The 121896-nt window shown below is 50.0% G+C and overlaps 2 protein-coding genes across 4 annotated transcripts; both read left to right on the top strand.

Annotated features, from left to right (window-relative positions):
- The first annotated feature begins 2518 nt into the window (after positions 1–2518).
- Positions 2519–25671, top strand: KHDRBS1 (KH RNA binding domain containing, signal transduction associated 1). Its single transcript, XM_005302202.4, has 9 exons — positions 2519–2974; positions 11565–11689; positions 12294–12410; positions 16674–16820; positions 18721–18854; positions 19821–20025; positions 21112–21179; positions 21593–21651; positions 24388–25671. Exons 1-9 carry the CDS (start codon positions 2665–2667, stop codon positions 24483–24485), a joined length of 1263 nt encoding a protein of 420 aa, XP_005302259.1. The 5' UTR covers positions 2519–2664; the 3' UTR covers positions 24486–25671.
- Positions 25672–36805: 11134 nt separating this feature from the next.
- TMEM39B (transmembrane protein 39B) lies at positions 36806–51126 on the top strand. Of its 3 annotated transcripts, none has more exons than XM_005302201.5 (9): positions 36806–36952; positions 38886–39006; positions 42057–42276; positions 43355–43438; positions 44512–44666; positions 46473–46809; positions 49398–49585; positions 50102–50222; positions 50738–51126. In XM_005302201.5, exons 1-9 carry the CDS (start codon positions 36949–36951, stop codon positions 50972–50974), a joined length of 1467 nt encoding a protein of 488 aa, XP_005302258.1. In that variant the 5' UTR covers positions 36806–36948; the 3' UTR covers positions 50975–51126. The 3 variants fall into 3 exon arrangements, with proteins under 3 accessions (XP_005302258.1, XP_008169281.1, XP_065433197.1); XM_008171059.4 differs by having other exon boundaries at positions 36814–36952; positions 38803–39006; XM_065577125.1 differs by having other exon boundaries at positions 36931–36952; positions 38803–39006; positions 43355–43532.
- Positions 51127–121896: the final 70770 nt, after the last annotated feature.

The following is a 121896-nucleotide window of genomic DNA, read 5'->3' as shown; positions in this document are numbered from 1 at the left end:
ACTGTGGAACCCCAGAGGACAAAAAACTTTGCTGATTGCTCCTCCCACACCCACGAAGAGATGTGCAGGTGAACTCATCCCATCAGCTTGAACTCTGGGAGGAAGAAGGAACTGTATCTAGCTATGCTCTTGGACTCTGAGGGGCAAAGATTTCTAAGCATAAGCAAGGGATCCCCAGCTGCTTAGCCTGGGTTAGCTATAAAGGACTTATAGAGGTTGCATATCACAGTAGCTTTGGAACCTAAGACTCATTTGTGTATGTTTACTTGCTTTAACCTTGTAAATAACTCTCTGATTTCTTTTTCTTAGTTAATAAATCTTTAGTTGGTTTATTATAGGATTGGCTAGCATTGTCTTTGGTGAAGGTCTAAAAGAGCTGGAGTAAGTGACTGGTCCTTTGAGACTGGGAGTAACATGAATATTGTTGTGATATTTGGTGTAAGGGACCATCTATCACAAAGGCAAGCGTACGAGGGTGGTGAGATAGATTGGAGTACCCCAGGGGACTGTCTGTGACTCCATGTTAAGGCTACTGTAGTGCCTGTGGAGTTCACACTTGCTACTTAGTTGGTGAAATCTAAGTTTAGAACTCACAACCAATTTGAGGTGTGTGCCCTGCTTCTTCCCCTGAGGTTGGTACTGATGCTCCTGAGGCACTCCAGACTCAAGCTGTCAAACTCAGCAACGTTACTGGATTTCATGAGGATTTGCAGGGAGAGAGTTCTTTCCGCGTTAGCTCAGCCTTGGGCCTCCCGTCACCACCTCCTTATGTGTGGGATTTATAAACTCCCAACAGAGTCAGCTGCTTCCTGTAGTATCTCTTCTTCCTCCCTTGCATTCAAAATCAGCTCATCTCCAACAGCTCACTATGGTGCTCTGCAAAGCCTTTGTAGCTGGACCCTATTGGAACTGGATCAACCTCTAACATCCCCTCTTCCAAGAATCTTAGATCTGCTTCCAAAACTACATTACTCCACCACCTGGAATCTACGAGAACACAAGGCACTGTAGTGCCTTCTGGCAAGAGTGCCAAGGGGTCATGTTTGTATCTACCATAGTGTCCCTAGAAGGCAACATCCGGCTCAATACGTGTTGCAAGTGCTTAGGCAGGACAGCACGAGTTCAGGACTAGACCACCAACCCTCCAGCTGTGGTTTTCTTTTCTTTGGTTGGTTTGCTGTAAATGTCATCGCCTGTGTGTGCGTTGTCTAGCCTTCCCACTCCTGTCCCATCCTACACTCTGCCCGCTGTGTCCCCAGAACACCTCCCACACCCACAACCCCAAAGTCCACAGAACACCCCCCATAACTGCAACCCATGTCCCCATAACACCCCTCATACCTGCCACCCCAGTATCCCCATAACACCCTGATACCCACCACCCCAATGTTCCCATAACACCCCCCATGCCCGCAATCCCTGTGCCCCTACAACACCCCCATACCTGCCACCCCAATGTCCCCATAACACCCTTCATACCTGCCACCCCAGTATCCCCATAACATCCCCCATACCCGCAATCCCTGTGCCCCAACACCCCCAACCCCAGTATCCCCACAACACCCCTATACCCGCAATCCCAGTGCCCCATAACACCTCCATACCTGCCATCCCAGTATTCCCATAACACCCTGATACCCACCACCCCAATGTCCCCATAACACCCCCCATACCCGCAATCCCTGTGCCCCTACAACACCCCCATACCTGCCACCCCAGTATCTCCATAACACCTTTCATACCTGCCACCCCAGTATCCCCACAACACCCCCATACCCACAACCCCTGTCCCCGGGCTCTAGGCCACTCCCCCCCTCTCGATCCCATGCCCCGGGGCTCCAGCAGTGTCTGCGGGGCTGTTTGTTTCCCATTGGCTCATCTCATGCCTTGTCCCCGCCCCGCACCCCAGTCCCCGCCCTGGCTCCCCTTCTCCCGACCACGTGCCGCCATCAGCCCCAGGCCTCGGGACATGCGCACGGCAGCATGTTCGGAGATCGCGCGGGGACTCGCGAGCACACGCCACAGGGCCGGGGGGAAGGGGAAGGAAGGTGCACATGCGCAGTAAGGCCACTACGCTACGCCTTGAGTTTTCGGCCGGGGAGGCGGAAAGAGAATACAATACGCATGCGCCCTGAGGTGTGGCCGACGCTTTGTTCTCGACTCAAGGCGTTGGTTGCGCACGCGCAATGTACCTCGCCTGATTGTGAGCGTGCTGCGCAGGCGCATTGAGTTCCCTTGGTACTTTGTTGTCGGCGGAGCTGTGACTTAATAAGGCGCCGCTACGCGCGACGCGTGCGCAACGAGAGTCTCGCGCGCTTGTCTTCGCGGGCAGAAGGTTGCGCGTGCGCACAGACGACACCGGGCGACGGTTGGGCATGCGCATCAGTTCCCTTCGGCGCTTTGTTCTCGACGGAGGCGGCAGCGCATGCTTAGTGCTTGATCCTTCTGTGACGGGGGTGGTGTGCGAACGTCCACGCCGCACGGGAGCGGGCGGCGGCGGGAGCGCAGGCGCAGTGGGCGAGGAGCTGTTGGCGGCGGCGGTGGTGGTGTTTCCGGCCCTTCACTTCCTGTCTTGGGAGTCCCGGCGGTCGGTGCGCGGCAACCCTGTTCGCCCTCTCGGTCCCCCCGCTCGTTCGGCCGCCCCCCCGCCCCCTCTTTCCGCGGATGCAGCGCCGCGAGGACCCCGCCGCCCGGCTGGGCAGGACCCCGGGCCCCGCCGCCAGACAAGGGACGCCCGGGCCTCGCCGGACGCCCCGAGGCGGAGCCCGAGGGGCCGGGGCCCAGCCGCCGCCGCTTCTCCCGCCCGCCGCTACGGCCGCCGCCGCCTCCCAGACCCCCACCGCCGCGCCCACCCCGCTCCTGCCCGGGGCCACCGTCAAGATGGAGCCCGAGAACAAGTACCTGCCTGAGCTCATGGCCGAGAAGGACAGTCTGGACCCGTCCTTCACCCACGCCATGCAGCTGCTGACGGCAGGTAGCGCCGGGAAGGGAAATAGGCCCGGGAGGCGGGGGGAGGGATGGGGGGACGGGACCCGGCCCAGACGGGGGGGGGGGGGGGGAGCGTGGGAGGAGGGGAGGGGGGGACCAGCCACCCACGCTGCACCAGGCCCCGGCTGGGCAGCCCGGTCCTTCTCCCTCCGCTGGCATGGGGCAAAGGGGATGGGAGCGGGCGCTCCCCGAGAGGCGCAGACCCGCCCTTCTCCCCCGAGGCCGCCCGCAGGACAAGCCGCGGGAGGGGCTGTGGCGTCTCGGTCCCGGCCCCGGTCTTTGTTCGACGCTCAGAGCTGCTCCCCGATCGGGCTGAGCGCAGACGGTGCCCGAGTGCCCCGCTCTTCGGACTGCGTCCCCGGGAGGTGACTGGCTTTTCTCGGTAGGTCGGAGCCTCGTGGAGCAGGGAAGCCCGGAGCCTGGCTGCCATGAGGCCGGCCTGCCAGACATTTCCCTCCCTTCGGGCCCTTCTCCTTCTCGCAATCGATTGGTCTTCGTGCGGGGAGGAGGGGCAGAGGCCAGGGTCTGGGGAAGTTGTGGAGAGAGGCTGAGCTGGGGGGGGGGGGCGGTCGCCTTTTTATTCTGGCCTTGGAACTGTTTGCCGTGTAAATTGCCTCGTCTGCAGGGTTTAAGCAGTGCAGGGGGAAGTTAAATCGCCAAGGCGGAAGGGGGCAGTTTTATAGTTCAGCTTGCTCCTGCTGTGATGTACTTTGGACGGACTGGTAGTTTTAAGATACACAGATCAATAATTGTTTAGACGGCCTCCAGTCCCAATGGTTAATTCGTGGATTGAGAGGGATTAAACACGAACCTAGAACTTTCTTCTTTAAGAAAGTGTGATTATCTTGGCCCTTTCCATCCTTGGGGGAGAGGAGACTAAAGAGAATGGTAGTAAACTGTTTTTTATGTAGTCTCTATTCCGATTCCTTTAAAATATGGGATTGTGGTTTTTTTAATTCACCACTGTGAAAATCTGTATTAGAGCTTGTGTCATGCCTCTGATGAAACTAAATGGAAATGGCATGGCAGTCTTTGTTCTCTGACTAGGCTAGCACTCTTTTCCCTGATCATCACTGTCCAATCGCCTGCTGGCTTGGATTTCTCCACATCACTACAGCGCAGCTGCACTGTAGTCACATTCAGTATCTGTATCAAGTAGACAGGGCTGTGTTGAAACACAGTTGGTTTAAAAATTAGAACAAGTTAAAACGCTAACAGCTTCCTGTGTGTAACAAGGTGGAGAGGCCGTGTAAACTAACATATACAGGATGTCATATTTATTTTAGACAAGAAGAGTAGAATTTAGCCTCTTGTTAGGTCTATTGCGTTTAAAATTATATGTTTGATACTAATGCAATTCTTCATAAACTGCATTATTAGAAAGCAGTTATAATATGGTATTGTAATATATCTACTATATTAATATTGGCATCACTCCTTTCAACTCTTCATGTAAAACTAGGAAACTGTTATTTAAAGCTAAAACAAGGAGGAGTCCTTGTGTCACCTTAGAGACTAAGGTGCCACAAGGACTGTTTTGGCTGATACACACTAACACAGCTACCACTCTGAAACCTGCTATTTAAAGCTGTAATCTTCCTTGTACAAGTGATTTAATGTGGCTCAGTTCTGAATTTGTATCTTGGTGCCACTGGTATACCTCTTGGTTTTGATAAATTAGATATATATTATTCCCAAGATAATTAAGTGGTCTTCTTAAAAAATCATGTTTTCCTGAAAACAATGTTTAAAGATGAGTCTTATAATATTTTAGCCTATAACAATACTTCCACTAATGTGCCCTTCAACCAACTGTTCTTCAACAGCAGAGGAAATATCTTTCAGAGTTGTATTAGTGAAGTGAAACCTTCTGGGTGCAGTACAAATTTGCTAATTCTTGTACAGAGAATGGCGTTCTCACCACGCGTAACTTTTTAATTACTGAGTGGTGTAATGAAATATTTAATATAAATCCTCAGTACATTTACAAAATATCTTTCGGTGTATTACAGCAAAGTGCCAGATCTGCTATGGATTGAGCTTTTCTTTCTGTTTAAAGCTTAATTACTCTAAGTGCTCTAAAATCCTCATGATTCACTCAGTTTGTCTGGACATTTGCTGTGCCTCATGAATGCGGGGTAGTGTTAGTGGTCCAAATTTGGGGTCATTTGAGCAAGGGGCTCTCCTGAGTTAAGGTTGCTCTGTGTAACTTGTGCCCTTCCAGAAAGTGGAGAGTGGCTAAATTTCTGAAATGGAGGAAGTGAAGAGTTAAAGTACACACTACGCCTGTGACACACCCTTAACGCTGCCCTCTTTGAGCGGTGCCCCAGTTTGGCTTTGTTTGGGTGACTTTCTCAAAAATATTCACCATACAGCATTTGCAGTTCCTACTCTAAAATTCTGTTCAATTCGTCTAAGTATATCTGCACAGTCATAAGTGAAATTTAGGTATCCTATCATTCATAGTTTGGTTTGGATTACATGAGCAGATTACTAGATTGGATAATGTATAAAGGGTCTGACATGCCAGTCAGTCAAAGCTCTGAGCATAGAAACTAAATTAAATCTCATCCTGAAGCGTGTCTCTTCTGATAGGGTCTGAAGTCACTGGGAAAATTTAAATACTGCAGCTGTGTTCTTGAAACCTAGTTAGTGAATAAACAAAGGTCTTCAGTTTCAGTGCTGTTTTGCAACTTTCACAAGATTACCCCAGCCCTAAATATATACAGTTGTCATGCTGTTGCCAAGAGACTTTGAAAAAATAGAGCTTGTGTTCAGAGCAGTTTTTATGTTGTGAAAGGATATTTATAGTCTAAGAGTTGTGCTTGTACAATTTCTTCAGCCAATGTAACATCTAAAGACTCATTCTCTTATAAAGTAATTTACTCTCAATAGTTTGTGATGGCAAAGGATCTGAATTCTTCATATGAATCAGGGAAAGCACATTTTACACTTCCAGAGGCTGTGGAAGATGGCTTTGACAGAGATCCTGCTTGGACTCCAGTGTCTTTTATCTTCCTTGGGTCCTAGGAATCCTACAAAGGATAAGACATCTTAGATTTGGGCCATTCAGATCAGTCATTTCCATTGAGGCAGATATACTCCTTTTGGCAAAGTGCCTATGTAGTATTGGACGTTTGATCAGTCAAATATTGTCAAAAATGATCAAATTTTAAAGCACTAATTTTTAGAACAGTAACAAAAGAAGAATAAGACTTTATGGTCTCCAATTACCTTAGCCTTAAATGCTTATGCGTTACTACGAAAAATGTTAAAATAACTCAGTTAAGTAACTCAGAAAAATGTGGAACAATGAACTGAAGTTCTGTGGCACCATGATGCAATCAAAAAGCTAGGCTGCCACCTACATCAGGGCATTCTTGCTAAAATATTTAACAATATTTGACTGTGATCAAATAATACGCAGTCGACAGGTCAATTGAAGAGTTCAGAAGACTGAACATCAGGTGCAGATCCCAGATAACCCCCAAATATTCGGTTGGATCAGTTCCTCCATTTCTCCTGATCCTTCAGCACTGTGGGTGAGCGACTTGGTACCATAGGGCCCACAGTTCCTCAGAATCTATGTCCAGTGCCATTTTCTTCAGTTTCAAGATAAGTGGGTACTATTGCATTGTAACTTCACCTCAAGGAGCCTGGTTCAGACAGGGTTTGGAGTCTTTAATGTGCCCAACTCCACAGCTCTTATGTCTTACGCAGCATTTACTTGATATGGGTCCTGTGAACTTTGACAAGAGACCATAACTGCTGCTTCCTTTCCATCCTACATGTCTTCAAAGAAAAGCAGATTTCTCTGGAGATACAGTCGCCTCCATCCAAGTAGCTGAGAATCAATAGTACTACCTGATGTGGAGTCAGTCTCTTTCTCAGGAGCTGGTAGCACAGTGCTTGGAAGTGCCCCTTTTATTTTTCATCTCCAGCTGATGCTGTGTTGATTATTTCATCCTCCCTCCAAGTGATACAAGGGCCTTTCACGACTTGATGGGCAGAATGGCCCATTCTAATGCACACCATATTGCATGCTGATTGGCCTGTGTAGACCCTGCTGGCACACAGTAGGCCAGTTAGTGCATGACGTGTTGGTGTGCCCCTAAGTAAACCCTTTGAGTTGCTATTTCTACCGACAGTGTCCATTTGAAAATAATTACGGTGTTTAACCATCGCCTGATTAAATGTTTCTTTAAAGGATACAAATTTGTATCCTCCCATTTGAAAACCTGCTGATCCTTTGGACTTTAATTTGGTGTTTCCAAAGCTTATGGAAAGACCCATTGAACAGTGAGTTCTGTTTTGTTAAGTTCTTGTACTGGGCCCATCACAGTGGTATGAGGGCCTTCCAGAATGAGTTGTTAATCTTTTGTTTAGTTTCCTATTTCATGTGATTCCCCCCTTCTTTGGGCACGCTCTCTCTCTCTCTGTGACACCTTTCACTGAAAGTGTCAGCTCTGTCCACAGTTAGGAGGATGTCAGGGTTTTAGACCTGGGGTTTCAAACATGCGGCCAGCCATAGCTCCCCTCACCCCACGCCCTTCCGGATGCGCCTCATCCCCGCTCCTTTGCCTATCTCCCAGTGCTTAGGACTTTGCAGAAGTGAGGGGGGAGTAGCGGGGATGTGGCATGCTCAGGGGAGGGGGGGGGCAGGGCGGGGATTTGGGGAAGGGGTTGGAATAGGGGCAGGGAGGGGGCATAGTTGTGACAGGGACTTTGGGGAAAGAGTGGGAAGAGGCAGGGGCGGGGCCTCATGGAAGGGGGGGGGACTTTTGTATCTTTGTATGAAAAGGTGTCAGTGATGCGGCCCTCGGGCCAATGTACTAGTCCTCATGTGGCCCTTGTGTAGGGTGACCAGACGTCCCGATTTTATCGGGACTGTCCCGATATTTAAGGAAATGCGCCGGAGCCTGGAGCCCGGAAGTGCTCGCGCCCCTGCCCCGACTCCACCCCCTCCTCCCCCGATTGGCTCCCTCCCCGAATCCCCGCCTCTTCCCCGGGCTCACCGTTCCTCCCCCCTCCGCAAGCGCTGGAGGGAGGCCCGAGAGACTCAGGGGAAGCGCAGGGCTGGGGTGAGTAAGAGTCCGGCCTGGCCCCGAGCAGGCAGGACTCAGTTGGGTGGTAGGGAGAGGAGGGGGGCGGCCCGCGGGGCCAGGTGGCGGCTGTTCTCCCCCCTGGACAGTGGGACTCGGGAGCAGCCGCTGCTGCAGCTCCCACTGCTGCGGGGGAGGAAGCGGCCATGGCGCTCGGCGGCTGCAGCGCCCCCGAACCCCCCGAGCCGGGGCCTGCTGTGGGGACCCAGCAGCGTGCACGCTGCGCCCAGCCCTTGGCCAGTCGCGCCTGGGCTGCTGCAGTAGCGGCTGCTCCCGAGTCCCGCTGCCCGGGGATGAGAACAGCCGCCGCCTGGCACCGCGGGCCGCCCCCCTCCTCTCCCTACCACCCAACTGAGTCCTGCCTGCTCGGGACCAGGCCGGACTCTTACTCACCCCGGCCCCGCGCTTCCCCTGAGTCTCCCGGGCCTCCCTCCAGCGGTTGTTGTGGTTGTTTTTTTGTTTGTGTTTTTTTTTTTTGCCACCCCCCCCACCCCCCCCGGCGTCCCGATATTTGACTTGGGTGATCTGGTCACCCTACCCTTGTGTTTTGGGTTTGAGATCCCTGTTTTTGACCCTGATGATCGACTTACTTATACAGTATTTCACAAAGGTGCTTCGGCTTCTAGCCAAATTTCTGACCAAGACTGTACTGTGCTTTCATCTCAGTCTGTTGCACTATCTTTCTTTCCCCACCACACTATAATTGGCTAGCTATAAAAGCTACAAATTAAGACTAAAAGCTAGGGTCATGTGTTGAAAGCCAAAAAAGTTTTTATAGTTGTGATGACTTGACACGATTGAAAAGCCCTGTTGACTCTTGAGGTGCAGGTTAACATGTTTGAAGATTGTTAGATGGCCATGTTGTAGCTCAGGCTTCCCTCCAGGGTACAACACAGTCAGTTAATGTGCCTCCAAACGTAATGGTCTGCATTTTAACAAGTGTTAAATTGGCTTTTCAGTCTTGTTAAAACAACTCGATTGAGCTAATACAATTGAAAGCCACATATTTAGGGCTTCTGAAAGTTGCACTGGTTTAATTAAAGATGTAATTGGAAGCCAATTTAATTAAACCAGTACAAACTCCTTTGTGGACACATTAATTTTGCTTTATTTTAAATTTATTAGGGATTAGTTTAGGATAGACTGAAATAAGCAACTATTAAACCAAAATAAGTTTAGCTAAATTGGATTAAAATGGTGCAACTTTCATGTACAGACAAGGCCTTAAACAGATTTGACCTAATTCCCAGGGGGTTGCCTTCTTGAAATGGGAGCGTTCTAAGAATTAGTAAGTTTTGGGACTGGTTCCTCTGGGGCAGTAGGAGGTTGCAGGTGGGTGCTTTGTTTGACTCAGAGATGAAGTTTGTATTATGGCAGAGCGGTAGCCCTGCTATGGTTAAGATTAAGATGAGGTTTCTGTTTAAATCTCTGCTCTTCGAAGGCAATGTCTAAACTTAAAACACTGCAACAGCCCAGATACAGTTGCACCTCTGTAGCGCTTTAGTGTAGACACTCATTACAGAAACGGGGGTTTTCCCATTGCTGTGGTTAATCCACCTCCCCAAGAGGCAGTAGCTAGATCGATGGAAGAATTCTTCCATTGGCCTGGTGCTTTCTACACTGGGGGTTAGGTTGGCTTAACTGTATCGCTCAGGGGTGTCGATTTTTCACACTCCCGCACAGCGTAACTTGGTCGACCTAACTTTTCATTGTAGAACAGCCTTTAGTCTTCTAAAGTTTGATTGCTCAGATTGCCTTGAGATTTGGGGTGCTTCGTGAGGGTGCAGGAGTTCTGTTAGGAGTCCAAACGTAGGGCTATGTGACCAAAGGGTTCACAAGAACTTTTTTTGGAAAAGATTTTGCTTCTCTAGTTTAGCATGGTACAAGCCTCTTGCTCTAAACTGTTCTAGCCAGTCACTCGTGAATTATATTGCAGAGGGACACCAGCAAATTCCCAGTCCCGGGCTTGTCCCCACAAATGTGCATCTTGTACTGCCCATCACTTTCCTGGACACAATACAAGCTCATATATATAAAGTACATAATTTATTAATAGAAAAGTATATGCACAATCTAAAAGGCATTACACTGAGCATGCATGTTACAGAGGAATTACAGGATTGTTAACCTTCTAAGTTTCACACCAGCTTGATAGCTCATGGGTATAAGCAGTTGTCCTTTGAATCTGACTCACCCAGCCAGTCAGTTCAGATCCCGCCAAAAAATTGGAAAAGGTTGGAAGGCATATTGATCATATGTCAGTTTTTTTTATTTTGAGAGAATATTATCACAATTTTTTTTTTTTAAGGATGCAAATATTTACTGGTGGGGGAGAGGGGTATTTTAGGAGATGGGGTGGTCTGAGCTCCTCTGCCTACCCCACCTCATGTGAGTTGAGTTCAGGGGTTCCAGCCCCCCATCCCACTTCTTGCCTTCATGTGTATATGTTTGTATGTATCAGGTTGGGTGGGGGCTTGCCCATCTATGAGAGTCTGACTGCTTCCACATATCTGCACTTGTGCTTTGCTCAAACACTAAGCCTGCTCCCCGGACAGAATACTACACTTGTCAAGTTTAACAACCACTTCATTCCCTTTTACAGCCCCTTCATACCATTTAAACCTATATTTTCCCCTGCCCTTCATTTAAATCCACAAACTGCTTTCATATCCCACCTCACTACTGACAGTACCCATGGCAAGAAGACCCCACTTCTCTGCTACTGATATAACTTATGCAATTCTGTATTGAAATAATGCAGACTGGAACCTCAAGGTACATAGTCACCTCTTTTCTTTGATCACACACGGGGACTCAGACCCTAATTTCCTCATAGCAGTCAGAGCTCTTTTAAACTACTCTAGTTTAGTTCTCCACCATTTAATACAGCTACATGTAACACAGTGAAAGCTGCTGGAATCCATGCAGATAATTCCCAGTGGCTATTGCCAGCTCCAGGGGGGCAGAGTTAAGGTTGTGTGTGCGTTAACCGTAACTCTGTATTTCCTGGTTTTCAGAGGTTTGTTTTTGTGAAACTCAGCATTCTGGAAGGGCACAAACTATCATCAGGCAACCTTAACACTTCACTGACTAAGTTCTTTACCATATTAATTCATGAGGTTTGGAAGAAAGGTAGGCAACAGCACAGATGACGTATTGTATTTTATGGGTTCATGTTCACTGTCAATTGAGGTGACTCGTGTTGTAGTCCACCATTCCATTTGCTTATTATGAACCAACAATGTCCTTGGTCTTTCTAGAGTCCTAGATTTTGTGTAGAGACACAGACAGACAAGACTAGATGGGCTGCCCTTTTTTTTTTAAAAACACATCCAAATTTTGTTGCCACATAGTTATAAATGTACATATATTTACAGAGAATTTAGGGCGCTATAGCCTGTCATGATGCAACTGAATCTAAAGTGTCGGTTCCATTTTGAGGAACGTAAATTATACTATTTTTATCTTGTCTAGAAATTGAGAAAATTCAGAAGGGTGAAACAAAGAAGGATGAGGAAGAGAACTACTTGGATTTGTTTTCCCACAAGAACATGAAACTGAAGGAACGTGTTCTGATACCTGTCAAACAGTATCCCAAGGTGAGGGCCAGAAAATAACTGACCAAATCTCTCTGATCTTCCTGTAAACATAAGATCTTACATGCTATGCTTACTGAGTAGTGTCTTTCTCTAAATGTCATTCTGAGTTTTGCTAGAGTGGTGCTCTGTTACTGCAAATTTGCATAGAAGAAATTCCACAGCATCTTATTTCTGACGTTTTGGATTTCTAGAATGTCAGGATAAAAATGCAAGTGTCGATGAGTAATTCTGCTCTTTCATTACCAGGGTAGAGTTTCTTCTTTAGCTCTCTTTTCATGCTTAAAAATTAAGACTCCCTCTAACTCTTAAGAATTGGTGTCCATAAAATGGTTGGAATCTAGTAATTAGAATTAAATAGGCTAAGTGAGTTAATTTAGCATGAATTGCTGGCAAAATAAAACCTCTAAAAAGAGCATGCCAGACAGTTGCTAACTTTTTCTACAAATATTATTTAAAGTATATCTCCATGAGACTTTGTGAGGTGAGGCCGTGGATGACTTTGGTTAAACTTCCAGTGTTACCGGGTCTACCAGTGCAGTTTTAACAGCAATCGTTATTAACTTCATTCAGCTTCAGGACTAAATCTGTTTATTTCCCTTATCAGTTTAATTTTGTTGGGAAGATTTTGGGACCCCAAGGCAACACCATTAAAAGACTGCAGGAAGAAACTGGGGCCAAGATCTCTGTGCTTGGAAAAGGTTCAATGAGAGACAAAGCGAAGGTAAGAGCTTGAAAATCCATATATGTAGATGGCCTTTCACTTGAGGATCTCAAAGCATTTTACAAAGATTAAAATCACTAGAACTCGGGGGTGCTGACTTCTTTCTTGCTCTAACAATATCTACCTCCATGTATGTTATCTTGTGAAAAATTATTATGGTAGAGCTAAACTCTTTGCAGAAAATATGGCCTACGGTAATGCGTCCTCTTTTAAACGTTCTGTGCATTTGGATGCAAAGGCTAACTTTTTTTTTCCTTTTCTTTTGAAAGCTTAAGTGCAAAATTAAAGAACTGAGTGCAATTCCAGCTTTCTTTACTCAGGCCCGGTCTACACTACATGATTAGGTTGACATAAACTGCCTTGCGTTGATCTAGCTGTGGAAGCGTCTTCACTTATATTTGGCTCCTGCTGACATAAGTGCTTCTCTACACTGATTTAGTAACACCGCCTCTCTGAGCAGCGCAGAGTCACAGCCAATGTAATTTGGACAACACAGTGTCAGTGTACACACTGCATTGCTTACTTCGACTGTTACTGGCTTTCTGGAGCCATCCCACAGTGCCCCACACTGACAATACAATCCAGACAAGCACTGCTGATGAGGATGCACATGCTGACACAAGGAGCCAAGTGTGCACACAAGCGATTTGCATAACTGGTGGCCGGATCCTGACGTACAGTCAACATAATTTTGAAGTGTAGGCATGGCCTTAGTGCCTTCCTTAACCAGGCTATGGGAGGCTTTCAGATAAGGAATAAATTATTATTATTATTTTTTTATAATCTTTCCCCTGCGTGAAATCCTCTAGGCACTTACAGGTTCACTGGCAGTGTCAACCTAGAATGTACCAGTCTTTATCTTCAGAGAATAGCAAAGTGCCAGGAGGATTTCTGAATGGAGAAACTACAGAAATTGATTTCTGTACTGAATGCTCCCCTCCTCCTTGCCCCTAAAGCTTGGTTAAATGGGGGTAGTCAGTGCAGAGCTAGGATTTCACTCAGTTTTTACTTTAACTTTCCAAGTCACCCTTACGTTTTTAGATTTTTTCCAATTTAGTAAGAATCTATTGAATTAATTTAGACACTTAACATTAAAGCTGAACTGGCACTGTCTAAGGTGCCATCACAATTTTTCATTGCAAAGCAGTGCCTGGAGGGAGAGTGTGCCCTTGAAAGGGAATGATGTTACTTGTATCTGCCAAAAATCTTCTGAAGAAGCAGTTACAACAGTGCATTAATACAAGCACCAACACCTCTTTCACGGTGATCTAAAAAGGTGGAAGCTGTAGGGGAATAGACTAACTGCTCTTGGTAAATCCTTGGATAAGAATGTTGCTGCTGACATGTGACTTGAGTCCAGCTGTGCATCTGAGAGCAGGAAGCAGTTACAAGGGAAGTGATAAAAAGCACTTGCACAGAAGAAATATGACTAGCTGTTAATGGCAAACCAGTTTAGTATCACTGACTTGTATACCAAGCATGACAAAGTATATACTACTGAAAGCTGCAGTAAAGTTCACCCAGGCCAAATCACAGTGAAATCATTAATAGCCTCTTAAAACTTTATGGTCTGACTTTTCAGAGGTGTTGAGCACACTCACAATTTCCACTGAAGTTAATGGGAGCTGCAGGTGTTCAGCAATCAGTCCATTGCTGTCTTTGGAGACCACTTCTTTTATATGTCCATCTGTGACATTCCTCAAGGTACAATCTGGACTGCTGTTCCCTGAATGCTCTTTTTACATTACTTCGCTGTGAGCCATCATTCCTGATCTGATCTCATATAGCTTCCAGCATGCAAATTACTCCCAGTTGTATTATGAATGCTCTAGCCCAGTGGTCTCCAATCTTTTTACGCACAAGATCACTTTTTGAATTTTAGTGCAACCCAGGATCTGCCCCGCCCCACTCACTCCATCCCTCCCCCTTCTCTCCATCACTTGCTCTTCTCCATCCTCACTCACTTTCACCAGGCTCAGGCAGGGGGTTAGGATTCGGGGGCTGGGGGGAGGTTGCAGGCTCTGGGGTGGGGGAGAGGAGTTTGGAGTGTGGGAGGGGGCTCCCTGCTGAGCCTGGGGCAGGGGGTTGGGGTGCAGAAGGGAGTGGGGGGTGCAAGCTCTGGGAGGGAGTTTGGGTGTAGGAGGAGGCTCCAGGCTGGGGCAGTATTGGGGTGCAGGAGGGGGTTATGAGGTGCTGGCTCCAGGAGGGGGTTGGGGTGCAGGAGAGATACGGGCTCCCATCGGGCAGCACTTACCTTGGGCAGCTCCCAGTCAGCAGTGCAGCGGGGCTAAGGCAGGTTCCCTGCCTGCCCTGACCCCACCCTGCTCCCAGAAGGGGCCAACATGTGTATGTGGGAGGGGGGCGCGGCACGTGGCTCCACATGCTGCCCTTCTTTGCAGGCATCAGTCCTGCAGCTACCTTTTGCCACAGTTCCCTGTTCCCAGCCAATGGGAGCTGCGGGGGCGGTGCTTGCAGGCAGGAGCAGCGTGTGGCGACCCCTTCCCACCGCGGGGGTGTGCTGGCTGCTTCCGGGAGTGGCGTGGGGCCAGGGCAGGCAGGGAGCCTGCCTTATTGACAGCCCCGCTGCACCACCAGACTTTTAGTGGCCAGAGATCGCGATCAACTGGGAGAGTTTCCAGCATCGACCAGTCGATGGCGATCAACTGGTTGGTGACCACTGTTCTAGTCAGTCACTCCTGAATTATATTGCAGAGGGACACGAGCAAATTCCCAGTCCCGGACTTGTCCCCAGAAATGTGCATCTTTTACTGCCCATCACTTTCCTGGGCAATACAAGCTCATATAAATAAAGTACATCATTTATTAATAGAAAAGCTTATGCACAATCCTGTTGTTCAAATACTTCAATCCAAACACACTGGTTTAGATAAAATAGTAAAACAAATTTATTAACTACAGAAAGATGGATTTTAAATTATTACAAGTAATGAGGCACAAAAGTCGGAATCAGTTACAAAGAAACAAAAGGTAAAATACAGCTAATATCTAATTTAACAAGCTAAGTGAATTCAAAGAAAGGACTCACCATAAGTTCCATAATTTTTCCGCCTGAATCTTTCAATAAGGATCTCCCCCAGGGCTTGTCTACACTCACTGGAGGATCAATGCTGCGGCGATCGAAGCATCAGCGGTCAATTTGGCAGGTCTAGTGAAGACCTGCTAAATCGACTACTGAGTGCTCTCCCTCGGCTCCTGTACTCCAGCTGATCGAGAAGAGTAAGGGGGGTTGACGGGAGAGCATCTCCCATCAGCGTTGCGTAGTGTGGACCCCGCAGTAAGTAGATCTAAGCTACATTGATTTGAGTTGCGCTATTCACGTAATTCAAATTGCGTAGTTTAAATCGACTTTTCCCTTTAGTGTAGACAAGGCCTCAGTCTAGTGCAGCTTGCTTTCTTCATCCAGTGTTGTTGACGTCACTGGTAGAGAGAAGAGAGCGATGATTTGTGCTGATTGCTTTCTCTTCTTAAAGCCCTCTCTTGTGCAAAAGTCATCTCAGCTGGTAAGGGAGGAAGGAACTCTCAGCTGTTTCTTCGTCAAGCTGTAGCTTTTTGCCCACACTCTCTTTCCTGCCAAAGAATGGCCACTTAACTAGTCGGTGGCCCATTTGACTTTGATGACACCTAGCTTTTTATCTGTGGGGAACTGGTTTGTCCTTGCCCCCCGAGACTTAGAACCTGTCTTAGCAATATCATACAATAGAACTGTACATCTTTACATACAATGTTGCCGCACATATTTCACCAGGACAATAATGATCAGCAAATTATGAGTTTACAAATTTTACTTCACAAGGCATACTTTGTACAAAACTTATCACAATTCTGAAAGCGATGAACATAGGAGTAGAAACTGTCACATCATCCTTACTAAATTACAGATATTTTCTGGTGGAAAATTGGCCTGTTCGTGTTTAAAGAAGTCTCTTGTTCTTACCTTACGGTACTGTCACCTGTTTCCTTTTTTCTTTCCATTTACTCTTGGTACTGCAGACTCTGCTTCTTTCCTGTGGCACAACTTAATTTTTCTATAGCCCCATTCACAAGACAAGCATTACTTATGCCAGAAACCTGTTTTGAAGTCTCGAGAGGGTTACTGTTTGACCTCCATGGTCAAACGTGGCTGAACATTTTAGGGTAGATAGCCTTGTCCTGCTAATCAATGCTTAGAAACATGATTAAGGAAGAAAATGATTTCTTTGCACCTTGTTTGGCTTTAGGAAGTTGAATCATGCTTTATTTCAGGAGGAAGAACTGCGCAAAGGAGGAGATCCCAAATATGCTCATTTAAATATGGATCTGCATGTCTTCATTGAAGTCTTTGGACCACCTTGCGAGGCCTATGCTCTCATGGCTCATGCCATGGAAGAAGTCAAGAAGTTCCTTGTTCCGGTATGCAAATTTGTTTCTTGATGCTTTTTAGAATAGAGCCTTGGCTTTGGTACCCTTCCCTGGGGAATATACAGTAGTTTATTAGTTAACTTGTGCCCTGAAAGAAGAGATTTTAAACCACTAACTGCTCAAGCTTAGGAAGTGTTGGTCACAGGATATTAGAGAGACAAAGTGGGTGAAGTAATGCCTTTTATTGGATCCACATGCTTTCGAGCTTTTCAGGTCTGGGTACTTGGTGTCACAGTTAAATACAAGATGGAACAAACTGATTAGCATACATAGTTAACATATTAGTTAACTGGCTGCTTCACCTTGAATGGCCTCTGACAATGTATTAGATACTTATACTAAACAATCTGTTCCATCTTGTATTTAGCTCTGATGCTGGAGCTCTGTATAAGCTTGAAAGCTTGTCTCTTTCACCAGCAGAAGTTGGTCCAATAACAAATGTTACCTCACTCACCTTGTCAAGCTTAGGAAGAAGCTTCTTCTAGAGGCACATTACTTCATAATTGCCACTTTGGGGTTTCCTGTACCAACTAGGAAACATCTGTTACTGGCTGATCTGACAGGGTATTGGACTAGGCAGATGAAACTGGTCTGAGTTTGTATGGCAGCTCTTCTGTCGGGAGCAATCTTAGCTATGCCCTGTGGGGTAATAGATTTCTTGAGTGGGTTCCATTCATCACTTGAAATTGCCTTGTAGAGACCTAGCAGGAAAAAGTCCTGGTAGCTCACTTTTAATGGGTTTCACTTGAAGCAGCCTATTTCAGCTGATACCCGGGCATGGTATATGAACACTTAATGCCTTTTTTTTAATTTGGAGATGGTTTTCATTGACTGAGTTTACAAGGCCCTTGCATGCAACTTTATGGCATTGCTTTGTTTGGATGTAAAACAGTTTTGAATGCCACGTCTGATCAATTCCAAAATTTCAGGGAATGTTTTGGGTGTCAATAAGCAGAACCCTGTGGATTTTGGTGAAAACCAGAAAAATAAAAAAGGGAGAAATGGGAGACATGCGGAGCCCATGGCTTTTGGTTAGCAGAACCACAGCTTCAGCCACCTCTGTAATTCTCTATAGATAAAAGAATTGATTGAGGGAGGAAAATAACACATCCCAGCATAACAATACCCCTTATTTGAGTTCTTCCTTTGTCCCAGTTGAGTTTAAAATGTTACCACCCCAAAGGAGAGAGAAGAAAAGAGAATAAGAGTGGTGTGGCTGGGGGTGGGGCAGAGTGGTGGGCACCCAGGGCTCCTGGCATTGGGGGTCTGGGGTTTGCAACATGTCTCTGAAATAGAGGATGGAAGGGAGTGGCACTCAGGGAGCTTGGGGAGGAGAATGGAGGAATGCCAGGAGCCCCTGATGTGTGCAATAAGCTCAGTTTACAGAAGCAGTGTTGCTGTGGCAGCTCTGGAATCCCGACAGGCAGGCTAGTATTGGTAACCTGATCTGTGTGCGTGTCTGGGGAGGAAGTGGGTTGGAATGGCTTCTTCTGAGTTACCAGAATCTTCTGCTGATTCCCTAAGCTACATCCCCTGGGGAGATAAAGCGTGGAGCAGAGAGATGTGCTGTGTTCATGGGAATGTGAAAAGACGGCTTGGGTTTGCAAATGGGCATTTACTCTTCAGCGGGCTGCATCCAGCTCCTGCTTTCGTGTGGGTGCAGTGATCAGTTTCCAGTGTGCCTTTGGAGGAGAGCATGGCATTTTCTGTCAAAAGCATTTGGCTGGCAGTGAACCCACATGTTTCAAAAGGGGACTATAGATGTTTTGTGACAGCTGCTGTAGCTTGAGGTGTGACTCATACAGTTTTCAGCAACTGATGCTCTAACATGTTAATCTCTGACACCTCAGAGCACAGGGTGACTAGATACTAGTGTCCCTTTTCTTCCCAGGATATGATGGATGACATCTGCCAGGAGCAGTTTTTGGAGCTGTCCTATCTGAATGGGGTACCAGAACCAGCACGTGGCCGAGGGGTCCCTGTGCGAGGAAGAGGAGCAGCTCCCCCTCCTCCACCTGTTCCTAGGTAACTTTCAAAAGTATTAATGCTGGAAATGGAAATTCTTGTTGTTTATGTAGCAAACTGGTTAAATTATTATTTTTGTGTGTGTGTGTCTGAACTCCAAATATTGGAACTTCCAATATTGCAGGGCTGCTTTTATTAAATTGGGAGTTATGGTCATGTATGCTCTAGCAGTGAGTGTGCTAGAAAAGGGGTAATAAGACTTTTAATTGGGGGTTGGTGAATGTTTTGTAATCTGAATTGCATTAGCTTTAGAAAACCACCTTGCTGAAATCGCATCTGATTTCTAGAACTACTTAAAGTTGAAACCTATAGCTCATTGGTTCATCATCCCTAGTCAATGGGTCCTCCGGGGCACTGAGAATCTGCAGCTTGTGCGTAACTCCCGTGGAAGCTTGATGTTGCTACTATCCTGACACTGATGCTTTGCTCGATGCATTGGACTAAATCAGTGATGAACCTATGCTACACAGTGCCAGTATAGCTAGCATTTATCCCAAATGAAGGATAAAAAGAGAAGCCTCTTGCTGGTGTCTAAACGTGTTTAGTACTCAAGGGTGGTTAGTCATCTCCTCATTGGACTTTGTAAGACCCCAGGGTTCCCTTTCTCCTTAGCAAACCTACTCACCTGATCAGCTATGATAAATATGAAGAAAAGGTCTGGACTACTTTTGTAGTAACCAGACAACCTCTGCAGAGCCACACTTTAAGATGTTTAGAAGTGGTGACTACTTGGGTATTCAGCTGTTGTCTCTGCATTTTCCTTTGGTAATGTTCCATATTGCTAGTATTTATGCAGCATTAATCTCTTACCAGAGTTGCATTATAATCCTATTTATGCATCCAGTTATCCGTTTTATAGCACCTGTAACGAATAACTGATCTGTCAGTAAAGTCTTAGATATTTTGAAATCATTGTGGCTTTTGCAGAGTACATATATGGCTATTTCTAATCCTCTTTCTTCCTAGGGGGCGTGGTGTGGTGGGCCCTCCTCGTGGGGCTCTGGTGCGAGGAGCACCAGTGAGAGGTGCCATAGCTAGAGGAGCTACTGTGGCCCGTGGTGTACCCCCTCCTCCAGCAGTAAGGGGCGCTCCCGTACCAAGAGCTCGTGCAGCAGGCATTCAGAGAATACCACTTCCTCCTCCACCCGCACCGGAAACTTACGAAGATTATGTAAGAAACTTTAATACATACTCTTTCCAAGTAGCTAGAAGCCAATTACTTACGGATCCTAAGGGCATGTCTACACTGAAATTAAAAACCTGTGACTGGCCCATGCCAGCTGGCTCAGGCTAAGGGGCTGTTTAATTAGGTGTTCTGGCTGGAGCCCAAGCCCAAACATCTACACTGCAATTAAACATTCCTGCAAGCCCGGATCGGCTGGCACGGGCCAGCCATGGGTGTCTCATTGCAGCGTAGGCATACCCTAAATGTTGGGTATTAACAAAGCAATTGCACTAATGGCCCTTGCTTAGTAGCAAACGCTAGCACTAGCCTGAATGGTTGAACTGAGAGGTGAGGTTATTGTTTTCTGTTAATAAGTTTCCGTGTGCGCCATAATGAAACACTTTTTTTGGAGGGGAATAATTACAATGCAAAAGTGTGGCCAAGATTATATTTTAACACAAGTACTGGTGCCCAGCAAAAAAACAATCAAAACACTTCTGTGGAAAGCTGCTTGTAGAAGCAGGGAGCACTGGAGTCTTCAGACCATGTAACTACGGTAAGAACTTACTTTAACATGTGAATAAACTTGGTTAACATGTTGTTGTCACTACAGACATACCCCTGAGTGTTTTCTTTGCTAAGCTAAGAATATTTGCTCTTGCCATTTTAAAGAGCTAGAAACAGCACAATGACTTGGTTTAGATGAGCACCAGAGTAAATATTTGAGGACCCATCACAGTGAGATTTGTCTTCTCTCTCTCTCTCTCTCTCTCTCCTGTTTTCCATTGGCTCTGGTTAAAACTAGTGGGTTCTGTCTACCTGTAAATCCTATGTTGGAGAACCCAGTTATGAGACTTCTGACATAGCGTGGACATAATGCAGCCTTGGACACTTTAGAGGACTCTGGCATGCCTTGTGAACATGATTAACGTTCTCAACTTCACTGCAAGATAAAGGTTCCCCTGGGACATGCTAGGATTGATAAGTTCATCTGAAAAGGACTGCAGAGTAAATTCAGTTTTGCTCTTTCCCTTAGTCAGAATGAATGACACCCTCCACATGTATCCATCCTTATGTCATTATCTGTTTCAGGGTTATGATGATACATATGCGGAGCAGAGTTATGAGGGATATGAAGGCTACTACAGCCAAGGCCAAGGGTAAGTTTGTCATTTTTCAGTCCCCTTTAATCCCATTCCTGAGAGAGAATTCTGCATGACTTTTTACAGAATTTTCAGGTAAAATTAAACATGTTTCCATTATTTTAATAACATTTTGAGACCAGTTGTGCCTTGTTCTGTTGGCTTCTATTGTGCTTGAAACAAGCAGCATGTGCGGAAAGGTACATTTCAGAAAGTTCCCACTAGCCTTTAGCTCTGCCTTTAAAAGGAGTGGTCATACTTACCCAAAGTGGTAGGGAGGTTTTAGGTGTCCTAATTCAAGCACTACAAAGCAAGTCTTGAATTATTCTTGACGGTCTTATGAATTTGAATGCTCCAGTTCTTGGGATTTGTGAATAAATGTTTTCACCTCTACGCAACTAACTTAAACGCATCCTGTCTTCCTCTTTCAGGGACACAGAATATTATGATTATGGACATGGGGAGGCACAAGAATCCTATGAAGCTTATGGTATGTCTGGACACACTGCTTATGTGACAGGGAGAGAAGGGGGTATAAGTCAGTTGGGAATTGCTTGAAGTTTATCCGATCTTTTTGCTTTAAAATTTCTGTCTTAAAGTAAGAAAATGCTGATGGTATAGTTCCAAAAAGTGATGGAGGGGCCTTCATGGGGAAAAATGTTTACATTCCACAGATAACACAGGTCTATGTGACAGTCAAACTAAGGTCATACATCATGGCTTTGTTAGGCTCATATCTAGTTTGACTCTTGCAGAGGTGGCCTTACCTAAAGACCTGCAGTAGAATGCCATGTTGGAGTTCTTGCCACTGTGTGCCCCCCACTTTTTTTCTTCAGAAGTGGGGTGTTTCTGAGCATTGGTCAGTTTTGTGCATGGAATACTCCACAGCTGGAGGTCTGAATTCCCACCTACAGCATTGCTTTTACAGTAGTTTGGCTTGCAGAGATTATTATTTTGTTGAGTTGGATGAATGCACAACTCCAGCTGCTTCCTTATAATCCTCAAAACTCTTTCAGCTGAGACTGACTCTGCAATAAATACGTGCTTGAAAGATGGATTTTAATCTAGCATTAAATTTTCTCTTTAACTCGATAGAGCTCTGTAGCGACTGTATATATGGCCTATGTTTGGCTAATGAAAATACTCCATTTGTAATTTCCCAAAATCTGCGCTGGTTATATAGAACAAGAAGTCTGATCTAACTAATGCTGTTGTTTAAATCATATATAGGAGACAACACTTTGAGAAGCCGTAGTAAAATATTGATTTATTACTATTGCATTGCATCATGAAGAATTTAGGAGGATTGAGTAAACTGAGGCAGTTCTGGCTTGCCAATTGTGAATTGCACTGTCATGTATCAAAGAGCGAGATTTCTGGTCTTCTTTTGAAAGTGCTGCAAAAGCACTTGATGTATTAGAATCAAGAATCAACCACTTGATGTATTAGAAGCACATTTTCAGCAGCCTCTACAGTCAGTTCAGGTACAGAATTAGTTCTTGTGGGAATCCCATTAAGTACTCCTGCTGGGGCTTGGGACTCAAGTATTTTGAAGGGGAGAAAGGTGGCTAGCATTGGGTATATGAGATTTTCGGGGCTCAGAGAAGCAGAGGGAGACCTCTAGCTGTCCCATGATTAAGCGCATGAAATGTTAAGATGGCATTATACTTCCTGCTTCGGGAGCAAGCAGAAAGTGAGGCTTAACTTTGTGGTGGCATACTGGTCCATACTTGCATTGTATGGAGTTTAAATTCAACTGCCTAACCAAAGATTTTCTCATCAGTCTGAGTTAATATGAATAGACACTTGCTGTCAGTAACACTGGATATCTTCCTTGCTTCCATTTAGAATAGCTGTTAAATGCCTTGTTTTGTTTCTTGTGTTGGTTATGCAACACAAAGAAGCTTTTGTGTTTCTATTTGGTAAGAGAGCAGTGCTGTTGTCTGAGATTTGAAGGCCAAACTGCTCGTACACTCGGCATGAAGTTGCCACAGTTAATCTGTTTATTCGCAGTAATTTCCTTTGGCCTCTGCTTTCATGAAAACAAAATTAGAAAAATAAATTGTGCAGCCAGTGTGGAGGCCACTTTGAGGAAAATCAAAATGCATTTCACGGTGGTGGAATGGAGTGTTACACTTGCTTCTCAGTGCTTGGTGTATATTTATTCCTCTGAAACCAGTGACGTGTGCAGAGAGTGGCAGATGTGCAAAATAAGAATATTGCAAGCGCAAGGCTTAATAAAAGCTGATCTTGGATATTTGGGACTTGAGCTAGCTCTAGGAGAATGAGATTTGAACTTTGCTTGTTTCAATAGTTATTTATATGGCAAAAGGATTTTGAGAGTATTCAGCTGTCCTACTGAAAGCTTTTTACCATAATCAGTTATACATGTTGGTGCAGGTACCATGTTTAGCGAGTAGTGAAATCCTGATCTCAAGAGACAGGCATTGAATGTTGAGGTATCTTCTAGAATGTAATCCCTAAGTAGTCACTGTCTCACCCTTCTGCTACTAACTGGCAGAAAACACTGTTCTATCTCTGGGTTCAGTATGAGACTGCCATCCCAGAGCAGTGGTAGTGATTTAGTCATTTTGGCAGGTTTGTGCAAGGAGACTTCCTTGCTTTTATTTTTAAAAAGGAGAAAAATGCTTCTTGTAGCAGTATCCTGCACAGCTGAATCAGAGTTTATGGATTATAAAATGCAGCTTGCTTACAGACTGAAAGAGCTTTAATGGCTGTGACCTTAGCTGAGGCTGACTGCCAAAGCTGCTTCAGGAATTGGAGTCCGTTTCAGATCTACTAAAATTAATTGGTGGTTGTTCATAGATGAAAGGTATCAGGTTTGTTCAAGTGTGAGCCTAGTGGGGGTATCATATCTGCAGACTTCCAAAGGGGTTCCCATACAAGTTAACTTTGTTAAATGCTTGCAAAGTTAGATGTTCTTGGTAGAGATTTAATATTTGTGGAACTTGAAGCTATGTGACACTGGGATCTTGTAGATAAACAGTAGTCTTATAAAAGCTTAAAGGGTGACCTATAAAGGCCTGTGAGCCAACAGAGTTGTAGGAATATTAATGTCACTGGTCTTCACAAAGTCGTGATATTGAAACTGGAGGCAGGTGTTCTGACTGCTACACAATGCAGTTATGCTGCTGCCCTTGTATGCATGCATCTCATCCTGTTAGTGTGCTGTGCACTTTGACGTTTATTGCTCTCTATTTTGCAGGCCAAGATGACTGGAATGGAACAAGGCCCTCCCTGAAGGCCCCACCAGCTAGGCCAGTGAAGGGGGCCTACAGAGAGCACCCTTACGGACGCTATTAAAAACATGAGGGAAAAATATCAGTTACTAGCAAACAGTTGTTACTGATTCTTGTATCTCCCAGGATTCCTGTTGCTTTACCCACATCAGACAAGTAATTGTCTAACTGTTTTTCTTCGTGGCCCCCTTTTCTCCCACTCCATCCTCACCTTGCATTCTGGCTTCTGTACGTAGTATTTTAAAATGAGTTAAATAGATTTAGAAGACCAACTTTAAATTTTTTTTTTAAGTGTGTAGATTGCTTTTCTTTGTTGCTTAGATATAAACACAACTGTACTTTTTTTAATAAAAGTTGAGTTTAAAAAAAAAGTTAGTTTCAAAAGTGACATGCTTGCTTAACAGTTATGAAATTAAGGTTTTGTTAACCTTTAAGTTTGGTTTTTAAGATACCCGTAAAAGTTGTAGTTGCAGAATCCCAAAAGTAGGCTACATTTCAAAATTCAGGGCTGTTTTTAAGAATTAAAATCATAATGTAACGGTAGTGGCTGCCACCGTTTAAAAGTAAGCTCAGTTGTCAAACTTTCCTTAAAAGCAGATTGCTGATGAATCTTAAGTTTAAATTTTAATACAAAGTTCCTCCTAACAAATTAAATAGTTTTTTTTTTTAAGTTAATTGATTTAAAAAAAAATTAGGTTTGTAAAATTGACTTTTATGTGGGTTTTGAAATCTAGCCCCGAACACGCGGTGTTGAGAGATGCTTGGGAAGCAGATTTTTCCAGTGTAAAGGGGTTCTTAGCTTGGTTCTGTGCGGAGAACTTTTAAGACGAGAACAAATTTAAATCACTGCACTGCTCTGTCTAATTGCCCAGGGTTTGAAATTCGAAACTATTAAATGGATAGTAGGTTTGCATTCTGTAAAACTACAGATTTCTCATTTTAGGATATTTGGGGCAGATAATACAGTGCGAGTTGAAAATTGGCAAAGGTGTCAATATTTAGCAATCCCAGTGACTTGTTCAAGTGTGTCTCAACACTAGCTTTATATAAAAAGGGACACTGCAGCTGAAAAAATGAGAAATTTCACTTTGTACATAGGTTAAAGTCCTAATTGGATTTGTACGCTGTCCTCCCACTTTGTTCTTGAAGATTAAATGCTACGTGTGTAAAGTCTGCCTAAATAGGTAGCTAAAACTTGTCAAAATGTCTGCAGCAGTTTGTCAATAAAGTTTAGTCCTTTTTTAATCAAAGTAAATGTGATGAATTGTCATTTTTTTGTTGAACAATAAAATAGCTTTTCTCTTTCAAATAAACTTAAATTAATGCTAAAGTTAATGGTCTTTTTAAAATATGGAGACATTCTAAAAATGGTGTTTTTCTGTAACCTTTACAAAAAGCTATCAAGCTGGTGAGTGAGCTTAATTTTAAAAAGGAGGAAAAAAAAACTTTTTTTTTTTTTTTCACCCCCTGGAAGTTGTTGAAAGCAGTTTGAACCAGTACTAGAGTAGAAATCTGACTTCTGCAAAACGGCAAGTGGAAGGAGTGTTTATGGGCTGGACGGAATTAGTTTAATGATTCAGATTTCAGATAGCCTCAGCGTTCTGCAGACTCCAGATGGAGTCTGAAATGGCTGGTTTAAAAGTAGAATGACAAAATGAAGATTGACAAATCCAAGACCTAGCTACCAACAGGAGGAAAAAAGAAGCTTTATTTTGTTTTTGAACACCACTAACCCTTGTCTAAAGGTGATGCCTACCTGCTTTAAGGTAGCCTGCATTTGGGGAGCCCAGTTACAAACCCACAATTGTTTTGAGAAGGGGGCAGGTGATTGCTTTTAATATCCTTCTGGGAAAGCATAATAGGTTAAAGTAAAATGCTGCTTAGAGAAACTTGAGATGGTTTGTTGTATTACCCTTCTCTGCAAAATATAAATCTGACATCGTAGGGGGGAGAAATAAACTGCTCGGGGGTGAAAAATGCACTAGAACATTAGGAACCAAACTGCCTGTAGCAGTGCATGATTGAGGGGAATACTTTAAAACAAAAAGTTGTATTTGTAGATTGTTATTAAAATGTAAATAACAATTTTCAACAATGGTTTGGAGTCAGCTTTCAGGGCATAATGTCTTGCTTGATGAAAAGATCACCCTATACCCCCCTTTTAAAGGAAAATTATCGCAGGAGAATAAGGATGTGTAAAGCTAACATGCATCGCAAAAAACAAAAGGTAACCTAAATGTCTGCTTTTAATAGCACATTTCTCTTTTACATAAACTGTGACGGCAACTTGCATAAACTTTATTGAAACAATTCTTCAAATGTTAATGTAAAATTTGAAAAAAAAAATGTTTAAAAGTAGATGTTTTTAAAAAAAGACCACATGTTTTTGCATAAATTAGCAATAATTTCAATAATCGTGCACTTTGTAAATGCACTGTAATGTAACCTGGGCAAAAAAAAGGAATCTGAAAGCTTAAATTTCAAACATGTAAAATGACACCGAATATAGATAGTCCTGCTACTGCCAAAAAAATTCTGCTCAGTTATTTAAAATGTAAAATGATGACCCTTATAGACCCCAACATTGATATTCACTATGAAATGTTCAGAGCTCAGCTTAAGTTGCATGTTTTCCTTCCTGTATAATTTGCATGCAGGATCTTTTTTCTTTAAATCTCTGTTTTTCCATTAAGGAAACTCACAATCTTTTCTCAATTTGCAGGAGTCAAGAACGTCGCTGCAAATCATCTGGGTGAAGATGTTTTTGTCAAACAAACACTGGGTAGGTTATTATTCAGTTTTGCATCACATGGCTAGTTGTTAACATCTTCTGTGTGGGAGGTGGAGGCGTTGCCATCTGATGTGCTAAACAGAAGCAGCTCTTCATATGCACACAGATAAATTAGATTGTTCTAAAGGCTAATTATGTGACTGGCTTTTGTAGTGGTCACTGAAGGAGGGGGGGGTTGTGTGGGTGAATATGCACCTGCTAAGAGCTCTCCCACAGATCCTCCTGCAGAATGAAGCTGAGTGATGGATCTGGGGAGAGGTGGAAGTGTGGCCAAGCAAGAGCAAGGCGATCTTTTGATCTGACGCTTGGCTGTGATGCGGAGAGAGGATTCACTTCAAAGCCAACATAAGGCAGTGTTGGAGGCGCTACCCCCACCTTCCAGCAATGGAGCAGTTATATCTAGTAACATTCTTCACATGTCCTCTGCGTATTCCCACTCTTAAGGAGCACTGGCTGGTACAGCTTGTATGGAGGCACCTTCTGGTAACAGTGCCTCTTAGTGGTCGCATGCCTCTCCCCTCTCCATAGCTAGCATTTGAACACATTCTGAAGGAGGCATAGCACCGGCTGCAGCCTCAGTTCCTTCCAACCACAGCAGTGAAAGGATGCGTCAAGAAGCATGGATTTTAAACGTGTCGCCCAACAGTCTTCCTGGCTTCCAGCCTTCATGTTCGGTGCCTGAAATGCTTAGGAGAGAAGAATTCTCCTTCATGCTGTGCTGTGTTTAGCACCCTTACTACTTGGGCCTGTAAAGAGAGTAGCCTTTTGTTACATCAGCACTTGTCAGCCAAGCCTGAGAGATTGGATGCAGCTAGAAGGTCCTAGTGAAAGGATAGGAGACCTGAATCAACTCCGAGGACTTCTGGATCCAGGAAGGCTTCAATAGTGAAGGCTCAGGCTTTGGCAGAGAGCTCCAGTTCCAAGTTGACTCAGCTTGTGGTTGTCAAATCCTCTGATCCAACACCACAGATATTCCCTCCATAAGAGCTGGTTCCAGATAAGGAACATAAAGCTCAAGAGAGACTACTGGAAACAAGCACTTTGATTACGAGGGAAAGGAAGGGCAAATTGAAGCATATCTTAAACGGTTCTGAGTTCAGTGTCTTCAAGATCTAAAGATAATGCCAGATCAATCGGGGGGGGTGTGGATCCAAAAGAGACCAGTGGAACCCAGTATGTCGACTACTAAGGTTCCTACTTCTACAGTTAGTGTAGATTTATGTGGTTCCACAAGAGAGGACAGGTTGACTGCATCTTTTTTTCCCAGAACCAGAAACCAAGCTGGGAGCTTGACTGGGATAGATCTCCAGAGACAGTTCCCTACCACCTAAGATTCCAGCTGGCTGTCTGAGAGAGACACCATTTTCCATTCTCCAGATCCCAGCTTCGTTATATATCCTATGGTTTCACTATCGGATATGCATTTGGGAGGAGCCAATTCTGATATTGGCATCCAAGGATCAACAGTTTTCCCTGAAATAGGTCTTTCTTGAGTGGACACCCTGAGACATTCTATACAGGAAGCATATGATTTGATACCAGAATGGGGTAATTAGCAAGACTGGCATATGCCATCATGGATGCTTTGGCCCTATTGGCCAGCCCCTACTTATCCATGCTATCCAAGGAGGGTCTGACTCTCTGGTTCCAGAGCAGTTTCCACCTAAATCTATGGTCCAAGATATTCTGATCAGAGATTCTCAGAACCAACAGCTAGAGAATGCCCTTCTGCCTTGGTACAAGATGTGCTTCCTGAGGAGGGAGAAGAAACATCCCCTCCAGTTGATTTTCAACAACAGAACATTACACCCGAAGGTGATACATTTCCATCTGAAGAGGAATCTTCAGCATCCTCTCCTTTGGAAGATGCAATTCAGTTCCACAGATGAGTGGCTATGGATGGTGTTGACTTTAAAATTGCCATCAGTACCTTTGGAAGAAGCTACCCACTCAGTGTTCAACATTTTGAGTTTGACTACAAAAATAACGCATCTTCGCCAATAGTGTAGGAACTTTGTCAACCAGCAAAAGCTAGAAGGACCAATCCTTCCTCTTCTCAACCAATTTCCAAAAAGGCTGACCAGTTGTGCCAGATCCCATATGAGGGGTTCTCTTGTTTTCTTATTCGCTCTCCGACTAACTCACTCGACATGGCAACATATAAAGATCCTTTTTGTTATGTTGGTATTTAATAAGAGTGTTGATCCATTTTTCACATCCTATTCAAAACCCATTTTAGATTATTATACCTAAAAGGTTATGGGTTTGTCAATCTCCTCCGTTAAAGTTCATTTAGCAGCTATCCACGTGCAGATTGATGGCAAATCTGTGTTTTCAAACACATTAGTTAAAAAAATTGTTTTAAAGGGTTTATTGAACTTTATAGCCACCATTATAAGACCCAGTTCCTCCAGGAATTTAAACATAGTTCTAACATAACTTATGTCTCCATTTTAACCTCTTGTGAGCTTATACTATTTTCTATAAGGACAAATAGTTCTTGGGCTGCACCCCAAAGTACTTCCTAAAGAAATTTCAGATTTCCATGTAAATCATTGTATTAATTTACCAGCAATCTTTACAAAATCTCTTGTACATAAGGGAGAATCTAGATTCTGTAGATGCAAAAAGAACACTTCCTTATTTGAATGGAGCTATGAGGTTTAGGTCCTCTCCTTAATCATTTCCTACTCTGGTCATTCTGAGGGTCAATCTATTTCTGCTCAGTTTGTATCTAGGTGAGTGAGGCCTTGTCTACACTACCGGGGTAAGTCGACCTAAGTTACACTACTCCAGCTAAATAACGTAGCTGGAGTGGACATAGCTTAGGTCAACCTTACTCTTCTTGTTCTGGTGGAGTACCAGAGTCAACTGGAGAGCACTCTGCAGTTGATTTAGCGGGTCTTCACTAGACCCACTAAATCGACCCCTGTTACATTGATAGCAGCAGCCTCGATTCCTGGTAAGTGAAGACATGCCCTTAGACAATGTATAGAAGAGAGTTATAGAAAATCTTCACTCTCCCCTCTTGTTCTTGTACCCCATTACACTAGGGTGGCTGCTGTGTCTGTAGTGTGCGCTAGACACGTCTCCCTTATTGAATTAGGTAGACCTGCCACATGGAGCTCAGTTCACACATTCATGAAACACTGTATTAGATTTTGGCAGCCAGATCTGACACTCAGTTTGGCAGGGCAGTTTTTCAATTGTTTCATTAGGGCTCCATTTCCCTCCCTCCCATCTTTAGTGTTCTGCTTGCCAAACTGTCCGAAGAGTGGGAATGTGCAGAAGACTAAGGAGAAATGAAGGTTGTTTGTATGTAAACAGACCACCAAACCTTGGTGGGTTTCTGAGGTTTAAGTAGCTACTGGCTGGTTTTTTTTTGTTTCGTTTTGTTAAAGATACAGGCACAGGCTTCTCACTCTTAAGTTTTTTCAAGCCTGACCACAGCTTGCTTAGCTAAGAGTTTTGAAGGGCTACACCCCCCCCCCCCCCCCATCAGCTGATGGAACAACTTGAGCCTGTTGGGTTAGAGAGAGAGTCTCATGATTCCTTTGGCTGTCATTTACTTTCACCACTGACAGCTGACATGCTCCCTCTGGTGGATACTGTGATTATCATTCATTTGCTTCTCCTGTGGAAGCCTTTTATTGTCTCCACCCACCTGCCCTCCTTGCAAACCTAGCAATACATTGGACACCAGCCCAACCTTCACTCAAAAGGAATTGACTGTTGAAGGCATCAGTGGAGTGAACTGCTTACAAGCTGGGGTCGGAAGAGTCCACTGAGGCCTCTAAAGCTTGTCGTTTTCAGGCTTCTGATCCATTTCTCACTGGATCTTTGAGACCCAGGAGTGAGAAACTTGAGGCTTCCAAAAGAATAGAATTGCAAAGTAATAGTCCCTTATTAATTACATTGCCCATAAAGCACTACAGCTTTGCAAGACCAACAAAAACGCTGATATGTAGGGACGACATAAGTACACAGAAGCAGATCTATCTTACATGGAACTGTAAGGACGCAAGCATCTCTAATCCTACTCCTCTGCAATAGGAAAGGAAGGTTGGGAATGACCGTGGTGTTGAAATGTTACATTACACGTCACTCTCTTCAGAAGTCTCTTTGCTATCTAAAAGTATTAGTCCATTGGTGTAAATAGATGAGGGAAACAGTTTATATATGGGTGATTTCCATGGTCCATTTATTCAAGACATTTTTTTTTGCAATGTAATTAACTATAGTATCCATTTCCATTGTTGTACCAATTCTTTTCCCATTTCTTTCCTACTAGGCACAACCTTTATATCCTGTGGAAAAGATGTGATAAAGATCATCCATTATGGTGCCGATTTTTATCCAGTAGAAGTGAATCTTGTGGCACTGCCATTTGGAATGTATACAGCTTGCCTCTGCATTACACTTCCTGCATATGTTGGGTGTTTATCTAAAAGATGCTAGTGTTATGGAGGAATGTAAATCTTATTGTAAAGAATTGTATTTGCCAAAACTGGTTTGAGAACATGCTGCTTGAAGCATTTTCCTCTATTCATCTTATAGTGTTGGAATAATCTGATTGTTTTTGATCTAGTGTATGTACTGATTATAGAATTAGAACATGAAAATCGGATTATGATGATTTTCTGAAAGATGCTGTAGTTTAGACAAATTATGGGCTTGACTTGGGACTGAGTCAAATTTTCTGGCTTGTGTTATGCCGAAGATCAGACTAAATAATCATAATGGTTTCTTCTGGTCTTTATCTTTTGAATCTATTAAAAGTAAATTTTCCCTTTATACCGTCACATTTTTCCATTGGGTGTGGTTCGGATCAAACAAATGCCTCTGTTTTACCTGTAAGTAATAATCCTTGAGGTCCAAAAGTCAACTGTACCAAAGGGAGCTTCTCTGAGGGGATTACAGTTTTGATATTACAATACCATCTAGAGGTCCCAGTCAAGATCAGGACCCCATTATGACATAGTAAAAGTCAGCCCCCGCTTCAAAGTTTGCTGTCGTTGTCAACGTGTAATAGATGTGGGAAACTGAGGTGGGAGGAGGAAGTGGTAACAGTAGTTAAGAGCATGTTTTTACAAAGACTAGCAGTCTGCCTCTCTTTTTCCTATCTGTTGGGATTACTAAAGTGAATATCTATCTTATTTTACAACTTCACTGTGATAGCTTTTCATATTTGTGAACGTCCCTGCATAAGAGGGGATCTAATCTTCAGTAGTGTATGTTCAGTAGGACAAAAGACTAAGTTACCTAGATAGCTAATTGTGACACAGTATTGCTTCCTGGATTCAGATATAACAGGGGACCATAATTCTAATATATGCATGCAAGATTCTGAGGCCAGCTTGGTTTTTAAGAGTAAAGTTGGTCTCTTATTTGACCACAAAAGCAAATGAAGTTTCTATTTAATACAGGATGTGTGCCATCTGTTTTACAGCAGAGCTGACGCCAGTCGATAATAAGGGCAACTCTTCCCTTCCTTACCCCTTCCCTTCTTGAACAGTAATACACTAAGCCACACCCTTGCCTTCCAAAAGAACAAATGGGCATTTAGATGACTTGTAAGATGTCCAAGCAGGAATCTGAGAGTGACGCTGGGACATCTTCCTCCCTGGGCCTCTGAACACTGAGTGCCTATTAAGGATTGAAATACCTTGGTTGGGGGATGCAAGCAAGAAGAGGAAGTACTAATAACGAAAGACTTCTGTAGGCTGGTTGGAGAAGGGAAACAGTCGTCGTTTAATACTCTACTCTGTCTGGAGGGGAGAACATTCAATTTCATTAATTAACCTAGCCTGTCTTTCAGAAGGGGTCTCTTTGTATGTAAAGAGGACACTGAAGTCTGCTTCTTCACTCGCTTCAGAACCTGGAAGGGAAGTGGTAACTGTCAGCATTGAAATGGAAAGTATGCCTCTTTCCCAGTTAAGCCGCTATTTCCATTTCTGGCTTTACAAGCAAACCCAGTAGGAGGTTTGCTCTAAAAATGCACAGGTTGCTACCTTAAAACTCAATGTTTGATGTGCAGTCAGGAATTGTGACCCACAATCTTTGCAATTACATATAGAACAGAACATTTTAATGAGTTAAGAAATGTGCTCTTGTGGATGTCTGAATATTCATTTTCTGTGCATAGCCATCATAAAGGAACATTGTAGGCTGGAAAAGCAGATCCCTTTCACCATCTGGTATTGTCTTGTTTAATGAGTTCACTAATTGTATAAACTGCGTTGCCTCCAGCCAGGACATAGCTGATCCTCTGTCGGATTGTGTAGTATTCCATCATCTGCACTCTAGAATTAGAAACACTCACAAATTAGGCGCTGAAATTTTTTTAAAATAAAAAGTGTGTGGGGGGGGTATTATTGGTGAAGACAGTCAACATGGATCAAGGCAAATCTTAGTTTTATTATTGCATAGGTAGGAGCTAGGTTACTTAGCAAGCCCGCTCAGGCTAATATTTAGCAATACATTAGCCATATTATTAACGTAAGTTTATAGTTATTCCCTGTAGATAAAGGCCTTGACTGTGAATTTCCTTGCTTTCAAATGTGAGATTTTTAACATAGTTTATCCTCCTGCAATTACTACTCTTGCCTGAAGCCGTAATTTATGGAGTCTCTCTCCAGTCCAGTGCTAGATGTGATGTGGATCCTGGATGTAGAGAACAGAAGCTGTGGTACAGAGAAAAAACTACTGCATTTCCTTCCAGGTGGTATACCTGAACACTTGACACATGGTTGAAATGCCTATAATTCCTGGTGCAATGAAATCTATCACAAGTTGAATGTCAGAAATAGTCACAGACTATAGAGGAATGCAACGTGACAGAGATTTTAAGAGATCAGAAAGCTGAGGGATGAAAGGCCAAAGGGGTGCCGTGGCAGTGAATGGGGTAAGAGCCCTTAAAAAGATAGAGAGATTTTAAGTCACTGTATGTGGAAGAGCTTTGCAGAGATTCAGACTGAATGTGTTACGTAGGCAGTTGGTCTTGTTTTAATCTCCTCCTAATAAATTTTTAATTAGAGGGGTCGAATGTTAGACTGTTGGGCATTTCACACAGACAGTTCTGGAGAGGCTCCTCATTCTTCAGAAATCCATGTACCTTTTAAGGCGCAGTTTGGACAGGAGCTAGTCAAATCTACATTGTCCTTTCCTGTTCCATAAGAATAGAAACAGTCAAATCTTTACCGCATTTCTGTCCATTAGACAGACTTAATCAGCTGAGTAACTTTTTGTTTTTTATGAGCATGCTTTTATTTTAATAATTAACTCCAGCTTAGTGTGAGAGAGAAGTATACTGGGGCGTTTCAAGTTACTTGGATAGTCTAATACCACAGGGCAGAGCAGGCTCAGGTCTCCCCCACCATGTTTGTCAGAGCATCAACATTTTCTGTTCTCCCTCTACAGTAAGTCTGAGTCCTGGATCACAGACAGCTCACTGGTAGTGTCATGAGTTACGCTCAGCTATGGGGATTAATCTATGTCCCATAGATTTGAGCACAGGGAAGAGTGCATGCTTAGAAGAGTAGGAACTGAGACAGATCTCGGCTTTGGATCACAGATACTTGAAAGACCAAACTGCTATTACTGGGAGGCAGCTGACCCTGCAGTGGCACCATTGGAAGGATGAGCCGTTGAGGGACATCTAAGCGTAAGAGTGTTGGGGATTAGTAATGAGGAAAAAGTAAGGTAATGAGAGGGTTCTGTTGAGAATTTGTCCCAAAATTCTCTACTTTTTCGTTTATTTACACTTAAAGTGCAGTTTTGCCTATTACAAATGGCACTAAATGTACCTTATCTCCCCAATCATATGGATGTTGCTTTAGTCTGGAGCTCCTTGGCCACCACTTACAGATGAAAGGTTGCAGCCAGCGTTCCATTATAAGTCCCATTTTCAGATTGCCTAGAAAAAAGTATTAACTGTTATTTCTCTAAACATTGGAATTCTTTCTAGCCCTAGTGGACTCTTGTTCCCAGCCTGGATTGAAATTGCAGTAATTTTAGAGTTAAAGGACCATTAAACTACACCTTTTTTGTCATTTTGACATGGGCTGTTGGGTTCCCCATTGCTTTGAAATGGCCTGTTTTTATTACTTGTAACTTTACAAAAAAAAGGCTACTGCCTAGCATGCGCGTGCTCTCGCTCTCACACACACACACACACCCCCCTGTCTACAGTACTTATTAACCTTTTACAACCCCTATTCCATCAATTTACAGTCATCTTACATATAGCTTGTACACCACTTGGAAGAATGAAACAGTTTAATATAAATCCTCCCGCTTATGGAGTTCTTCAAGCCCGGTAGGGACTTATGCACCGAGTCGGACCACAACTGGTGAAGGCTCTATGACTGAGTTCCGGGGTGTAGTTTGTAGTAAAGTTTTTAGGGGGTTGCAGGAGCCCAGTACATGCTAATGTATGTAGCTGATATCTAGCATGTACTTTACTATATATGCTTTGTAGAAGATAAACTAAGGTCTGTATAGTATGTATACCACTTCTCTGGGTTTTTCAGTGAAGATAAAAAAAAAGAAGTCCTAGTTTAAAAAAAAATTGTAAATACATATATCAAGCTCTAAAGGGGGAAAATGCAGACTTACTGTTTATAAAACGATATTCACAGTAAAATTATCCCTACATTCATCTTTCTTATGGGTTGGTTTTTTAAAGTGGTATCTGAGCACCTTACAGCAGGGGTTCTCAAACTGCAGGTCATGACCTTATTATGGGGGGGGGGGGGGGTTGTGAGCTGTCAGCCTCCATCCCAAACCCTGCTTTGTATCCAGCATGTATAATAGTGTTATATAAAAGTATTTTTTAATTTATAAAGGGGGTTGCACTCAGAGGCTTGCTATGTAAAAGTGTCACCACTACAAAAGTTTGAGTACTACATTACTGCCTTACGCCATTCCTCGCTGCTTTCCCCTGAAATGAAAGATCCGATGAAGAAAGGGAAAGGGGTACCTTATAACACATTTTCCCAGCCTCTGTGCTCACCTATGCTGTGGTTATTAATACAAATGACATAGTGCAGTAGAAGACATGCCTGCCAGATCAAAAATTCACAGCCTCAAGGGCAGATACTATCATGGTGTAGCTGGGGGCTGGCGATGCATCATCTGGGTGTCTGACACCTCACGGGTTATTTCAGATGCCACTGACTCAGGTCCACATACAAACTGGGTTAAAATGTACATGCCAATAAGTGTGTGGCCTAGTGGTTACAGCTGAAACGCCTGGTTCTGTTCACAAGCATAGGTAAGAGAGGGTCTGGTGAGTGTAGCGGGGGGGACAGGGAACCTAGGACTGCTGGGGGGGGGGGAGTCGGCTCTAGTGGCTATAGCACGGGGAGTGGGGGACAGAGCCAGGACCGCCTGGGTTCTATCTTTTGCCACTGACGCGTTCTGTACGCTGAGGAAGCCGCTGCCGTACTCTGCCTCAGTTTCCCCATCCGTGCGGGGAGGGGAGGGGTGGGGAGAGGCGATTTGAACACGTGGGGCGGCGCCGCGTTCTGCGTCCCCCGACTCCACCGCCGGGCGACGGCCCACGGGGCGGAGCCAGCGCCTCCGTCCTCGCCGGGGCGCTGCCGCTTTAAGGGGCGGCCCCCGCTCGCGCGTGTGCTGAGGAAGTTTGTCCGCTCCTCGCCACCGTCTCTCCCCTGGCGGCCCCGCCCGCCATATTGTCCCCGCCGCAGGCCGAACTACTGCAGCCGGAGCGGCGATGGGTGAGTGTGGTGGGGGGGGGGGCGATGGGTGAGAGCGGCTCCGGCCGGGCTGCCCCGGGCTCGCGACACCCGCCCCTCGCTGTGATATGGGGGGTCGGGGGCGGTTCGCACCGGGGTCGGGCTGCAGATCCGGAGCCCCAGAGACCCGCCCCCCATGGACCCCCCGGGCCCGGCCTGAACCTCCTGTGCCCCCCCCGCGCCCCTCTCTGCCCCCGGGCAGCCCCCCGTGCACGCGCCGCACCTCAGACCCAGCCCCTCCGCGCCGCCCCATCGATCTCCCCGGTGCCCCCCCAGTCTGCGTGCCCCGACCCCCATACAGCCCCCGCCCCCCCCCCGCCCCCTGGGGTGCGCCCAACTGCAGCCCCGTCGGGCCGGGCTCTTTCCTGCTGCCGGGGGGTGGGGAAGGAAAGGGGTGGGGTGGGGGAAGCTCTTTTTAATTCGATTTTTCACACCTGGGAGGTGTTTACTGTGTGTCTTGTCGGCTCTCCAGCGTAGCCTTCCCTAGTCTGCCGGAGGGCCGCCTGGAGGGAGTTTATTGGGAGCCCTAACACCGTCATTCAGGAACAGGCGGCAGGTGTAAAACAAACCAAAGGAAGCGTTTCTTCACACAACCCACAGGCAACCTGTGGCCCTCAGAGGATGTTGTGAAGACCAAGACTATAACAGGGTTAAAAAAAACCCTAGATAAGCTCCTGGAGGATAGATCCATCAATGGCTATTAGCCAGGACGGGCAGGGATGCAAAACAATGATCCGAAGTGCCCCTAGACGTGTTGCCAGTAGCTGGGAATGGGCGACAGGGGGTGGATCACTTGGTGATTCCCTGTTCTGTTCATTCCCTCTGGGGCACCTGGCCGTGGCCACTGTCGGCAGACAGATACTGGGCTAGATGGACCTTTGGTCTGACCCAGTCTGGCCGTTCTTATGTTCTAATTGAGGGGCATGGCTGTTAAGCCTTAACAAAGTTCTGTTAATTGGGAGGTTAAGGGACAAATAACACAACAGAGTTTTAAGCAGTCAAGGCGCACACACAAAAACCCTCCCCTTTTAATAGCTCAGTTTGTGCTCTTTTACCAAATGTGATGTTGCCATCTTACTACTTCTATAGGCATTGAATAGTCTTCCAGCCAACACAGGATTTAAATGTCCAGCATAAAAGAACAAGCAGATTTTTGTTGCTGTAAAAAAGATCCAGATTATTATTGTTTATATTGTGGTAGTACCGGTATGTAGGAGCCCCAGTCATGGACTGTACAGACAGTCCTGCCCCCAAAGAGTTTACAGTCTTTGTTCATCGGAAAGAAGCAAAAATGGCAGAAGCCCAACTTTTTTTCTTTTGCAAGGCCTCTTTAAGAGAGGAAGAATGGATTTGTGGTTAAGGCATAAAACTGTGATTAAGGAGACCTGGATTATATTCCCAGGTTGTTGTAACCTTCAAGCAAGTCATTTAACCTCTCTGGCCAGATTCCAGAAGTATTTAGGCTCCTAACTTCCATTTATTTCAATGAAAGTTAGAATCCAAATGCCTTTTGAGGATCTGTTTTTTACAGAATTGTTGTAGTCACATTGGTCCCAAGATATGAGAGAGACAAGGTGGGTGCAGTAATTTCTTTTATTAGACCACCTACTTCTCTTGGTGAAAGAGACAAGCTTTCAAGCAACACGGAGTTCTTCTTCAGGGCTTTGAGGATCTGGGCCCCTGTACCTACATTGCCTCATCTGTAAAATAGGGATAACACCATAGGGGTGCTGTGAAGTTAGGCTTTGATGCTTTGAGGTGCTAGAGGTGTATGAAAGTTACCAACCTACTCTGCTCCAAATCCACGTGTGTTATAAATCTTTCCTTTTCAGTTTTAAGGATTGAAGAAATAGTCAAACAGTGAGCAGCAGCCAACCTCTCAGGGCAGTCTCCATACCCTTTGTTGTTATGGCAGGGGGAAGGCGGGGCCCTAACCGGACATCCTACTGCCGAAATCCTCTTTGTGAAACTGGGGCTACTGGGGGTTCTGGACATTCCACGAGTTCATCGGTCACTGGTGTGCGCTCACGTACCAGGTAAATGTACATCCCCTTTATTCCCTTATGTGCCGTGACAGTTCCTCCTCTGTGAAACACGTAGTTTGACAATGAGGCTGGTTCATGTTTTTCCATCCCTTACCCTGTCCGTTTTGTCAGTGGTTCGGTGACTTTTTTGTTGGTAGGCTGATCTCGGGTTGCAACAGTCTTGCTTATCCATGACAGCTTCCCTGGAGTATGTTTTTGTCATTAAAGCAAAGAGTGGTGATTGGGAAGTGTGGGTTCTGATACACCCCAGGACTGCCAAGTGCTTGGCATGTGATGCTTAGCTACCTGACGGGAGTGTTCGAAAGGACTTGGAGATTGGGGTGCTATAGACCAAGTTTTATTTACAAAATGGCTCCAGAGTCCTGCTTGGTGGATCAGCCATATCCAGTGGTGTATGGCAGCTGATGCACTTCTGGGGCAGCGGTTGGTTAGTGGAGATGGATGCAGTCTGCTTTTCTTTCACAAATCCTAAACTGGTTGAATGGTAGCAGCTCAGCTCAGCCTTTCACTTTCAATCTGACTTCTGTGGAGAAAGCACCGAAGCGTAGGGGAGGAGAGGGGAAGTGGTGCCGAGTGAGAAATTGAGGGAAATCAGCACTTGGATACCCACGTGATGAGCATTTCAAAAATACCTTGGATAGAACATCCTTGACACGGCAGGTGAATATCCCTTAACGTACTCCCTGACTGTGGCCCTAGGCTGAGATGTTTCTTTAATATTACTCATTTATATAGCAATTCATCCCAAGGGGTCCAGAGCACCTTATAATCCATATACATACAGCAGCCCTGATGTGCATGAGGCCTCCTTGGAGATGGAGGGCAAGCCCCTGTCAAGAGCAGGGGAAAGGCTTGGCACGGTGAGAATCTTACTCTATAAAAAGTGCCATTAGATCTCGAGCGTCCACACAGAGCCTGTGAGGCCTCATGTCTCTGTCTTCTGGACACCTGTATTATAAAAGTGTTGTTTCCAGCAGGAGTTCCAAAGATCGAAGGGTTGAATCAATCCTGTGAGATTTGGGGCTTCTGGGATTTCAGAGCTAATGCTGTGAATGCTAAATTATGCCTTCAGTGACACACCTGAGCCTCTGCATATGTCTACACTTCAATCAGAGGTGTGATTGCAGCCTGTGTAGACATACCTGAGCTAGCTTTGATCTAGCTAGCTCCAGTAACAATAGCAGTAAGGCCACGGCAGAACCGGTTAGCCCTGAGTACCTACCCCAGGTCCTGGATGGCAGAGCACAGCCTGTGCTGCCGCCCATGTTGCTGCAATTTCTTTGCAGTTGTTGGAGCTGGTGAGATCTAAGTTAGTGTATGTAAGACACCGTCACGTAGTCACAGACTCGGTGCTCTGGCATGCTCTGAATGAAGTCAGTCAGGACTCTAGTGCAGTGTCTCTCCCCCCTCAGGGCACACACTCATCAGGGCAAGTCTCCTTGGCTCCAGTGCCTCCTGGGTCTGACCTTGGAGCATTCAGCACCCCTGTTCACAACATGAGCTCCCCGCGGTGAGTCCACCTAGATGGGACACCTGGGGAAACCTTACATGCTGCCCCAAAGGAGCCATGCACCCCACCTCTGTAGTCAGCAGTGACTCTCAGCCAGCAAAGTAAAACAGAAGGTTTATTAGTCGTCGGAAACACAGCGTAGAACATATCTTGTTAGCACAGTAAGCAGGAACATTCGGCAAAGTCCCTCGTAGTGGGGTCCAGAGCACATGGCCACCAGTCCCAAACCAGGGGACTGACCAGCATGCAGCAGGCCAGCCTCAGTCACCCCCAGCTGTCCCGCCTCCATGCTTTGTCTCTTTTCAGAGCAAACAGGTCACCTGCTCTTCACCTCTCTTTGTTCTCCAGCACCTTTGGCTGGCTCCTTGCAGAGGACAGGCTCTGGCCATCAATTGCGGGTGTCAGCCATTCTTTGTGCCCAGGCAGCCAGTCGGCAGTTACACCTGCCCTATAGTGTGTGTGGGGGGAATACACCTGCCCTATAGGGGTCTCTGCAACAACAACACACCTTTATCCCATCACCTAGATACTTGAGTAATACATAGGGGAAACTGAGGCGCGCACACAGTATTGAGAGAAAACATTAAGACCATTCCCACTTCGTCACAGTCACACCTCTGATTGCACTGTAGACAGACCTTCTGTTTAAGGCTTTCAGCCTTCACAGTCTCTTATTGTTAAAAAGCTTGGATCGAGCCTCTTGTTTCCATTCACTTGACTGAAAGCTTTTCCGCCGTCACTCTAGCTGTGACTTTTATGGTTCTAAGCTGGGATTTTTAAGGGAAGTTTGGCATCTAATGCTCTGAAGCCCCTTTGGAAATCCAAGACCTAATTACTGAGTGTCGTTGCTTAGGGACCAATCACTGGATGCACCTTGCTTGACTTGCATTGATACCCTTCTCTTTGAGTAAATGGTTGGTAGCCGGAGTTGCACTTGTACACAGGAATACAAACCTGTGACTAAACCTCATGGTTCCTCTGTGGCTTTAAATAGGCTTTGGGAGAAGAGGAAATCTCATAATTCTTTATTTACTTGGATTTTATGGCATCAAATCTTTTGTGCGTACACTTTACACAATGTAAATAGTACGAGGCAGAAACACTTGCAATGAGCTTAAAAGGTCGCTCGGTGTCCCTGTTGGGCTGCGTGTGTACAAGCACTGCTCTCAGACCTTGCTCAAAGTGGGGGACTCTGAAGTCATGGTGCTGCAGACTGGCCTGATCCCAAATATAGTTCTTGCTATACAAACCAAATGCCATGCCTATATCAGGCAAAAAGGTATCAGCCCATCCTGAGCATGCAACGCTACTTCTGTACGTTGTCTCACATCTACACGCAACAGGTGTCTTTTAAGCATTGGCTGTCCCAGTTCATTGCAGCCTCTGGGTGTAGTGTTTAGCTTGGGCTCCTCGCTTAGCATAGACCCGTCCATCCTCTGCAGTCTGTGTGTGTTGGCTGGGGGTGGGCATTGGGTTTTTTTCTCAGCATATCTCAGGGGAGTAACTGATGGGTTTTGGTTTATCTTGGTAGGAGCGGTTCAGGTACAGGCCTCTCCAGCCCTCCTCTGGCAACCCAGACAGTGGTTCCCCTCCGGCACTGTAAGATCCCAGAGCTGCCTGTGGAGAGGAGTGTCTTGTTTGAACTTCAGCTCTTCTTCTGTCATCTCATTGCTCTATTTGTCCACTACATCAATATCTACAAAACTGTGTGGTGGTACCCACCCTCCCACCCTCCATCACACACATCACTGGTAGGTACCTGGCTATGTGCTGCTGTAGTCCTATAGATCTCTGCCTCCAGTTTATCTCCAATCCCACTCCCATGTGCATGGCTGCTCTCTCCAGATTGCCGAGCACCCAAAACCCATTCCCTCCCCAACAGGTATCCCCGTTCCTCCTGCTCTTCGACAGCAACTGGGTAGATGCTGTGTTAGGACAGCACGTCCGTCTAAGAGCCAGCACCCAATCTAGCCCAGCTCTTGTGACGGTGACATTTTTATAGTGCTGGGCAAAACAGCCCACCTTCCCAGCACCCTGTCACTGTAGGGAGCATAGGGGTATGTGTTGATTCACTGAGCAGTGATATAACAAACATTATAGGGGGAAAAATCGTATTTAAATTGAATGTACAACCCCCCTGGCTCCTACCGGGGGGGTTGTACATTCAATTTAAATACCAGCTCTTATGTTGAATGTATCTGTAATGTTAAGAATCATGAGATCTGGGATTCCATCCCAGCGCTGGCTTTCCTTCTCGGAACAGAGTTGATCCTCTTAAATTGAATCCTTGGCAGAGTGGGGCGAAAGCGAGTCACACACAGGAGAGGCGATGAGCAGAGGTGGGGATCCAACACTTTAAGAGAAGCCTCTTTCATGACTGGAACAAGCCGTGGCTCCATCCGGCTGATGTTATTGTTCTGGGCTGAGCTGTAGAGCTCTCCTGTGGCTTCAAATGCATCACAGTGGGAATTCTGCACTGTGGCTGCCTTGGGCCAGAATACAAAAGCATGGCTTATTGCGACTCTAGGTCCCAGCAGGCACTGCTCCGTCTTTATTTGAGTAGCCTGGCCCCATTGCATCCTAGGACTGAGTCTCTATAGGCTTCACCTTTTTGTTAAAGACTAAGTGGCTATTATCAGCTCCACTTCATGGAAACTAGATGCGGCTCTGAGGCCCCAGGTAAATTGTCAAGTGACTCTAATTTGGGCAAAGTTTGGCCATCCTGCCACAGTGCACACTTGGCGTTCTCCTGATAATCCAGGAGGAGAGAGGGAGAAGGGGCTCTGCTGCCTGGAGCAAAATAGAAGTGTTTCCTTTTTGTCATTGCAGAACTTTCATCTCATTGACTTCAACGTGCTGACGGTGACGACAATCGTCTTAGCGCGCAGGCTGATCGGTGCCATTGTGAAGGAGGTAAAGCCGCAGGCCAAACCCAGAACTGTTCTCTCCTTTCCAGCCTTCTCTGACTAGCGTCTGTGTTTGCCTTTCTGTATCGTGGGTGCATTAGGTAAAAGAATGCAGCGAAGTGCATTTCAACTCAGTAGAGAGCCTTATCAAGCCAGATCACCAGCCTCATTAATTGTGTGTGTTCTTGCTGAAGTGCCATCAGTAAAACAACAGTTTCTGTAGGACCTGCATAATAGTGACTAGAGAGAGATCTACAGGTACTCTAAGCACTTAGCGTGCCATATGTTTTCAAAGGGATGTGCTGACATGAACTGAGTATAGAAGATTCTTAGAATGGAATGATAAATTTAAAAGCAAAAACTAGATGATAGATAGTACCTGGCAGCTTAAACACAGGGTGAAGTTTGGACGTACTGGAAGCTGAATGTAAAATCAAGTGTCCCTTTTAAACTTCAGCCTTTTTCCTGCCCTGTTCTGAAGGGTTTTGAATTGACTGGAACATAAAACCTCGATGTGATTTCCTACTGGAAAACTGATTTTACAGAGATGTCTCAATCCATTACTCATATGAGTTTTACCGTATTTATGTATATTTGATGGTTACTGAATTCCTAGCGTTTCAAACTGTAGTGAGTTTGCTTTATCCTTTACTGAAGAATGATGTGTGGCTCCTTTCACCTTCCCTTCCTCTTTTTTCTTCCCAGTGTGTTCAGGAAAGCAATCTGCTCCTCGCTTGAGCAGCCTTCTAGGCTGCAGCCTGGTGACACACCAGGGCTAGACAAGACACCACAGGAGCTCTTCTCTCCCCAGTGAAATGGGAAGTGTATTTGAAATCTGCGCCCAAGGTTCAGCTTCCTGATCTTGGAGAGTCCAAATGCAGATTCTGATCTAAAGCAGGCCTCTCTCGTCTGGCTGCAGTCACATGGCACCTGGAGGTCACTCCACCGCCATTGCTTTGTGGTGCTGGTTTAGTGGGACCGAGTAGAGCTCATTCACTGGTCACGCTGCTAGTTTTTCCTGTTTGCTTTCCAGAAGGAAATAAGTTGTCTAAGTCCTGCCCTGCTCTATCTCCTCTGCAGGCTTCACAAAGCGGCAAAGTCTCCCTGCCACGCTCCATTTTCCTTGTGATTACTCGGTTTGCGGTCCTCACTGGGACAGGCTGGAGCCTGTGCCGGTCAATAATTCACCTCTTCAGAACCTACTCGTTCCTCAATCTCTTGTTCCTGTGTTACCCGTAAGTACCTCTCTTCTCCCATTTGTGTTTAGATGATGAATTTTGAAAGCTGCCTGTCCAATCAAATGCTCTTATTCCAATGCCATATGGGGCAAGATGTGGCTTGAAAGTAAATGATCACTTGACTTCTTTGCAACAGAACTTAACCTTTCACTCTCTTGGTAGATCGTAAAGACTAGATTAGGTTAGATCTCTTGGGGGGGGGGGGCTTGGTATGTGTCTTTTCCAGTCTACTTGAATGACCTGCCCGGTGACCACAGGTTGCAAATTGCCCAGGGTTTCATAAAAGGACTGTCCACTTTGAGACTTCTCATGCTGTATAAATAATCCATTTCTCAAACTTGTCCTTGGCTGTTCAGTTCCCAGAGCTTCCCACTTCTTTGGGTTGGTCCATAAATATCTTATGCAAGATGGATAGAATCAGACACTTTTCCCCTGCCACTTGTTGACCAAATCTGAGGAACAAGGTTCTCTTTCTAGGCAGACAGCAGAATTATGCCCCCCTTCTGGGAAAGGTTTCTCTGCCCAAGGGTGAACAGGTAAAGACTCAGGGTACGTCTTCACTACCCGCCGGATCGGTGGGTAGTAATCGATCTATTGGGGATTGATTTATCGCGTCTCGTCTAGAAGCGATAAATCGATCCCCGAACGCACTCCCCGTCGACTCCAGAACTCCACCAGAGCGAGAGGCGGTAGCGGAGTTGACGGGGGAGCCGCGGCTGTCGATCCCGCACCGTGAGGACCCGAGGTAAATCGATCTCAGATACGTCAACTTCAGCTACGCTATTCACATAGCTGAAGTTGCGTATCTTAGATCAATCTCCCCCCTAGTATAAACCAGCCCTCGGTGTTGTAGGCAAATGTTCAGATGTTAGAATCATTCTGTGCCAGTGAACTAAGAAGCATCTCATAAAGGTATGGAGACCTGCTCCACCAGTCTTTAAGGTGACCAGGGTAAATGAGATGGGTACGTGGTCTCGGGTACGTGGTCTCGGATCAGCTAGCTGAGTTCCGTGACCCTGTAGGTGGGCAGATGTGAGGGTCACCATTGGTGGCGCTAGTGTGGACAAGTACAGAGATGGTGCGATCTCACATGAATGACTCTGGTACAAGCGATGCTGAATGCTAATGAGGACTGGCCCCTTCCCAGCTGTGATTAACAGGAGGAATCCTTGAAGGAGGAGAACCTAGCTGCTGGAACAGTATACAATAAAATCATGAGTAAGGCTATGATTATGTCACGGAGGTCATGGAATCTGTGACTTCCATTGACCTCCATGACATTTTCTGACCTGGGGCTGGAGCTCCCAGCCAGCCCCATTCTCGCAGCTCCCAGCCCCCAACCTGGTGGGTGGGACCCTGCAGCTGCCCAATCGCGGCGGGGGGGCCGGCGGAACTGCAGCTGCCCAGCTACGGCGGACGGCCAGCAGGACCCCACGCAGCTGTCCATGAGCTTTACTAAAAATATCTGCGACAAAAACTTAGCCTTAATCGTGAGCAAGCAGTATTAATATTAACCGGCCACCTTTGGCAATGCACATCCAAAACCTACAGTGCACATTAGGTGGACCTAATTGTGCTGTCTCTCTAGCTTCCAGTAGATATGTGGGCAATGTCATGTGGCCGTATCCCTCTAGCTGTCCCATTCTAGAGTCTGTGTGGGAAGTGGCTCTCATGATCCTAAACACCATTGACAAGGGGATGTTGGGTGCTAACACTTCTTCACGGTCATGGGAATGGCAGTCAGACTCGGGGCGGTACTGGGGACGTTGATGTTACAGCCTTCCTGCCCATGTGCTTTTCCAGGTTCGGCATGTACATTCCTTTTCTCCAGCTGAACTGTGACTTTCGGAAGACAGCCCTCTTCTCCCAAGTGGCTAACATTGGTCCCCGAGAGACAGGGGAAGTGAACTCCAGGGGTAAAGACTATCTAACAGTTTTAAAGGAGACCTGGAAGCAGCATACCAGGCAAATGTATGGCATGGAGGCCATGCCCACCCATGCGTGCTGCCTCTCTCCAGACCTGATCCGCAATGAGGTGGAGTATTTGAAGATGGACTTTAACTGGAGGATGAAAGAGGTGCTGGTGAGCTCCATGCTCAGTGCCTATTATGTGGCCTTTGTGCCTGTCTGGTTTGTGAAGGTGAGTGCCATGCACCCTTATGTGCTCACTGCTCTAGCACGTGCTTCATGTCACTCCTCCCACTAATGGGTCAAGTGAGGCAGTTTTGTTTGAGTCACTAGCAAAATCGGACGCTTGGCTGGGTATGGCTGCAACATGGTTAGTTCTCATCCGATGTATGGAAAGTGGGTGCAGTAAGTCTGGTCTACACACACGTTACGCAGAGTCGCCTGTGTGGACAAACGTAAATCAATTTACACCTGGCTTATATGGATTCGCTTAATTCTGAATTGTCCTGTGATGTGGTTAGTTTTGTGGAGTAGAAGGGGTCTGAATGTTGAGATGCTTGAGAGAAATAAGAAGAACAGGAGTACTTGTGGCACCTTAGAGACTAACAAATTTATTAGAGCATAAGCTTTCGTGGACTACAGCCCACTTCTTCGGATGCTTATGCTCTAATAAATTTGTTAGTCTCTAAGGTGCCACAAGTACTCCTGTTCTTCTTTTTGCGGATACAGACTAACACGGCTGTTACTCTGAAACTTGAGAGAAATAGAAACGTTTGAATTTAACTTATAATACAATACAAAATCCTACTGTGTGTTTCAGCCACTGAACTGTGATTACCGTGAGTTATGCAAACTTCTGTATTCCTGTCATCCATGACAAAGTGTCATGTGCTTGTTCCATCCATTGGGGTGAAACTGTTTTCCCCCATGGACTTACAGAATTTCTTCTTTGGTTATGGCCAAGTCACCTTTTTATGAATTGTAATGTCTTGTTGGGACAGATTCAAGACAAGACTAAAACTGATTTTCTTTTCTATCCTAACTCTCTTTAGGGAGGGGGGTAAACTGTAATAGAGAGGACTCTCCCCCATCTATTTTATTGGATTTTCACAGTAAGTTGTACTGTACAGCAAATGTATTTGGATGAGTATAAAACGGGACCGGAGACTTCCGGGACCTGTCGTAATCTGCCATGCCTCTGGCTTCATGGCTGTCACTTTGGCAAGCCATGGGACTAGAACTCAAAGTCACCTGCTCTAAAAGTGCAGGCCCCCTGCCATTTGAGCTAAAGGAGGATCATTGTTAGTTTCTATTCCTTGACTTTAGCAAAGCTTTTGATACGGTCTCCCACAGTATTCTTGCCAGCAAGTTAAAGTAGTATGGGCTGGATGAATGGAGTATAAGGTGGATAGAAAGCTGGCTAGATCGTTGGGCTCAACGGGTAGTGATCAATGGCTCCATGTCTAGTTGGCAGCCGGTTTCAAGCGGAGTCGGTCCTGGGGCCGGTTTTGTTCAATATCTTCATTAATGATCTGGAGGATGACGTGGACTGTACCCTCAGCAAGTTTGCAGATGACACTAAACTGGGAGGAGTGGTAGATACGCTGGAGGGTAGGGATAGGATACTGAGGAACCTAGACTAATTAGAGGATTGGGCCAAAAGAAATCTGATGGGGTTCAACAAGGACAAGTGCAGAGTCCTGCACTTAGGCCGGAAGAATCCCATGCACTGCTACAGACTAGGGACCGAATGGCTAGGCAGCAGTTCTGGAGAAAAGGACCTAGGGGTTACAGTGGACGAGAAGCTGGATATGAGTCAAATGTGTGCCCTTGTTGCCAAGAAAGTTAACGGCATTTTGGGCTATATAAGTTGGGGCATTGCCAGCAGATCGAGGGACGTGATCGTTCCCCTCTATTCGACATTGGTGAGGCCTCATCTGGAGTACTGTGTCCAGTTTTGGTTGCCACGCTACAAGAAGGATGTGGAAAACTTGGAAAGAGTCCAGCAGAGGGCAACAAAAATGATTAGGGGGCTGGAACACATGACTTATGAGGAGAGGCTGAGGGAATTGGGATTATTTAGTCTGCAGAAGAGAAGAATGGGGGGGGGGATTTGATAGCTGCTTTCAACTACCTGAAAGGGGGTTCCAAAGAGGATGGATCTAGACTGTTCTCAGCGGTACCAGATGACAGAACAAGGAGTAATGGACTCAAATTGCAGTGGGGGAGGTTTAGGTTGGATATTAGGAAAAACTTTTTCACTAGGAGGGTGGTGAAGCACTGGAATGGATTACCTAGGGAGATGGTGGAATCTCCTTCCTTAGAGGTTTTTAAGGCCCGGCTTGACAAAGCCCTGGCTGGGGTGATTTAGTTGGGGATTGGCCCTGCTTTGAGCAGGGGGTTAGACTAGATGACCTCCTAAGGTCCCTTCCAACCCTGATATTCTGTGATTCTAGCAGTATGGGGTCTATGAGCAGTAGTGATTCTCCCAGTGGCATAGGGACAGAGTATTGCAGCACAAGTGTCAGTTGTGGAATTCACGGTCAGTCACTGTTCCCCTTGTATGCAGAAGAGTGACTGTTGCCCGAATAGGACCCCTTCACCCAGCTGGTCGTAGATTTTGATTCTCAAGTGTTCAGAAGCTTAACCTTTTCTTGGCTGGCCATTACTGCTGAATGCCTCTGCCTCTTGATTTCTCAAGCAGGAATAATTGCTGCCATGAAAAGGCACCGGTTCGCCTGAGTGCCTCGTGGTCTGTCTCTGCTTTGTTGGGTCAGGGTGTCCGAATGCATTTTGACACTGTATTCCTGCCCCCCCCAGAACACTCAGTACTACGACAAACGGTGGTCATGTGAGCTGTTCCTGCTGGTGTCCATCAGTACGTCTGTGATTCTGATGCAGCATCTCTTGCCTGCCCGCTACTGCGACCTCCTCCACAAAGCTGCGGCACACCTGGGCTGCTGGCAGAAGGTCGATCCTGCCCTATGCTCCAATGTGCTACAGCATCAGTAAGGACCTCTCCCACTGGCTAGCACTGGTTTGTTCTCTCTTGTCTGCTGGGGTGGGGAGCTAATCTGCCAGGCTGCTGTTCACGCTGGGGGAGAGATCTCTCACTCAGTTCAGCAACAGGAAACATGAAACCAGAGTTGCTCTGTGTGGCTGCTAATCAGCCTAACGCTGTATGGGCATGAGCTATCCCATCCCCTACCAACCGCAGCGAGCAAACCTCTGGTTTGTGGTAAGCAGTGACAATGGCGATTAAACGCTTAGTTGTACAGCTGGACGAGCCAAATTCTGCCCTCGCAAATAACCGCAACTTGACGTCTTAGCAAATAGTTACAAGAGTCCTTAGTGACAGACTCAAGGATTAGGACTGTTGGTGGTGCTTTGGTGCAGCGCCCCCAGCTTATGGGGGAATGCCATTGACTCCCCTGCAGAAGCTCTGTTCAGAGCCATGGCCAGCTGCCATGTGACTGATCCTGTCATTCTGGAGGCGGGACTAAGGGAGTTGGTTTCTCTTGCAGGTGGACAGAAGAATGCATGTGGCCACAGGGGGTGCTGGTGAAACACAGCAAGAACGTGTACAAAGCCGTGGGCCATTACAATGTGGCTGTGCCATCTGATGTCTCACACTTCCGCTTTCATGTAAGCCGGCGTTGTTCCTCCTTTATTATTAGAATTATTTATAGTAGTGCCTAGACAGGATCAGGGCCCCATTGTCTGGGGCACTGCACAGACATACAGATAGTCCCTGCCCCAAAGAACTTACAGTCTAAATAGACAAGAGAGAGACAAAGTTGGAAGGCCAGCAGGCACCGAGAGGTGAAGTGACTTCCTCATGATCACACAGCAGGGCAGTGACAGAGCTGGAAATAGCCCAAGTCTGAGCCTTAATCCCGTGCTTTCTCTCTCCCTATCCCATGCCTCCTGCGCCCTAACAATGGGGGAGCTTTCTGAAAAGGACCTCTGTGCACTTGTTCTGGGGATGAGAGCACCAAAGTTCTTTTCGTTTGTGAGTGAGAAGGGAATGTGTTGCTAGGTCTCCGGAAGTGAAATCTTAGTGCGTTAGCTCATGGAGCATTCATTCCTCGTGTGTTCCGTATTTTCTGTGGAGCGTCTGACTCCCATCCAGCACCTTACCCTGGGCTCTTTATCTCCAGTTCTTTTTCAGCAAACCGCTGAGGATCTTGAACATTTTAATTCTGCTGGAAGGAGCTGTCATCTTCTACCAGCTCTACTCACTGATCTCGTCAGAGAAGTGGCACCAGACCATCTCGCTGGCGCTCATCCTCTTCAGCAATTATTACGCCTTCTTCAAGCTGCTGCGTGACCGGCTGGTACTGGGAAAAGCTTACGCATACTCTGCCAGCAGAGACTCAGAGCAGAAGTTCAATTAAATCGCACTGCTGCTCAGCTTGTATTACGGGAAAAAAACCTTTAAAAAAAAAAAAACACAAACAACCTCAGAGCTTTGTATTTTTGTTACCACTGCTTTTTTCTTTGATAACTGATGTAATTAAAAGGAAAAAACATATTTTTGTACTCCCAACAGCTGTTTGTGTGTTTGTTATTTAGCCGCATCAAACAATAAGCCTTCCACATCCTATCTTTACTTAGAGGGCATCTCCGCATTAACAAATGACTGAATCTCTGTTCTTGACAGGTGCAAATGTTTATCTGTGGGGGAGGAGGATGTTGGGAGGGCTCTGCCTGTGGAGTTGGGGGGGGATGAATAGATCAGTGTGATCATGTTTAAAAGCTGCTTGTTGGTTGGGAGCAGTCGAGTCAAAGGCCTTGTCTACAGGAGGTGGTTGTCTGACTCGGTGAAAGTGGCGTGGCCCTTTTGTGTGGACACAGAGTTTGAGTGCCTTCCTGTGATTTAGCTTAAATCAAAATAAACGCCCAGAGAAGGGGGTCATGCCACTTTAGCTTCATCTATTCAGAACCAGACGATTCGGATCAGTGACATTTCTTCGCTCTTAGGCCTTGACTACACCATCTGGTTTAAAAATCGTATTTTAAAAACCAACAAAACCTGCTTTCCCTCCCTCTAACTGGCTGAGATGATTGGAGTAAGGCTGTGTTTACCCTATAGACGTCTTCCGGCGGAGCTGTGATGGTCAGGAGCGTGAAGAGACGTGATCTCTGACTGACAGAACTGTGCTGGCAGGAGCCCCTAGTGTAGACACAGCTATACTGCCGAAATGGCTGTTACATATATGGCTGGTTTTGCTTGGGGGTATGTGGTTTTATTACCGCGGTACAAAGTGCAGTTTTGCTGATATTGCTGCAGCCACACTGGGAGTGCTTTGCTACTGTAGTATACCAGTAAAGCAATCCTGGCGTAGACATGGCCTTATGGGGAATTAACCCTCTACTTTTCCTGTCTCCCTTTGGGGCTGGGTTTACCCTGTAATTCAAATAGCCTGGCCCGATTTACTCTGTGGGTCTCACGCACACGGCAGCCATGTGCTCGGGGAGTTTCTGGTGCCACAGCCTTTGCAGGGGGAAGGTTGCAGACACTGCATTCTAACCCCCAAACCCTGGTATTTTACCAAATGGAAATATTTGGGGTTGTCTTTTTTTTTTTTTATCCTGTTTTATACTAAACGCCCTGACCGTGGCCCTCTGAAAGGAGAGTTGCTGGGTGGGAGGAAAAGGTTCTGTAACGGTCCGAAGGCTTTGAACACACAGAACCAGTGGATTTAGCTCTAGTACCTGCTGGGCTATACGTGTATTTCTAACTGGCTCATTGCTGTGAGTTTATATTGTGCGATTCACACTTCTCAACTTCCTATGTTTGCCCTGGAGCAAGGACAGCTGGTGGGGACTTTGCTGTCAATTAAACCCTAACTATGTTTTTGCAGCAGGTTATTGATTAAAGACATTTTGTAAGTACCCGTGATCTGGGGTAATCGGTCATTCAAGCAACTCTCCTACGGTTTGGCAAGTTCTAAAAAATAAATCTCCTTAAACAGCTGCCTTTAAAGTATTCTTTGCAAGGCAAACCATGTGGAAGTTACAACTGGGGTAAACTAAGCTTTGAAACCGCTTCCCACCCAGCTCCAGTCATTTCATAGTGACCTGCGCTGGAAAAATTAATTGCACTTGCGCCCTTTCTTTGTTTTTGGTTTTAAAACCAGCTTCATTTATTTTATTCCTCTGCACTAGAAGTTCAGGCCTTTCCTAGGCTGGAGTCTTCTGTGGTGTCGGAGAACTAGTGCAACAAAGGACATTACAAAAGTACAATTGGAGTAATGAGGCAGGGGACAGATGGTTGCTGGTAGTTGCTATTTGTTTAGCTGCAGTGGGCAGTACTTTAGTGAAGGGAAAACAACCCTGCCCTTTCAAGGAAGGGATTCACAAACCTTGGGAGCTAGATGCCTTCGTGAGAAGAGCAGCCTTGACCTTCCTGCTTTGAAAATGAAAAGCGAGCAGCTGTTTTTTTTTTTAAATCCAAGCCTGATCCAACATCAAGAAGCAAAAAAGGCCACAAATCTCCTCTTTATCATACTCTTAGCCTCTTACCGTTAAAAAAACAGGCCTGAGGCCTGTCCCAAATGACCAGAACCAAATGCCTTTCCCCAGCTGGGTGCAGCCATGACAGGCAAAACTTGCCTAAGTGGCACAGCCACCTCCACAGCAGCTGTCTCTGGATGGTGCAGGCAGGGGCCATCTGCAATACACCCCCTAGGGTTCATGAATCTTCAGTGGGCACACTACGCATGAGGATGCGATGCAGGCTGTACATCCTGCAGAGTTCAGCCCCTTCTGATTCGGGGTGGGGGAGAAGCTGGAATTCTGGCGGTTTAGCTCTGCAGATGTGTGAGAGGGGCACTCTTCAACCCAAATCCCAGCTGGAGGGCGTGCCAGCTGCTGGCACTAGTGGGCAGCAGAGAGCTGCTCCGCCCTTAGTCTTTCATCACTGAGCGATGATGGCCGGCTGGGGTCATTCTGTCAAACCCAGCCTGCTCTTCTGCTCAAGGGTTCAGCTGGCTGCAGTCAGGAGCAGGGAAAAGTGATTGGGGCCATGCGAACGGCCTGGAACAAAGTGACCAGGGAGAACTGGTGTGGAAGGGGGAGGGGAGACCTCCAGAAAGTCAAACCCACCAGTGGTGCCGTCTGGAGGAAGGATGGGACCGGGGCTGGAACAGCTCAAGACAAGGCAGGTCCAGTTCAGGCACTTTCCTGGACTGGCCGCAGCAGGAGCGGTTACCCTGACACGTAGGGAGGGCGCCACTGCTGACCCAAGTAACGGCAGCGATCGCTGCAACTGAAGGCCACAACATCTACCCAGTAATGAGGGCAGGCCCCCATCCCACATCCCCTGCCAACTGCACCCCAGCACCACTTAGTAATGAGAGTACCGAAAACAAAAGCGAAGAAGAAGGAAACATGTCTGCTGCCCAGCATGAAGGTGGATGCATCGGCTTGGCACAGGGGAGGGAGGTGGCGCTGCAAGGTGGCATGTCAAATGCACGGTGACCCTGGGTTCCTCCCAGTGCTCCACCTGCCTGAGCAGCATTTGACGGACATGCATCCCGTCAGGCTGGTTGCATGGCAGCTGTCCCAGAACTTTTCCAGGCTAATGGCCTGGTGCCCTGCCTTGTCCCTCATCTGGGGAGGAAACTCCACCTCAGCAGGCGGGCCAGGCAGACTCAGTGCTGAGACAACACCAGCCCAGCTCCAGGTGGGTGCCTGGATTGCAAATGTGGGGGAGCAGAGGCTGACGTGTTCTCGGTTGGAAAGAAGAGGTAATATACTGGCTGAAAGTCCACACACACACACCAACCACCTTGGAGCCCATCACTCACCTCTATCCAGCCAGGAGTTAGAGGACCAAGCGGTGCCACCGTGTCCAATGGGCAGGGAAGAGCAGCCAGCAACCAGGGACAGAAAATGAGCTAATGAGAAAACACAGGGCTCCACTGGCTGGAGGATGGCTGGATCGCTTCAGCATGTGCAAAGCCGCCATGTTATCTAAGAGATGCTCAAAATGGGCGAGCGCGCGACTGAGAGCCCCTTGGGGCCGGGTCTCGCTTTGGGGGCTATGTCTGTATAGACCCTAGCACAGCGCGGGCCTTGTCCCTGGCCGGGGCCCTCCCTAGGTGCTACAGGCCTGCAAATAAACCATTACACGGCCTGTCCTCAGCCCCAGGAACGAGCAGGGACGTGACACCCGTGAGCCTGCGCTCATGAGTGGGACATGCATGTCATCGTGCGCAGCTGCAAGTTCTGTCCCCTGCAGTCCCGCCAAGTGCCCAGCTGCTGGCATAACGGGGGGACTTATTCTAGTGGCACTTGTTTAGTCTACGCCTCTTGCTTTTTTACCTGTAGGCGCTGCTGGCACACCCGACCACCAGGTGGCCCTCCTGCCATGCACGGGTCTCAGTCGCTGCAACAGATGGCATTTTGTTTTTCCAGCCTCTAGCTGCAGGGGCGACAAGAACCCGAAGGCTGCCCACCCCCACCCTCCCACCTCCAACCCCAGCCTGCATTTGCTTTACTTTGTCTGCACTGCCAAGCGCGTTCTGCAGCACCAGGGCCCCGCCTGGCCTAGGGCAGAGCGGTGTGTCAGCGCTTTGGGGGTGGGGGGGTGTACAACTTTAACTTGGGTCACACGTGCAGCGAGCCAGGCGGGCTCAGCCCTCATACCGAGCGCCGCGTTTCCTACACGGGGCTGTGCAGCGCAGCCTGGGCGCACAGTGCTGGGTCGCCACCCGCTTCCAGTTGCTCCACCGAGAAGACACTAACCACACCATCAGTGAAGTAGGTCCCTGCAGGCTTTTCTTCACAGCAGCAATGGCTGGTGCTGCCACGGGGAGACAGCGGTGTCCCTGTCCGTCCGTCCCCCCAATGACAATGTTTGTGGCTCCCTGCCCCAGTGCATGTTTAGCCTCAGCACATGAGTTGGGAAGCCCCTCTAGGAGCCCAGAACTGTCCGTCTGGAGCCAGGCACACGGAAGGACAGTGTGGCCTTAGCGCAGTCTGGGCCCACAGGGAGCCTTGAGCCACCAGCATGCGAAGAGTTGGGGCTTGCAGAAAAGCAAGCAGCCTCTGCCGCCCGGGAGGGCCTGGCCCCTGGACCGCAGCTGCTGCGCTCCAGCACATCCAGTTCAAGGCCTCCGGGTGGGGCGGGGGGGGGGAGGGTGCCCCTTTGTACCCGCAGAAGGCACCAGGCTCAGCACCAATGCATGGCTGAATGACTCCCTGAAGCACTGCGCCAGTGCCATCCTGCTAGTTAATACCAGCCAGGCCCAGCGCATGCCCTGCTGGTGTCCCTGCGGGCTCTGATGCCAGAAAAAGGGCCGCGGTGGGGAGCCGCCTCATGCAGGTGTGGAAGGACCGCACCCCGGCCATGAGGCTTGAGCAGCTGCCAGCAATTTGCTCACCATTGCCCCAAGGGCATCTGTCCCAGGTGGGCGGGAAGGGCCTGGCCGCTTTACCACCGTTCCTCCCCTGCCCAGAGCCAGGTAAACCCTGTGGCCCCCGGACACGCCTGGTCCCCCTTGTGCTCCTATAGGAGTTTGAGCAGTAAGCAAACACCCAAGGCAGGTGAGGCCACAGAGCCCAGTTGGGCTCTGCAGCCACTGGCCTGGTGTGATTCCTCCCTGGCTGCTGGAACGCGACGGGGCGGGGAGGTGACGCTTTGGGCAGCCAGTGACCCACGGTGGGGGGGTTGCAGGCGCTCCAGCCACTGGCCCCAGCGTGCTTCACTCTTGCTGCAGCTCCGAGGGCTCCCGCTGGCTATCTAGGCCACCCGCGCACCATCTGTGCCAGCAAGATTATTGCAAATGAAATAAGAAAGGTCTTAGCCCAGAGATTAAATATTTAATAGCCGTGGTTATTCCACGGAGAAGAACATTCCTCCGTGGCGGGAGCCAGCTGGGAAGGGCAGGGCAGGCACCTGCAGAACTGGCTTTTCACAGCTCCCCTCAGCTCCATCTGCAAACCCAGGGAGGCTGACAGGGTGTATCTCCAGCCCTGACCCTTCGCCGTCGCTCACGGGCGCGAGCAGGTCTCGCCCTAGACGGCTACCCCGGGCCTCATTGCGCTGGCCAGGCCTGTGCATGGAGCACTTTGCTAGTACTAGCTTGGCGAAGCAGTCCCAGCGTGGCCACAGCTTGTGCTGGCAAAACTGCCCCTCCCCACCAGCGAACCAAGCTCGAACGTACCCGTGTAACTGCGTCTGCCCGTGGGGCTCCTGCCAGCACAGCTCTGTCCCTCAGGGTCCCCCCGCGTCACACCCCAGACCAAGCCCCTGCCTCGCCCGAGGGTTATACAGAGGTTCCACCGCTTGTTCGGCCTGCCGAGGGCTAGCCCAGGGGCAGGCCCAGCCGGCGCTGTGCAGAGGCGGTGATTCAGTCTCCATGGTCATCATGGAGCCTGCCCCCCCCCGCAACCCCACCCCATAGGGAAGTCTCCCCTCTGCCCCATAGCTGCGCTCACATGCCCTCCGCTCGCCCAAGAGCTGCCTGTGGCGTCTGGGAGGTTAATGAAATAGAGCGGCTGAGGGATGCTGCAAAGCCAAGCCATTGGCTGTTTCCACAGCAACAGCTGAGCTCTGATTTATTTCCAGGGTAATTAAAAATGCCTAGAGCAAAGCAGCAGTGCCCCCCCCCCCCGCCACCCCCGCATTGGGCCACCTCCCCCGCAGACCCTTCAGCCCTCGGACGCACCACCCCAGAGCCCGCCCAGGCCATGCAGGCTTGCCAGGGCCTTACCAGAGCAGGCCTTGGCAGACGGGGGCCCAAAGGGAGGGGAAATGAAGGGAGCGTGTCCCCCACATCCCACCCTGAGAGGAGGGGGGGCTCTCTCCAGTCCTTCCCGCCCCCCACTCAGCACCTTGTCGTCCCCTTATCTCAAGAGCTGCCGGCAATTTGCATTGGGCTGCAGGTCAGGGACCATCCAGCTGGTGGGGTGTGACCCCCACCTCCCTCCAACCCTCGTCCCACCAGAATGGCCCCCGGGGCCCAGGAGCTGCACTAAGCCAAGGGTTCTGGTCCTGGCGTCGCCCCCTCCTGCAGACAGGCCTCGAATTCAACTCAGTGCGGCTTAGGAGCCAGCCCCCCTGCTGGCCCCCAACCTGTCTCTGTGACGGGCAGCTGCCACCCAGGGCCCAGTAGGGACAGTATGGAATTAAGGCTGGTTTGAGGCTGCAGCCGCTGAGGGAGAGCGGAGGGCATGTGAGTGCAGCCATGGGGCCGGGGGGAGACCCAGACGGAGGGCGAGAGACACAGGCAGGGGGCCAGCAGGGCTCCACTGGCGAAACAAACTGGCCAGTGGGCAGAGACATCCAGCAACTACCAGCACACATGCTCCTCGGCAGCAGGGAGGTAAGATCACATCATCAGCCCCCATGGCATGGAACATGCAGATGCTTACCAGTGTCCGGCAACCTCCCCCTCTCCCCACCCGCAGCTGCAAAGGGCCCCGCAGCCATTGGGGAAAGCAGAGGAAAGTGTGAGAGGCAGAGGGGCTCAGGCCAGGACAGACCCCATTGTGTGTGTGAGAAGCGCTATGGGATCTGGCATGGCCACAAGTAGCCGGGACCTCGGCTTTCCATCATCTCACAGGCCAGGCCAGATGGCTGCTCTGAGAGACGGAAATAAATGGCCCGTCCCCAGCCGCGTGGTCCCGTCACCAAGTACGGATGCAGCCAGATCGGCTCGACGACAGGAAGGGCTTTCGGATGCAGGCACCACGGTAACATCCATCGCAGCTGCTCCTGGAACGGGGCTAGTGTGACTCCCCCAGAGTCCCACTGGGGATCCTTGCGATGCTGCGTGCCCAGAGCTTTCAGGATGAGCTCCCAGGATCCCCTCACCCCGAAGGAGTTAGCTCCTGGCGATCCTTTGGGGGGGGGGGGTGAGGAAAGGCTGCCCTGCAGATGTGTGAAAGGACTTGCTGCAACCCAAAACCCTGCCAGCTGGGAGTTCCAGCTGCTGGCACTAGTGGGCAGCAAAGAGCTGCTCCTCTCCCAGTGCCAGCTCAAGGATGGGGCTCCCTGGAGTCAGGAGCAGGGGACAGTGATTGGGGTGTAATGGGGAGGGGAGAAAGGTGGGGGATGGGGCGGGGACAACAAACCTGCAGAAAGTCCAACCCGCCAGCACTGCAGCCTGGAGGAAGGCTGGGACAGGGGCTGGCAGAGCCCAAGACAAGGCAGGTCCAAGTTAGACACTTCTCTGGACCCGCCTCGGGGGAGCGGTTACACGGGGAAAGGGTCATCGTGGACAGGCCAGGACACCTACGACCCAGAGACAATTATTAAGGAGCACCCAGAAAACAAAAGCAAAGGAGAAGGAAACTCTCGGTCTGTTTCCCAGAGTGAAGGCGGACGTGCGTGTAGGGCTGCCAAGCTCTGAAGTCCTGCGATCCGTGTCCCCACCTGACCATGGCAGGATGTAAACAGACATTGTGCAAAGCAGCGTCTTCAAACAAGAGACGGGAGAAGAGCAGGGCTGTGGCTTCTTCCTCACCCCTCTAGTGCATCCAGCAGTGACAGGCCTGTGTTATCCCCTTCTGCGCCCCAAATCCGGGACTGTCGGCTCTAGGCGGATGACCTAATTGTGTTGTTACCCACTGAGCATGGCGCCTCCTGCTGGAGATGAGCTGCAGCACACGGCCCCCAGGAGACAACATGGAAAAGAACAGCAACAAGTCAAGCCCCCAAACAAACAAAAATCAAAGGACCCTTCACAGGAGCAGAGCTAAGCCCCAGAGTGACTCTGCATCCCTCCCCTTCACATCCCACCCCTAGAGTGGCTGTGAGAACAGTCCAAGAGCAAAGCACTGTGTTTTTTCTACACCATGGCAGCAACAACCTGGGATTATATTTTGGTGGAGGTTTATAACATAATCTAACCCAAGATCAGACACTCAAGTCTCTTGAGCAGGCTATCCTGAACAGGACAAACCTGCAGTCTAGGCAGACTTCAGGATTCTGCAAACCACGGGAGAACTTGGTTGAGACCCCGGGATTAGCAATGTACAGTGCAAAAAAACTGGTGGTGCCAACTCCAACCCAGAAGCACAAAGCACTAGAGGATCAAAAATTAATGCTAGACAAATGCACTCCCTGTTCATACTAAACATTTCTCCTAGGCTTTCCTAGTGTCAACCTCCAGGCCAGCAGAGCAAACAGCCCCACCCAACAAGCGAACAAAGACAGAAGTCTAGAGAGACAAAACAGTCACCAGGTAAAACAATCAGCCTGGAAAAAAATCTAATCATGAGATCCAGGTTCTGTTTACAGACCTGCAAACTACCTCGCTACAGTAAAGTATGCAAAATAGAGACAGGCCCTTGTCAAACATAGACTCCCTGATCGCCAACTGGGAAACAGGAGATGCAAAGCACAGTGGCGGAACTCAGACTTGAAGGCCAGATGGGGCCATCAAACTCTCAAGAGGAAAGACCAATGTGACACAAGGCATCAGAACCAAAAGGCGTTTTTTTACTCCATCGTCCAAGAGCCCAAGGAGTGGGAGATGGTAGCTCTGAGACTAAGAGACTTTCCATTACAAAGTGAGGTGGAAAAAGAGCTGCGTGGCCCTAGGAGAATGGCACGAGACAGCCGGAACAGAGCCTCTCGGCCCATTGTCCTGCCCTCCATCCGGAAGGCTACAAAAGGATACAAAGACGGCAACGTTGTTTAGTCCAATAGGAAGCCCTGGCCTGGCTTGACATGAGCGGTGTCCAAGCAGACTGTCCTTGGCGGAGCCAAGAATATAGGGGGTTTTGATTTGATTTCTGGAAGAAGGAAGGGGGAGGGGAGGGGAGGGGAGGAGCAGAAAGTTGGATTGGAAGGAAGGAAGGGGGGGGGGAATGCTGTGCTTTGGCTGTATTTAGTGACAGTCTGTAGCAGGAGAGCAGATTCCATTCAAGCAGATTCAAAGCCCGCCAGTCACCCCAGTTTTTATTCCTCGCTGCTCTTTCCAATCCCCGCAAGCTCCCTCCAGTGCTCCTGAGTGCGTGCTGGGCGTTCTCACTTTGCTCTTGTGAAGAACACCAGAAGGGACTGACTTGGACCTTTGTGACAATGCCCAAAAGGTACCTGGCCACGTCCTGGTCCCCGGGTGCTGTTCCCTTCTGCAGCTAAGAGCCTGGGTAAGAAATGCCACAGCATGAATGAGGAGAGGCCCCGCTGTTTAGGACAGCCAGCAATGGACCCAGGAATGGCAGAAGATCCCTAAAAGTGTGTGTGGGGGCCCACTGATGCCCGAACCATGGCCCCCCCCCCACGCCATCCCTTCCCCCAAGGCCCCGCTCCCGCACTGCCTCCTCCCCCCAAGACCCCACCCCCCAATTGCTCACCCTTACGGCTGGTGGAAAGTGGGAGGGCCACGGTCTCCTGCCCTCCTTGGTTCTGGTGCCCCCGAATGGGCCCCATGGACCTGTGGACTCTAGAAGTCCCACAGCTCTCGTTGGTAGCAGCCGTCCGACTGGAGTCGGGGGGAGAGCTCCTGAGTTCCTCTCAAGCCCAGGGGCATGGTTAATACCCCCTGGTTTAAATGGGGCTGGTCTTTGCACCCTAACACCAACGCTGTGACATGGGGAGATGATGCCGCACCATTGTGACCCGGTAGGTTTTGGACTGAGGACTCCAAACCACTCACAGTTCAGTCCACTGTGGCTTTTGCCCAGGAAGAGCTCAGGATGGGGGAGAAGCAGGTTGAGAGCTGTATTGCAACAGAGACACTAGGAGGGGGGCCTCAGGGCTGGAATAGCCAGGGAAGCTGCAGACCAGGATTGAGGTGCAAAGCAATTGTGGTTCAATGCGTTCGAAGTCAGAGGAGCTTCTCCATCTGTGATGGTGGAACCATCTCTCAATAATGCTCTCTGCAGTGGTGCTGACAGCAGGTTCTTCTGACCTTCACCAGACGTTCAGCTGTTTCCTGCAGTAGGTAGCAGACAAATGAGCAGCACTGAGAGAGTTTGCTAGAGTTTGCTGGGGCTCCAGGTGTCCCCGGAGAGCAATCCAGCATCCCAGGCCATCCATGACTTTCCCGTCTAATCCAGCACGCAATGCAGCCCACAGAGGTGCTGTGGGAACGAATGGGCTGTGCTTTGCCACGGACGGCTGGAATGGTCTTTTGATCATGGTGGTTGTACGGTCTCACCCATCCTTGGCAGTGCACGAGCCCTTGCTCTGACACACTCCCGACAACAGGGAAAGCCACAGGTGATCAAAGACGCTGCTGAGTTCTTCCAGAGCTTTCACCTCTCGCGCTCGGCCGCCTTTCCCAGACGCCGGTCTCTGGATTTATAATGAAAGTTTGACCAGAATTCCTGGCACCACGCCAGCAAAAAGGGGCTGTCTCCTGCCAACTGAGAAAGCCGACCTGTTCTTCCACTCCCCTCCAGCTCACCTTGTGTGTGTGATCCTGCTCCAGTACACACACACACAAACACAGAGAGGAATGGAATTCCCCCATCAGTGGGCTGTAATGTCAACCATTAAGGACAGGGAGGGGGACACACACACACACACAGAGGAGTGACACACACACACACACACACACACGGAATTCCCCCATCAGTGGGCTGTAATGTCAACCATTAAGGACAGGGAGGGACACACACACACACACACAGAGGAGTGACACACACACACACACACACACACACACGGAATTCCCCCATCAGTGGGCTGTAATGTCAACCATTAAGTACAGGGAAGGGGATACACACACACACACACACACACATGGAATTCCCCCATCAGTGGGCTGTAATGTCAACCATTAAGGACAGGGAGGGGGATACACACACACACACACAGAGGAGTGGAATTCCCCCATCACTGGGCTATAATGTCTACCATTAAGGACAGGGAGGGGGATACACACACACACAGACACACACACACACACACACAGAGGAGTGGAATTCCCCCATCACTGGGCTGCAAATTGCACATTGCAAATACATGCAAATACATTAGCCCAGAGACACAACCTCCAATGAGCGATTCCCGCCCCCCCCCTCCCCGTTTCCTTGGCAGACACAATGCTGGCCCCTGAACTGCAGCCAAGGATGCTCTGGGAGCCTGTTCTCAGGAAGCAGAAGTGTCGGCGTAACACAGACGCCTCCTCCCCCAGCCCTGTCTGGCCTGCCCCTGCACTGAGCCAGGCGGCTGCCTCTAGATCAAAAGACCTAGGACCCCACGCAATTAGCCGAGCATGGGGGTCCAATGTTAATTTTGCTCTTTAGCTGCCTGGCGAGTGAAAATCCAGGGCCACAAAGTCAGCGGCAGGCTCTGGCCCAGAGGCAGAAAAGGGGAGGGAGGTGTGGGGAGGGGTCAGGCCCATTTGACCATTGTATGCCAGGCTGGCCGATGAGCCCTGAGGGCATCTCTCTGCAGCCTATGTATTGAAGGGGGTGGTTCTCTGGGTCCAGCCCCATCAGCTCCCCTCAGGAGCCAGCGATGGCAGTGGTTAGAGGAAGCTGATTAGCCTGCTAGGCCCAGTGTCTCTCCAGACTTTGCTTTCTCTTTTCCTTCTGTTTCCAAGTGATCGACCAGGCCGGGGTTTATGGTGGGGCAAGGGAGAGGCCCATCCCTGTGTGCTGCTGCAACAGCTCTGGCTGGGAGCGTCCAGAATCTGCAATGGGCTGCTCCTCCGGGTTTATTAGGTCTTCCTGGCTGCTTAGCAGGGGCAAAGGGGTGGGTAGGTCGTCAGGATGGGCCATGGTGCCAGGCTCCTGGAATCCAGCCACTCGGGAGGTTGCCGCCTGACAGGAGCGGGGGAGGCAGGATCACATATCCAGGGGTGGGTGCATAGAAACAAACCTTGTGGCTGTTGCCGTGAGCGTCCTCAAAAACAGTGCCAGCTACATCTTCCGTCCCCACAGCGGTGCCCTGGGACTGCAGGCTTCTTCACAGCAGTGTCCTGACACGGCGGGCAGGGACCCCTAGTCCTGTGAGCTTCCTCACAGCGGTGCCCTCTGTACACTCTCTCCGTACACTGCTGTAAGGAGCTCGCTTAGGAACAGAACGTGACAGGTTAGCGACTTAGGCCATGGCTGGATGAGAGAAACAGGGTTTGTTTGAGGTCATTGTAGCAAACGTGCTTTAAAGGAGCACAGTCCTAAACAGAACGGGGCACTTAGCACTTTACAAGGCGTTAGCTGGGGGCGGTCGGGTCCACTCTAGGGTTAACTGCACCCAGCTCACAGGTCTTGACACCTCCCTGCTCCTCATCCCGCTCCGTCTGCATGGAATTCCTCTGCCGGAATTTCGCTCCGCTTCTCCAGCCGAGTGGAGTGAGGAACAATGGCCCAGACGTGGCCTTGTCCCTGCTCAGTCCCCATTTCCAGGCTATTGACACCCGATTGGGGGGGATGAGGAAACTTTCCAACCTCCTGAATGGCTACCATGGAAACCACAGGAGAGGCTGGAACGTACCCATGGGAACAGCTGTCGTCACACACACACACACACACACACACACACACCCCATTTCACACAGATTGGAGGGGGCGATGGCTGGAGAACGAAATGATTCCCTCTTTAAAGGCAAAAAAAAAAAAAAAAAAAGATCTGGGGCTGTAATGGGAAATTGGGGGTGGGCTGGGGGAGATGTGACCTATTAGGGCTCCTGGAAGATGGGAGGGAGAGTCCCCAGGCAGGGCACCGGGACAGCAGAGGGGAGGCTGCCAGGCTTGGAGAGGTCAGCACCAGCACTAGGAAAGAACTAACGGGCCAGGCATGTGGGGCAAAACCACCACACACACCCCCGTGTGCCTGCTATGTCGGCCACAGGCCTCTGTGGGGAGGTGCGATGAAGAACCACACACCCCTCCCATGACACAGACTCTAGGGACAGGCCTGGAGAGAAGGGCTGGGCTCTCCGACCAACGGTACCTGATTCACAGTGGCCCTTCATCTCAGGGTGACTCTATGGGCTCACAACCCATCTGTGCTTTGGCTTCCCCCAGGGACAGTCGCTCTTCTCTGAAGACCCCACAGTGACTGTGTTCCTACTCTCCGGTTGTGACCTGCTAGCATGAGACAGGCAAGGACCCTGCCAACTCTCCAGGATTTCTGGCCCTGGGAAGGACAAGGACAGCCCAGCCCCTAGCGTCAATACCTCCACACCACCCTCATCACCGCCCTGGAGCAGTGCGCCAAAGAGCCCCTCAAACTCCAAGGGTCAGAGACGCCCCCAAAATACTGACAAGGTCACCAAGAGAGCCACAGAGCTTGAAATGTTCCCCCATCACCCCACTGTGAGGGGAGGTGGGTGGGTGAGGGGGATTCCAGCCCCATGAGCTGCGAAGCAGGATTATGGGTAGAGCAATTCTCCCATCAGGCTGGATTCCTGCTCCGTGTAGCTTGGGAAGTGGCAGAGGAATCTCCACAAACCCACCGGTCCCCCGAGGAAAGGAACTGGAACTGTCTGAGGGAGTTTCGTGCATGATGCAGGGGAATCGCAGGGACTTCCCAGATCCTCCATCCACAACAGGAGGCGGGAACAACAGGTGCCAACAGCTGGGCAGCCACACGGCCCTCCAGGTGGGGACAAAACAAGGTTTTTACCAGGAGGGAGGATGCAGGAATGCAGAAAGAAACAGATTCCCTCCTGTTAGCACCAAGTAGAGCATCGGCTTGCATCATAAGGCAATGGTTGCTAAAGGAGGATGCTGAAAACCTCCTTTCAGTAGGACACAGACCCCCAGACAGCCTAGATCAGGCCCCCCACGACTCCATCCACAGAACGTGGGTTCGATGCGCACTGCACTGAGGGAGCTGGTGACCCCGTGCCCCATGTCACGCTGATGTCAGTGACCCACACGAGCCGGGGCAGCTGGAAACCCCTCACTTGCAGAGGTGTCGGCAAGCCAAAGGTGACATCAGCCCCGCTGCTAAAAGCATCAAGAGAAACTGGTGCTGCGAGGAGCTACTCCAGGGGAAGAGGGGAACTCCAAGGATGTAGAAACACCGTCCAATCCGAAGTCCAGCGGGGGGCGGCTGTGACACCGCTCCACCGCTGGCCCCTGGCAGAAAGCGCCAGAAGCAGAGTGTTCTGGGGGGGCACTGAGGCGCTGGTGGGGGGCTTGGAGAGCCAGGGGGCTCCCGTCAGTCTCGCACTAGGGAGCTGGGCCCCCAGAAGAGGAAATCCAGTCAGCATGGGTTCCTCAGAGAATGATATTGATGCACCACGGTGAAGTGCTTTGAGATCCCTGGATGGAAGGCGTTCAACCTTACGAGTGTGGCATGGGGCATTCTGAAGCTGCCCTGGCTCCAGGAGTCTGGCAAGGTGGCACCTGGCAAGGACAGGAGCAGCAAGGCTGTGCCCCCTCAGCACAGTTTCCTGAACTCAAGGAGCCCACCAGTTTCCCAAGTAGACCCAGGCTGAGCAAGGGGCTAACTTGAATCCTGTACTACGGTCCCCCTAAACTGCGGCGCGCAGACAGTTCTGTCAGCCCTTCCAAGGTTCAAACCACCGAACTGGGAGCCAGTGGTTTGAGCAGTGGCCTGTTAAACCCAGGGCTGTGAGTTCAATCCTTGAGTGGGGCCATTTAGGGAACTGGGGTAAAAATCTGTCTGGGGCTTGGTCCTGCTTTGAGCAGGGGGTTGGACTAGGTGACCCCCGATAGTCTATGATTAATGGCACAATCTCATGGCTCAGACCGATGAGTGGAGTTGCCAGACTGCCCTGGGAGAAGCAGGAACGCCAGGCCCCAGCATCTCTCAGTAAAGGCCTGATGCTTTGTCCATCCGTGTATCCATCCCGATGCAGAAGGGCTGGAAACCCGAAGAGCTGAATGCCTTCTCCCTCTCCCGTGACCGAGTCTAGAGAGACCCTGCCCGTAGCCCCAGCTCCTCAGTGTCACTCCCTCCCCCTGCCCAGGGCTTCTACCGGCAACCAGAATGAACAGCTGTCCTGGGATGGCACCTTCCCTGGTATGGAGGCTGGCCCTGCACCCTGCACAATCCTCCCTGAGTCTACTTACCGCCAGGGATCGGAAACTGCCAGGGAGATGGAAAGCAGAGAGACTCCAGTCACCCGCCCCCCTTCCCGCCCCCTAGACAGGGTAAAGCAGCCCCCTGAACAGACTGCTGCGAGGTTCTTTGGCAGACAGAGCTTTGTGCCGGCTCCGCTGGAGAAGACAGATTGCCCGGCCAACAACAGCCCCCTGCCACTGGCCCTTCCGCAGGCCCCGCCCGGCGAGCGTGCTGGCTAATCGGAATGTTTTGTCGTCCCCGCTGGGGCGAAGCGCAGCCCAGGGGCTTCCGCTCCAGCTCAGCGCCGCATTATCCCTCAATAAACTGTGTCTCAGCTAAGCAAACGGGGGCTAAGCCAGTCATTCCTGCTCTGTCTTTTCTCCCCAGCCAACCCACACGGTTCCCATCACCACGCGCCGCCCCCAAGACATTCACCTCCACACACACACCCGCGCTTCCCTTCAACATGCCCTGCTATTACCGTCCCCTGACCCAGAAAAGCCCTTGATCCCACCAGTCACTGTCGCTCCCGGTTCATTTTCTTTTTGTTTCAATGAGTCGGGACATGGGCGGATGGATGCAGCTGCCAGCTCGGTGCGGATGAGGCCATTTGGCAGCAGGAGAAGCCCAGGTCTCAGTGCTCGCTCCAGGCCCATCCACCAGGACTGAAGCGTCAAGCAAAAGGAGATCAAATACCCTCCCCAAACACATCAGATCCTTTTTGGGGCTGCCCCTGGTGGAGGAAGGGCTGCAGCTAGCCATTGGCCAGAGAGTCCAGGAATCTGCCACACCTGCCAGTGGAATCTTAGAACATAAGAACGGCCAGATTGGGTCAGACCAAAGGTCCATCTAGCCCAGTATCCTGTCTGCCGACAGTGGCCACGGCCAGGTGCCCCAGAGGGAATGAACAGAGCAGGTGATCACATGGGTTTCCATGGGACCTGTGTTCCTAATGACAGGGCTGAACTGAACCAGGAGCTGGCCCCGCACCAGACTTGTTTTATCCTCAGTGGGGTTTATTGCTGGTCATTGTAGCAGAAACACCCAGCTAATGTGCTAAGCCCACTATCCTGAGTTGCCTCCCACTCCTCCCCAGGGGACCCAACTGCCCTCTATCAAAACCTCCAGCCTCCCCCAGGACAGCTCTTGGGGTGCAATCAAGCCTTGTCCGCACTCCAGTCTACAACATGATGTGAACTGGTGGGGCAGGGGCAGCATAAACTACATGGAACTTAACACCCAACCAAACAGCACAGGAGCTGCTGGACTTGGTGCTTGGTCAGTCCTATCCTGAGTCAGTAAAACAAACTCTGTTCTTAAAATTCACCTGCAGCTGTGGCAGATTCCCTGTGTGCTGCCGGCTCCTGGGACCTGGCCATAGACTTTAGGGTCAACGTGCCACTGAAAATGCAAAGCCTTGACTGGGAAGTGTCCCGTCTGGGTAGCCAGGTCCCCTCTCCGGGTATCTTTTGCTCGTTCTCAGGAGCTCTCCACTCTGATGTGAACCACAAGGCCAGTGTCAAAGCATCCAGGAGGAGGGAGAATGAAACCAGCTCCACCTCACCTAACCCCATTGGATGAGGTGATGCATCCATGGGCCAAAACCAAGCTCTCTCTAAGTCTACCTGCCAGCATCAGCTCCACAGGTGATAGTCACATGGTCCAGCAGCCCTTAGGTAACTACTGATGTGAGTCACAAAACGGAGAGATGAGCTAGTGATACCCCAGCCCTGCTCCTTTCCCAGGTACAGCTCACGCCTTTGGAGAACAGCAGTTTTCTCTCTCTCTCTCATTAGGCAGCCATAGGCATCTCCCGCGTGGGATAAATCAGACATCTGGTGTTGTTCACTTGATCAGGCACGTTTCAGTGGGTTTCATGAAGGGCTGGGTCATCTGAACCGCCGACACTCGTGGTATTAACCTAACCGGCCAAATCGAGTCACTAACCAACCCAGGGGCGGGGTTTAAATATTGCATCAGTGGCCCATCTGTGGGATAGAGAACAGAGAGAGAAGCCACCCCCCCTCACAGACCCCACAACAGGTGCTCCCAAGAATGCCCCGTTAGGAACCCACGATCCCTTTCCTATCCAAGTCTGGCCTTTTCGGAGAGGCACCTAGCCAGACTCATGTTGCCACCTGTGGGATTAGCCCATCTCCCCTCACGGCTCCTACACTCGTCAGGCCTGGAAACGAGGACGGGGCACAAAGCAGGCGATCTCCCCCCCCAACTCAATTTATGGGAAATCTGGTGGGTTGTTTTAAGCTGCTCCCCATGTCACACAGGGCTGGCTCCTTACTGCGATTACACCCCAGCCCAGCCCCATACTGCGGACTGAGCCCCTCCCTCCCTGCCATTATCTATCCTCCGAATCCCACTGCTGCAGCCCCCGGTCCTGCGCTCCCTGCCTCTAGCCTCCACCCCGAACCACTCCCAACCAGAAGGCTCCGGGAGGAAGTCCAGAGCAACAGGCCATTGTGTCCGGGTTCCCCGAGACTTGAGGTGAGCAGTGTTCGTGGACTGAGCTTGGTGGTCAGTAACGACGCTTGCACTTATGTCTAATCGATGCCCTAGAAAGGGTTTGCCGGTCGAGAGATATTGGAGATGCAGTTTATGCCAGCATACGCTGCTATCGCTTATACCAGTGCCGTGAACACAAAAGCCATAGGGTGACTATACGGACTTTGGTGCCAGTATCACTTCACCTGAACAAGGGCTTTTTCCAGTATAAAGATGTAAAATTTCACCCCCGTAGCCGACACTGTGACACCAGCAAAAGTTTTAAGCGTAGGCCAGGCCTGATATGGCAGCGTCCATCTCCGCAGCTCAGAGCACAGTGGCGGAGCATTTCTTCCTTATGCAGTTAAATGACATGCCCGAGATCATCCAATGAGCCTGTGGCAGACCCAGGAAAAGCGAAGCCCAACATCCCAGCGCTTACTGCTAATCCAGACTGCCTCCCACAAGCCACTCACCATAATAGTCAAGGGAGGATAAAACAAATAGGGATCTGTTATCTTATCTCCTCCTCTGGGCCATAGGGTTTATATTAAGCACCTTCTGCAAAGGGAAGGGCAGGGAAACCTGAGAGATTGTATCACAAGCCCTGAATGGGCTAATCTTGCCTCAATTCAGCCACCCAGCCAGTGGTGATGCATTTCCTGCCAAAGGATCCCTGAACAGGTAAAGCCCAGGTTCTCCCCCCCTCCCTGCATGTAACACACCCTGCATCCGAAGAAGTGAGGTTTTTACTCACGAAAGCTTATGCCCAAATAAATCTGTTAGTCTTTAAGGTGCCACCAGACTCCTTGTTGTTTTTGTAGATACAGACTAACACGGCTACCCCCTGATACTTGACACCCTGCATTGTGTCAGGAGCCTGGTTCCAGGGACTTTGCACTGTCCTCTGCAGGGCGGAGGGAGAGTGTGTATGTGTGTTTAACAGCCTCTCCACCCGGAATTGCATCATGCCATCAAATGTTCCCAAGCCTGTGGCTTTTCCATCGCTCCTTTGCTCTTTTTGTGGCACTTGCTTTGGAGGAGGAGGAGGAGGAGGAGGGGGAGGGAGGGGCACCTACTTGCTGAAGGGTAAGAGGAAGGATCATGCTACATGCCGGTAATATTGTCCCACTAGGGCCCAGCTCCCAGCTGAAAAGCCATGTTAACACAAGCTGGGATCCCAGTGTTGTGAGTTTCTTCATTCCCCCATCCTCTGCCAGTACTAGCCAGGACTCATCGGCATGCGCTCTTCACACCCCTAGCTAGGATACCAGCAGCGGGAGCTTCCTCACAGCAGAGCTAAAGCGGCGAGTTTCCTTACTAGCCCTGCCTGAGGACACCAACTAGCATTGCACCCTGGCGACCCTCCTCACAGCTGGGTCTCTTGTCAGTTTCAGCACACACAACTCCAGGGCTGTGCGCTTCTCTGCAGCAGTGCCCCCTCCGTGGTAGCTCAGCTTCCTGCAAGGGCAATGAATTCACAGGTAGATGATCAGCCGGGTGAGGTCAGATGCAGGCGGTTCATGGCAGCGCCTTCCTTCCTCAGCAGGAATTCCCTAATGAAACGCCAACGTTCAGTTCCCCAGGCCAGTTTATTTGAGCAAGGATCGGATGATCAGCCCTGTGACCCAGTGCAAATAGCTGCAAGTCCTGTCACAAGAGGCTTCTTTCCGCTGAAGTGATTGAAGCATCCTGTGGACACGCCTGTTGGCACATTCATCTTGTGACACCTGAAGATGAGGTAAATCTTGGCTTCTGTTGGTAATCCCTGGAGACAGTCCCTGCGCCTCAGACAGATAATGCGGCCTGCGCCGTCAGTTTCTAAACCCAGAGAGTCATTAGTCATTCGGGGCTGAGCAGGCCGGGGAAGCCTGGTTAGATTCCCACTCCTGCTGACCCCTGGGGTAAGGATCAGAACCCCAGCCCTGGATTTCACACCCAGGTACACATCATTCCAAGAGGCAGGGCAGAAATGTCTGTTACCGATCTCTATAAAAGATGGGGGTGAGAATATATCATATGCGGTGATGCTGAGGTAGTCCCAGGATAGTAGAGAGACAAAGGGGGTGAGTTTCAGAGTAGCAGCCATGTTAGTCTGTATCCGCAAAAAGAACAGGAGTACTTGTGGCACCTTAGAGACTAACAAATTTATTAGAGCATAAGCTTTCGTGGGCTACAGCCCAATACTGAGGGGTGAAAATATTATCTTCTGTTGGTGAGAGAGAGACAAGCTTTCGAGCTTACACAGAGCTCTTCCTCAAGTCTGGGAAACTAACTCACAGTGCCCCTGGTAATGAATACAAAAGTGTGTCATTCTACCAGAAGAGGGGAATGAACTCGTGGTAAAAGGCACAGGCCTGGGAACCAGGATACGTGGGGTCTGTTCCCAACTCTGCCTGATCCACCGTGTGACCTTGGAGGATGCATCATCAAAATCACTCTGCGCCTCAGGTGTTCACAGAGATGCCCTGTGAAAAGGGGAGTCGTGCCGTTCCTGCACAGAGGACTGTGGGGGGTTAATTTAAAGCAAGTAAAAATGCTTTGAGATCATTTGCTGGGAGCTGCTTTGCAAGAGGAAAGGGAATTGCCGAGTGTCATCCAATGGGGTGTCACTAGAATTTGACCCCGGTCTGGTGTGTTCTCAAAATGGCTGCAGATGACCCCAGAGGTTGTGATGAGGGCATATGCTGCAAGCTAGGGGGAAGGGAAGGGAAGGGAATGGAGAAGAGAAAATTTAAGGCAAAGCAACATCCTGAGAATGGGAGCTTTTAGGGTATGGAACAATCTCTCCAAGGGACAAAACTGGGACTTTTAATGCTCCTCTAATGAACAATCCGGGACCAGACCAGCTCTGACTCATGGGAAACAAGGACCTAACAAATTGTCTTTTCCATATCCTGGGATGCAGTACGGCGCAAGATACCTGCTCAGTCCTCTTGGGGCTGGAAGGGGAGAGGAGGGAATCTCTAGCCTGTAGAAACAACAAGATTTACGGAGAGGGGCTTTTCTTCCTTAACTCAGGGATACGTGGGGGAGAATAAATCATATTGCCACCAACCAGTTCTGAATCCAATCTCTGGCTGTATTTTTAATCTTTTCCTGGGGCAGTGCGGTGTGTTATCTCCTCTGATTACTGTCGCTTTGATTTGCTGGGGGATAAAGCCAGGAATGCTGCTGGAGCTGCAGTGTGTGGGTGAGAGAGAGAGAGAGACAGAAGCCTGTGGGCCTCTCTCCTTCTCAGTCCACTTCTGGAGGAAACCTGTAAATCTCCAGCTGCCTTTCCCGTGTGTTAGGGTTTCCTTCCTTCCATTGAGAGAGGACCCCGAGGTTAGATCACAGATGCTGAGCTCTCAGACCCCAAGCGGTGAGAGCACAGGCGCTGGGATGCCAGACCAAAGAGTCACTGAATCTTGCCACTTAGATCAGCTTGTGACGGGTCAATTGATTCTCCAGCGTCAGCTCTGCAGGGAACCTGCCCGCTGGGGTGAGCTCATCCCAATAAAGGTGGGAGATACACACGGACGGACGCATGCTGGGCCTGCTTTGTGTTTAAGCCACAACTCGTGGTGACCCTAACGTCTGAGGTGAAGGTGCCACTGGAGTGGGGAGGCAGGTCTGCTCAGGCTAGATCACCCCCAATCTCCCATCAGCTTTCACTCACCCCCGAGCCATCGCTCAGAGCTTCCGACCCGTCTCAGAGGGCCAAATTCAGTCCTGCTTAAGCCCACAAATGTCACGGGAGTTGCATCCACTTACACCGGGTACTGGATGAGGAGACATTTCAGAGATTTTTCTGCTTCTCTCCGGAGCTAATCCCTGCACTGCTGAACCCCACTGCCCCTTTCTACAAGGCAGCACGTGGTCTCGGTTGACTGGTAAGTGCTGTCATGACCCCTGGCGCTGTCCTGCTCCTTGACCCTCGAGGTCACCGTGCTGCCTGCATCATATTACCACACTCATCACCCTTCTGTTCAGCTGCTCTGAAACAATGGGGCTCAGAGGGTCTGTCACTGGGGATGCGAAGGCAGCCAGCACCAGTGAAGGTCAGGGCAGAGGATCCACGCTGCTGGGAATCTCACTAGTGTCCGACGTCCCGGTGGAGGAGGCTTGGGGACGCCATGGCCAATAGCCAGCGGGGGATCACCCTGTATCTGTGTCTGAGTTGGGCCTGGCAAGGCTCTGAAATGCTTGTTCTGGTGCATCCACTGTGTTTCGCGGGATGAGTGAGGGGTGGCAGAGAATGAATTCCAAGAGAAGGGGCCTTTGTGGGGAATGCCCTGGCAGTGACCCCCTCTTTTACACTGGGGGGGGGGAGCAGCATGGCTGATCTCAGCTGCAGCACTATGGCCTGGAGGGAGGGTGTCCCATGGGGAGCTCCATCACTGACCTGGGAGCGGCATGTTCCAGAGGGAGGCGCTGAGGTGCTGGTGGTTGGTATCATGCGACTGGCCTGCCTGGCTCTCAAAGGGCCAGTGGTTTTGGAGAGCGGGGGCTCTGGTGAGTCTCGCTGCAGGGAGTCAGGAGCGTGGAGGAATCCAGTCAGTGTGGGATCTTCAGAGAAAACTTTCAGTTTCAGCCCCTACATTTGTTTTGAAGATACTGAGCCTCGTTTCCCCTAACACACAGGGCAGGCAGAGAGGCACACGCATCTGCCATTACACAAACCCAAGACACATCCACGCTAGTGCACCTACACAAAACCTCAGGAAGGTCTGTTCCTTTCTCTAGAACCCCCGCAAGTGCTGCTGGTGCCAGCTAGTGACCAGACAGCAAATGTGAAAAATCAGGACAGGGGATGGGGGGTAATAGGAACCTATATAATAAAAGACCCAAAAATCAGGACGGTCCCTATAAAATCGGGACATCTGGTCACCCTAAGTGCACACATCAGGGCTACTTTCCCAGTGCCGAAGGACTGTTTTTCTCAGTTCATTCAGACCCACTAAAAAAGGCCATTAAAGTCTAGTAAATCTGTATCCACCACATGCCTTCCTAATGGTGAAACTGATTAACTGAGCAGAGAAATTACTGTCAGAGCCTCAATGACAGTCTGCAGCCAAAAAGGGGCAGGACAGTTTCACCAGCTCCAAGCTGCTTTGCATCCAGCAAATCCTTAATCCACATTCCCAGATAGCCCAACACCTCCCACCCAGATGGACGCCCCTTGAATTTCGAGGGGGATCCTAGAAGGTGAAAGGAGAACAATGTAACAGAGAATCTCACATCTGACCATTAAAATAAACCCACAGCTCACATCCTGGCGAATGCAGGTGCACGTTCAACAACAGCTGCCGTTCAGCTTTTAAATAAACCATGGAAATTAAATGAAAAAAACTTATGTAAATACGGCATCACGGCTGAAAATTGCAAAGGCTTGCGTCAGGTCCATTCAGCAGTAAAACTCCTGCAGCAACGGTTACTGAGCCATATTATACACTACGGAGTCAAGAGCGCACCACATACCCCAACACAGAACCTTCCTCCCACACAAGAGAACTGAGCAACCCTTGCTATGGGAGACAGAACTTTTCAGCAGGCAAACCTCCTGGAGCGGGGTGCTGCGAACCTCTCAAAACCTGAGGTCATGCGTACCCCACAAAAATCACCCCCTGCAGTTTACACACACTCCAGATGCCAGATGCTGGGCCAGCCTTTGTCTTGCCCTCTCCCTTCACTTTTATCCTTGCAGAAATCCCACAAACAAAGGCACAAGAGCAACTTTCTCGCCCCCACTCCATTTCCTCCTTGCCTGGGAAAATCCCTTTTCTCATTCACCACTTAACCACAGGATTTTGACCGTAAGTGACTCCTAAGCCCTATCTTGGCAACGGCTTGGCTGGGTCGCTCGATTTACTGGTAATACAGTGGCAAGCGGGTCCCTTTAGGTCCCATCTGAGCGCTGTCCATCCCCCAATCCCACCTTCCATAGGTCACCTCTGAAGGAAGCTGCAGCCGCAGGGAAAGGGAGAGAAAGGGAGTGACTCAGAACCTGGCGGGTAAGGTTAAAGCCAGCACCTCTTGGCTTTAACTAGCCAGGAGAGAGATCACAAGAGAGCTGGCAGAGTATCCCCCCGGCCTGGTTGCCAGCGGGCCTCCCTGGGGGCAGGGTTTTGTGCCTGCCTCATGCAGAAGCATTTCTCCCTGAGACCTTTGCACTGCGAAGTGGAGTGTGCAAGTCTGCAGGTGGGGGCTGTTCCACCCCCCCGGGCCCTTGTGTGAAGCCGTGCTGGGACCTCCTCCTGCCTTGTTCTCCAGCAATGGGCTTGATGCAGGAATCACAGGGTGGGGGGGTTCTCTGGCCGTCATGCAGGAGGCCAGACTAGATGATCCTTATGGTCCCTTCTGGCCTTAAACGTCTGTGAGATGAGTTTGGCAGCTCTCAGCTGGGTTCCTGCTGGGACGGATGTCAACAACACCTCACACCTGGCATTAACAGCTCCCCTCAACAACAGTCTCCATAGCGGGGCCAAGGACTGAACAGGCCACGGAGAATGAATTCCACATCAGCCCTAGTGTATGCGAGCCTGGGACAAGCCAAAAAATGCAGGTGAAACGTTGAAGAGGAATGTGGGGGAGAGAAATGGCTGGCACTGGGAAAGCGGGGAGCCCCTGCCTGCCAACCTCAGGGGGAAATGGACAAGGGAGAAACCGCCTGGCAGCTGCCAGCACGGATCACTGTGGCAACCAACGCTCCATCCAAGGGAGGAATTGTTCTCCCATTCTAAACAGACGTCCACACCATGGGGCAAATTCGGCCCTGGGGTAAGCGGGATAAACTGAACTGAAATCAACAGGAGCAGCGCCCACTAACACCGGGGCTGAATTGGCTCCAGTTGAACTGAGCATAAAGCACAATGGCACCTCATGGGCTCACACACAGAGAACTCTCTCACTGTGCCCTGTTACATGACACACCGCGCTTCCAACACGCCGGCTGAGCCCCAGACAGAGAGAGCAGAGCTGTCAGTCTGAGCAGCCACGGCGGTGGTGGGGCTGTGTCATGCATGGCTTTCCCATGAGTTGGCGCGCTATGTATAGGCGTGTGTGTCCTACTCCAGTCAGGGAACGGAGCAGTGCTGGGAATGAGCAGAGCTCGCTCATCCTTTAGGAATGACAATAACAGGACTGAGCTGAAAAGAAAAGATTAACATCAGTGAATCAGGCATTTGTCCCTTCTCAGGGGTCGGCTGTCGACTCCCATGCGCCCTGCCCTATCCACATTCCGGTTAAGACAGAGAAAAAGACACTCCGAAAGTTTCCCAGCTCTGTCACTGACTTGCTCTGTGCCTCAGTTTCCCCTCCCACCTTTTGGCTGTCTTGTCTATTTAGGTAAGCTCCTCAGTGCAGGCTCTTACTGTGTGTCCATGCTGGGTCTATCTCAATTGATATTCCAAGCTCGGCTAGAGCCACTAGGAGCTACTGTAATACAAATAATCATCATCATCAGTTTTTGTCATTAATTTTTAGATCATCTTAAAGGCGGTCGTAAAAGAAGCAGCGTATTCTAGTGGCCAGGGCACCAGAGGGGGAATAAGGAACTCTGGGTTCTGTCCCTGCCTCCAACACTAACCCTCTGCGTGACCTGAGGCAAGTCACTATGCCGTTCTGTGCCTCAGTTTTCCCACCTGTAAAATGGAGCTCATGCCTTCCTTGGGAGGCACTTTGCGATCAGTGAATACACTGTCTAACCAGAGTCCCAGCAGGCTCTTTCAGCCCCTCTTGTGAGCAAGGTTAGCCGGCACTGGCTTCGTTGTACTCCCTTATGCACCTAGGCAAAGAGGTCATGCGGGAAACTCCTTTTGGGTCCAAGGAAGTCACGTATCTCTCCGGCAAGCCTGGATCCCACTAAGCAATTCCCACTCGCTAAGCCACAGTTGTTGTTACTGATCATTCCGGGCGGTATTATTTATTGATCAGAAGAATGGTAGCTGATTAGCATAAGTGGATAAATGAAACCCCCCTTGTTCAATCTGCCTGGGACCCTTTGAGTTAAATTGCTATTGAGACAGCTCTTGCTCTCCTCCCGTCTAGCTGAATCGGAACCTCACACGTGTCTCCCTTTGGTTTTACTGGGGTTTTCCTCAAACATTGGTTTATATGCAGTCAGGCTCAGGTCTGGGACCTAGTCATAGAATATCAGGGTTGGAAGGGACCTTGGGAAGTCATCTAGTCCAACTGCCTGCTCAAAGCAGGACCAATCCCCAGACAGATTTTTGCCCCAGATCCCTAAGTGGCCCCCTCAAGGATTGAACTCACAATCAGGGGCTTAGCAGACCACTGCTCAAACCACTGAGCTATTCCTCTCCCCCCCCCCTTTTCAAGGATGGAGAGAGGGAAAAGCCAGGACTGGCTTTGGTTCTCGAACCCCAAGGGGAAAGTTTGGCTCCAGATCCCGTTCTACCCAGACCCCCAGTGCTCACAGGGGTTGAATAACGGGTTTTGCTTTGGACCTGGCTGGTTTCACTGCACTTCTTGGGCCGCGGGATGCTGGGTGGCAGGGAGCAGGCAGAGGATTTCTGGGTTAATGGCTTCTGCTGTTTCCCTCTATTCCCCTCCCTCATTTTTCAGGCCTGACCACGATCTATTTTTCATGGGCTGCAAAACACATGAGACAGCCGCTTCAGCCCCAGCTACGCCAGGAGGCAGGCAAGGAGAAGCCAGACAGCGAGGAGGCATCAGCTTTGCTGCTCCGGGGCTTTAGCATCTCCTAGGAAGGAAGGATTTATGGGCTGAACACTGCGACTGGCTCGGAGCCGCAGCTGCTGTCTGGGAGGAGGCGAGCTACCTATTTTAGGCTCCTGTGCTGATTCTAGGTCCACGCCGGGGTGGTTTGATTGTTGCTGGTGCTGCCCGGCCGTGATGTGATTGGACCTGGCACGGTGTGCAGCAGCCGTACAGCCCACGCACACTGTTGGCTATATATGGGATGCTTGTCACCAGCAGACTCCTTGTCCCATTGGTTACCTGCTCCCAGGGGTTCTTGCATCTGTCTGCTTCCTGTTCTCACTCGGGCTCCGGAGGAATGGACACTCCCTCCCCTGGAATCATTTGTCAGGCTGAGCACATCCTCCCGTGCAATGGAGCGGACAGAGGAATGTCTGAAGCGGAGGAGATCCAGGGAGCAGGCCATGCTGAGCTGGGGCCGATGGAGATGCCCGCAGCACTCGGCCTGGCCTTGTTGATATTCTGGGCAGGCTCCACGCTAGCTGCAGAAACCATGGTTATGGGCGGCTGGGAAGCTGCGTGCGGGCACGGGTCCCCTTTTGCACGTCCCTTCAGGGCACATGCTTGCTGGGCTGGGCTTTCCTCGTGAATGCTGAGACACTTTAGGTTTTAGCCTGGGTAGCTATGGACTGGGCTTATCCCCAGCTTGACTCCTCACCAATGAGTGGGGACCCTAACCCCCATCAGGCTAGAAAGAGCCTCAGAGGCAAGCCAGGACTGAGGCTGAATCATTGCTCATGAGATGGTTTGGGGAGGGAAGGGGGAGATTCCGAGCCCATTTCCCAGACCCACTCCCAGCTTGTGAACACACTGGAGGGTTCCCCTCACTCCTAAGGCCAAGGTACCCGTCACAGCTCAGGGGGCAGAGTGGGGGACACCCACCTAACTCCAATCCCGGCCCAGCCACATGCACGAACTCAAAGGGGATGGTGCACTTGCCCTGCCCTGGGTTGGCGTTAGCTGTGGCTGGAGCCTAGCAGTCTGGTGTGCATGAGGCTCTGTACAAGGGTGTGCACACAAACACACACCCACGCACCTGTCTACGGCAACAGGCAGTCCTGCGGAGGGCTCCCTAACAGGTGGCATCTCCACCAGCTGTAAAGACACACGGACACAGAGGGCCAAGCGGTTGATCTTTTCTGATGGCCAGGGTGCAGACCACAACCTGGGATCGCGCTCATTAACCTCAGCACCAGCGGCCAAGTAACTCGGCTTTTTGCCGGCACACGCTGTGCAGCATGGTTTGCTTTGCTTTGCTCAATGCCGCTTCGTTCAGAATCGTGGCCTTTCCCTAGCCGGCAGCTTTATGTAGGGCCAATGACCTACCTTACTGTGATGTACGCACCTTCCTTCCCTTTCCTCACGTGCAAGGGTTTGTTGACTGTGAATAATTCGTTTCTGAGGTTGAATAAAATTAAACAGAGGATCAAGTCAGTTAGTGCCTGACTTAAAAAAGAGTCTATGTGACACTTACCTAATAGATACATACTGGGGTATCTGTGCATTGGAGAACACACTATAAAGAACAAGTACACCCAGAGGAATCCACTCTTTTCAGGTGGCACTCAAGCCCGGGCCATGTAAACCAGCGGAAAGCGTCATGACTAAAGCGTCAAGGACTGAGACAAGGAGGCTGCTCGCTCCCGCTGGGTGAAACGGAGCCCGGCCAGCTGCTCCAGCACGGGGTCCTGGAGTCTGATTGCACTGCTCACTCCTCTGACATTCCCTCTCTCTGACGCCTCTGCCTTTTTCTGGGGTTCTGAGGGAGGCGCTGCGGTCCCTGGGGTGTGGAGGCTGCTGGGCGGTGGGGGGAGGGGGACACGGTGTACTCTTATGGTTTTGAGTCACCCATCCTGCACCATCCACACCAAGCACTGAACCACTAACACAACTGGCAAGTGCCAATGGACAGGAGAACGCTCCCTGCTAGTCGCCATTGGTCTGTGCAGAGGGACCCCCGAGACCGCATTTCCCCTCTGGCTCAGTTGCCTGTGGATACATGCACGGCGGACAGGAGCAGCCCACTGCGGGCTGGGAAAGTTACCTCCTTCTCAGACCTCTCCTGGGCCCTGCCTACGTGACATGGTGGGGAGAATGCTGGTGGACAGCCTACAGTAACATTACTACAGGCGGGGCTGGACCACTGACAGCAGAGCAAAGGGAAGTTGAGTTGCTCAGTGAAGACAAGACTGGTTGCAAACTCCTGCCAGCGTGATGTCTGGGTGAGCGTGAAGAGCAAACTCCCGTCCTCGGGGCACCGATGTGCCGCCATCCGCACATCAGAGCAGGGTTATCAGTAGAGGGGTTTTCACAGTGTAACTCTCTACCCAGCTACTCTTCCTCCATGTCCCTTGGTGCCTCTCAAAGAGAGAGGAGAGCCCAGCCCTGTCTTCTGGGGGTGGGTTGTAACAGGTGACCGCCAACATTTCAAGATCGTAAAAAGGACAACGATGAAAGATGCCAGACGAAGCCTATTGGACAGCATGGTACAAAATAACAAAAATGAAACCCCAGAGTCCCCGTTGGCATTGCCGCGTCCAATCCCCTGCGCAGTTACTGCTAGAAACACCCACTCCTGATCCAAGCAAACAATTTGTAGTAGCTCCTTATTGGATAGTGGGGTCCCAGGACGTTAAGCACTAAATAAGGGACCTCCTCCCACAGCAGGGGGAAGGCTGCCTATCTTCGCCCGTGGGCACCAGATGTTACAACTAGATCCTCAAGGTTACTTTAGGCTTCTCCTCCTCACCCCCCAAAAATATCTGATTCCTGAGCCACCGCCGTGTGGGGCTGATCCTCACCCAATGGCCCAAACCCCCTGCAGCGTGGAAATGGCTTCCCTGCAGACAGAGTTGGGGGCAGGGGTGGAAGCACCGTCTTCCCGGAGCAGCCCTATTTCCTGGGTTGGGCTCCATCCAGGGGAGCAGAGCCCTTTAGGACTGTGCAGGGGGTGGGGGAGGGAGGGAGGGAGCAGCTCACTGGATTCCCAGAAGACGCAGTGACTTCTTCCCTTTCTCCTGTGCTAGGAAATGTTGCTTCCATTTCCCTTAATAGCTACCCTTCTGCTCTCCAGGGGCTTTCCCCACTGTCCTGCTGTGCTGCTGGAAATGATCTGGATCCTCTCCAGTGTCTGAAGATGAGGTTGGGAGATCCCAGGGTGAGGATTTCCCCTTCTCACTCATCTCCCCCCCTCTGGATAAGGCAAGTTTGGGTAGCACCAGGCATTGCATGGACAGACCAGTCTACAGGGAGATGGGCAGATGAAAAGAGTGGGGGATATTTTACCCTATAATCAAGTATCAGGGGGTAGTCGTGTTAGTCTGTATCTACAAAAACAACAGGGAGTCTGGTGGCACTGGAGAGGTTTTAGCTGGGGGCTGTATGTGATGGCCAGTGGTGTTCTGTTATTGTCCTTGTTGGGCCTATTGGTACCCAGAAATCACCTACTACAGGACAGGCCCAACAAGGACAATAACAGAACACCACTGGCCATCACATACAGCCCCCAGATAAAACCTCTCCAGCGAATTATCCACGATCTACAACCTATCCTGGAAAATGATCCCTCACTCTCACAGACCTTGGGAGGCAGGCCAGTCCTCGCTTACAGACAACCCCCCAACCTGAAGCAAATACTCACCAGCAACTACACACCACACCATGGAAACACCAACCCAGGAACCAATCCCTGTAGCAAACCTCGTTGCCTACTCTGTCCCCATATCTACTCTGGTGACACCATCAGACGACCCAACCACATCAGCCACACCATCAAGGGCTCATTCACCTGCACATCCACTAATGTTATATATGCCATCATGTGCCAGCAATGCCCCTCTGCCATGTACATTGGCCAAACCGGACAGTCCCTCCGCAAAAGAATAAATGGACACAAATCGGACATCAGGAATGGTAACATACATAAGCCAGTAAGTGAACACTTCAATCTCCCTGGTCATTCAATTACAGATTTAAAAGTCACTATCATTGAACAAAAAAACTTCAGAAACAGACTTCAAAGAGAAACAGCAGAACTAAAATTCATTTGCAAATTTAACACCATTAATTTGGGCTTGAATAGGGACTGGGAGTGGCTGGCTCATTACAGAAGCAGCTTTTCCTCTTGTGGAATTGACACCTCCTCATCCATTATTGGGAGTGGACTACACCCACCCTGATTGAATTGGCCCTGTCAACACTGGTTCTCCACTTGCGAAGTAACTCCCTGCTCTCCATGTGTCAGTATATAATGCCTGCATCTGTAACTTTCACTCTATGCATCTGAAGAAGTGAAGTTTTTACCTACGAAAGCTTATGCCCAAATAAATCTGTTAGTCTTTAAGGTGCCACCAGATTCCTTGTTTTTACCCTATAATAACTCCCTTTGGTCTCATCTGCTCCTTGGTTCATGATTCCCAAATTCCTCTCTCTCTCTCTCTCTCTCTCTCTCTGTCACACACACACACACACACACACACACACACCCCACTGGTAGGGCACTGCTGGGAGGAAGCTCACTGCCAGAATGGTGCTAACAGCAACCGCTATCTATCTAGCGATTCTGCCTGGCTCAGGGACTAAGGGAGGAGAAAAAACCTCAGGACTCGGAGGTGGGCCAGGACTGTGTAGAAACATTCAGAAACCAGAGCCATGGTTTGCAGGGAGAGACTTTGACCAGAGCACAAAGCTACCTCCCAGCTGCTGCAGAGAGGTGAAGCCCCAGGAAGGTGATGATCAAAGGGTGTGGACTGGCCAGAGGGCGCTGGTTCCTGGGTGTGAACCGAACGCAGGTGAATCCCTGGCTGTGCGCCATCTGTCGGGGCCCCAAATCTCTCTAATCCTGGAGATTAGCGACCAGATGCCAGGCACGCACAGGTTTGCGGCAGGTAACGGAATAGCCTTCTGGGAGAAGGTTATGGACACCAAGGCCTAATGAGGTTATGAGTCTCACATCCCAGCGCAGTACCCGGAAAGCTGGGGGCCTGGTCAATGGGCGCGTTGCCTGAGTGAAGAAGGCAGGATTTATCCCTGGGGGGCTGTGGCGCAAGATGGGGCGACGCCCCTGTTTCTGGCACAACTTCCTCAAGGGCGTCTGCGCCTGCAGCGTGCGGGAAAGAAACTAGAAAACCCCTTGTGTCATCAATTTCCCCGGAGCAAAGATATGGAAGATGTTTCCCCTTTTCTGCCTCTTTCACTATGAAATGAAACTGCTGCCCCGGCTCGCTGATCAGTGCCCAGCACTCTGCCTCCGGCCAGCTCAGCGGTGGGAAGGAAGGTTTTGCACCATCCTCCTCTTTGCCGGAGTCAAATCTCCTCCCTCGGCCTGAATGCTGCCCAGATGGGGGTGGCTGGGACCCTTCCCCTTAACGCTGGCAGCACAGCCGTGGATGTGATGGGAAGGTGTGGTGAGATGGGCCTGGCCCAACCCTGGGATCTCAGCAGTCCCCAGCCTCGGGGGAGCTGGGATCCAAACGTTACGACTCTGACCCAATTCTAACACTCAGCAAACTAGCCAATCGCCCCTGCTGGGAGGGAGCTTGGGAGAATCGTCCCCCTAATACAGTGGGGGAAACTGAGTCACAGAGAGGTTTAGAGCAACCTCTAAAGTAGCCACTGATTTTGGGTGCCCAACGGGAGGCCCTTTGGACCTCATTTAATTTCCAGAGGCGCTGAGCCCTTGCAGCTCCCGTCCGTTTCACAGGAAGTTGTGGGTGCTCTCTACTTCGGCAAACCAGGCCCTGGGCGGTGTCTCGAGCTGGGCCCCCAAAATCAGCGGCCGCTTTGGAAAGTGTTGGCCTAAAAAGACTTGCCCAAAGCCACAGCGTCAGGCTGGTATTAGAACCTGGGAGCGTCTGGCGCGGAGGTGCTCCGGCCTCCCTCTGAGTTGCCTTCTGGATATATATGAGCAGGTCGTGCTGGTGCCAATGCCTGGGTTTAGCCAGACTATCAGTCCATTCGAATGGGCCCATCACCGTGGTATCTAGCCGGGCTGTAGCACTCCCACCTTCTGCAAGGGCACTAAAGTGTCCGCATGGGCCGGGCAAAGGCAGAACATAAAGAATGACCACACTGGGTCTGACCAATGGTTCCTCTAGCCCACTGGGGGTCGGGACCCCTCAGGGGTCACAAGGTTATTACATGGGGGGTCACAAGCTGCCAGGCTCCACCCCTGCTTTGCCTCCAGCATTTATAATGGTGTTAAATATATAAAAAAGTGTTTTGAATTTATAAGGGGGGTCGCACTCAGAGGCTTGCTGTGTGAAAGGGGTCACCAGGACAAAAATCTGAGAACCACTGAGAACCGACAGAGGCCAGGGACAGATGCTTCACAGGGAATGAACAGAACAGGGCAATTTTGAGTGACCCATCCCCTGTCAAGTATCAGAGGGGTAGCCGTGTTAGTCTGAATCTGTAAAAAGCAACAGAGGGTCCTGTGGCACCTTTAAGACTAACAGAAGTATTGGAGCATAAGCTTTCGTGGGTGAATGCCCACTTCGTCAGACGCAAGTCTCTCACAGCGGCCCAGACTTCATCTTGCATCTGACGAAGTGGGCATTCACCCACGAAAGCTTATGCTCCAATACTTCTGTTAGTCTTAAAGGTGCCACAGGACCATCCCCTGTCGTCCAGTTGGTTTAGGGATGCCCCAATCATCTTGGCTAATAGCCATTGACAGACCTACCCTCCAAGAGCTTATACTTTTGGCCTTCACACCATCCCATGGCGACGAGTTCCACAGGTTGACTGTGTGTTGAGTGACAAAGTACTTCTTTAGGTTAGTTTGAAACCTGCTGCCTATTAACCTAAACAACCTACAAGGTACCCTGGCCAGTAGGGGGAGTGGTCTATGCACACTCCCCACCCCATCATGGTTCCTGACCCGGCTGGAGGGTTATTCTTATTTGGCTTTATTTAGGCCTCTCTGAATGCGTCTCCTGGCCCTGGGGAAGGCCTGAGGGAGTATAACTTTCCAGAGAACAGGAGCCTTGGCAGGAGACTGCAGTCACTCCTCACTCGTTCACTATATATAAAGATCGGTCTGCGGCGTGGGTCAGTCAGAGGTGCAGACAGGCTGATCATACCCAGAGAGCCGCTGGCTGGACACAAGAGAGGCCTGGAGGATGTTTCCTGAGACGGCTCTGTTTGTGGCGAATTATCTCCTCTCTCGGTACGTGCGCTCGCCTTGCTTCCACAGCCACACGGGATCACAGTACTTAGACAGACGCTAGAAAAGGGTGGTCCAAATGGCACCTCCCTCTCTCCCCCTCCCCGCCCCAGCAACAGCTGCCCCGAACGTATGGCGGGTGTCGAGCATTGCAGTGAAATTCTGCACACGGCTGAGACCTGCTCTGCAAAATGGCGTCCTCCACACAGCGGGACCTCGCAGGCACCGTATGCACGCCGCATGGAAGACATCATTTTGCAAAGCGTGGCTTTGTGCATGGGGCCCATGGAGGTGCCCCAAAACTAGCATCTGGCCCACAGCGCTGTAAAGATTGGGCCACCCTCAGTGAGCCAGACGGCCCCCCAAGAGAGGGCTGCTTTTGCCTGATATGGGCGCAAGGGGTTTGCGACCCCTGTAATTCAGCCTCTCCCCACCCCGGAATTTGCTTTCGGTGACGCAGTTTGACTCACCAGTGAGCACTCTTCGCCTCTCCCCCTCGGAGAACTTGGATCAGAGACCCTGCCAAGGTTTTGTTCTCCTGTCAGATTCGGTTTCTCTCACAGCGGCCGCAGACTCAAAGCGCGATCCATCTCTCTCAGTAGGAGGGTTTGTCAGGACATTTGTGATCGCTAACCCCCGCCCCGTGCCCTTGATAGCTTAGAAATCAGAGATTTGCAGCTGGAAAGGAATAATTCTAACTGAATCAATTGGAGACAACTGAGCTTCCTGAAGATGATGTCCCAGCCAGATTCTGTCTTGAGTGGAGTCTGGTGGCACCTTAAAGACTAACAGATTTATTTGGGCATAAGTTTTCGTGGGTAAAAACCTCACTTCTTCAGATGCATAGAGTGAAAGTTACAGATGCAGGCATTATATACTGACACATGGAGAGCAGGGAGTTACTTCGCAAGTGGAGAACCAGCCTTGACAGGGCCAATTCAATCAGGGTGGATGTAGTCCACTCCCAATAATAGATGAGGAGGTGTCAATTCCAGGAGAGGAAAAGCTGCTTCTGTAATGAGCCAGCCACTCCCAGTCCCTATTCAAGCCCAGATTAATGGTGTTAAATTTGCAAATGAATTTTAGTTCTGCTGTTTCTCTTTGAAGTCTGTTTCTGAAGATTTTTGTTCAATGATAGTGACTTTTAAATCTGTAATAGAACGACAGGATCCATTACACAATCCATTGTCTACAGCCAAACCCTAAGATACAACCGAATTTGCTCCAACCCCTCAGAGGGACACAAACACCTACAAGATCTTTATCAAGCATTTGTAAAACTACAATACCCACCTGGGGAAGTGAGGAAACAGATTGACAGAGCAAGACGGGTACCCAGAAATCACCTACTACAGGACAGGGCCAACAAGGACAATAACAGAACACCACTGGCCATCACATACAGCCCCCAGCTAAAACCTCTCCAGCGCATTATCCACGATCTACAACCTATCCTGGAAAATGATCCCTCACTCTCACAGACCTTGGGAGGCAGGCCAGTCCTCGCTTACAGACAACCCCCCAACCTGAAGCAAATACTCACCAGCAGGGCCGGCTTTAGGCCAATTCCACCAATTCGCCCGAATCGGGCCCCGCGCCTAAGAGGGCCCCGCGCCGAGTGGCAGGGCTGCCCAGAGTGGGGGGCAAGTGGCAGAGAATCCCTTCCCTGGCTAGAGGCGCCTTTTCAATTTTTACTCACCCGACGGCGCTCTGTGTCTTTGGCGGCAGGTCCTTCAGTGCCACCGAAGACCTGTAGCGAGTGAAGGACCCGCCGCCAAAGACTAGGAGCGCGGCCCAGTGAGTACAAGCCCCATGTGGGTTTTTTATGTTTTGTTCGGTTTTGTTTTTTTAAGTCAACCCTGCCGGGGCCCCGTCGAAACTATTTGAATTGGGCCCGGCACTTCCTAAAGCCGGCCCTGCTCACCAGCAACTACACACCACACCACAGAAACACCAACCCAGGAACCATCCCTGTAGCAAACCTCGTTGCCTACTCTGTCCCCATATCTACTCTGGCGACACCATCAGACGACCCAACCACATCAGCCACACCATCAAGGGTTCATTCACCTGCACATCCACTAATGTTATATATGCCATCATGTGCCAGCAATGCCCCTCTGCCATGTACATTGGCCAAACCGGACAGTCCCTCCGCAAAAGAATAAATGGACACAAATCGGACATCAGGAATGGTACCATACATAAGCCAGTAAGTGAACACTTCAATCTCCCTGGTCATTCTATTACAGATTTAAAAGTCACTATCATTGAACAAAAAAACTTCAGAAACAGACTTCAAAGAGAAACAGCAGAACTAAAATTCATTTGCAAATTTAACACCATTAATTTGGGCTTGAATAGGGACTGGGAGTGGCTGGCTCATTACAGAAGCAGCTTTTCCTCTCCTGGAATTGACACCTCCTCATCTATTATTGGGAGTGGACTACACCCACCCTGATTGAATTGGCCCTGTCAACACTGGTTCTCCACTTGCGAAGTAACTCCCTGCTCTCCATGTGTCAGTATATAATGCCTGCATCTGTAACTTTCACTCTATGCATCTGAAGAAGTGAGGTTTTTACCTACGAAAGCTTATGCCCAAATAAATCTCTTAGTCTTTAAGGTGCCATCAGACTCCTTGTTGTTTTTGTAGATACAGACTAACACGGCTACCCCCTGATACTTGTCTTGAGTGGTTATGTTTTGCCTCCCCAAACTCCCCCGCACAATTAGGCACAGACATCATTTCCAGCCCTGGACCGCTGTGCACATTAGATATCTGTTCCAGCCCAGAAGTGGCTGCATTTCACTGCTTGATGAAGTGACCCCTCTCTCTAGTTTGCAGAGTGCTTTGGGATCCTTTGGATGACAGGCACTAAGGAAATGCAAGATGCTAGGTGCTCCGTCCCAGTGTCAGCCTATCTGCGATCAAGGGCAAATATTGCTCAAATCCACCTTCTGCTCCCTGAAACTTCTGCCCCGGGGTGGGACTGCCGTATGGGGAGTGAGAGCACAAGAGCGGCATGTCCGCAAACCAACACGTGCCTCCACTGCAGAGACTTCCCTGTATAAACTCATGGGCTTCTCTCTCTTGATGCAGCAAGCCGAGGGCCCTGCTGCCCCGCAGAAATGAAGTGGAGATGCCAATTTATGCGGGGAGGAAGAATATTGCTCTGCGACCTGCTTATTCCAGTCACCGGGGCCTGCAAGATTACTGGGTCAGCCCGCAGAGGCGCTATTCATCGGGCAGCACATGGGCCACGCCCAGGCGGCGGCTGCTCGTCCTCCCTGGGAACACAGGCCTTTCCGAAGTAGAGTCTGTCCATTGGCCAAGCTGCTGCGGATTCAAACACAACCTGGTGTAAGTACAGACCCCAGCAGGACCTGGGGCTGGGGACCTTTGCAAGGTGGAGAGGGAAGAGAGGCGTGGGAGTTCCCAGGGACAGAGTGAGGTGGAACAGAATCCCAGCACTTAACCCAGGGCTACTCTGAGCCTGGAGGCTGCGGCTAGCAGCTGTTCTCTGAGTGTCTCTTGGGATTTAGCTCTGCCCTGGATCATGTCCAGCTCTGGGCCTCGGTTTCCCCAGCTGAGGAGTGGGAACAAGTCTCCCTTCCTCCCTGGAGCGGAGATGAGGGATGAACTCCTCTGTGTTTGAAAAGCACGTTGGATTCTGCAGATGGCCGCTGCTGTGGACAAGCTAAGTGCTATCACGGGGGCAATGCTCTCCGATTCGGGACCAGGGAGGGGAACCTGGTGCTGGGCTGGCTCACTCACCTCGCCCTGGGAACTAGCCTTGGGGCTGCATGCTGGGGTCGCCCCCTCCAGCCACAAGAATCAGCATAGCAGAGTCTGGTGCCAAGTGCAGGAGTCTATGGGAGACGAGCGGTGGCAGCTGGAATGAAATAGCTCTGACCTCTGAGCAGGGTCCTGGGCCACTGACTCAGGTGAAGGCAGGCAGGGTGTGGGAGAGGGTCAGCCAATGGGTGAAGCCAAGGGACCTCCCCAAACCAGACTGGGCCCCATAATGAACGAGGATTATCCCTGCTGGAGCTAGTCACTGGCCTTTAGCTGGATGCTGGGAGCTTTAACTCTCCCGTGTTCATACTGTTGATAAAGCGAAATCCCTGATGTGGCTAATGTAGGGTTTATTTACCCTCCCCAGGTCTCACGCCGAGGTAGGTTCTGCATGGTTTCAAGGGGGATCGGATGGGAGCCAGAAGGTGGGATTGTGGTTTCTTTGGCTGGCTGGGCCTGTCACCCCGTCATCTTCTCACCCTGTCTCCCTCCTTCTCTTTTTTAAAGACCCCAGCTAGGAAGGCGCAATGGCTTTGATTGGCTAAAAGAAACCAGGAGAGGAAGGGAGATTTGCCATTCACAACACAGTGTCTGAGATGCCAAGGAAAGGGTTAATTAGCTCTCTGTAGTTGCTGAGTAACCGTGTCCTGGCCTCCAAGTATGCTCGGCCAATGAATGTTTGCTCCGATGAGGTCATGCTTTTTGCTTGCATTTCATTGGCTGGGCAGGCTTGTCTCTTGATATCCTGCAGAGGAAAGTTATGGGGGTGAAGTTGGCTGAGAACTGGTGCAAACTGGTTGCCTGGAGTCAGGAACAGGTTCTTCCTTGGTGCTCGTGTAGTTGAATTCAGATCCCTTCCCGACTTCTGATTCCACTGGTGCTGTGAGCTCCAGCAGGCCGAGCACCAGGGATAAGTCCGGGCAGGTCCAAAAATAAAAACACCGCCACATCTGACAGCTGATCCAAACCTAGGAATTCAGGGAGCTCCTGGGATGGGTCAGATTTAAAGAGTGTGTGTGTGCGTGCACACACGCGTGCAGCGGGTAGATCTTTGCACACCGAGCAACACACCCGAGTCAGCCAGAAATAGTAATAGCATCATCAACGGAGCCAAAAGATACCTAATGTAAAAGGGAGGGAAAGGATCTGGTTTCTCCAGGTAACGCTGGTGAATGTGGACCAAAAACACAGGTTCTCAGAGTCGGGAAGCTGGGGAAAATTGGACATTTTGATCTTGTTTCGTTATGTGGTCTCTAATTTAACCTGTGCAGTTGCTCTTTTTTGGACTGTGGAGCAGGTTATAGGAACATTTCTCTGAGTCCTTCTTTTTTCTCGCTCTCCAAAAACCATTTTGTTATTATTTGTGCTGAGGTAGCACATAGGAACCCGAGTCATGGAGCAGGACCTCCCTGTGCTCGGTGCTGTACAGACACAGAACAGAGAGACAGTCCCTGCACCGAAGTACTCAGAGTCTAAATATAAATCATCCCTCTCTCACGCTTTTGTTTTTCCTTTCCCCTGTGGACTCTCTCCACTTTCCCTCTTGTGTCCTACAGTTTCTAGACAGGGAAAAGAAGAAACTCACTTTGGTTCTTTGCCTTTTCTGTTTTAAAAAACGTGTTATCAAAAACAAAGCAGCAGCATATTCCAGTGATGGGACTGGTTGCCACAAGAACTAGATTCTAATCATAACACTTCTGCAGGCTCACTGTGTGGCTGTAAGTAACTTCACCCCTTGGTGCCTCAGTTTCCCCATCTCTAAACCGAGGATGATTGTACTTCTTTGAAAAGCACAGTGAGAGCTTCAGATGAAAGGGGCAGAGCATTATTGTTATTCTAGTGATAATATATTACCTTTGTCCAAGAGTGACTCATTTAGCCAGCGTTTTAGTGGATTCAGATGACTAAAAAGATTTGCAAGGCCTTCCCCAGTCCCCTGGTTCATGGAACCAGGCAGGGAATGCAGCAGAATTTACTACCGTAGGGCTGTTCAGCTCCCCCTCTCCTTCTGAGCCTTCATCTCTTGCTGACTAATGCGTCTTACTTCTAAGCTTTCTGCCCCAGTTCCAGCTTTGCCCGTTGAGATTAATGTGGGAAGCTACAGCAGCAAAGGTCTTTTTTTCAGGATAACAGTCACTCTTTCTTTGATCGTTTGACGCTGAAAGTTCACAGTACAGCACTTTAATTGAGAGTTTCATATCCTGGGCAGAAAAGGGCCCAAACCAAACCTCCAGATGCAACACCCTCCCCAGCTTTGGGGACATCAGATCCAGGGCAGGATCCAAGCTTTGCATCTCGAGTCCTGGATGAGGAGAGAGAAAGGAAGGGTACAGTCAAAGTGCAGGCTTTGACCGTGGAGGTTGCATACCAACATTTTCCAAGGGAAGGATTTGCTTCGTGGGGAAAGAATCAGCCCATGGACATATAGTAACAACTCCATGGAACACCATATTGCCATATTCCAAAAGCACCAAGCTCTCCCTGGAGAGTTACCGAAGTGTTTCCATGAGCTGTTAGCAATATAGGGCTTAGGACACACGGCTGAGCTGTCCTGATTCCATCTAGATGACGGCAGTGGCCTGCAAACCCACAGACACATATGGTAGATCGTTGCAAAGTAGAGGGCCAAATTCCAACCTCAGTTATACCTGGACAATCTCAGGAAGGGCGGGGTGTAACGTGGAGCAGAATTTGGCCTGTAAAGTCCAATCTTGAGTTGCCGTCATAATCCTTAAGCAGCAGCACCATGCGTAGCTGCCAAAACGGAGTCAGCGTACGTAGATCCTTACACACACACACGCTCATTTTGTCACCCAAACAAATTCATTTTGTGGGGGCAGGCGGGGGATGGGGGAGGGGCAAAGCTAATTAGAATAAATTCAGAATAATTTGTTTCCAGTGCCTTTGCTCCTGGAGATAATGACTCTTGGGACAGACCCAACCACCCCTTGGCTCTGGGAGAAACAGGACTAAACAGTAGGATTGAATAGCAGATTCAGAGAGGCGGGTCTTTTGTTTCGAAACCACACACCAAATTAGACAATCAGCAAGAAGAAAAGCTAATAATAAAGCAATCAAACAGGTGTGGGGCTGACTGACACATAGGCACCAGGGGAGGGGGAGAGAGGGAGCAGGAGAGACCGAAAGGAAGAGAAAAACGAAGCGTTTTGCATTTCAGTCTCAATCCATTCCATGACTTTCTTCTTCCCTCTCTCTCCCCTGGTTAATTCTTTTCTGCCTCCTCTTAATCTTTTTTTCTCCCTTCTGCCACCTCCCCTTTTCTCACTGTCCCCTTTCATTCTCACCCTCAGATGTGATTCCCACCCATCCTGCTGGCCCTTTATGTTTCTCTCTGTAACAGGAGCCCCAGCCCTTTCTCTGCCATTTTCATGCGTTCTGGTCCCAGCAGAGGCCTGTGCTTCTCTCTCACCATCTGTCTCTGCTTTCGGCAAGGCTCCAGGGCTGGCAGGGGCGAGATCACCAAAAAGCCTGTGGCACTAGGATAGAAAGGCGCTTGCTGGCTCACCCTGGCATGGTACAGGGGCGGTGGCACCAGGTCTCTCTTTAGGCTCCCAGCGGTAAGGAGGCCATGCCCAAGTATGAAGGCTGTCACAAACCCCACGGACATGACTGCAGAGCAAGGGATCAATGCCAAGCTGTGTAAGGGCACAGTACCCTCCCATGGCCAAATCTCTGAATAATCCCCTTGCCCCTCGAGTGCTAACTGGCAGCATCCGGGTTAGGATTTAGGGTTGTGGTTATTTTATTGGGGAGAGAAGTAATTCTAAATTTCTCTCTCCAGCCTGACCCGCGGTAACCCTTGCCCACGTCCCTCCAGCTCCTCTGACTTTTCCTAGCACCTAACCCGAGGGACCCCTGATATTTCAGCCTGTGCCGGTCCCCAGGAGAGACTGCCATTCCACCCACTTCTTCTGGATATGTTTTGCTAATCAGCCGAGACTGCTGAACTCATTACACTTGTAAGATGAACATAAAATCAGGCCTCCAGGAGTGAAAACTTAGTGTATTAACTTCTGCTGCACTGCTCAGTGCCCCAGGGCTTCTGTTTCAATGTGCAGGTGTTTTCTCATCCGTTCTCTGATCTGCCTCAACTTAACCTGAAGTCGGCTTCCCAGCAGCCCGGACTTGGGCCTCTCATGTGACCCAGCCGGGGCTGCTGCGGCAATATGGACTCTTCCGGGGGCAGTTCCAAGCCAAGACTATACCCTCGTTACAGTGCAGGTCAAAAGCCTGGTTTGGAAATCCCCAGAGATGAGATTCCCGGCTGGGAATGGAGCATGCAGTCATTTCAGAGGCCACAGACACAAGCAAGTGAAAAAGAAAACACTCCCCCTATAAGAGCAGATGGTGATTTATCGAATTACAGTGCAAGGCGTGGCCCAAGGAGACCAGATGGGACTTGAGGGGAAGAAAGGGAATAAAAATGGAAGAGTAAATAGAGAGGGAACTTTACCAAGCTGGCACCTTTCCGCTCCGATCAATATTTAACAGCCTGCATCCTCATGCCTGTTATGAAATCTAAGGCGTTAGCTGCTTGCAACTCCAAAACTCACCCTCTTCCCTGAGAGAATTTCAGCCTTCAGCTGTTGCCAAGGGAATTCCCAAACCAAGAGGACAGCAGGTCAGTGGGGCAACAAACCAGAGGGCTGGAGCATCCAGGTTTGGGCTGCCAAGGAAGCGGGAGCTGATGCCAGCCAAAAAGGCATCGGGAAGGTTGTGGGTTCCTGCAAGAGGCAAGTGTATATGTTTCACCCTTTCCTAGGCTTATGTAACCCACAGGCCTCAAAGCCCCGGCATCAAGCAGACGTCATCTTCCCAGGACACAGTGTTACTTAATCTGAATTTAAATAGTTAAATCGCTTGAAAATTAACTTCTATGTAAATAACCCCCAGTGATCTGTAGAAAATAAACCACACAATGCTCCCTAGGACACGGGGGAAAAAAACACCTGTACAATCACCATGGCTTTGTTTCCAAGCAGGCCCGTTTAATGCTATTTTTTCCCACCGCCTGTCCCCGGCCCCGCACTGCTGCCAGCTCATTGGTCCTTTCAGATTTGCAGCCTCTAAAACGCGTTTTCACCTCATCGCGCAGCCAGCTGCTCGGTGTAGAGCCCAGATTTGAGCTGGGCATTCAAAACGGGCTTCACAAACCCAGGAGCACCCTACTCGCTGCTGCGGAAGAGCTGAGAACGGCAGCTCAGCGCATGAATGATGAGGTCTTAAGGCCAACGCTCCTTTGAATCCTGGGCCCGTTGCAATGGAAACTGGGTAGAAGAGCAAGCCCCTTGTAAACTGGTGGAGGGGATCAGCTGACTTGGCAACAGTCTTTGAGTCAGCACTTCTCTCTTCCAAGCTTTGCGCACACAAAGAGAAACAAAATGGCCCTGCATGTCCAGAAACCACCCAGAAACTCAGCAGCTGAAGTAACCTGCCTCTCCATCCCTGCAGCGACTAGGCAGGGGAGCGTCTTTCCCCCAATCTTTCCGCTCTTCTTATTTCCAAGCGCCTGTATATTTACTAGGTTTGGGGTTGGGGTTTTTTAATTGTATCCCCCTTTTCCGTGCCTCACTTCCCCCAGAACGACAGATGCTCTGGGAGTGAACCCCTGCTTGCTGCTAACCAGTTCGGCACCCCATCCCACCCACTCAGAGACGCAGCCCAGGTTATTACACCGAGCAGAGTTAGGAAAGAGAGCAGACCTGTGACGACCTACATCTGTGCGGGACTGAGCTGGGCGGGCAAGCTGGGACTCAGAATAGCATAGATCACTGGGGGGTATTTCTATAGAAGTCCCTCTGGCCTTGGCTACAGTGGCGCTGTACAGCGCTGCAACTACACTGTGAATCCCCAAGTGTAGCCAAGGCCTTAATAAGATGGGGTCTGCATTTTCCGTCCCCCTGCACCTCAGGCATGCGTTCAGATGAGTGTGTACCAGGAGTATTTACACTACAATGTAGACTCATCAGTGTCGCTGTGGCTGGGTAAACAACGTGACACCGTGTGTGTTTATTATTGCCTATCACCCTGAGCCAAACAAACCAGGCCGGTTTTGCCAGTATCATTGCGTCTACACTAGGGGCTTCTGCCAGCACAGCTATGTCAGGCCGGAGTCACAACTCGTGCACCACAGCAGGGCTATGCCAGCGGAAATCTGCAGTGTAGCCATAGCCTGAGGGACAACACATTCCCCAGTGGAATAGGAGAAGCAGGGCTTGATGGTGGGACACAGTTACCTAGCAACAACGGATTAACCCTTTAATGGGTGTCACTGACATGACAACTCTTCTCCCATTCGCCTGTGTGAAAGAAGTCTGCACATGTGGGTTTCTGCGAGGCTGATGAATGATATGCTCAAAACTCCAGCTTGTCCTGCCCAATCTCCTTGGCCTGTGACCCGTCTCTCTGGCTGCCCTCAGCCTATGACCTATCTCCCACCGCATCCCCCCACACCATTTTTTTCCCTCTTCTGCAGGTGGAAATATCGTTGGCAAAATCTCAACCATTACTACCTGGGCAAGAGAATTCGCCGCTTCACAAGCTGGTGACCTGTCACCCTTGAGGGGTCACCCATGCCGCCAACCCAGGTAAGTGGATGAGTTCCCGTGTGCTATCTGCTGCTTCTCGGGGGACAGCTGGAGTCAGAGAAACCCTGGAGCTAAACACTCTGGGAGGTCAGAGGTTATATAACGGTCTTGTCACCAGACCCATACCCCACCCTCTGAATCCACCAGGAGTACTGGGAGATCGGCAAACAGGAGCACGACTCGTTCATCATCGAGGTATCTGGGCACCTATGGGAGCTGGGGATCCACCTTCTTCCTATTATTATTGAACAGTTATGTTACAGGAGCACCTAGAGGTCTCAACCCAGTCGGGGTTCCACTGTGCTAGCTGCTGTACAAACATAGCGAATGACGGTCGCTGCTTCAAAGAGCTTACCATCTAAAGCCTTCTTCACTGTCCCCTTTCCTTACTGGGGACCTGGGTGTCCTAATCAGTCCATGCCTAGCTAGCGGAGCCTGGGTGCTTTGAAAGATTCTCTCATCAGTGTTTTGCCTGAATAAGGATTTCAGGCCTGGCCCAGGGACAGAGTTCCTCCCCCAATGCCCTGGTTTCAGTCTCTCAAGCAGAGCCCCTGTCCAGATCAGCACAATCCCTCACCCGCGTTGCCCAAGCCTTTCCAACGTGACTGAGGTGAGGGACGCAACCGAAACTTCCACAACAGGAAACTCCGCCTCCCGTGATTTCTTCATTCCAGGGGAGGTTCTTTCAGCCCGTTTCATAACCTGACGCTTCAGAAGCCAGTGGACTCCGGCGCCCAGAGGAGGAAGTTAGCCAACGAAGGGAAAGCACATGATGATGAACGCACGTGCTGCTCTTCCATGCTCGCTGGCGTACATGTGCGAGATCTGTCTATGGCACCAGCTAGGGATCCCAGCAGACCCCAGCTCTTCCGGAAAAGACTTGCTAGATTTAACTTTCAAAGAGCCAAGGCAGGGGCTGCCCTAGGGTGACCAGATGTCCTGATTTTAGGGTCTTTTTCTTATATAGGCTCCTATTACCCCCCACCCCCTGTCCTGATTTTTCACATTTGCTGTCTGGTCACCCTAGGCTGCCCCAAATCAGAGCAGACTGCAGCCGCCCTCCTGCTGCGGCCTGTCAAGACTACAATTTCCAGCATGCAGTATAGTTCTTTCAAATTGGAGCATTGCATGTTGGGACTTGTAGTCTCATTGGGCTGGGCTTCTGAATGCACAACGAAGGTGGCTGCCAGAGCTCTGTGGGCTGCACTTATCCTTCAGCAGACATAGCCCTTCACCTCTACAGAGCTGCACATGCGGTCTTGGAAGCAGCTCTCGCAATGTCCAGAACAATTACTGGTGCCCAGTTGGTCTTTGTAGTGGGCCATCTGAAACCAGGAGCAACAGAACCAGCTCTACAAGATCTAGGTACGACCCAGGCAAAGAACCCCTTACGTTGGTGAACAGCAAGCAGTAAACTACATGGAACGGTGACAGCGCATCACATCTTGAACGCCTTTAGCACACGGAGCTGTCATTCTCATGCACCTTCCTTCATAGGAACATGGGCAGCGCCAGACTGGATCAGTCCCAAAGTCCATCTAGTCCAATGTCCTGTCTCCGACAGTGGCTCGTGCCAAATTCTTCAGAGGAAGGTGCAAGAATCTCACAGTAGCAGATGTGGGATAATCTGTAACCATGAAGGCCTCGTGATGACCCCTAACAGTTACAGATCAGTTTAAATACTGAAGAATTATGTTTTTTATCCCTTCCAAAACTCTTTGTTTGCCTTAACTGTTATAACTCTGAATGTTCTTGTTATCCTGTTGAACATCCATTCCCTCACTCTTTGAATCTTGCTAAGTTCTTGGCCTCAGTGGTGTCCTGTGGCAGTGAGTTCCACAGTCTAATTCCATAATGAGTGTGTGGGGGGGAGTATTTCCTTTTATGAGTTTTGAATTTTGCTACCTTTCAGTTCCATTCAATGTCTCCTGAGAAGGGAGAAGAAGCTTCCTTCTCTAGAGGATTCATTATTTTATATACGTTTACCATGGCCCCTTTCCTTCATCTCCTTTCTAAGGGAAACAATCTTAGTCTTTTCAATCTCTCTTCCTAGGAGAGATTTTCCAGGACGTTGATCATTCTCATCACCCTTCTCTGAACCCCCTCAAATAATACCCTATTTTGAGATGAGTGACCAGAACTGTGCACAAACACACACACACAGAGACTTGTCTAGATAGAAGAGAGCATCGATGTAGAGAATAGCATTATAATACTTCCCATATTATCCTCCATCCTGATCGCTCTATATCCTAACATCTTGCTTCTCTGTCAGTTCCCAGCCATAGAGGGGAGGGAGGAAAAAGACAAGTAGCTAAGTAGCAGGGCCGGCTCCAGGGTTTGGGCCGCCCCAAGCAGCCAAACAAAAACAACAACAAAAAAGCCGCGATCGCGATCTGCGGCGGCAAGTCCTTCGCTCCGAGCAGGAGTGAGGGACCGTCCGGCGAATTGCCGCCGAACAGCTGGACGTGCCGCCCCTCTCCGAAGTGGCCGCCCCAAGCACCTGCTTGGTAAGCTGGTGCCTGGAACCGGGTAGGCTTCTCAAGCCTTGCCACCATACATTACACACAGAACCTGTTACATCCCTCCAAGTCCAACCGTCAGGATGCACATGAGATCCTTGCACCTGATCCTCGCTGCAGTGAAAGACGAGGCTCATCCAGCCGGTTCCCCTTCTGATTCTCACGTTGGCCAGTTATACCCTGAGGGGCAACAGCAACTAAACTGGGACTGCAACATTCCCCTCTCCATCTCGGAGACTAATGGAGATTGGAGCTGAGCAGTGTCCCAACGCTGGAATCCACGCGCACGTGCAAACAGGCACAAATGCACATGTACACATACATGCTCACGCACACATTCACAAGTATACGTGCGCGCACACCGGCTACGTACACACTCAGGCCTGCACGACATACGCACATGCAGGCTCAGGCGCAGGAGCGGTGATGCGACAGGAGTGATTGATCCTGGAGCCACCCAGTGTTTTGGCGTCCACAGGAGGAACCGATCCCCCAAACATTCCCGGGGCATCACTGAGCGTTTGCAGATCATGTGCAGTCACCTCTGGCTTCCCCTTGTCCTCTCCCACAGGAAGCTGAAGCAGCCTGGGAAATCCCTTTGGTATTTTGCAGGGGCAGTCCCTGGCTCCATGTGTCAGTAGCCATCAGGGGCTGCATTCTCACAGTCACAGCTATGAATATCCCCATTATGTTCGGCCTCTGCCCCCTGCCCCTCCCCAACGTTTCCGTGTTGTTATTTTACGCTGGTGCCATTGCTGCTGCATTTGATCATTTCGGCCCAGCAACGGCACCTGCTGCAAGCCACGGCTGGCTGGGGGGAGGGAGGGGGGAAGGAGGAGACAGCAGGTGCTGTGCTCTGGGCTCACCCCTTCACCCAGATTCCCGGCTATCACAACAACCTCCATCCACTCACTCCTGTTTGGGGGTGGGGTCCTAGATCCAGACACCCTTCAGCTCTGGCGATGTTTGAGTCCAGGCCCAAAGACTGCGGCTAATGGCCCAAACCCAAGTCCAGATCCAAACAATCCGAACTCCCTGTCCCCATCTGCTGCTTTATCGTCCCCAGCTCTAACCTTACAGGCTAAGGAAAACATTGTGTGAAAAGAAATGAAGCCCACACCACCCGCTCATCACCACTTCCTCCTCTACGGCAGCTTCACTGTGTGCCACCGACTTAGACCCTGACAGGTTGAGAGCTTTGGCAGAGAGGCCCATGTCTGTATATGGCTATGCACAGGAATCTCTTCAGCCGCCCACTGGTATGCAGCCACTTCTGGGGTGGAATGTGGCAGCTCTTTAACGGCCCCGTAGCAACAATATAGGACAGTTTCAGGATGGGAAGGGAAGCACGGGGAATGTGCATTGAAACATGTATGTTTCAAAAGAGACTGCATTCCATTTTCTCTAGAATGGAGAAGGACCACCGCCCGCTCTCAGTGGGATTCAGACCAAGAACGACCTAGGGTTGGATGCAGGGGAGCGAACAGGGTCCTGTTATGCCAGGGAGGGAGGGTTGTTGTGTTGGGGAGGAAGTTTTGCCTAGTGGTTACAGCGCAAGCCTGGGAGATCTGGGTTGTGGCCCCAGCTCTGCCGCTGACCGAATGGATCGCCCTGGGGAATCCATCTCACTTCTCTGTGCAGCCACCTTTGAGGGGGAAGGAGCCTATAGCAAGGCTGTGATCGCACTCGGGAAGGGAGAGAGCCATCAGCATGGAGAAGAGTGTGAATAGGTCACAGGCCCCCACGATCTTCCTGAGAAAGGGCTGGGCCGGGGGGTGGGACACATGGGGTGAAGCGGCCTGGCCCATCTAAGGAAGCTGCGGACAATCCCCTGATTGAGTGCCAGGGCTTCAGACCCTGTCTGTCCTGGGGGGCAGGGGGCTCAGAGAGAACAGCTTGCTCCTTGCTCCTTTCATGGCTTCCTCTCCCCCCCGTCACTGCAAGGGACTCGTCCTGCTCTGTCCAGGTCTTTCATCTGACGCTCTTCCTGCCAGCCCTGGAAATGGCAGGCCACTTTCCTGTCCCAGATTCGTCTCTTGTCCCTGCTCCACCCCCACCCCCACCCCAGCGCTTCCTGCCTGTGAGCGGCTAGTGCCAGCACAGGGCTGTGATTCACTCACCACGACCCCCTCCCTGTCCCCATCCTGCAGCTCTTGGCTACATCAACTTCACCGGCGTCACCCCAGGCCCCTTCCTCTCCACAAGCTCTCTCTCCCTCCTGGCTTCCAAAGCCTCTCCTGGAGCATACCATCTGGTCAATTCCTGGTCTACACTAGGAACGTTTGTACCCAGCTCGGGGCTAATTGGAGTACGCACAGGCCCCCAAGGAGGCAATAGGTTTGTCTAGTGGACTAAGCAGTGGCCCACAAGCTAGGAACTCCTGTGCTTGAATCCCGGCACTGCCGCCAACTCCGTTGTGCGGCCTTGGACAAGTCACTTAACATCTCTGCCGCTCACTTACTATTTCTCCCAAGGTGGGCCGCTTGCGGGGCCTGAATGATTCAAAGTGTAGAAGAGCCAGAGTGCTCTATGACAGGGCTTATTCCTCAACTAAGCACGTAGGAACTGGGCTTTGCCCCTGTGAAGGGGGCACCCAGACGACTCTGTCGGAGGGGCCCACACAGCCAGAAAATAGAGAAACCTGAGAGAGGGATCGTCCTCTCCCCCACTGATGTCCTTCCCTTTCTAGTCCCCTGAGCCACATGTGCTCCCAGGAGAGGAGCCATTTGCAGCCTTGACAAGGGCATTGTGCGTGGCCCCTTGTCACAGCTGCAGGCTGGGGAGAGTCAGCCCACCTGAGACAGGAGGAACAGGGGGCATGTCACACAGAGCTTACACAAAACAGCTGGCAGGGAGAGCTCTCCAAAGAGCAGGGAGCTGCCTGGCGGGGACGGACAGCACCCTGGGGAATGATCCATTTTGAATAGAACTGTTGTAATTAACAAGATTGGGATTTAAATCAGCACCCAGATGTTTGGGTTCCGATCTGAATCTAGGGGGCTGCCTGTCTCTAAATAATCCCTATCCCTCAGTAGGTTCCCCTGACCCACAATTACCTTCATGGAGGGCAAACCCCCATGGTCTGGAGTCTTTCCTTTGCGCTCTGCAGGACAGGACAGCGTTCCCCTCTCTGATCTCTTCAGGGGGCATCTTGTGTGCTCTCTCCCCAATGGGGGGGGGAGGCCAGGTTTGTCTTTCGTGCTTCTGGCAGTTGGGACTTGCCCTGTTCTCAAGGGTCCCCTCTGCATTAGTCCCCCTTTACCCCACTCTGGGTTCTCACGTCCCCCCACTGGGCACCCTCCAATATTCCATTTCCCCTGTTTGTGCCCTCCAGCACTCACTTTCTCAACCCTTCCCCAATGCATTCCCCATCTCCCATTGCCTCCAGTAGCTCCTCCCTGCCTCCATCTGCCTCACCCTGTAGATGAGGATCTGGGGGAGGGGAGTGTCCCAATGGGACAGTCTTGTCCCCTGAGATTTCCAGCCTAAATCTGCAAGCCCGGGACATTGGCCTACGTTTTGATAGTGCACATGAACGGCTGCAGCCTTGTACGAGCTGAACCTGACCTCCAGAACTTGTGTCTCCAGGTCCTTGGTCTCTTCCCACTCACCCCCTCAATAGATGGCCAGTGAGGGGTAGCTCTCTCTAAAGACAGGGGTGAAGCAGCAGACGAGGAGTGAGGGCACCTTGGTTCTAGGCAGAGATTATAAGGCCAGAAGGGATCATGATGACCATCTAGTCTGATTTCCTGCCTAACACAGACCCCAGACCCTCACCCATCATTTCTGCATCAGGCCCATAACTTCTCCTTTGGGCCAGTGCATGTCTTTTAAAAAAACATCCAATCTGGATGTAAAGACTTACAGTGATGGAGAATTCATAACGTAGATTCCAATGGTTAATTCCCTTCACTGTTAAAAATTTGTGCCTTATTTCTAGCCTGAATGTCTCTAGCTTCAGCTTCCAACCTCTGGATCTGAGATGTCTTTTTCTGCTCGATAAAAGAGAAATCAGAAATCTCTTCCTCATGTAGGTACATGTAAACTGTGCTCAAGTCCCCTCTTAGACAAACAAAATAGATGGAGCTTCTTTGGTGTCTCACTATAAGGCAGGGGTCCCAGATCTTGAATCATTCTTGTGGCTCTTTCCTGAACGCTGTCCAATTTTGTAACATCCTTTTTAAAGTGTGGACACCAGAACCGTACACAGTAGTCAGTAATAATCTCACTAATGCTGTATACAGAGGTAGCACCATGTCCCTACTCTGACTGGATATTCCCCTGCTCATACATCCAAGAATCATGTTCATCCCCATAGCTACCGCATCGCACTGGGAGCTCATGTTCAGTTGATTATCCACTATGACCTCTAAATCCTTTTCAGAGGGTCTGCTTTCCAGGATACGGGCCCCATCTTAGGAAGAGTGCCCTGCATTCTTTGTTCCTAGATGTATGACCTTGCATATGGCAGTGTTAAAACACTTGTGGTTCAAATGAGCCCAGCTACCTAGCGATCCAGGTTGGCCGGTGTAAGTAACGTGTCCTCATTATTATTACCACGCCAGAGTTTGTGTGTCACCTGCAAACTTTACCTGCAATGATTTTAAGATCTTTGCTAAAGATATTGAATGGCATTTGGCCAAGAACAAATCCCACTCAAAACACTCCCACTGGAGAAGGATTCCCCATTTACAATGACTTTTTGCAATCTATCAGTTAACCAGTTTTTAATCCATTTAATATGGGCTGCACTGATTTTATATAGCGCTGTTTTGGGTTTTTTTTAAATCAGATTGCCATGTGGGACTAACTCAAATGCCTTACAGAAGTCTAAGCATATAATGTTCTAGTCTATATTAATATTTCTGTCTGTGTTATCCACCAGTTAAAGGACGTGACTGGGGGTACGTCTACACTACCCGCCGGATTGGCGGGTAGCGATCGATCCATCGGGGATCGATTTATCGTGTGTAGTGTAGACGCAATAAATCGATCCCCGACCGCTCTCCCGTCGACTGCTGAACTCCAGCTCGGCGAGAGGCGGAAGCAAAGTCGACGGGGGAGCTGCGGCCATCGATCCCACGCCAGGAGGACGCGAAGTAAGTAATTTTAATTCGATCTAAGCTACGTCGACTTCAGCTATGCTATTCTTGTAGCTGAAGTTGCATATTTTAGATTGATCCCCCCCCCCCCCGCAGTGTAGACCAGGCCTGGAAGTCAGGATGCCTGGGTTCGACTCCTGGCTTTGCCACTGACATGTCGCCTCTCTGTGCCTCAGTTTCCCCACCCCATACAGTGCAGAGAATGATACTGACTTTTTAAACTTGTATTTGCTGTGGAGCTCCCTGAGCCAAACTTTTTCACGTGAGCTCACCACAAGCACAATACCTTTCACTTCTAATGGCTTTAACCAGACAATTTCAAAACCCTTTACAAAGGAAGGCAACTGTCATTCTATTCAGTTTACAGATGGGGGTGGGGCGCAGGCCTACCTAATGAAGTAATGTCTGTAAAATGCTTTGAGACGCTGGGTGAATGGAGCCGGACCAAAGACATGCCAAAGGTCTAGCATCACCATAGTGGCTCTGCAAGCCCTTCTGTTCTTCACAGGGTCCCTCCCGATTCTGGTTCTGGAGCTGCAGCTCCGGTTTGCCCAGGTTTTGCTGAGGTCAGTAGCCTCCTAGAGAGAGCCAGAGGGCCTGGGATGAACCAGCAGAAGCTGTGAGGAGCCCATTACTCAGCTAGTGAGTCATGCCACAAGCTTGCGAGAGGCAGAACACAGCCTGTGCGGACGTGCCCCCCAGGAGAGGCGCCCCATCACGGATGGAGTCAGATCAGGAAGGTGAGTCAAAGGGACGCAATCTGCAAAGGGGCCTGGAGGGGAAGACGCTTCCGGGTCAGTGAGGCCGGAGCGCACAGCGAAGAGGAAAGCGTGAAGTTTCAGTTTCCTTCCTCCAGTCCTGTCAGAGGTGACGCCTCCTTCCCATCCCTCCGCGGTGACGGGGAACCACCCCGGCAATGTGAAGTCATCACTTCCCCTTCCCTCATGTCCCCACTGGGCCCCGGTCCTGGGTGTGAGAGAGAATGCACCTCCCTGAGGAAAGGGGGGGGTGGCAGGGATGGGTCTTTACAAGAGTTTTCATAGATTATAGGACTGGAAGGGACCTCGAGAGGTCATCGAGTCCAGTCCCCTGCCCGCATGGCAGGACCAAATACTGTCTAGACCATCCCTGATAGACATTTATCTAACCTACTCTTAAATATCTCCAGAGACGGAGATTCCACAACCTCCCTAGGCAATTTATTCCAGTGTTTAACCACCCTGACAGTTAGGAACTTTTTCCTAATGTCCAACCTAGACCTCCCTTGCTGCAGTTTAAACCCATTGTTTCTGGTTCTATCCTTAGAGGCTAAGGTGAACAAGTTCTCTCCCTCCTCCTCATGACACCCTTTTAGATACCTGTAAACTGCTATCATGTCCCCTCTCAGTCTTCTCTTCTCCAAACTAAACAAACCCAGTTCTTTCAGCCTTCCTTCATAGGTCATGTTCTCAAGACCTTTAATCATTCTTGTTGCTCTTCTTTGGACCCTTTCCATAGTTTTGCACTATGTTACCTGCAGTGGTTTGAAACTGGTTTCAAGCCTTTATACTGCATCCACACTAGGGGTTGTACCACTTTATACTGGTAAAAAAACAGACCCCTAACTGGAATTGGTACAAATCCAGTGTATAGACTCATCAGGATGCTTGGCACTCTAGCGCTTCTCCTCGTCAGCTCACGTTAGCTAATAAATCTTCACTCCACGCCCTGGGAGATGCATATTCTTGTCTTAGTTTACAGATGGGGAAACTGAGGCACAAAGTGGGGAAAGTGACTTGACCAAGGAGTTAGTGTCAGAGTCAGAATTGGAACTTCCTGGTTTGAGTACTGCCAAAAAACACCCATGTCAGTGAGCCTCAGAGCTAAAAACGGTGGTGTCAATGTACCTGCTGAGGCTCTGAAACCCACCCTCCTCCCCAGGCGTCAGAGCCCAAGCGGGAAGGTCTGCACCACTATTTTTATTGCCGTAGCGTGAGCCCCATGAGACCGAGTCTGCAGATACAAGCTCTGAGACTGACTGCTCTGGGTTGTTGTTTTTTGCCATATAGACATACCCTTTTTGGCTCGCAGGCCTGGACTGAAACCACTAGGCCACGCTTCTCTGTATGCTGCTGGCCCCTCTCTGCGGCTCTTGGTGGAGCCTTCAGGGGGCTGCTAATATTCAGAGCCACTATAGACTGTCATCAGTGGGGCAAAGGCTTGCTCGAGTCTTGGGCTCAGCTAAGGCTCGGTCTGAGATCACAAACCATGAGGTCAGCTTACGGACAACCTGCTATGGCCCTGGTGAAAGAGGAACCAACCCGTGCCCAGGGGCGAGGTGTAAAACACATGGTAGTGTTGGCAACCCACCACATGCGAGGCAGGAATGCTGTTGGCACCTGTAACTCCTTCCTGCATGTTCCCTGATCATGGAACAGGTGTGTTACATGCATGACCATCTCAGCACATGACCTGGTCTCCCAATAACTACTGCCCCAATGTGTGTTGCCTTCCTCCAAGTTCCTCATCACTCTACATGTCGGCTCTGAGCAGCAGTGGAAAATGAGGCTTGTTTAGGGTGACCAGACAGCAAGTGTGAAAAATCGGGACGGGGGTGGGGGGTAATAGGAGCCTATATAAGAAAAAGACCCAAAAATCGGGACTGTCCCTATAAAATCGGGACATCTGGTCACCCTAGGCTTGTTCAGCCTGCTCCCAGCTGGTTCTCCTGCTGGCCTGAGACACCAATTACGTCCTGAGGGGGTTGCAGTGAAAGTGCACGCTCCTTGGGCTCCTTCGCACCATCAGGGTAAAGCTTGTCTGTGCCGGAGGCAGAGCCTTCTCGGGAGCCAGTCCAGACTGTGGAACGAACTCCCCCAGGAATTAGAGACCTTCAAAACGTCACCACCTTCTGCTCCAAGGGCCAGGAGAGTTTCTTCAATCGTCCTTCTCTAACCAACAAGCAGAGCAGCATGTATGTATTTACAGATTTTTTTAAATCCCGATCAAACCCAGCACACACAGTTTCTCCACTGGGGAGAGGATGAGAGAGAAAATGAACCACATGTGACCGCCAGTCACGTTGATTGATGCACTGACTGCTGGAAGGTGCTCCCTTGGGGATGCGGGCGGTACAAGAAGCCATCGAGAAGAGAAGAGAAAGTGGCACTCTGAAAATGCCCATCTCCTCCTCTGAGACTAGCCGAAATTGGAGCTGAGCATTGTCCCAGGGCTGGGATCCATTCACATGTGCGCACACACACGGCTGCCGTCTCACTGTTCACTCTGCTTGTGTGTCTTCCCCCAACCCGTGTCTCTCTTGTCTATTTAGATTGTAAGCTTTTCAGGGCAGGGACTGTCTGCTACTCTGGGTTTGTACAGCACCTACCACAAGGGGGCCACATCCGGCGCTGGCCCTCAGGCACTCCCGTGATCAACACGATTAAACATACACAAAGACGCGTGTGCGCACGCGCAATATGCATGGAGAGAAACACCCATGTGCACATGCACAGATACATGCAGAGGAACAGAACCATCCATGCACAGCCCTGCATGCACAACACACACACGTATAGAGAACCACAGACACACGATCCTGTGCAACGGTTTCTCCACGTCCCCTCGCAGGCTGCCAGGGCTTGGAGCCGTGGTGGTCAGCACGGCGCCGGGGAGCATGTCCCTGCAGCACAAAGAGGGAGTTTCAGATGGGTCCTCCAAGCAGAGCAGCTGGCACCAGCTCCAGTCAATTCCCCATTCATCTCAGCGCCACCAGAATGCGGATGGGGCCTTAAAGGGACACTGCACACTTGTCTCTCCTCTGCCCCTCCCCACCTGAAAGACTCACCCTCATCCTGTCTCGGCCATGCTCAGGCTTTGTTGCCCATAAGTGAGATACACGATACTCTGCCCATGACTCAGGATGCCCCTAGGAAAGCTTCACTTTCTCGTCTCAGAGATCAAGAGCGAAGGACTTTGCCCTGATCCCTCTCCGGGTCCTGCTAATGGGATCTGCCACCCTGGCCACCGCATGGTCATCCCTCCATGCAGGCCCCGTCCACAGCCCCGCTGGGTCTCCATCCCAGCCATAGAGAACACGGGGCACCGCTCCATTTGCAGGGGTCGGGTGGGGGAGGCTGGAGGGAGTCCAGGCCGGGGCTCCAGAGCAAGTTGCTGAGTCTCTCTCCCTGGGCTAATGGGGTATTCCCTGCTCCTCCCTTCCCCTCCCGCTCAGACTCTGTTCAAAACAGGATTCACTGGGTTTGTCTCTGGAGAGCTGGGTGATGGTCTGGTCCCTCCCAGGACAGGAGATAGGTGGTTTGCAGCTGACTTCCCCATGGGTGGGAGGAGTGAATGGGACCCAGAAGCTCCTGCAAAAGGGCCTCATGGGAATTGTATACATGCCTTTCCCCCTCAGGAACAGTTCCCAACAGCGCCTGCTTGAGCCCCAAGACGGAGATGTGACCCCGAGTGGAGCGGCCCCTCCTCTGCTCCCCGGACTCCTTCCTGACGCCTCCTGGCTGGGACCGAGTTTTCTGACCAGAGTGGCTCCCTGGGCCTTGGCTGACTGATGGCTGTAATGCTGCTTGCAATAAAAGGGTTGGAAAGCACGAGTGTCGTGTCCCTGACTGCTGTGCCCTAGAGGTGGGCGCAGGCAGGAATCATTCACTGATCAGACTGCGGCACCTGGGACGGGGGGCGGGTGTCAAAGCAGGAGAAGCTGCTGATGAGGGCTTGATGGAGGCACGGAACTGCACAGTTTGATCAAGGGCTCTCTCTCCATCCTCTGCCAGGTGGTAGCCCCTCCTGCCACTTCCTGTGCATGTACAGCAGGGCAAGGTCCTTCCCGAGTGCATGAGAGAATGCTTCAGGCAGACGGCCTGGCTCTCACCCTGGCCTGGGTGCCGCAGCCCAAAGTGAGTGCAGCTACCACTCCAGAGAGTCAGCCTGTACGTATGCTACAGCATGCAACCTGGGCTTGCTGGACAGCCGCAAATTGCTCCCCACGAGGCACCCCTCCAGCACTCCTGGATCCCTGCCCAACTGGCAGGGTGGGATATTGGAGAAGCAGGATTTGGTGTTTAACTTCAAGTCCCATATAGGATAAACTGATGGGAAATAAGGATCGGCCTGATCAAACCCTTGTCAGAAGAACCCAAATCCTTGTGAGGATCAAACAATTTTCATTAACTTCCCCAGTCCCCACTCCCCTTTGGCCCAGGCTCATTTGCACACGCAGCTTTCAGAAAGGGGAAGACGTGACAGGCAAGAGCTCAGCTTGCGGGAATCCTGACCCAGCCAGTATCAGAAATAGTGTGCAGGGGTCTAAGTATAGAACTGGGATCCAGGAACTCGTGGGTTCTAATCCCAGCTCTGCCACTGACTCAAGAGCCTTGGGTATGTCACCTCCCAGCTCTGTGCCTAGGTTTCAATTGAGAAATTGACCCTCACCCTCCCTTCTCCCCACCTGGCTGTGAGGGTTAATTAGGTGAATATCAATGAAGTGCTGGAATTTCCTGCCCTGTTTCTAGACCTGAAAGCTTAGCTGTTCCCCACCTCGGACCTGGGATTGGGTTATAGGTTCGCCCATTACAAAAGGGGCAGGTCCACAGTGAAATCTTAGTCCCCTTAAATCAACAGCAAAATTCCCCATTGACTTCAATAGGGTCAGGGTTTCAGGTCAGAACCATGCTTCCTGGGAATGGACACTGCCTAGAGGAATGTCCTATTTTCCAGGGGAGCTCAACTCAAGGGACCATTTAGCCTACAGACTTGCTCCAGAGTCAGGTGGCTTTAGAACTCAGGAGCTCCTGGTTCCCAGTCCTGTACTCAGACTACTAGACTATAGTGCCGTGACTTCTGATGCAGGGGATGTGACATTAGCCAACGTCAAAGCCCTGCCCTGGGTCCACCCAGCACAGGGGAGTTTTTCAGGTCACTTTCCCTGTCAGCTGTGACCATAATTGGGTGTCTCACAGCGAAGTGCTAACTGCTGTGTCACTTCCTCACTCAAACCGTGCAGAAAATAGGCATGAACAGGCAGTTCTTGGAGCTGCCCAGAGTGACTGCACCTTGGAAAAGCCGCTTGGGAAATCCCGATTTCTCCTCTCCTGCGCCGTAGGGACTCCCCCTTATTGCTGTGGTCAGCACCCACTCACACTGCAAGCGGAGCACGACTGCACTGTTGACAACAGTTGTGAGCTAAAATCCCCCCACACACACACCTCTGGGTGGCTGTGGCCCAAGTGCCTGACAAAAGCGTCCGCTAAAGCAGTGTTTCCCCAACGACTGGTCCGTGGACCGGTGCCCGTCCCTGAGATCTCCCTGACTCCGGTTAGGAAGGCAGCAAGCCGGTCCCTGGTAACAAAAAGGTTGAAAAACACTGAGCTGGAGCAAAGACAGTTTTTGTACCTATAAGGCTAGGGTGGTTATGGGCGTGGGTTTTTACCAATACGATGCCTAAGTGTGGATGCACTGGTACCCAGATAAAGATGCCTTAGACTCCCGTATAGCTTATTCCTCTTCCTGAACAGGAATAAACAATACCAGTATAAACATAATTACGCCAACATAACTGCATCCACACTAGGAGCATTTTATCTGTTGGCTCAGACCCGTGTAGTTGCTACAACTTGTAGGCGTATGCAAGGCCTTCATTGATTCAGTACAGTCCCCCTTGTCCTACAAATGAGAGCTCCAGCTCTTCTGCCTCCCAGCTCTCCACGTGTCTCCCATCCACCGGAAGCAACCGCTGGATCCCATACAGCCGCTCGGCATTTAACCCCGCTGGATCCCATACAGCCGCTCGGCATTTAACCCATCATTGCAGGCGGACTGCTCAATTTTTCAATGTATTGCAGTACTAGCCTGATTTTACACCATTTAGCTTAAACTCCTCCTCAAGCATCATAAACTAAACTGAAAAAAGTCCCTTTGATACTGGAATGTCTCTACAGGGGGAGGGTGGGTTATACAAGTAACTAGATGGGTTAAATTCACACCTTTGGTTACACTGAAAAAAATTCCCCGTTTTGACAAGGCCAAATTTGAATTTAGCATCAGTCAGTGAGAAATTGACTTCAGCTAAGGGCTTGTCTACACAGGGAGGCTCAGGAAAATTAAACTAAATGTGTGAATTTAAAGTGGATTAGTTAGACCGCGTTAAACCCCTGTGGGGAAAGTGACCTGAATTTGGTTTAGCACAACTCACTGCCCAAGTGAAAGCTAAACTGAATAAAAGTCACTTTCATTCTGAGTAAGAGAATCCACACAAGGATTCAATGTGGTTTAATTAATCTGCTCTCGAAGGTCATTTGAATTACCTTTTCTGTGTTTTCCTTGTAGACAGGCCCTAAAGCACTTTCGGGCACTCTCAGACTGAAATAAGAGTATCCACATAACAGAGATGCACTGATTTCTAGATCAGTTTAGTTAAATCAGTGCAATTTCTCACACAGACAAACACTAACTCAACCCCTTAGGTTCTGCAGGCAACCAAGGTGAGTGTCCGCCCCAAGCCCCCAGCCCTGGGCTCTGAAACCACCCGACCGGGTCTTTCACTGGCTCCTGGCATGTAGCCAGGCCTGATGACAGCCCAGACAGTAACTGAACTGTGGGCAACGAACTGGCAAATTAGAGTATCTGTCGTAACCCTTTCTATTGTGGTGGCATTAGCACATGGTGCAGTAAACCCACAGCGGAGCGTGATGAGAGCAAGACACCTGTTCAGCCACCCCACGGTTCCTGCCTCCAAACCAAAGCTAGGGCAGAAATGAACAGGGAGGATGGCAGAAGCCCAGAGAATGCCATGGGAGGCAGGTGGGTCCTTCACAGCTGCTGTCTTCCATGCCTGGCCCTGTCTGTCTGTCTGTCTTTCTCTCCCCTGGGGGCAACATTTCTCCAGTTCTCTGCTACCAGTGCTGTGCCTCTCCCATTCCTTATGCTGTGGTTGGGGGCCCTGACCCATCACACCTGGTCACGGGCTCCCTTCGCCCCAGCCTTCCCACCCTTCACTCCCTATAAAGGGTGCCTCTGCCCTCCCGGGGCCCACAGCCCTCGGGGGTAACCACACAGCTGGGGTCGCAGACTCGGTGGCCATTCCAATCATTTTTCATGTTAAGAGAAAAGGAAGAGGAAGAATGAGGGTTCTGTGTCTGGGCCGGGCGCCTTGTTCCCCCAGTCAGTGCTGGGACGGATTCCAGAGATTACAGAAAGGGGAATTCTTCACATCTCCCCTGACCCCCGACCCGCCACCAACAAGTGTCCCCATGTCCTGGCAGCAGCCTGGCAAGTCAAGGGAACACAGGCTGCCTGTGTAGGGGGCTTGGAAAACAACTGCATTAGCTCCATTTCCAATTTCAACTCCAATAGCAGCGTCTTTCTTCTGTTCCCTTCCTGCATCTCCCTCACCCTGACTCTACTTCCCATCTGCCGGGGCCGTGCTCCAGGGGGGCTGGAGGTGATCGCTGTGCAAGGGACTGGATGGTGGGGTGTGTCGCCAACATCCTCTGCACCAGCTGGGAAGGAGGTGGTGTACAGAACCACCCCAGAACAGCAAGCCCCAGTGACAAACCCTGTTGAGATTTCCCCTCCCCCAGCCAAGGGCCGAGCCCCTGGCTCCTGGGGCAATTACACCTCTGTCTAGGCCAGAGCAGAGGAATCCCACAAATGTATCTAGAAGCCTGGAGGCCAGCCATTCTCAGGCGCTACAAGCAGACAGGTTTGTTCTGGGTTGCTGTGGCTACCGCGATGAACCAATGAGCAGGGAGATGCCTCTGACAGCCTTTGTGCCGTACAGGGCTGCCGGTCCCTGGGGTGTTGGCCCCAGAGCGGGGCTCAAACACGCGGGGTAAACATGGAGGGAGAAGTCTGTCTAGGGGCTATGCAAATGGTGCAGGAGCCCAGCTCCTGTCCACGCTGCTTTCCCAAAGAGGAGAGGCAGAGCTGGGGCTGTTCTAGCCGGTCCTGAGATCTTTGCCCGGAAGAACTGGGATCTCATTCCCCTAAGGGTGGTTCAGGACAGGGGAATGGGGAGAGAAGATGTGGCCCACAGAGCCGGGAGCCTGATCTGAAGAATCCGAATGGTCTGGCTCCCAGACATCCAGTCTGGGCCCACGAGAGAAGAGCAGCTGCTGGGCACTGGTTCTGGTCTTCCTCAGAGTGACAATCCAGGATTCTAATTCAGGCCCATCCCAAATAACATGGAATCCACATTTCGATACCGCTTCCCACCTCTGAGGACTTTATGGGGGGGGCTACTGAAATGACAGGCAGGTGAATATCAGTCCCATTTTACAGAGAGGAAACGGAGGCACAGAGTGGCCAAGTGGCTCACCCAAGGTCACCAAGCTCCTAGAACCAGGAGTCCTGAGTCCCAGGTCGGTGCCCTAAGCACAAGACTTCCTGTAGAAAGGGATCAGGTTTAGTTACTCCTCTGGCCCTTTCGGGTGCACACAGCACTTGTGTTTGGGCTCTGACCCTGCGGCACGTCGCAGCTCTGTCCTCCCCAGCCGGCCTGTTGGAGCCGGGGCAGCCTCCCTTTGCTAGCAAAACTCTGATCGTTTCCCACTCGAGCCTCTGCAAGAAAAGAAAAAGGTACAGGAAACGCACGTGGTGGGAGGGTGTTTTCTCCAGGCCCAGGGAGACTATCCAGAGCCATGCGGCAGGCTCTGTAGAGAGGTGAGGTCATGTCACAGTCTCAGAGCGTTTGACTCTCTGCCCTTTGTTTATTGCACAAGACACCAAGGAAAGTTGCCCGACAGGTTCTGCCAGGGACTGACATCCGGATCTCCTGGCCTTGAGAGGTATCAAAGGAAAAAGACTTCACAATGACTGATGAGAGAGAGGGGCACCCAGAGAAGGGGATCGGTGATCACAGGGCATGCTCAACCCTGCCATGGAAGGCCTTCCGCTAGGGGCGAGTTTCTCTGGCCTGGTCTGCACTGGCGCGGACCAGACAAAGCTATTATGAAACCCATTTTGCAGCTGTGATGGGTGCAAAGACTGGTCTCCACTGCAGAAATTATGCTGGTTAGAGCTGCTGGGATGTTTGTATAAGACACAAGTGGCCTGAAAATGGCTTACTAGCTGGTTAGAACAACCAGTCTTTCCACAGGTTTAATAACCCACGTAAGCTTAACCAGTTCCGTTTGAACCAATTCAATGCAAGTGTGGAGGGAGGCACTCTGCCATGAGGTGACTAGTCCTCCTGTGGAGATCGCACAATAAATCGCTGGGGCCTTACAAAACCTCCCCGAATGCACTGCTCCTGGCAGTCGAGCTGGGAACTGTGGGATAGCTACCCAGAGGGCTTTGCGACTGTTGTGGGCGCAGTGCAGAAAACCAGTGCAACAAAGCTAGCATGGGCACATGGAATCAACCCGTTTGTGCCCAATTACAACTGGTTCTATCCTCGAGCACTGACGAGGCCCAGGATTGTCCTTCCCAAGACTCAACCCGTTCTCATGAAAACAAGGTTTCTGATGTCCTCTCTCGCCTGGCATCCTGGAGACGTTTGCCTTGATATGCGAACCTAGTACAATGCGGTGCTGGTCCATGAGAAGTGCTCCTTATTGCTCCCCAACACAACTAAACAATGGTTGGAGATGTGCAAAACTTCCCTGTGTAGACAAGACCCGTAGTCCATTCACTCTTAGGCCACTCTGCCAACGAGGGTGCCAATTAGGATGGTGGATTTTGCGAGGCGGGCACTTGCCCACTAGGAACTGGACTGAGACCAACAGCTTGTTTCACACAGGCCAAAGTATGAACAGATGGCAACAATGTTTGGTCACAGGCAATCCAGGCTGAATTCAGGCTGGTGACTTTGACGTGAAAGACACAGAATCCCAGCCCCACTCTGTCCATTCCCCTGCAGATCCACACCCTGCAAACTGAAGGACAACGAGTCCTATGAGTGACTCTCCTTCAGCCACTGCAAGAATTGGCTACATTGGGAGCTGCCTCTCACCTCCCTACGGCAGCTGCCACGCTGTCTCCAGTGCCTTGGACCCAGATGGACATTCATAGAATCATAGAATATCAGGGTTGGAAGAGACCTCAGGAGGTATCTAGTCCAACCCCCTGCTCAAAGCAGGGCCAATCCCCAGGAGTCAATTCAAAGGAATCAGCATGGCCCATCACTGCTAGTCCTTTCCTCAGCAGGCCCAGTGGCTCTCCAACCATGGCACACATGTAGCGGGTTTTGTTGGCAGAGGCTTCGGACACATTTCTGCAGCGCTGCCTTCCTCCCTTTTCTCCCTCCTCCTCTTCCTCCTGTCCTCCCCAACCCTTTCCCATGAAAACAAGGTTTCTGACGTCCTCTCTCACCTGGCGTCCTGGGGACGTTTGCCTTGATAGGAGAGATGAAATAAACATAAAGGACATAACTCCAATTCCCGATTCACCATGGTCTGGGGACTTGTAAGTGGCTGGGACTCTTGTGGAAGCCCTGGGATTGGGGGGCAGAGAACTCACGTTGCTTGGCAGCAACCCAATTTAAGAACATAAAAACTGGGTAAGACCAATGGTCCATCTAGCCCAGTATCCTGCCTTCCACCCAACGCTTCAGAGGAAATGAACAGAACACGACAATTATCAAGTGATCTATCCCCTGACATCCAGTCCCAACTTCTGGCAGTCAGAGTTTTAGGGACATCAAGAGCATGGCGTTGCATCCCTGACCATCTTGGCTAATAGCCATTTATGGACTTATCCTCCATGAACTTACCTCATTCTTTTTTGAACCCAGTTATACTTTTGGCCTTCACAACATCCCCTGGCAAAGAGTTCCACAGGTTGACTGTGTGTTGTGTGCAGAAGGACTTCCTTATGTTTGTTTGAAACCTGTTGCCCATTAATTTCATTGGGTGATCCCTGGTTCTGGTGTTATGTGAAGGGGAAATAACACTCCTCTGTTCAACATGCCTCTGAAAAATTTCTCCACACCCTTTACGATTTTATAGGTCTCTGCTACGTCCGCCTTTAGTCATCTCTTTTCTAAGCTGAACAGTCCCAGACTTATTAATCTCGCCTCATATAGAAGCTGTTCCGTAACTCCTAATTTGGCCAGTTAAGAAACAGATGGGTTGGGAAGGGAGTTCCAGGCAGCCCTCATGAACCGTGGTGGCAGCCGTGACGGAGGACGGGCATTGAGGAGTATAAAGCAGACACACAGGGGAAACCTCAGGGCTCACAGCAATGGGGACGCTCCCCCTGGTTGAAGAGGGGAAGGGAATCAATCAGTTTAGAAATTACAACGAGGGGATGGCCCCAAGCCCCAAAATTCAGGTGTCCAGATTGAAGGGGCTTAGTTTGAGCCTATTATTAAAATACATTCTTAGTGGACACTTTACAAACATCCCTCATAAGCCAGGCCTACACGAGAGAAATTCAATTGCTCAGAGCCAACGCAATGGGACTAGAATGCTTTGTCCACACACAGAAGCATGGCAGGTGGACAACTCCAGATGAACAGCCCAATAACCGGTCAGAACAGATTATCTTTCAGAAGGTTTAAGCTTAACTGGGGTTCAGTCTGAGGCATAGACAGACTGAAATCACCCAACCAGCCCTCCTCCTGCTGCACCACCAGCGCATTGCGAAATCTCTCATCTAGGAGCTGAGCTGGGAATTGTGGGAGAGGTACCCAGAGGGGATCACAACTGAAATGGTTTAAGGAAGTGCTGGTGTGGACGTGAGGCACAACGGAAACCGATTCAGCAAAGGTAGCGTGAGTGCACGGAATTGTCTGTGCTTAAAACAGCTCCAGTCCCTAGCTCAGACAATGCCTGTCACCTTGGTGTCCAGGCGCCATTTCAACCCCTCTGCGAGGCAGCTCGGTATCATTGTCCCCAGGAGATCTAGCAAAGGTATTTATCTGACCCCCATCGCCATGGTATCTGAGCCTCTCACATTAAAGATGGCTTGCACCGTTAAGCACCTCAATACCTTTAATATCTGGCCAGAAGTGACTTGCCCAAGATCCCCCAAGCCTCCCCCATCCTAGGCCAGTACCCTACCCACTGAGCGACCCTCCCTCTCTTACACAGCTGGGGCGTAGCAAGTTAAGGGACTTGCCCAGCAGAGCTGGGACGAGACCTCCTGGCCGCCAGGCCTGTGATTAGCCCTGGTTGCCTCTTTCCCACTTGACTCCTGTGAGCAGGAATGAACCGCTTTCCCAAGGGGGATCGTGATTCAAATTAAACTGAGGGTTGCTCTGGAGACTTCGTCAGTCACTTCTTACTCCTATCATGGCTCCCCCCCCCCCCCCGGCTTAGTTCTCCGCCACCCCCAAGGCTGGAACTGCCAGCACTCCCAGGCCAGAGGTTTCCTGGGTGTTAACTGGGCCTTGGGACATTCCAAACCGGCTGTCACCAGGCGCCCCGCCAGTCAGGAATAAGTGGATTAAGCCCCAATCTTGTTATCTCTCTTAACAGCCTCACCATGGCCAGCCTGACAGGGCGGAGGGGCAGCCGGAGGGGAGTGAGCGGGAGGCAGCACACGCAGCTGAGCAGGGCTTTGAAGGGGGGCAGGTGCCCCCATGGGGCAGCCAGAGCCGTGAAGCCTCTGAAGGGCCAGTTCAATGCGCCTCTGTGGGAGACTGAAGACAATGGCCTGGCCGCCTGCTGTTCCCAGAGAGGTAGCACCAAGGCCTTAATGAGCTGGAGCAGTTAATTAGTCAGTGTCAATTTATGTTAATTATCCGGAGTCCTTGAGAGGCTCTGATTCCATGTCCTCCACCACCTGGCTGGCATCAGGAACGGCAGCAAGGTGTGCAGAGGGAGGAGCAACCTACACAGAGCCCTGTGCAGGGAGATGGGCCAGCAGGGTGCCCGGCTGCATGATAGGACATCACGCAGCAGAGAGGCTCTGCCCCTGGGCAGGATGTGCGCTTGGCCCCAGCGGGGTATCACAGATGCTAGGGGGATGGGCACATTATAAATGCAGAGAGATAGGTAGATGCTCAGTGTCACCAGCCCCACACATGCCAGAATCATGAGTCAGGCCTCAAATAATCATCAGATTGGCTTAACACTCATGAGGGGTTTGGGGTTTTTTTTTTGGTAAATAACTTTTGGGCTCATGTTCACAGCCTATTCACCTGGGTACGTTGTTAAGCTTTTCTCTGCAACCGCAAAGGCTAGAAACTTTTAAAAATTATTATTAACCAAATGGAAATTCTCCCCCACCCACCTGCATTCACGAGCTTTGAGAAAAACATCAAATATCACGCGGGTCGTGAGAACATAACGAGACTCGGCAACAGCGGTACAGCGACGCTAGGCACCGTCTCCCAGAAATAAGCTTGTGGCGGGTGTTGTGTGGGGCAATAGAAGGGATACCTGGTCCAATGGGGTAGGAGGGGCAGAGCCGGCCCCCTCCCAGGGCAGGGCAGGAGATAAAGGGAAGGAGACGCAAACATTTGCTGTGGATGACTCACTCAATCTAATTTGAGCCTGCTGCTTTAGTGGGGATGAGTGTTAAAAACTACACCTGAAACCACAGGGATTCCCACAAGGGACAGGAAGAATCCCCCCCTCTTTTGTTCACCTCCCCATTTCACACCCACACACCAAGGCCCCGGTGCACTGCATTCTCTCCGGGATAAAAACTGCGGCTATGGGCTCAGAGGTTGGAAGCCTCTCTTTAAAGGGAGAGCAGCATTGTCTCTCCCCCCCCAGGGCTGACAGAGGGCAGAGTGGCACTTGGGTGCACAGTGGTTCATGTCTTCTGATGGACAGTGGCTCACATCTGCAGTCGCTCCACGCAGAGTATGGAAAATGGTGCTTTAAAACATCCGCTTCTGGCTGGGTGGGTGGTGGTTGTTTTTTTTAAATCCCAGCACTTACAATCATAAAAACGAGGCTGGAGCTTGATTTAATACAACTCAACAGAGCAATAAATAATGCCAATAACCATAATTAATGCCTGCTGTTTACTTTATAGACTGTAGCACCTTGCAGCCAAACATCTCAGCACTTAAAAGGGGCAATGTGAATGCAAAAGCTAGGCCATTTCTAATATGCTGTTTTGCAGTAGCTTAGTTACCACCTCACCCTGCCAATGTTTGTGGTTTCACACTCAGATGTTCCTGTTTTTTCTAAATGTTCTTTCTCTCCCCTTTTGCTGTGTGCAAACTCACAGAAAATGACTGACTGGACCTATGGTGCTGTTAAATCTACAAAGGAAACAGATTAGAGGGGAGGAAAGAACCGGTTTTTGCTGGTAAGAATGGGCCGTAGTGAGCTGTTTAAGTTGACAGTGTCGCTGTATAACTATTTACTGTTTACAAGGCTTACTTCACCCACAGCTGAAATGCAGCACTTCCGGGGATCCACCTCAGCAGCTGTTTTAATAGCTCAGAGCAAAACTGCACAGCAATCCGAGGATGAAAATAGCGAAACCATCCAAATGCAATCAGAGCCACTGTGAAAGCCGTAAAGCATCAAAGTGAAAGCACAGCGCCTTGAGCAACAGGCCTGGGACTGGAGAGTGAGTGACTTCACTTTTCCCACGTGTAAACAGGGGTAGCAGCTCCTCCAGGGAGGGTGTGCATGCTGGGGAAGCGTGGGGAGAGGAGGAGTTGGGTTGTGTGTGAGGTTTACATTACTCTGTGTCTGCTCAGCACTTTAAAGATGTTAAGTGCTCAAGTATTGCTACAAACACAATCGACAGGAGTCATGCGCCACCGCCTACCACCGGACAGTCAAGTTTTAAAACTGACCCGCAGGTTTTTTTTTAATTTAATCCAGATCCATGCGGCATTGCTTTTTGTTCTTTTAAATAAAGGCTTTGATTGTTTTAACTAACAAATCTATTTCCCCTCCTCCCCCCCGCACAATGTGTCACCAACAAGACAATCTGCTGCCTGTGAAAAGATTTAGACAACATTGTTGCAAGAGAATATACCAATAGCAAAGGCGGAGCAGACAGTGCCGCTGCAGGGGGACTTGTGATTAACCATTCGAGGCTCAGTTTGCATCACATGATTTTTTTTTTTAATAAAACATCCACATAGCCTTTGACATCCTGCAGCTTTTCCAGATTCTCTTTGGCTCCAGTTTACGTCCCATCCCTCTTTTTTCGGTTTGCTCCATGGTATTAGTACAGCCAGAAGCTGACAGCCGATTGAAATCCTGGGATGGCGGGCAGAGCCCACCCTACCCCAGGTGAGAGAGGGCCAGAGCCCAGCTCTTAACTGATTACTGGGGACACAGAATGTAAACATGGATGGGGGAGCAGGTCCGGTCCAAGAGGGGATCACTGAGCAGAGAACCTTGGCCTGTGCCCACTGCCCTGAGGAGGAGTTCAAGGAATCGGTGGATGGTGCCCAGAGCAATTCTGCTCGGCTACTTCCACGGACAAGGGACTGAAAAAAGGTGCAGTCACAGAGAATTCCCACTTCATCCAGCCTCCTCCTCCTGGACGGATGGAAGGCCGCCCTGGCCCGTGCCAGGCGAAGGGTGGTGAGGAGAACAGGGCAGCCCTGGAGCCTGTGTATTCTCAGAATAGGTACAGCAAAGCGCAACCACAATGTAAGCTTCCCCCAGGTCTCAACCCTGGCCTGGGGGAACCAACCCAGAGAGTGGATTCAGAGCTCCTAAAGCCAGAAAGGAGCGACCATCTAGGCTGACCTCCTGCATAACACAGGCCACGGGACTTCCTGAAATAATTCCTGTGTGAACAAGAGACTGTCTTTCGGAAAGACACCCCATCTTGATCCAGTCCCAAGGCCTTTTCTATCTTTGGCTTCTCTCAAGAGCCTAGCTCAGATGATCAATGCTGACTGAAGTGAGGGGGTCTATTTATCAAGTGAAACTAGACCGAGATCCAGCCAACTCATTTCATAGGGGAAGAGCTTAGTCAGGATAGCAGCACTGAAATCCACATCACAGGCTTGAACACACATGTAAAAGCACTGGCCCATAGGCTTGCACGCACGGATCACGTACTAACATGCTGGTACACAGTTTCTCACCTGTATGCACTCATCACACACACACACACACACAAGATAAGGTACGTCGACACTGCTCTAGATAGCTCAGACACGAATAGCCACGAAGCTGCCGCCGCGGCAGGGGCTAGTCACCCAAAGAATTACCCAGGGGTCCGGGTGGGATTGTACAGCCCGCGCTGCTGCAGCTTCACCGCTACCGGACATGTGCGTTAGCTTGTGATTGTCCGCGTGAGCTGCAGTCACACCCAGTGCCCGAACTGTAAACCTACCCTTGTCCCTTAGGCCTGAGACCTACCCCCTCGTGGGGTCTCAGAGCCCCGGTTCCAGCCCCAGCCCGAACGTCTACACTGCTATTTTTAGCCCCACAGCCCAAACCCGAATCCACTGAGCCAGGTGCTGTGTGGACCCTCACATACCCTTTGACACCCATGTTAACAGGAGAGACACTTCATCGGCCATCCCTGCAGGGCAGATAAACAGGGGAGACAGTTGGAGCATTCATCTTTCATGACACCCAGGGCGAGACTGAAGGGAGAGGTTTGTTTTACCCTGCTGCAGATGATCAGTCTGGGGGGAGAGTTATTCTCCTCCCCCTCCCCCACCCCGAATGGGGGGACGGGAATCTCTCGTTAGGGTGGGAGCTAATTGGGGTCTGCGTGGAGCTGCCATGCTCACAAGCCATGTTCATGGCTCTACCACCTCAGCGCGTCACGTCCATTGTTACAAGGAGACATCCTCGTGCCGAGCCAGCGGCAGGCACTACGGTGGGGGGCCCCGCTCAAAATCCGCAATGGAAAAGAACCGTTTCCGTCGCCGCCCAAGGACACAGAAGCACCCCCACGCCGTGTCACAACGGGGCGATGGCACAGCACCTTGCCCTTGCAATGCAGAGAAGCACGGCACTGGGCCATGCCCAGCTCAAGACAATACTGCACCAGCCCAATGTTACCTACGCCATAATCCGTGGTCGAGATGCTTCGGTTGACCCACATGCCCATTGCGTGCCTGGCAGCTCACGGGAGGAAGGCTCGCATCCGGCTGCCATCCTGACCCCAAAACCCTGGAGACTTTGAGAAGCCAAAACTCATCTCACTCTAAACTTCGGCTATCATTTGAGGAGCTCAGGTGGAGGGACAAAGCTAACTTGGCTGAGTGACAGTGGCAAGCGCCAGGCGCTGCTCCAGTGAGCGCAGGCATCTAAATATAGTGCCTGTCTCTTTAACACTCCAGATGAGGTGTTACATCAACTTCTTTGGACTCGATCAGAAATGCAAATAAAACTGAAATTAAACCAGCAGGAAGAGAGAGAGAGAGAGAAATGCATTAACTTCTTAGTGGCTGGGGCCTGGGGACAAAGCCTGTGCTGCCTAAAGGTGTTGCCCAGCCCAAGGGTGGGAGACAGTGGGCAGGCATGTGTCATGGAGTGTTAGCCCACCAGTCTGTGCATCTGATCACAGTGACATACAGCACAGGGAAAATCCCCACCATCCCCCCTTCCTGCTGTGGTTCTGCTGTGCAGGGGCACCGAGCAACCAGCACCGGAGAGCCAAACCTCTGTACAGCTCCCTACACCTGAGTCTGGAGGGGCGGCTGGGGGGGATGAGACGCCGCCTAAGTCTCCCCAGCCAGGCCACCCCACTTAGTTGGCGAGGCTCAGCAGCCACGGGCGAGGATGATGTTCCACAGCATGGGGAGGGATTCTGGCCTCTCCTGCCACCCAAAGAGAACCCACTGCTCCCTTTTCCCCAGGGTTGTGAGCTGGGCACAGGATTTAACCCTACAAATGATAGACTCCCCCTCCTGCAAATCCGTCACCTTCCTTAGGCTGGTCAGCTGACAGCCCCCCGAATCCACAGCTTCCGGACGTGCATTTTCCCCCGATGACACCACAAGAACCTGACATGTCCCTGTTGTTTTCAGCAGGCGGGGCCTGACATTTCCCAGCTACCCACTGCCCCCCAGCACCCCTGCCGAGCACCCCAGGCAGGATGGGGGAAAGCAGCGTCAATA

The sequence above is a fragment of the Chrysemys picta genome, chromosome 23 (assembly GCF_011386835.1).
Source record: "Chrysemys picta bellii isolate R12L10 chromosome 23, ASM1138683v2, whole genome shotgun sequence".
Lineage (NCBI taxonomy): Eukaryota > Metazoa > Chordata > Testudines > Emydidae > Chrysemys > Chrysemys picta.
Note: the sequence above shows the minus strand (reverse complement) of the source record. Positions and strands in the feature narration are given on the sequence as shown.

What these genes read in the sequence shown, in the direction of transcription:
- KHDRBS1 (XM_005302202.4), top strand. Translation starts at nt 2,665, where the DNA reads ATGCAGCGCCGCGAGGACCCCGCCGCCCGGCTGGGCAGGACCCCGGGC. An exon ending in CCTCCTCCACCTGTTCCTAG is followed by an intron (nt 18,855 to 19,820) that starts GTAACTTTCAAA and finishes CTTTCTTCCTAG; the next exon opens with GGGGCGTGGTGTGGTGGGCC. An exon ending in CGGAAACTTACGAAGATTAT is followed by an intron (nt 20,026 to 21,111) that starts GTAAGAAACTTT and finishes TATCTGTTTCAG; the next exon opens with GGTTATGATGATACATATGC.
- TMEM39B (XM_008171059.4), top strand. Translation starts at nt 38,879, where the DNA reads ATGGCAGGGGGAAGGCGGGGCCCTAACCGGACATCCTACTGCCGAAAT. An exon ending in CTCCATCACACACATCACTG is followed by an intron (nt 42,277 to 43,354) that starts GTAGGTACCTGG and finishes TTGTCATTGCAG; the next exon opens with AACTTTCATCTCATTGACTT. An exon ending in TCGGTGCCATTGTGAAGGAG is followed by an intron (nt 43,439 to 44,511) that starts GTAAAGCCGCAG and finishes TCTCCTCTGCAG; the next exon opens with GCTTCACAAAGCGGCAAAGT.